Source organism: Meles meles, chromosome 5 (genome assembly GCF_922984935.1).
Source record: "Meles meles chromosome 5, mMelMel3.1 paternal haplotype, whole genome shotgun sequence".
Classification (NCBI taxonomy): Eukaryota; Metazoa; Chordata; class Mammalia; order Carnivora; family Mustelidae; genus Meles; species Meles meles.
The window spans coordinates 122000819-122144348 of record NC_060070.1 but is presented as its reverse complement, the minus strand read 5'-3'; the positions used below and the strand labels follow the sequence as shown (position 1 = coordinate 122144348).

The 143530-nt window shown below is 41.1% G+C and overlaps 6 protein-coding genes and 1 pseudogene across 8 annotated transcripts; 2 read left to right on the top strand and 5 right to left on the bottom strand.

The window, feature by feature from the left end:
• Positions 1-48746: 48746 nt before the first annotated feature.
• LOC123942209 lies at positions 48747-62037 on the top strand. The gene is made up of 4 exons (XM_046006093.1): positions 48747-48796; positions 49752-49999; positions 50103-50371; positions 61966-62037. The coding sequence occupies exons 1-4, from the start codon at positions 48747-48749 to the stop codon at positions 62035-62037; spliced, it is 639 nt and encodes a 212-aa protein (XP_045862049.1).
• Positions 62038-72607: 10570 nt separating this feature from the next.
• Positions 72608-79193, bottom strand: LOC123941657 (HLA class II histocompatibility antigen, DO beta chain). The gene is made up of 6 exons (XM_046005070.1): positions 79031-79193; positions 75800-76069; positions 75067-75348; positions 74484-74594; positions 74204-74235; positions 72608-74031 (listed from the first exon to the last, which is right to left on the bottom strand). Exons 1-6 carry the CDS (start codon positions 79119-79121, stop codon positions 73996-73998), a joined length of 822 nt encoding a protein of 273 aa, XP_045861026.1. The 5' UTR covers positions 79122-79193; the 3' UTR covers positions 72608-73995.
• An 8798-nt stretch (positions 79194-87991) lies between these two features.
• Positions 87992-101516, bottom strand: TAP2 (transporter 2, ATP binding cassette subfamily B member). 3 transcript variants are annotated; one of them, XM_046005064.1, is made up of 12 exons: positions 101255-101516; positions 100301-100801; positions 100096-100210; positions 98511-98641; positions 98022-98227; positions 95106-95303; positions 94864-94992; positions 93544-93732; positions 93197-93370; positions 92838-92997; positions 92395-92520; positions 87992-91829 (listed from the first exon to the last, which is right to left on the bottom strand). In XM_046005064.1, exons 2-12 carry the CDS (start codon positions 100791-100793, stop codon positions 91726-91728), a joined length of 2025 nt encoding a protein of 674 aa, XP_045861020.1. In that variant the 5' UTR covers positions 100794-100801; positions 101255-101516; the 3' UTR covers positions 87992-91725. The 3 variants fall into 3 exon arrangements, with proteins under 3 accessions (XP_045861020.1, XP_045861018.1, XP_045861019.1); XM_046005062.1 differs by having other exon boundaries at positions 92384-92520; positions 101255-101512; XM_046005063.1 differs by lacking the exon at positions 101255-101516 and adding an exon at positions 100911-101207 and having other exon boundaries at positions 92384-92520.
• Positions 101517-103060: 1544 nt separating this feature from the next.
• On the bottom strand, positions 103061-106332 carry PSMB8 (proteasome 20S subunit beta 8). The gene is made up of 6 exons (XM_046005065.1): positions 106149-106332; positions 105265-105412; positions 104970-105081; positions 104389-104518; positions 103866-104070; positions 103061-103382 (listed from the first exon to the last, which is right to left on the bottom strand). The coding sequence occupies exons 1-6, from the start codon at positions 106293-106295 to the stop codon at positions 103294-103296; spliced, it is 831 nt and encodes a 276-aa protein (XP_045861021.1). The 5' UTR covers positions 106296-106332; the 3' UTR covers positions 103061-103293.
• Positions 106333-107488: 1156 nt separating this feature from the next.
• TAP1 (transporter 1, ATP binding cassette subfamily B member) lies at positions 107489-115440 on the bottom strand. Its single transcript, XM_046005061.1, has 11 exons — positions 114695-115440; positions 114108-114222; positions 113836-113966; positions 112845-113050; positions 112214-112411; positions 111023-111151; positions 110679-110867; positions 109908-110081; positions 109505-109667; positions 108869-109005; positions 107489-108111 (listed from the first exon to the last, which is right to left on the bottom strand). The coding sequence occupies exons 1-11, from the start codon at positions 115290-115292 to the stop codon at positions 107899-107901; spliced, it is 2253 nt and encodes a 750-aa protein (XP_045861017.1). The 5' UTR covers positions 115293-115440; the 3' UTR covers positions 107489-107898.
• Positions 115441-115680: 240 nt separating this feature from the next.
• PSMB9 (proteasome 20S subunit beta 9) lies at positions 115681-120686 on the top strand. The gene is made up of 6 exons (XM_046005075.1): positions 115681-115918; positions 117869-117936; positions 118680-118811; positions 119475-119604; positions 119828-119969; positions 120506-120686. Exons 1-6 carry the CDS (start codon positions 115889-115891, stop codon positions 120631-120633), a joined length of 630 nt encoding a protein of 209 aa, XP_045861031.1. The 5' UTR covers positions 115681-115888; the 3' UTR covers positions 120634-120686.
• Positions 120687-138357: 17671 nt separating this feature from the next.
• On the bottom strand, positions 138358-138731 carry LOC123941662 (annotated as a pseudogene).
• Positions 138732-143530: the final 4799 nt, after the last annotated feature.

The window sequence follows — 143530 nt, the reverse complement described above, 5'->3', positions numbered from 1 at the left end:
GGGATTGGAATTTAATGGGGTGCAAAGGGTCAGGAAACCAGTCTTTTGAAAGTCTTTTGAGATAGGCTTGATCATCATGGTTCCTAGAGGAAAGGAGGGCAGCACTGTGGTAATGAAACTGTGGTGAGTGAAAATGTTCTAGTATGAAGTTTTAGGGAAAGGACAAATATTAAAAGAATTTTAAATCATTTTTTCATGGTGTTAGAAATATAATGCAAATTTGATATTTCTTAAGAGACTGTAATAAAGGTTTTAAATAGTTTTTAATTATGTCCTAGGTCATTTATTCTTGCTTATTTTTTTAAAAAAATTGCAATGCTGGACTACTTTAAAAGACAAAGTAAGTTATTCTGCCTTCAGTTTGGATAAATTAAGAATGATGTACAAAATAAAAATAAATCTCTAATACAGTGGATAGGGGAAATTTTACTAAAATTTACATTGGGTCTATTGATTATTACTAGCAAAGTAAAAAGAGCACATACATAAATGCATATATGGTGGTATTGAGACAGTAAAATTTCACACGTGAAATAAGAAGGCATTCAAAATATAGGAAAATTGTTAATATTTATTTTATCAAAAAGTAGTGGGATGATTTTAAAGAGCAAAACAAATTATAGAGAAAAATATTATTAACTATATTTTTAAAACTTTGCATCTAAAATTCATCATAAACACAACCACAAGTTAAAAGAAAAATTAAGAAATATGTGAAATGTATATCAACCATCAAGCATTCCAGTTATATAAAAAAAAACTACTGGAGTTGCAGAATGTAAAATTTAATCAGCAAAAGATATTATATTCGTTTCCTTCCTGTCATAATGCATCAGTACAAACTCAGCAGCTTAAAACAACACCCATTTATTGGAAAGTCACAAGTGAATGCTGGACTCAGTGGGGCTCTCCACTTAAAGTCTCACAAGACAGAAGTCACTAGCTGGGGTTGTAGTTTTCATCTCAGTATTGGGGTCCTCTTCCAAGCTTGCTGGAAGCTGGCAGAATTCATTTCCTTGTGGGAATTCAGTCCTGCTCTCCAGCTGGCTGTCAGCTAGGAGACACTCGCCACTCCTATTGGCCACTCTTAGATCCTTGCCACATGGCTCTCCCCATATCCAAAGTCAGCAACAGGGAATCTCCCTCACATGGAATTTCCCTCATTGGGATGAAGGTAAGTCATTTTCAGGGTTCACCTCTATAATCATACCCACCCAAAATCGTCTCCCTCTTTTTTTTGTTAACATATAATATATTATTTGCTCCAAGGTTACAGATCTGTGAATCATTAGGCTTACACATTTCACACCTCTCACCATAGCACATACCCTCCCCAGTGTCCATCACCCAGCCACCCTATCCCTAGTCCCCACCCCCCAGCAACCCTCAGTTTGTTTCATGAGATTAAGAGTCTCTTACAGTTTGTCTCCCTCCTGATCCCGTCTTGTTTCAATTTTTCCTTCCCTACCTCCCCGCCTGCCTCTCAAATTCCTCATATCAGAGAGGTCATATGATAATTATCTTTCTCTGATTGACTTATTTCACTCAGCATAATACCCTCTAGTTCCATCCATGTCATTGCAAATTGCAAGAGTTTCTTTCTTTTGACAGCTGCATAGTATTCCATTGTGAATATATACCACATCTTCTTTATCCATTCATCTGTTGATGAACATCTAGGTTCTTTCCGTAGTGTGGCTATTGCTGCCATAAACATTTTGGTGCACTTGTCCCTTCAGATCACTATACTTGTATCTTTAGGGTAAATAAAATACCCAGCAGTGTGATTACTGGGTCATAGGGTAGCTCTGTTTTAAACTTTTTGAGGAACCTCCATACTGTTTTCCAGAGTGCCTGTACCAGCTTGCGTTCCCACCAACAGTATGGAAGGGATCCCCCTTTTCCACATCTTCACCAACATCTGTCATTTCCTGACTTGTTAATTTTAGCCATTCTGACTGGTGTGAGGTGGTATCTCACTATGGTTTTGATTTGTATTTCCCTGATGCCAAGTGATGTGGAACACTTTTTCATGTGTCTGTTGGCCATCTGGATGACTTCTTTGCAGAAACGTCTGTTCATGTCCTCTGCCCATTTCTTGATTAGATTATTTGCTCTTTGGGTGTTGAGTTTGATAAGTTCTTTATAGATTTTGGATACTAGCCCTTTATCTGATATGTCATTTGCAAATATCTTCTCCCATTCTGTCAGTTGTCTTTGGCTTTGTTAACTGTTTCCTTTGCTGTGCAAAAGCTTTTGATCTTGACGAAGTACCAATAGTTCATTTTTGCCCTTGCTTCCCTTGTCTTTGGTGATGTTTCTAGGAAGAAGTTGCTGAGGCTGAGGTCAAAGAGGTTGCTGCCTGTGTTCTCCTCAACACAGGATTCCTGTCTCACATTGAGGTCTTTCATCCATTCGGAGTCTATTTTTATGTGTGGTATAAGGAAATGGTCCAGTTTCATTCTTCTGCACGTGGCTGTCCAATTTGCCTAATACCGTTTGTTGAAAAGAAATTCTTCCCCCCACTGGACATTCTTTCCTGCTTTTTTGAAGATTAGTTGACCACAGAGTTGAGGGCTCTCTATTCTGTTCCACTGATCTATGAGTCTGTTTTTGTCCCAGTACCATACTGTCTTGATGATGACAGCTTTGTAATAAAGCTTGAAGTCTGGAATTGTGATGCCACCAACTTTGGCTTTCTTGTTCAACATTCCTCTGGCTATTCTGGGTCTTTTCTGGTTCCATATCAATTTTAGGATTATATGTTCCATTTCTTTGAAAAAAATTGATAGTATTTTGATAGGGATTGCATTAAATGCATTAAGTGTGTAGATTGCTTTAGATAGCATAAACATTTTCACAATATTGTTCCTCCAATCCATGAGCATGGAACTTTTTCCATTTCTGTGTGTCTTCCTCAATTTCTTTCATGAGTGTTCTATAGTTTTCTGAGTACAGATCCTTTGCCTCTTTGGTTAGGTTTATTCCTAGGTATCTTGTGGTTTTAGGTGCAGTTGTGAATGGGATTAACTCCTTAATTTCTCTTTCTTCTGCCTTGCTGTTGGTGTATAGAAATGCAACTGATTTCTGTGCATTGGTTTTATATCCTGACACTTTACTGAATTGCTGTATGAGTTCTAGCAGTTTTGGAGTGGAGTCTTTTGGGTTTTCCACATAAAGTATCATATCATCTATAAAGAGTGAGAGTTTGACTTCTTCTTTGCCTATTTGGATGCCTTTAATTTATTTGTGTTGCCTGATTGTTGAGGCTAGGACTTCTGGTACTATGTTGAATAGCAGTGGTGATAATGGACATCCTTGCCATGTTCCTGACCTTAGGGGAAAAGCTCTCAGTTTCTCCCTATTGAGAATGATATTCACTGTGGGTTTTTCATAGATGGCTTTTCATCTCCCTTTCTTAAGGTCAACTGTGGTCAACACATTACCCAACCAGAGGAGTGGTTTTCCCATCACATTTGTAGATTCCACCCACACTCAAGGGAAGGGGATTTTATAAGGCATGAATACCAGGGGGTAATATTCCTGGGAGCCATTTTAGAATTCAGTTTACCATATTCCACCTTCTGGTCCCCAATAAGTCACATCCCTCCCAAATGGGAAACACATTAGCCCCTCCCAAGAACCCCAATGTCTTACCCATTATAGCCTCTGCTTAATTTGAATATTTCATTTAAGTCTGGTTAGCTTAAAGTCCAAATTCTCATCGCCTTCCTATCAAATTACAGGACCTAGAGGTGTGAGAGTCAGGAACTCATTGAAATGCCCTGTGTGTGATGACTGAAGAAGTCATGAGATGGGTTTATTAACTATTATCCAGGGGGAAAAGTGTGTCCATGTCATCGGATCCCTGAGGATAGAGATAGAGAAGCACACAGATGTGATGATATTTATAGTCATTTAACTAGAAGGACTGGATGCCATTTTTTCAACCCACAACTAACTTCACTAGCAGAACACCAAGAAGGCACATCTAGGGGGATAATTATCCATACCTACAGGAGCCCCTCTTCACCAAATAAAAATGAAGTTACTATTATTGATATCAACTGCACTCTACTTATTTATATTTTATGTATTGACATAGTATGTACCAGAATATTTTATAAAAGTGCTTTCATTTCCAAAGAATTTATATTCTAGACGGTTTTTCTATCCATCTCATTCACTCTCTTGCCCCACCTTCCCCCTTTTTCCTCCATACTCTACTCTTCCTATCTTCAGTTTTTAGCCATTTTCACCCCAGCTCTCTAGGCCCCCAGTTGCAAACCCATTTCTCCAATGGCCACTCAGGTCTATCACATTGTTGTGATATCTGAAATACCTGTAATCTCAGAGAAGTCATGATTGGCTGCTTCACCTCCTAATGGGGAAGCTGTTCTCCATCCTCTCATCTCTCTCTTATCTATAGTACACAAGTGGAAACACATTTCTTAACCTCCCTTAAAATTAGGAGGAGACAAACCTCAGTCCCTAGCCAGCAGCAGAAAGTCCATCTTTGACTTTCCTTTCCACATGGAGCACTTTCAGTTTTCTTCCCCACTTAATAACCAAATATGCTGCCAACAATTCCTGTTTCCAGATATGGAAGTCAAGACTTCAGCCTCACTCTCTACATGCATTTCTGTGTTTTTGAAGTTCTCTTTTGTATTTGAACACAACCATGACTTTGTTTGTTTGTTTTTGCTTTTGTTATTGTTGTTGTTGTTTTGTATATTGCTTTGTATAACCTTTATGGTGGTTGCCCTCGGTGTTGAAATATACACATGTAATTTATCACACTCAATAGGTATTGATATTTTCCCAGCCCAAGTGAAATATAGATTCCTTACTCTTAGTACCATTAGTACTCCTTACATGTTCCACTTTTTTGTTCTTTTTTAAAGATTTTATTTGCTTATTTGACAGCAGAGATCACAAGTAGGCAGAGAGGAAGGCAGAGAGCCAGAAGCAGGCTCCCTGCTGAGCAGAGATCCCGATGCAAGCCTCGATCCCAGGATTCCGGGACCCCAACCCAAGCCGAAGGCAGAGGCTTTAACCCACTGAGCCACCCAGGCGCCCCCATGTTCCACTTTTTAAATATAATTATATTAAGTATTTCTTCTACATATTTTGAGCACCACTTCAAATAACTTTCACTTCAACCATAAGTTAAGGGACTCGTTAAGAGGAGAGCCAAGTATATTCTATTTAGAATGATTTCTACCCATTTTGTTGTTGGTCTCTCCTTTCTGAAATCTCAAGCTTTCTTCTATTACCATTTTCATTCTGTTCATGAAAACTCCCTCAGTCATTCTTACCATTCTACCCATTTTAAGGATAAATTTGCGAGTGACAACATTTTATTCATTTTCCTTTGTCTAAGTATCTTTATTTCCCCTTCATTCCTGAAAGATAGTTTTGCCAGATAGAGAATTCATGAATGACAATTCTTTTCTTTCAGGACTTGAAAAAAATTGGATTACTTCTACCTGGCCTCTTTGGTTTCAGAAGAGAAATCCACTGTCATTCAATTTAATGTTACCCTAAAAACTTAGTATCATTACTCTCTGGCTGACTTCAAGATTTTTTTCTTTGTTTTAGGTTTCAAAAATTCAGCACTCCAGGTGACTTTAGGTTTATCCGACTTGGGTCTAGCTCAACTTCTTGAGTGTATATGATTATGTCTTTATCCAAATTTGGGAAACTTTCAGCCATTATTTCTTTGAATACTTTTTCAGCCCCACACTCTTTTTCCTCTTCTTCTAGGTTTCCAATGATAAAAATGTTCGTTCTTTTGCCATTACTCCATAAATCTCAGTGTGTTTGTCCATATTGTCTGGTCTATTTCCTCTCTGTTATTCAAAGTGAGTAAATTCTGTTGATCTATTCTCAAGTTAGTTGATTCTATCTGTCATCTCCTCTCTACTAATGAGCCTATCTAACAATTATTTTACTTATTTTATCTTTCAGCTCTGTAATTTCCATTTAGTTCTTTTTTATGACTTTATTTTTTTTACTTAGATTTTCTATTATTTTCATTTGTTTTGAGAAAATTCCTAATTGCTTGTCAAAGCATTTGGTGAAAAATGCTTTAAATTTTTCATTTGATACTTCCGACATCAGATTCATCTTGGTGTTGGTATCAGTCAATTGTCTTTTCTCATTCAAGTTGTTCTTTTCCTAATTCTCCACATGACAAGAGCAATATTTTATTGTATCCTGGACACTTTGCTATTATATTAGGAGACTCAGGATCCTATTCAAATCGTTTATTTTAGCAGGCAGTCCCCCTTTTCAAGATTAGCATGCATCCTGGAATCCTCTTTTGGTCTGTGGTTCTAAAGACAATTTTGTTTTCAGAAACCTTGCAGTGGTGTCATCTGATTCATTCACTTTGTACCACTGGGGCCTCCCACTCAATTTCAGTTGGTGTCATCCATGGGGATGGAACCCATAGGCCAACTGGTGTGGCTAGCTGGAGGATAGGGTCAATCAGCCAGGGGAGGGAATGTCCCTTGATCTGATCTCCAAACTCCCCAGTACAGAAAGGCTTCTTACTTGCCCTTTGCTGGTGCCATAGAGGTAGAGAAGCACAAACAGGGACTGCCTTCTACTGCTGGGGGTAGAATGGCAGGAATTGTTGGGCCTAAGTCACTTTCTGCCTCTATGTGATCAATAGACTCTGGCCTGCTAGTGTGGTTAGGTGTGTGTGGGAGATGGGGTGCCACACCTAGTTTTTGTTAACTCTAGCATGGGCCCTCCAGCAGCCCCTCTTTGGTCTTCCTTTTTCATTTGTCAGTCAGTGCTGCAGCTGTGTAGTAGGTGGATTTATCGAATTTCAAAGTCTCAGCTCCACTTTGACCAGAAGTCCCTTCTTTTAACTCCTTGTGATTATTCTGGGTGTTTCATGTTTTGGATCTGTATTTCATATGGTGATCTCATTGTTGTTAGGGAATTTTTTCCTCTTATGACAGTCCTGTATGCTGCTGGTTGTATAAATGCCCCTAGCAAGTGGCTCTATCTCTTCCATTATTTTTCCAGAAATTTCATGATCTTGGACCAGTTTTAGGTCAATGTTTTATTTTGATATTTTTACATAAGTAGGAGGTTAAGTCATTGTAGTTAAATTTTTATCAATAGGACAGATATTTTTATTCGCATTAATGAATAAGGAAAATGAAACCAAAAAGATGTGTCAGAACTTCACTTACTTGTCCATGATGTGAGGAACCCTTGCTCAGTCAGGTAACAGTTTTCAAATATTGGAAGGATATTTTCTCCTGTTTTGTGCTATTCACAATGGATTGGCTACAAACATGATATCCTTCTAAGTTTAATCTGCATCCATCACTTTCTTAAGTCTTAACCAAGGTGTGCAAACTGCAGGCAATGGGCTGCCACCTTTCTTTGTAAGTAAGGCTTTATTGGAACACAAACTTGCTCATTAATTTACATACTGTCAATGGCAGATTTAACACCACAATAGCAAAATTGAGGAACTGTAACAGAAACCTATGGCCTACAAGTCTAAAATATTTTCTACATGGTCTTGGAAAAAAAATTGCCAATCTCTGATCTAAACAATCAACCAAACAGTAAGTGAAGTCCCAATTTATAGCATTTGTTGATTTCCATAATATAAATATCCCACCATAGCTGTTCAAGTTACCAACATGATGTCACTGAAACAAGAATTGGAAAGAGATGCTCAGTAGAACACCCTTGTATAGCATTTGCAACATATAAATAAATACAACAGTTGTAAATAACCTCAAGAACATATACAAGAGTAATATGTAGTAAAATAGCTGGGAAGTGAGGAAGTGAGCTGGGAACAAATACTTTTTGGTATTTGTTTCTTTTGTTTTTAATATTAATTACAAGGTTTTATGACTTAATTTTTAATAATGGCTGCGCTTAACAACTGAGTTACAAAATTCATGAAGTAATTTGCTCTTGCAAGCTTGTATCAGCAGGTTGAGTGCACCCTGCTGATACGCATAAAACAATTCCAGTTTCTTTGATTTGATATCTCCTTTTCCAATACTTGCACAAAATATTAAGTTTCATCTTCCACGCAGCTGCAGCTGGGATTTCCTCTTAGTTTCTGATATCTGTATAATACTTTTCTTGAACTTATAGCTCTTTTTTGTGTATTTTATTATGATAAACTTCCAGTGGTTTCACATCTTTAGTACTTCCCAAGATACCTCATGTTGCAACACTGATAAGTAGCCTGATTTCTTACATCCTTACCACTCATTCCCTACTTTGGCTAGTGTCTTTTCCAGTGTCTGCCCAAGTATTTTCAGCTTCCACTCAGCTGCAGCTAGGATTTCCCACTTAGTTTCTGATATCTGTTGATCACTTTTCTTGATTTTTATCTCCTTTTGCACATTTTTTGTAATAATCTTCCACTACTTTCATATGTGTAGTGTAGGTAGAGGTATTTCCCAAAGACATCATGTTGCAACACTGATAGGTAGCCTGATTTCATACACCCATACCACATATTGCCTACTCAGTAAATTAACATTTTATCCTTTGTCCTAGAGTTTCATTACTGACACTACAGATAGAAATTATGGGTATTTCCTGACCTGTCCCCATAACTGGTGGCAGATATTAAAATATCCTGCACTATCAAGGGACAACTACTCAGGTTTTAAAATAGAACAACAGGAGGGACATTTTGGGAGGAAAGAGGCAGGTGGAAGTTGGATTTAAATGTATATCAGTGAGGTTCCCAGCAGGAATAAGATGGGAAACTCAAATTGGCTAGTTTGAAGAGAGTTTAATAAAGGATCTATTGACAAAGCTATGATCATCAGAGTGTAGCAAACCATAGCAACAGAGAGGTATCCTCGCCTAGGGACAACAGAAGTATTGTTACCCTCCTCAAGCCTGAAGGAATGAAGGAACAAAGTGATAAATGGGTCCTGGAGGCAGAGAGTACTGTGTAGAGAGCCACCAGATATATGTGACCCTTCTAGTTAAGCGAAACTGGCAGCCTCCCGTGACCTGGATACAGTTGCAGTGGCGATTAGTGGGGAGGGGCAGGTCAGCCCACTTTTCCTGTCTTTCTCCACTCCTCTAATTATGCTCTTCATTACTCAAAGGACTCAAGGAGTTGGGAGGTAATTCCATGTGGGTCAGCTGCTGGAAGCTCAGAGTAAGGCAGAAAAGGGGGGAGAATAAATAGGGAGGGCAAACAGAAGAACTATGGCAAGGAAGGAACGGAACCATGGAATCTGGGAGAAAGCCACAGATTGGAGGTGATGTGAACTCTAAATAGATCATTTGAGTGGTTTCTCCTATTTTCAGAAGATCAAAAACAAGGGTGATTTGGGAAGGAAGCTTTTCCTACACTGGCTGGATTTTAGGACTATTTATATTAAAAAGAAATTCATGGCTGTTTATATAAAGTCAAATGTATCCCAATCTCTCCCTCTCTCTCGCTCTCTCTCATTCTCCCCTGCATGCATACACAAGTTGTAAAGATTCTGAATGATCATAATTCTTGGTTTATGACTCACTCTCATTTCTCTATGCTTATTTTTTCATCTGTTTTTTGTTTGTTTTTCAATAATATAATAAGCTGTGGTGACTCCAACACAGCACATGCACTAGAACCTTGACAATAACTTTACAATATATCCAAGTCCATTAGGTCAGACTTACTAATTGTGCTGTCTAAATTATCTATATCCTTTCTCTGTCTTGCTTGACCTAGAGGAATTAAGAGCCATATATCAAATATCCTACTATAATGCTTTGATTTATCATCTTCCACTGGTATATTGTATTTTTATTCTAATCTTTGAGGTTATTGTATTAGATACACATATGCTTAGAGTTGCTGTATGGATCTTGATATTGTGAATGCTTATCATTACATGAGTCCTTTTGTCCTACAGTATTTTTCTTGACAATTTATTTTTTTTGAAATAAGCTCTACACCCTACATGGGACTTGAACTTACTGCTCTGACATCAAGAGTTGCATGTTCTATCAACTGAGCCAGCCAGGTGCCCCTTTCCTTAAAATTTAGTTTTTTGACCTTAATATACACATACCAATTTTGTTTACTTAGTACTTGCATGACAGACCTTTTCCATCTTTTTTGCAATCAATTTCTGGAATGGCCTTTATATTTTTAGTCATATGTCTCCTAAATAATATCACCCAAATTCATATTTTGTGTCAATCTGTCGATCTCTCTCTTTTAATCAAAAGTTTAGTCCATTTGCATTTACTGACATTAATGAGATATCTAGATCTTTTATACCATCTCATGTTTTCACTTTATTCTCTGCATGATTTAAGTGGCTTCTTTCACTCTTCATTCATGTCTGGAATCCATGCTAGCATGTGTAGCAAGCCCCAGGCTGCTGCCTGGCAGGTGACTCTCTTTTGACCTCTGCCCTGAGGTGTGTTTCCAGAAACTGTTTAGGTTGCTCATTTCTAGCATCTTCCTTCATGTAGGAATTATTGTTCCATAACCAGTATTTTGAAGATATTAAGATTCTTTCCTGCTTTCATTATAGCTTGTCTCTGGGCCCCAATTCCTTGTCTTCATGCAGACTGTGTTTCTTTAGACACCAGCAATTAATAGAGATTCCCTCATTGCTTGTATTTTTTTTTCAAGAAAACTACTAAAATTCAATTACCAATGTCCTTGAAACATCAACTTGATGCTTTCTTTTCAACGCAAGTAATCTATTGAAAACTATATAGGTTATCCAACGTACATCCCCCTGATAATCTTAACTTTTTGAGAAAAGTAAACTAGGTTATGAAAGAGCTCTCACAAGAGGAGAAGAACTGTCTGACATTGTAAAAGTTAACAAGACAAGATTTATGGTGAAAACAAAACATGACAATAAATAGCCTTTGCAGAAGCTCATTAATATCATTGAATATCATTGAATTGTTTTTCTCCAACCAGTGAGGAGCATATGGGGAGTCAGTATCACTTGGCTCAGTCAGTCCAAACTACTAATAACCACATATAAAATATACAGTAGCAGCGGGGGAAGCAGAGAGAAGATGGAGTGAATTTTCATTCGAAATAGAAACAGAAATGTAACATTGTAAGACTTTACTTTGAGAAAGAAATATAAATATTAAAATTTTTAATAACAGAAATTTACCATGGAGCATAAAACTATGAGTAATTGAAGAGATATATGATGTTCACAGGTGGAAATATAATTTTGGACTTAATGTATTTTCAAACAGAATCTACATAATAATGAGAATACAAACAATAGATTAGGTAAAAATACTAAATTTAATGAAGTGGATGGGTATACTTTGGTTATATTTAAAAAGTCATCTTCCTAGGAAATATACACTGTAGTATTTAAAGATAAAGGGCCTTAATGTGTGTCATTTCAGAAAAAAATATTATATGTATATTTAGTACATATATACTCATTCTTACAACTTTTCTCTATGTTTTACATCTTTATTACTAAAACAAAAAAATTTACAAGGTTATAAAAATATTACCCCTCTAAAACAAAAATAAAATTATATGAAAAAGGGACAATCAGAGAACTAAAAGATTCTGTAAGTCATTAAAAATAATGAATGCTCAACACTAACCAAGTACAGGGGCTTCTGGGCAACTCAGGCAGTTAAGCATGACTTTTGGTTTCAGCTCAAGTCATGTTCTCAGGGTTCTGGGATTGAGCCCTGCTTTGGGTTCTGTGCTGAGCATGGAGTCTGCTTGAGATTCTCTCTATTTCCCTCTCCCCCTGCCTCACCCTCTTTTCCCTGTCTCAAAAAAAAAAAAAAAAGAAAAGACAAAAAGTACAGCATTTCCTCCTCTTACTACAACTTTACTTTTTAATTATCTCTTCTCTATACACTGTTACATTTTCTAAAGAACAATCTTGTTCTCTGTTTCTTTTTTAATAGCATTTCAAATCTCTCTGAGAATAATAATTTTTTGGTTTTTTAAGTTGTTTTTCTTCCTTGCCTTAGCCCTGAAGTCATTTTTTCCCTTTTTGTTCCCTGAGTCCTTCTTTATCACATTGTTGGATTGCCAAAAAATATCTTCCTTTCATTGGTTATCAGTTCACATTTGAAATGAGGCAGATAAGAGTAGCTTACAGGGGGTGAGGGAGTGAGGGGGAGGGATTTGGGTGTCTCGGTCAGTTAAGCAGCCAGCTCTTGATTTTGGCTCAGGATCTCCAGATCTTGAGATCAAGCCCTGCATCAGGCTCTGTGCTCAGTGGGGAATCTGCTTGAGGATTCCCTCTCTGTCTCCCTCTTCCCCTCCCCATGCTCACACCACTCTCTCTCTAAAATAAATAAATAGCTCTTTTTGTTTTTCTTAAGTGACTTAAGGAATGAGACAAAGATGGAAGTGAACACAGGCACAGACAGGGGACACAGTCCAACTGAAAGCCAAAGATGACAATGAATGTATATGCAACATCAGTCACTTGTGATAACCCAAGTCTACCTGACATGCTGGCCTGGATCAACGAGTCTCTGCAGCTGAATCTGACAAAGATAGAACTGTTGTGCAGGGATTGGCCATTGTCCATTTATGGACATGCTTCTCCCTGACTCCATTGCCTTGAAGAAAGTGAAATTCCAGGCTAGGCTTGAACATGAATACATCCAGAACTTCAACATAATACAAGCAGGTTTTAAGAGAATGGGTGTTGACAAAATAGTTCCTGGGGACAAATTGATAAAAGGAAAGTTTCAGGACAATTTTGAATTTGTCCAGTAGTTTCAAGAAGTTTTTTGATGCAAACTATGATTTAAGTGGGTCACCTAGGGAACTGAAGCTGACCCTGGGGCTCACTGTGTGGATGCTGCTAACACTGATTGCTGAAGAAGGAGTTTTTATGGGATACACTGAGGTGGAGACCTCAGTAGAGAAATGTAAAGACTGATTTGAATTTTAACTAATGTGAAATGTTGGCAGAGAAAGTTTTAATAAGTAAATGCCCTAAGAGTATTTAAAATAGCTTCCATGTTTCAAAATATAAAATGTGACATGACAGGAGATTTTACGTGTTTGACGTGTCTGGAAAGGAAGAAGGACCAGACCTCTGGACCTTTGGAATTTGCCATTCACAGTCCCTACAGGACTGCTTGAATCTCAAAGACCTAGACCTTGGCCCAAAAGGATAGTTTAAAAAGTTGCTCTGTAAAGCCATTTGGTATCCTTGGACAATAGAAGAGGCATTGTCGCGTGGAAATAGAGGGTGTTTTTCAGCCCTGAGATGTTTGAATTGAAGAGCTTGAATTTCATTGAGCATTTCTCTGATAATTTTTCCAGTTATCCCAGAAATTTCTATGTATTGTGTGTTTTGGGAAATGAGGTGTGTCCAGTTTTTAAATCTAATGACTACTTTTGGGGACTTGCCCACATCTTTGGGATTTGAATTGGGGTCTTGTCTCATTTTACTGTCATTTAAGTTTACATTGAACATATTTCTCTTCTCTGCTCCCCTTGCCCACTGAGGACTCTTCTTTGGCTTCTTAAAGTTTGCTGCTTAGAGTGTAAGTTCAGCAGGTAGGTGATCGCACTGCAAATTCTTTCTGGATCTCCAGCAAAGGGAGCAGCCAGTGAAGGCCATCACTACCTTGGGATCTGCAAGACTGCGTCTTCTCAGTACCTGCTGTATTGGAATACTTTGCCAATACACTGATTTCTTTGGAGATAAAATTTGTTAACGTGTTACTAAATGTTAATTTTCTATTGCAGAAGATATGGCACCATGTCTGAACTAATTATTAATATTTAAAATATTTCATTCCTTAACTCTTCTTCATTTGCTTTGCCCCTAGCTTATTCAGTTACTTTGGCAGAATTCTGCAAAATGTGTGTCATGTACTACTGACATGTTCAGCCCCTGATTTGTTCCTGGTGGTAGCTTGTCTTACAATGTGTGTAGAAAGCAGATATTTTATAATAAAATTTTTGTGTCGTGCATGCTCTGTGTGGAATTCAGAGGAAAACCCAGATTAAGTGATTAACAATGCCAAAAAATGCAAGTAACTAGCCATTGTTCAAATAACAGTGGTGCTATTTCTCTGTTGTGGCCTTTTAGATTTTTGTTTCCCTAAAATTCCATTTTATTAGGAATCCATTTTCCGCCTGGTCTTTCTTGATAAGGTTTTTTTCCTACTTTAAATAGTTGCTAAATAAAATTCTGTATTTCAAGATTGTCATGTCTTCTAGAAAAAAACAAAAATGTCTTAAGAGAACTGTAGCAGTAAGAGGCTTATGAAAAGATGGGCTTTGGACTTTCTTGACTGACAATTCACTGGAAATGTCATAATGTGAAGTTTCTCTGTAGGGGACTCATATATCCAAAAACAAACTTTTAGCCTTTTATTTGGTGGGGGCCGGGGTTAGGTAAGGGTATGGTAAATAAGTGGACACTCATGCTCTATTATAAGGGGAGGCCAATCATTCAATAAAGATGCTAAAGATGCTTTCAATTAATTCCCATAAGTGTACAAAATTTTAAAGAACTAAATAAATGAATTATGGCACAATTATATGCATTTCTTCAAAACAATGTTTTAGAAGGACATTTAGTAACAAAACAAAATAATTTATCACATATTAGATTTAAAAGTAGTTACAAATTAACCTATTCACTATGCTCTCAAACCTCTAAACATCTTTCCACTTATATCTATATCCACATTTATATCTTCAAAGCTTGAAAGGGAAAAATGTCACTTAAGGATCTAGAATACCATAAAGGTGATCTTGTTTTCTCCTCTTTATGACTCAAATATAGACTGACAAATCTATTGTGGTTGTCTTTTAAAACACAGCAGTTAAAGGAAATCTGCACGTGGAGCTATCAGTCACAGAACTCTTAAAGTTGAGTAATAATAGAACTCTTGAAGTTTAGTAACCAAATAGTCTGTCCCTTTGTTCATCTCAGCCAGGCTTGTGGTACCACCTACCGTCAAGGCAACACAATTACAGTTTTAAATCTCATTTAAACTGCTAAACCCACTTCTCAATCTTTTTGTTTACTTATATATTCATTCATTCATTTTTATGATTTTATTTTAATTCTCGTATAGTTAACATACAGTGTGATTAGTTTCAAAACTACAATACAGTGACTCAGCAATTCTATACATTATTCAGTGAGAAAAACAGAGATAAACTCTGACACTTTCCACATGATATAAATCTTGAACCCATAAGCTCTGAGGTATTCAGATGTTGAGATGGGAACCCTGACAAGAACAGGGCACTCTCTTCCATGGGAGAAGAGAGTTGTCTGAAGTATTCCCCTCATGCTGGTGCACATACAAGCCATCACCCTCTAAGCTGGAAATGCCCACATTTACTTGTCTTCCTGTGAGGAGATACGTTTACTAGCCACAAAGGATGACAGTGTACATAAGATCAAGATAGTTTCAGAGTTCTAACCCATGCAGATTCTGTAAAATATACATTCACACAGTCAAACCCATGTGTGGATGCTTATTTACAAATTATTAATTTTTATTTACTAGGCATTTACTTAATAGATTTCAGGCATTATAATCAGTACTGAGAACACAGAGATGTCCACCCAGATCTTGCCCATTAGTGATCTCACAGAAAAGAACTAAGTCAGCAACAACAGGGCAAATTTCTATCTCCTGAGAGAGAGCTGGCCCTGGTTAAGGGTGAACTGAAGGAAGATTTAGAGAGACTCACATTCATCTACTTCTTTTGAATAATGGAAGTGGGGGTCATAAAAATTGGCCCAGAGAGGCAGTGTTGCATAACGGCTAAGCTTGCTGCTCTGCAAACACACGGCCTATGTTTGAATTGTGGCTTTCCCGTTGATTGCTGTTGCAACAGCACACAAGGGAACTCCCCTGCACCAGTTTCCTCATCTGTAACTGTGAACGATGACTATCATACCTCCTCGAAAGACTGTTGTAAGGACTCGGTGAGCCAGTATTCATAAAGTATATAGAAAGGTCCTAGGCATATAGTAAGGTGTCAATAATAAAAATAGAATAAGAGAAACAAAAAAATAGAATAATAGCAATCACTTTGTACCAGCGTTCTACCATTCTCTTAGGCTCCGTGAGAAAATAAATTGCCCCCAAAGCACTAGGGAGGCATCTGTGCACACTTCCCCTAACCTCAGTCTTATTTCCTTCTAAACCACTAGTATACCATGAGTCTTTTTTGACCTAGAAACTTCAAGATTCAGCTACTCATCAATGGGTCTGGTCTCTAATCAACTTCATTGATTAGAGCCAGGACCAGGGACATGGCTGGGTTATAAATGATTTTGTTTGACTCTGATATTCATTTCACCTCTTATGCAATAACTATGTCCTGGATTTCCCAACTGGGAAACACATTAAGCTCCTGATATTTATACTCATTTTTTGCAATACTTGCTAGTGCCAGGCCACCACTAGTTTGAGATCAATAACTTGATTTGTGACTTCAAGATCTGAGGTGGTATCTGTCCCCATATCTTACTGCTGATCCTATCATCTCCCTTTGAGATTAGAACAGTCTTGTAGAGGCAAGGGCGGGGAAGATACACATACGCACAAGGGGGCTTCCTACAACTACTTCCTTCCCCAAAACTCTGACACTTAAAGCTAACACTCAACTCTAACTCTTAAGTAAAGACATCGATGACAAAGAGACTTTACAGGAGCTGTTTTCAAGGATAATGGTTTCCTCTTCAGCCAATGAGAGAAGGAGGTGTGAGGGAGCATCAATTGTCTCTAGCAGACTGAATTACTAAGAAGGCCAACAAGATGCATAGAGCTGCCATTTGGGGGAAACGGTGCATAAAATAAACATATCCAAAAATGTGTTATCGTTAGGAATTACAAACATCTGTGAGGTCATATATTAAAAGAGTTACTGAAAACAGGTCCCATATTCTGAGATTTATGGTAAACTTAAATCCATGGAGCTTGAAAGAGTTGACCACATGAATTTAAGGAGCTATCAGCAAGCATAGATGGGCAAAAATAACCACTGTACTCATTTTTTCTGTCACCACACTTATCTTTTCATTTTGTAATGAAATTTCTAATACACTTTACTTTTTTTACTTTGATTATTCTTTTTATCATAGAACATTTTCTTGTTATGTGGAGGCAACTATTAAATAAATATTACTGAATATACAGTTTGGAGACATAACAGAGCTATTTTCTAGCACCAGAATCAGGGCAACAGTGGAATGAGGGTCATTCAAATGCAATGGAATGTACTAGCCCACAGTCTTGATATCTTTGATACACACAGAACCTCAGCAGCCACAACGGTGATGACAGAAAGCTCTTCTGCAGATGGGAGGTGGCATCACATGCCTCTGGAAGAGTCAATCACAAAGAAGGCAGATAAGAAAAATATCTTTGGTGAGCCTGGTGGTGGCTTTTATGGAGGGCACGTATTGCATGGAGCACTGGGTGTGGTGCATAAACAATGAATGCTAGAACACTGAAAATAAATTTTAAAAATAACTAAAATTTTTTTAAAAAAAGAAAAATATATTTGGAGAAACAGGAGAGATGTTGTCTAAGGATTCAAACTTGCAACTAGTAGAGAAATGCATCCTGGAGATCTAATGTATAGTATAGAGAATATTTGCTTATAACCACCAAACATGAAAAAAATCGCAGAAATGTTTCTATTTGTAATAGAAATAACAAGCAAAATATCAAAAATGAAATTAAAGATATGGAGAGAATCATGAAAAAATTAGGAAATTTAATAGAGGTCCATAAAAAATATATAGATAAATGGAACACTATACCCTGTTCCTAGATATGTTTCTAGATTCTCTCTCTCTTTATAGCTGTATTGATATATAATCGACATACAATCAACTGCTCATATTTAAAGTGAATAATTTCAAGGTGTCTGGGTAGCTCAGTTGGTTGAGCATCCCACTCTTGGTTTCAGTTGAGGTCATGATTTCAGGGTCCTGGGATGGTGCTCACACCAGGATCTGTGCTCAGCAGAAAGTCTGAGGATTCTCTCTCTCACTCTCCCATTTCCCCTCCCTCTGCTCTCCCCCTTTCTCAAATAAATAATCTTTAAAAATATAAACTGAATAATATCATGAGTTTTGACATATGCATACACCCTTAAGACTATCATCACAATCAAGATAGTGAACATATCTATCATCCCTAAAACTTCTTTGTGACTCTGTGTAAACAATCTCCACCCTCAGTCCCCAAGCAATCACTAAACTGCTTTATTTCGCTGTACATCAATTTACATTTTCTAAAATTTTAGATAAATGAAATTATACAAGAACTCTTTTCTGTCTTCTTTCATTTAGTATAATAATTTTTGAGATTCAACCATCTTGTTGCATATATCGATTTTTTCCTTTTTACTGTTGAGGAATATTTTAATAGATATATACCATAATTTCTTTACCCATTCATCTGTTGATGGATATTTGGGTTGTTTCCAGTTTGGGGCTATTACAAATAAATATTCTATAAATATTCTATAGAACTATTTGTGTGTATATATATTTTCTCTTCTCTGGAGCAAATAGTTAATAATGGAACGCTTTAAAAAATAGGGTACATTTTGTTTATCTTTTTTAAAAGCTGACAAACTATTTTCCGAAGTGATTTTGGTGCTATCTTACAACCTACCAGCTGTATAAGAGAGTTCTAGCTGTTTCACACCGTTGTAGTCTAACTTAATGACTTCTCTTTTATAATTTGTAGTTTTTGTTAGTTACAAAATTTTTGCCTAACCTGAAGACACTGAGATTTTTCTCCTATGTTTCCTTACTGAATTTTTATACTTTTCACAATTATATTTAGGACGATGATCCATTTTGAGTTCATTTTTGTATGGTACCAAATTTGCATTGTTGTTGCTGATTAAGCACTTTTCCATCAGTTCACTGAGAATAAAATCTAGGTGGACATCTCTGTGTTCTCAGTACTTATAATAATAATTTATTTATATTATATTATAATATATATTTTATGTATAATATATAGTTATTATAATAATTTATTTGTATTATATATATATTATAATGCCTGGTATCTACTAAGCATGAGACAAGGGTCTATGTTCAATTTTGTTCATAGATTATCTAATTGTCCCAGCACCATTTATTACAAAGATTATCATTCTCCCTACTGAATTGCCTAGACAACTTTATAAACATAAAGGACTATTTCTGGAATCTCTATTCTGTTCCATCTGTCTGTATATCGATCTTTGCATTCATACCACACTGTCTTGATGTAGCTATCTAAAAACATCTTAAGGGGTGTCTGGTGGTACAGTCAGTTTAGTGTCTGCCTTCAGCTCAGGTCATGATCTCAGGGTTCTGGGATTGAACCCCATATCTGGTTTCCTACTCAGTGAGGAGTCTTTCTCTGACCTTTCCCCTTTTGTGTGTGCACTTTCTCTCCCTCAAATGAATAAAATCTTTTCTAAAAAATCTTATAATTTTTAAGGTATAAGGTACAAAGGTATAAACGATTCAACTTTATCTGTTTTATTTTTGTTGTTGTTGTTGTTGTTTTTTAGATTTTTATTTATTTATTTGACAGACAGAGATCACAAGTAGGCAGAGAGGCAGGCAGAGAGAGAGGAGGAAGCAGGCTCCCTGCTGAGCAGAGAGCCCGACGCAGAGCTCGATCCCAGGACCCTGAGATCATGACCTGAGCCAAAGGCAGAGGCTTTAACCCACTGAGCCACCCAGGCGCCCCAACTTTATCTGTTTTTAAATTACTTCTACTATTCTATGTCTTTTGCATTTCCATATAAATTTAGGAATAAGTTGGTTAATTTCTTCAATAAAGTCTGTATGGTTCTGAGTTACAATTGTGTTGAAGTTACACATCAATTAGAAAAGAATTTATAAACACCCAAAGAACAAATAATCCAATCAAGAAATGGGCAGAGGACATGAACAGACATTTCCACAAAGAAGACATCCAGATGGCCAACAGACACATGAAAAAGTGCTCCACATCACTCGGCATCAGGGAAATACAAATCAAAACCACAATGAGATACCACCTCACACCAGTCAGAATGGCTAAAATTAACAAGTCAGGAAATGACAGATGCTGGCAAGGATGCGGAGAAAGGGAAACCCTCCTACACTGTTGGTGGGAATGCAAGTTGGTGCAACCACTCTGGAAAACAGCATGGAGACTCCTCAAAAAGTTGAAAATAGAGCTACGTTATGACCCAGCAATCGCACTACTGGGTATTTACCCTAAAGATACAAATGTAGTGATCCAAAGGGGCACGTGCACCCAAATGTTTATAGCAGCAATGTCCACAATAGCCAAACTATGGAAAGAACCTAGATGTCCATCAGCAGATGAATGGATAAAGAAGATATGGTATATATATAATGGGATACTATGCAGCCATCAAAAGAAATGAAATCTTGCCATTTGCGATGACATGTATGGAACTAGAAGGTATTATGCTTAGCAAAATAAGTCAATCAGAGAAAGACAACTATCATATGATCTCCCTGATATGAGAAAGTGGAGATGCAACGTGAGGGGTTTGGGGGGTAGGAAGGGAGGGAGACATACCATAAGAGACTCTTAATCTCACAAAACAAACTGAGGGTTGCTGGGGGAGGAGGGTTGGGAGAGGGTGGTGGGGTTATGGACATTGGGGAGAGTATGTGCTATGGTGAGTGCTGTGAAGTGTGTAAACCTGGCGATTCACAGACCTGTACCCCTGGGGCTAATAATACATTATATGTTTATAAAAAAATAAAAATAATAAAAAAATAAAATTAAAAAAAGGATTTATATATTAGTAATGTCGATTCTTACAGTTCTTGAACATAGTGTATGTCTCCATTTATTTAGGTATTCTTTAATTTCTCTGCAATGGTTTATAGTTTTCGGTATACAAGTTGCACTCATCTTCCGTCAAGTTTATTCCTGAGTGTTTTATATTTTTTATGCTATTTAAATAAAAATTATACATTTCAAATTTTGATTGTTCACTGCAAGTACAAGAAATAAAACTGATCACCTTTATTGAACATGTATCCAGCAACCTTGCCAGACTCAATTTTTCCTTATACTAGATTTCTTTTGTAGAGTCTATAGATATTCTATTACAGGAATTGAAGTTAAATAAGAAGTTGAAAATATAAATAAATAAATAACAAATAAGCAAAAGTTAAGGAAAAACAGAGAGAAACTGACTCTTAAATACAGAGAACAAACTGATGGTTAACAAAGGAGAGTGGGTGGGGGGGGGTGGGTGAAATAGATGATGGGGATTAAAGAATACATTTGTCATGATGAACACGGAGCATTGTAGAGATTTGCTGAACCACTATATTGTACACCTGAAACTAATATTACACTGTATGTTACTAATTAAAGTGTCAATAAAAATGCACAAAAAAGAAAAATAAGATAATAAATAAATAGGTGATGGGGATTGTGGAGTGCACTTATGTGTTCGACACCTGGTGTTGTATGGAAGTGTTGAATTGCTATATTGTACAAATGAAACTAATATTACACTGTATGATAACTGGAATACAAGTAAAACCTTTAAAAAAAGAAATTGACAAAATATGGTCAATAAACAAATGCAGACAATTACTGTTTTTTGTGTGATATATGGGCTACATTGTATAAGCTAAGGATGACTTCTACATTTTTAAATGGTTACATATTGGATGATTGCGTATCATTATCTTTCCTTGATTTTGTCTCTTAGACCATAAACCCTACAATGTTCACCATCTGGCCCTTTACAGAAAAAGTTAGCCAATTATTATTTATAGAGTCAATCATGTTACCTGTAATATACTTTTATTCTGTCCTTTCCAATTGGCATGACCTTTAATCCTTTTCTTGCTTTTTGCACTGGGTAGAAACTTCAATATTATATGGACTACAAGTGGTCAAAGCAGAAATTTTTGCCTTAATCACAATCTTAGGGGGAAAGCATTTATACTTTCACCAGTAAGTTTCATGCTAGAAGTAGGTTTTTCTTAGATGACGTTGGTCAGATTGAGAAAATTTCCTCTTATTCTTAGCTTACTAAAAGTTCCTATCATGAATAGGTATTGGATTTTATCAAATATATTTTTGCATTAATTGAGTGGATTTTTTTTTGTTGTTTGTGTCTAATAATATAGTGAATTACATTGGTTGATTTTTTAATGCAATTAGATTAAATCATTTTCTCGGGTGACCTTTGGTAGTTTGTATTTTTCAAGGAGTTGTCCCATGTCATTTACGTGGTCCAATATTTAAGGATAAAGTTTTTGATATATTCTTTTTGCTATAATTTTAATTTCTGCACAATGTAGAGTGATGGCCCTTTTTTTTTGTAAATTATGTTTTTAAATTATGTTTTCTCTCTTTCCTTCCTGGTCAGTCCCACTAGGGACTAGGTTTACTGACCTTATTTACTGACCTTCCCAAAGAATTTTATTTTTGCACGATTGATTTTCTCTATTATTTTTCTGATTTCCATGCCATTGATTTCTACTCTGGTCTTTATGATTTCCTTTATTCTGCTTAATTTGGGATTCAGTTTCTATCCAATTTTCCAGTTTTTTAAAGTAGAATTTTAGTCTATTGATTTGAGATCTTTCCTCATTTCTAGTATAAGCATTTAACCCTATAATCATCCATAAGATTACAAATGACTCACATGCATTGCATAAATTCTGATATATTGTGGTTTATTTCATTCATCTCAAAGTACTTTCTTAATCTTCAGATTTCTCCTCTGACCCATGGTGTATTCAGAAGAAGTTTGTTTTTTGGTTCATAAATATTTAGTAATACATTTTTGCATTGATTTCTAATTTAATTTCATTTTGGTCAATGAACAAATTTTGTATGGTTTTAATCCTTATGAATTCATTGACCCTTAGATTCTCCCTGCAAAAAAAAAAAGCTTTTGGCATAATTCAGAGTCCACTCATTTCATTTCAAAATCACCCAATAAAATAGGAATGTGTGGATATCATCTTAATTATACATATGTGTGTATATGTTCCCCTGGAGGAAAAAGGAGGCATGAAAGGCTCCTGTTTTATTAAAATACAATGTTATTTTTTAATTTAAAAATGTATTCTTCTGATAATTTTAAATATAAATTTAAAATAAAATACCATTCTTTCTAAAGTATCAGAAGTGAATGCATTAGATAATGCTGAAGGTAATGAAAGCTCAGTGTGAAATAGAATAGCAGCTTGCACTGGAGTGGAAACAATGAAGGTTTCTTTTTTTAAAGCATGCAGTTTTATAGTAGCAACTTCTTACCTGTTAGAACATGTAAAAAAGACTGAGCTCCTCGGTCTTCAGAAAAAAGCAAGCTTTAAGTTTGGCTCCATTTCACGCTTGTTTCTCAAACATCTGAAACCACATCTCAGTGGGGTGCCTGTGTGGCTCAGTGGGTTAAAGCCTCTGCCTTCGGCTCCGGTCATGATCTCAGGGTCTTGGGATCGAGTCCCACATCAGCCTCTCTGCTCAGTGGGGAGACTGCTTCCTCCTCTCTCTCTCTCTCTCTCTGCCTGTCTCTCCATCTACTTGTGATGCCTGTCTCTGTCAAATAAATAAATAAAATCTTTTAAAAAAATTAAAATAAAATAAAACCACATCTCAGATTGCACCATATTTTGGAAACAAGGAAGGAATGATCAGGGAAACAGGAGCTGGCCAGGCAGCCATTCTCTAGGAAGGAATGCTGGCCTTTCTCTGTCCAAATCTGTGCAAGTTGAGAGGAGGAAGGGAAAGCCACAGCTTGCCTTGAATTTCTAAAGTGCAGAGTCTCCACCTGCTGGTTTATGGGACCCAATTAATATGCTTATAGCTATCACTTTTCTAGGACGGTCAAGAGTAATCTTGAACTTCCAGTAGAATCAATGTGTTTACCATAATTTTACATCAGGAGAAAAATAAGATATATACTCCAAAATTTTTAAAATGTAATTTAAGTCTTTTAGGGTGTATCAATGAGAAGTTTTGAATCATACCACAGAGGGCAAGTTTTAAAATAACACTCTTGTTAGCAATCCCTTTCCTTCTATCCACTCCTTGTAGTTTCTGCTCAGATTTTCTTCTCCCCCTCTTGTCTCTCTTCCATCTCCCTATCCCAACCAACTCTTTCACTCTTTCTTGCAACACCTAGCTTCCTACATTCACCTTTCTTCTTCATTGTTTTCTGCCTTCTGATTTCAGATAAGAAATCTGTTCATTGCCTAGTTCCTGTCCTTTTATGTATAAACTATGTGTTAGCTTCTTTCCTTTCTAAAATCTGTGAAATCAATCTTTAATGATCATTGTTTTTCTTTTACTTCTGATCTTGTAATCAAACAATTTCATCACTACATATGTAACTCTTATATATTTTCATTATTCCTGCTTGATGCCTTTAAGATGCTTGAATCTTACCCATCCAAAGACTAAAGTCCTCCTTTAACTCAGGAAATGGTCTTCTATTATTTCTTTAATTATATTCTCTTCTACATCTCTTATGCAGCAATTGGAAGTTGCTGTATAGAACTTCCTCAATAAATTTTCTCAATTTTGTGTGACTCAAGGTAGCTGAGACTCAAGGGTCCAGTTTTGTTCTCTCTCCCCCCATCTATATTTTTATGACTCTAAGACCATTACCTGAGAAGTCTAACTGATTACTGTTTAGTGCTTCTACACCTGCCTGAGCACTGAGTATTATATAAAACTGATTATATAAACTGATTATATAAAACTGATGTATCATTGACTTGTACCCCTGAAACTAATAATACTTTATATGTTAATTAATTGAATTAAAATTTTAAAAATTATCTTAAGAATGCTTTCTCATTACCTCCAAGAATGAAAGCAAAGTTTGGGTTTTTGTGTTCTTTGGGTTTTTTAAAGATTATATTTATTTATTTGACAGATCACAAGTAGGCAGAGAGGCAGGCAGAAGGAGGGGGGGACCAGGTTCCCTGCTGACCCGGGAGCCAGATGTGGGACTTGATTCCAGGACCCTGAGATCATGACCTGAGCCAAAGGCAGAGGCTTAACCCACTGAGTCACCCAGTTGCCTTTTGTGTGTGTGTGTGTGTGTGTGTTTAAGGTTATTTGTCAGAGAAAGAGAAAGCATGAGAACAAGAGGTGGGGGGTAGACGCCACAGGCAGAGTCGGGAGTGGGAGTGGCAGGTAGAGGGAAAAGCATGCTTGCCACTGAGTAAGGAGCCTCATGCAGGGCTCAGGGCTCAATCCCAGGACACCAGGATCATGACCTGACTTGAAGGCAGATGCTTAACCCACTGAGCAACCCAGGCATCCCAAGAATGAAAGCAATTTAAAATGAAACAATTTTTTAAATTTTTTATTTTTTTATTAACATATAATGTATTTTTATCCCCAGGGGTACAGGTCTGTGAATCGCCATGTTTACACACTTCACAGCCCTCACCATAGCACATACCCTCCCCAATGCCCATAACCCCACCACCCTCTCCCAACCCCCTACCCCCGGCAACCCTCAGTTTGTTTTGTGAGATTAAGAGTCTCTTATGGTTTGTCTCCCTCCCATCCCATCTTGTTAAAATGAAACAATTTTAATATTATCTTATTCTTTCCTCTCTCCTTTAAGGAATCCAATATACATATTTCCCCTTCTTTGCCTGTTCTCTGTATCAATTGTTATATCAACTGTGGCAGACACGCTTTGGAAAGATCAAATGATTAGAGAATAAGGTCCCACAAAAGACCCTCTCAATAGCTTCAAGATGTGCCTCACCACTCCACTCCGGTGTTATCTCTCAAACAGCACAGCCAGGGCCAACACAGAGAAGTGTGTGAAAAGATCAGTGGATGTGGCTTGTGTCTAAGGGATGAATGACCATAAAATTCACAGAAGACAAGTTTTGCAAAAGTACTGCTGCATGGAGTAAGGGAAGAAAGTACAAAGTGAAAAGAGGCTCTGAGGCTCCCCTAATGCCATTGGCAGGAAGCAGTCTGATGAAGCTATTCACCAGCAAACAGGTGCCACTTCCATGAAAAAAGGATGACTCAGGACAGAACCAAGATTCCAGAGAGAAAACAAAGAGCTACCAAGGACCTGTCAGGGAAAAAAGAGCTGGTGGACTGCCACTTTCGGGGAAGGAATGCTGGCCCTCCCCAGTCCAACATCTGTGAAAGTGAGAACATGGATTATTCCCAGGCCTTGCAATGTAATCAAGGAAATCTGGCTGGAGTTTTCCCAACTGGAATTCAGAACTGCCATGGATTAGTGACTCCTTTCTACCTTCTGCTTTCCCCCTTTTCGAACAAGAATGCGTTTTGGTTTTGGGTTTGTTTTTTTTTTTTTTTTTTTTTGAGATTTTATTTATTTATTTGACAGAGAGGTAGAGAGAGGGCATAAGTAGGCAGAGCTGCAGCCAAAGGGAGAGGGAAAAGTAGGCTCTCCTCCGAGCAGGGAGCGCAACGTGGAGCCTGATGCCAGGATGCTGGGTTCACGACCTGAGCTGAAGGCAGCCGCTTAACCGGCCAAGCCACCCAGGTGCCTCTCGAGCAAGAATACTTAGAGCAGTTACCCTATGCCTGCCCCCCGATCGTTAAGTTGGGTATATTAGAGATAGATAACTTGTCTCTAGTTTCACATGGCCACAGGTGATGAGGAATTGTACCCCAGGACTGGTACCTAATGGAATAAAACCAGGGGCCTCATTCTCACCTGGACCTGATTTAGATGATGAGATTTGGGGCCTCGAGCTGGTGCTGTAATGGAATGAGATTTGTTATTCTGCATGCGGGATGAATATGGAGCTTCAGTGTCACACTCGAAGGTGACCCTCAGTGAGTCATGCCCTCATATAATCTCTTCCCCAGAAAGTTAAAGGGAATTGTGACTTGCTTCTAACCAGTATAATATGGCGAAGGTGATGGATGTCATATCTTTTTTTTTTTTTTTTTAGGTTTTATTTATTTGTTTGACAGCGAGAGAGACAGACAGAGAGGGAACACAAGCAGGGGAGCAGGAGGCTCAGCAGGAAGCCCGATGTGGGCTTGATCCAAAGACCCTGGGACCATGACCCAAGCCAAAGGCAGATGCTTAACAACTGAGCCACCCAGACACCCCAAATGTCATGTCTTTAACAAGGTCACGTTAAATGGCAAATGTGATAGGATGCCATTCCCTTGATTTGGATGTTATTGGGCAAAGTTGACGGAAGGTCAAGCTGTGACTGTGTTTTGTCATATTAGGCTTTATTTTAGCATGCTGGGGGAAAGGGCTCTTCTTTGCTGGCTTTGAGGTAGACTCCAGGATGTCAGAGGACTGGTAAGACAACATGGTAATGAACAGCCGGTGACCTCCAGGAGTTGAGAGTGGCCCCTAACCAACGCCAGCAGTAGATTAATTCTGCCAACAACCTGAATAAGCGTGAAGTTGATTTTTCCCCAATCAAGCCTCCAGTTAGTAACACAGTCTGTGAGACCCCGAGCAGAGGAACCAGATAAGTTGTGACTGGACTTCTGACCAATATAAACTGTAGGGGAAAAACCTGTGTCATTGTAACCTGCTATTTGTGGTAATCTGTTATGTAGCAGTAGAAAACTAATATCATCATTAATACCCTTTTACTTATGTTCTTTCACTGTCATTCTCCGGACTCTATACCATTTTGCAATGCCCCTTGTTCTGTTTGAATTTGAATATATTAGCCATTTGTAATTGAGTCTTTATTTCCAATATGATTTTGTCTTTTTAAATTACTATTTCTGGGGCGCCTGGGGGGCTCAGTGTTAAAGCCTCTGCCTTAAGCTCAGGGCATGATCCCAGAGTCCTGGGATCAAGCCCTGCTCCCTTGCAGGGAGCCTGCTTCCTCCTCTCTCTCTGCCTGTCTCTCTGCCTACTTGTGATCTCTGCCTGTCAAATGAATAAATAAAATCTTTTTTAAAAAAAATTGCTATTTCCTTTCCTGAGTTCAGTTAACTCTCGTTTCATGACTTCCTGTCTTCCTTCCATTTAATTCCTGTGTCTTATTTTCAAATTTAGTTTCTAGGGTGCCTGGGTGGCTCAGTGGATTAAGCTACTGCCTTCGGCTCAGGTCATGATCTCAGGGTCCTGGGATCAAGTCCTGCATCGGGTTCTCTGCTCAGCAGGGAGCCTGCTTCCCCCCTCTCTCTCTGCCTGCCTCTCTGCCTACTTGTGATCTCTCTCTGTCAAATAAATAAATAAAATCTTTAAAAAAAATTAGTTTCTAAATTTGAATATTTTTCAACTCATGAATGCCTGGTTCAGTCTGGGGCATAGTTCTCTTCTGCTTCACTGGTGGGGATGATGTTCTTGTTCTTGTTTTCATTCTCATTCTTGTTTTGGAGAAAATATGGAGCTTCAGTGGAGCACATCTACAGCTATCTGTTCATTCTGTAATGTTAATTTTCCTGGACCAGTAAAAACAGTTGTGTGTAGGTGGGATAAGAATTTTTATGGCTCTCTAGGTTTCTTTTTTTTTTTTCTTGTCCTTTTAATTTAATTTAAATTTTTTTTGTTTCGGGTTTTTTTTAAAACATCTTAATTTTATTTTTTTTAAGTGTTCCAAGACTCACTATTTATGCATCACACCCAGAGCTCCATGCAATACATGCCGTCCATAAAACCCACTGCCAGGTTCACCTGTCCCTCCACCCCGGTCCCCTCCAAAACCCTCCATTTGTTTCTCAGAGTCTAGGTTTCTTAATTCAAGATCACCCTGTGCTATTAGCACAGTGAAGTACATTTTCACTAATAATGGGAATCTTTGGGGAAGAGAGAGGTTGACAGATCTTCTGATTTTGTGATTCTCTTTTGTTTCTGAAAGTAACAAAATTTCCCCTACCTGCTTCTTTTTTACTTTTACTACCATGATTCTTGGGAGCCTCCAAGATTTAAGGCACCACTTTGTTCCCTATAATAATACCTTCTCAATCCTATTCTCCTTTGACTCTCTCCATATTCAAGTTCCTTTTTGTATCTTCCGCAGTGTATATACCGTATCCATATACATGTCCCAGATTTGTTTCAAAATCTCCCCACTCAGAAAAAAAAAAAAATTATTTGCAAGAATGATTTTCTCTCTGCCCACTCCACTCTTTTTTTTCCCAGTCACACTAACCATTCTGACATAGTCCCTAAATTTGGCTTTGAAAGATTTGGGTATTTATTTCCTGTTTATATATTAAGTCAAAGTTCATAGTATTTTCTGTGTTCTGGTTGCAATGTAACTGTGGGTTACACGAATTTCTTGTCTGCTTTAGAGCATAAATCATGAGTAGAGTTGGATGATTTTTAACAAAATAAACACACTGGTTGGACCAATATTCACATCAAGAAATGAAATGTTTACCTCAAATTCAGAAGTCCCCTCCGACTACCTTCCAGTGACTTCCTTAAGGATAGCATTATCCTAATTTTTAGGAGTATGGATTATTTTTATCTATTTTGAACTTTATATAAATTAAATCAAATCCTGTAAGTCATTCATGTCTGACTTCTTTTACTAAAAAATATGTGAGATTCATTCATGTTGTTAGTTCATTCAGTCTTATAAATAGCTATTGTATTCATATTCCTAAATTTATATATTTTACTCTTCATATTTATTTTGATAGTCCCCAGTTTGTACTTATGACGAGTTCCATAATTATCATTCTTTTATATGTTTTTTATTGAGCCCATAAACACAATTCTTTTAAGTGAGTACCTATTAGTGACTTCACTAGGTTTTTAGAGTATGCATGTGTTCAACTTTAGTAGATTTTGTAAAAAAAAAAAAGAATTTTTTAAGTGTTTATACCAATTTACACTCCCACCAGTAGCATATAACAATTCTAATTGCTTTACATATGTGCCAAAAGTTAATATTATATCTTTTTTTTCCTTACAGCAATTCTGGTAAGCATAGAGAGATGTCGCATTCTGAATTTAAACGTTGCTAACCAAGATTAATGTGGTTGAGTCTCAATTTGTTTATTGGCCATTTGGATATTCTGTTTTATAAAGTAACTGCTAAATTTATTTACCCATTTTCCTGTTATGTTTCTTCCTTTTTGAGATTGATTTATAGAAATTCCTTATGTTTTTTATATTCTAGATATAAACTCTCTTATTGACTATATGCATTGCAAATATCTATGCTCATAAGAGAGATCAGTCTGTAGTTCATCTTCTGGTCGTTTTGGGTTTGATTTGCTATTTTCCTAGTTTCCTAAGGTGGAAGCCTATCTCATTAATGTGAGGTTTGTTCTTTCCTAATAGAGGTGGTCACAGCTATAAATTTCCCCTTAAACAATTGCTTTAGCTGCATCCCATGAGTTTGGTATGTTGTATTTTTTGCTTTCACCAGCTTCAATTTCTCTTGTGATTTTTTTCTTTGACCCACGTGTTATTTTAAACTATGTTGTCTAATTCCCAAATATTAATGAAATTTCTAATTTCTTTCTGTTCTGGATTTTTAATTTAATTCCACATACTTTGCATAATTTCAGCCCTTTTGAAATTATGAAGATTTTTTTATGGCTTAGCATATGATCCATTGTGGAGACTATTCCATGTGCACTTGAGAAAAAGATGTGTTCTGTTATTACTGAGTGGAGCTTTCTATAAATGTTCATTATATCAAGTCAATTGATAGCATTGTTTGATTTGTCTATACCCTTGTTAATTTTCTGACTACTTGTTCTATCAGTTTTGAAAGCAGCATATTGAGATCTTCAACTATCATTATTGAATTGTGTGTTTCTCCCTCCATTTCTGTCAGGTTTTGCTTCATATACAATAATATTGTATTGTATATACATTAATAATAATTATTATATATATTATTATATCATCATATATATACTACTGTATATATGTTAATAATTCTTATATCTCCCTGATTGTATACATGTTAATATTGTATATATTGTTCTTAATACTTGTATTGTATGTATGCTATTGTATATATTGTATATATGTTATTGTATTGTATTGCTATTGTATATATGTTAATAATTCTTGTATCTCCCTGAAAAATTGACCTTTTCTTTTATCATTGTGAAGAGTCCCTCTTCATCTCTTATAATGTTTATAACAAAGTCTATTTTTAACTTATATTAATGTAGTCACTCAATCTTTCATGATTACTGTTCATATGAATATTTTTTCCATTCTTTTACTTTCAAACTATGTGTATCTTTGGATCAAAAGTGTGTCTCTCATAAATACCATATAGTGGGATCATGTTTTTTAATCAGTCTGGCAATATCTGCCTTTTGGTTAGAGTATTTAATTTACTTAGATTTAATGTAACCATTTATGTGGTTGGATTTACAATAGCAATAGCCATATTGCTATTTATTCTTTATATCTCATGTCTTTTTTGTTGTTTTATTTCTCCTTTACAGTCCTTTTTTCTTTTAAACAGATTTTTGTAGTATTCCGTTTTAATTTTTTGTTGCTGTTTTAACTTTTTTAAAGTTATTTTCTTAGTGTTTTCTCCAAGAATTGTAATATGCATCTTAATTTTTTGCAATCAACTTCAGATTAATACTAACTGAGTTTCAGCAAAATACTAAAGCTTTTGTACCAGATAGTTTTATACCCTCTCACTCTTGTATGATTATTGTCATATATATTATTAACATGTTACAAACCCAACAATTAAGTATTATAAGTAATGTTTTATAAATCTTTTTTATATTAAAGAAGTTAAAGGAGTAAAAAAAAAAACGTGTTTACAGTGTCTTTTATATTACCCTACATATTTACTAGCTCTGATATTCATTTCTTCCTGTGCATTCAACTTACCTTCTAGTATTGTTCAATTCCCCCAATATAGTTCTATTCCTACCTCTACTCCTTTGTGCTACTGTTGTCATATGTGTTATTTTATGTGTTACTTTATGTGTTATAAACCCAGCAATAAAATTTTATAACTATTGTTGTTTGTCTTTTAAGTAAATTAAGAAAAGCTACTATTTAACCAAAAGAAACAAAAACACTGATTTGAAAGGATACAAGACACCCCTACCTTTATAGCAGCATTATCAACAATAGCCAGATTATGGAGAGAGCCCAAATGTCCACCGACTGATGAGTGGATAAAGATGTGATATCTGAAGTCTCCAAAGGCCAAAATGTGAAACAAAAGCGAAAATGAACTTTGGGGACTTCATCAAGATCAAAAGCTTCTGCACAGCAAAGGAAACAGTCAACAAAACAAAAAGGCAACCCACGGAATGGGAGAAGATATTTGCAAATGACAGTACAGACAAAAGGTTGATATCCAGGATCTATAAAGAACTTCTCAAACTCAACACACACAAAACAGATAATCATATCAAAAAATGGGCAGAAGATATGAACAGTCACTTCTCCAACGAAGACATACAAATGGCTATCAGACACATGAAAAAATGTTCATCATCACTAGCCATCAGGGAGATTCAAATTAAAACCACATTGAGATACCACCTGACACCAGTTAGAATGGCCAAAATTAGCAAGACAGTAAACAACGTGTGTTGGAGAGGGTGTGGAGAAAGAGGAACCCTCTTACACTGTTGGTGGGAATGCAAGGTGGTGCAGCCACTTTGGAGAACAGTGTGGAGATTCCTCAAGAAATTAAGAATAGAGCTTCCCTATGACCCTGCAATTGCACTGCTGGGTATTTACCCCAAAGACACAGATGTAGTGAAAAGAATGGCCATCTGTACCCCAATGTTTATTGCAGCAATGGCCATGGTTGCCAAACTGTGGAAAGAACCAAGATGCCCTTCAACGGATGAATGGATAAGGAAGATGTGGTCCATATACACAATGGAGGGGGAGGAGTTAAGATGGCGGAGAAGTAGCAGCCTGAGACTACATCAGGTAGCAGGAGATCAGCTCGATAGCTTATCTAAACATTGCAAACACCTACAAATCCAACGGGAGAGCGAAGAGAAGAAGAACAGCAACTCTAGAAACAGAAAATCAACCACTTTCTGAAAGGTAGGACTGGCGGAGAAGTGAATCTAAAACAACGGGAAGATAGACCGCGGGGGGAGGGGCCGGCTCCCGGCAAGCGGCGGAGGAACGGAGCACAAAATCAGGACTTTTAAAAGTCTGTTCCACTGAGGGACATTGCTCCAGAGGCTAAACCAGGGTGAAGCCCACGCCGGGTCAGCGTGGCCCCAGGCCCCGCAGGGTCACAGAAGGATCGGGGGTGTCAGAGTGTCGGAGAGCTCTCAGGTATTAGAACGGAGAAGTCGGCTGCACAGACAGAGCCGAGGTTCGGACTCTCAGCTCGGGCTTACCTTGAACTGGTCGCGGGCTGGGTGAGCTCGGAGCGCGGCTAGAGGCTGGGGATACGGGAGTGATTGGGTGCTGTCCTCTGGGGGCGCACTGAGGAGTGGGGCCCCAGGCTCTCGGCTCCTCCGGGCCGGAGACTAGGAGGCCGCCATTTTCATTCCCGTCCTCCGGAACTCTACGGAAAGCGTTCAGGGAACAGAAGCTCCCAAAAGCGAACCCAAGCCGATTACTTACCGGCGGTGCAATCCCGCCTCGGGCAAAGACACTTGAGAGTCACTACAACAGGCCCCTCCCCCAGAAGATCAACAAAATATCCAGCCAGGACGAAGTTCATCTATCAAGGAGAAAGCAGGTTCATTTCCTAAGACAGCAGAGCAAATCCAGAGGAGGAGAAAGCAAAGCACGGAACTCATGGCTTTCTCCCCATGATTCTTTAGTCTTGCGGCTACTTCAATTTTTTTTTTCTTTTTTCAATTTTTTTTTTCTTTTTTCAATTTTTTTTCTTTTTTCTTTTTTCTTCTTCTGCTAAACTTTTTAAAACTTTTACCCTTTTCTTTTTTAACGTTTTTTGACTAGTTCATCTAAATATATATATTTTTTCTTTCTTTTTTTTATTTTTTTAATTTGTTTTATTTTTTTAATTTTTTTCTTTTCTTTTTTTTTTTTTTCTTTTTTTTCTTTTTTCAAAACCTGTTTTTATCCCATTTCTCCCCCCGACAATTTGGGGTCTCTTCTGATTTGGTTACAGCGCATTTTTCTGGGGTCTTTGCCACCCTTTTAGTAGTTTATTTGCTCCTTCATATCCTCTTATCTGGACAAAATGACAAGGCGGAAAAAATCACCACAAACAAAAGAACAAGAGACAGTACCGAAGGCTAGGGACCTAATCAACACAGACATTGGTAATATGTCAGATCAAGAGTTCAGAATGACGATTCTGAACATTCTAGCCGGGCTCGAAAAAGGCATGGAAGATATTAGAAAAACCCTCTCTGGAGACATATACACAATGGAGTATTATGCCTCCATCAGAAAGGATGAATACCGGGGCGCCTGGGTGGCTCAGTGGGTTAAGCCTCTGCCTTCAGCTCAGGTCATGATCTCAGGGTCTCTGGGATCGAGCCCTGTATCAGGCTCTCTGCTTGGCAGGGAGCCTGCTTCCTCCCCTCTCTGGCTGCTGCTCTGCCTACTTGTAATCTCTCTCTCTCTCTCAATCTGTAAAAAAGAAAAAAAAAAAAAGAAAGGATGAATACCCAACTTTTGTAGCAACATGGACAGGACTGGAAGAGATTACGCTGAGTGAAATAAGTCAAGCAGAGAGAGTCAAGTATCATATGGTCTCACTTATTTGTGGAGCATAACAAAGAACACGGGGGACATGGGGAGATGGAGAGGAGAGGGAGTTGAGGGAAACTGGAAGGGGAGATGAACCATGAGAGACTATGGACTCTGAAAAACAACCAGAGGGTTTTGAAGGGGCGGGGGGGGGGGGGTGGGAGGTTGAGGAACCAGGTGGTGGGTAATAGGGAGGGCACGTACTGCATGGAGCACTGGGTGTGGTGCAAAAACAATGAACACTGTTATGCTGAAAATAAACAAAAATTAAAAAATAAAAAAAAGATGTGGTATCTGTATACAACAGAATATTACTCAGCCATAAAAAAGAATGAAGCCTTGCCATTTTCGATGACATGCGTGAAGATAAAGAGTAGTATGCTAGGCAAAATAAGTCAGCCAGAGAAAGACAAATACCATAAGATTTCACTCATATGTGGAATTTAAGAAAGAAAACAGATGAACATAGGGGGGATGGGGAAAGAGAGGCAAACCTGAAAACAGACTCTAAACTACAGAAAATAAACTGAGATTTACTGAAGGGGATAAGGGGGATGGGTTAAGTAGCTGATAAGTATTAAGGAGGGCACTTATTGTAATGAGTTCTGGGTATTGTATGAGAGTGATGAATCACTAAATTCTACACCTGAAACTAATGTCACGCTATGTTAACTAACTGGAATCTAAAACTTAAAATGAAAAAAAAGGAAACCAACAGGTATATGAAAAGATGCTCAATATCATTAATCACCAGGGAAATGGAAATTAAAACTACAATGAGATATCACCTCACATATGTTAGGGTGACTATTATAAAAAAAAAAAGATAACAAGTGTTGATGAGGATATGGAGAGAAGAAAACACTTGTACACTGTTGGTGGGAATGCAAACTGGTGCAACCATTATCAAAAACGATGAGGAGATTCCTCAAAAAATTAAAAATAGAGCTACCATATGATACAGCATCCTCCTTCTGGAAACATATTCAAAGGAATTGAAATTAAGATCTTGAAGTGTTATCTACACTCTCGTGTTCACTGTAGCATTATTCATAACAGCCAAGACACGGAAGCAACCTAAATGTCCATTGATGGATAAATGGATGAAGGAAATATGGTAAGTACAATGGACACTATTCAGCCTTTAAAATAGAAAGGATATCCTGCAATTGTGACTACATGGATAAACCTGGAAGACATTATGCTAAGTGAAATAAGCCAGACACAGAAGGACAAATACTATGAAACCACTCACTTAAAGAATCTAGAATAGTCAAACACATAAAAGCAGAGTTGATTGGTAATTTCCAAGGGTTGGAAGGAGGAAGAAATGGGGAGGTATTAGTCAAAGGGTACAAAGTGTAAGTTAAGCAAGATGAATAAGTCCTATAGCATATGCCTATTAGTTAATAATACTATATTGTATACTTAAAATGTGTTAACAGGATATTTTTTATGGTAAAAATGTAACAGGATATGTCTATGGTTCTAATCATGATATAATGACAATAATAATAATTATTAACTAAGGAAAAGGGCAGGAGGAAATTTTGGAGGTGTGGATATATTTATGACATAAATTGTGATGATGGTTTCTCAGGTGTTCACTTACCTCCAAACTCATCACCTTGTATATATATATATATATATATATATATATATATATATACACACATACACACATATATACACATATATACATATATATACATATATATATACATATATATGTATATATATATATACATATATATGTGTATATATATATATATATACACACTGTTTTGTATGTCAATCATACCTCATTAAGGGTTTTTTTTAAAGAAATATATGCATATATTTTTATAATTACTTTTACCAGTATTTTTTGTTTCTTCATGTAGATGAAAGTTTCCATCTGCTGCCACTTTCTGTTAATTCGAAGAACTTCCCTTAGTATTTCTTGCAGGGCAGATTTACCAGCAAAAAATTCAGTCCAACTTGAGCTGGGTATATCTTCCTTTCACCTTCATTTCTGAAGGAAAGTTTCACTGGATCCTTTCAGCACTTGAAATACATCAACTCTTACTCTCTACTGGCCACTATTATTACTGATGAAGAGTTAGTTGTTATATTATTAGGATTCCCTTGTACAGGTTGAGTCATTTTATTACATTCAAGATTTTCTCTTCACCTTTGGCTCTCAAAGGTTTGACTATGATGTGCCTAGATGGGGATCCCAGTGTTTCTTTTACCAGGATATGTAGAATAATGTCTTTTATGAAATTCGGCAAGTTTTCAGCCACTATTTATTATTGATATTCTCTATTTTATGAGTAGTTTTCTTGTTCTTTCCTTTAATATTTTAAGTATGATTTCTTTTAGTTATTTGAACATATTTATAACTTATTTGAAGGCTTCTTTGAGCCAGCATCCGGGCTTTCTCAGAGACACCTTCTGTTGACTTTTTTTCTTGTGTGTGGGTAACACTTTCTGTTTTCTTTTGCATTTTTTGTTGTTTTTGTTGTTGTTGAAAATCAACATTTAAGATAATATGCTATATTAATTCTGGATTCTGATTCTCCACCCTCTGGCCGGGAAAGTCCTTACTGTTTGTTTATTTTCTATTTTAGTGACATGCTTGGGCTAATTCTGTAGTCTGTTTCCAAAAAATGTGCAGACTATGGTGTCCCTACTCAGTTTCTTTTACAATTCTTATTTTTATTTTTAAGCTTGCATTTCTAGGGTCACCCATGGGTCATTATAACTTATAACTTAATGCAGCAGCAATTGATCAGAGGTTCTGTTTCAATATCTTGTGCCAGTAAGGCTTCTACAATTTAGTATTGGGTCTAAGTGTGACTTGGGGAATATTCTCAAGGTTCAAGGAGTTTACAAATATGTCCTAGTTTTTATTTTCTACATTCCCAAGGCCTCACATTCAGCCAGGGATGAGTAGATTCCTAAGACCCTATCTGGTCCCTCCTGAGCATGCATAGCCTAGCTTATGTGCACAGACATCTAGACCACCAGGATTTTAAGTAGTATTTTAGCAAGATTCTCTTTGGCTGTCTTATTCCCTGAGTCCCCTGTTAAATTTCTGACTGCTCTGCCATTTTATTGCTTGTTCCAACCAGTACTGTGACTTCAAACTTGTTGAAATGTTCATCTTCCCTGATTATTTGCTCCTAACATCTTTGCTGTTATTTCTATAACATCCTAAGACATTGATTTTTCTACATGCTCTTTCTCAAATAATGTCAGTTCCCTCTCATAAAGCAGAGGAGTTGTCACATTCCATGGCCTGGCTGGTCGCCTGGTAGAAATTTTCATGATCAACTGAAGTTGGGAGGGGGTGTTGTTCAAAGAAGGCTCTAACTAAAATACTCCAGACTTCTACTGTTATTATTAGGGCTTAGTTTAGATTCCTTGTTAAATGTTTCCAATTTTTCTTCCTTTGGTCAATTTTCAGAGTCTGACAACTTTGTCCAGTTTTATCACTGCTTTTTAGTTTATTTAAAGTTATTGAAATGTTTTCAGTGTCAACATATGTGGTATATTTTGGTGTATTTTCCATGTGAAATTGAAAATAATGTATATACAGCAGTTGTTGGCATACATACACTCTAATTTTATGTCTTTTTGATGTATTGGCTCTTTCAATTTGAAGTGTCTCTCTTTATCCTCATATCTTCATAAAGTTTTCTTTGATTAATATTAATGTAAGCATTCCACTTTCTTATTAGTAGATGCACAATATTTTTTCCATTCTTTACTTTAGATCTATGTTATTATATTTACAATCTTTCTTTGAGGGCAACATGTACTTAAATGTTTTTCTTGTGAGAAGCCTTGCTTTTTAATCCAATCTATCAATTTCTGCATTTTAATTAGAGTATTTAATGATATTTGTTTAATGTAATTGTCGATGTGTTTGGATTTAAGTCTACCACTCTGCTGCATGTTTTATTTTTCCCACATCTGCATCCTTTATTCTTCTTTACCTGTCTTTGTTGGTATATTCATTTTATCTCTTTTAATAGGAGTTGAGTAGAGATGTCATGGCTAGAATCTTTAATATTTGTGAAACTTAACTGGAAAATCGCAGAAAAGGAAAATACAACCTTTGAAAGGCATGTAGAATAGGCTTTCCTCTTTGAGTCTTCAGTCTTTTTGAAAGTCTCTCTTCAGTTTCATCCAACTTTTCAGCACCAAACTCTGACCTCTGTCTTCTCATTCTGATAAGACTGTATGTTTTTGTTTAAGCTATATTCTCCCAGCTTCTCCTTAAAACCAACAAACACCCTCAGGGGAAGATCTGAGGAAATGAGCTCACCTAACTTATCTTATGTCCCTTTTCTGAAAAAAAAAATGTTTTCCCATTTATTCTACTTTCAATGATCTCCAGTTCTTTCAAGTAGCTTTTTTTAATTATTCTTTTAGTTAGATTTTATATTTTTTATAAGTAAAAGGGCTAGATGTCAGGTCTGAGACTTTGACATCTCAATAGCAATGAGCACACTTAGCATACAGATATTGCTTTCTAAATACATTCTCTCCAAAAGGAACCAGAGTTCCTTGGAGATATAACTGATTTTAGAGATGAGGAAAGGAAAATGTAAAATGATCATAGAATGTTAGAATGCATTAAAAAATGGTAGGTACATGTCAGATGTCAGAAAGTAAGGATGCGTTCAAAAAATGGTGGAGACATGCTCTTCACACAGATAGGTGAAAAATAACTGAAAAAATAAATGCATACCATAAAAACTCAAATCACAATATAGTATGGCTATATTAATGTCAAAAACATAGACTTCATAAAGTTTTGCAATAAATAATTTAAAATTTTAATGATAATAGGAACAATAAAGAAATAGATAACATTTCTAAATATATGTGCACCTAATACTATACCTTTGAAATAAATAATGCAAAAGTTGAAAAAATAAGAAAAAAATGGCAATCATAGATATTTTTATTTTTTTCAAGTTTTTATTTTAACTCCAGTTAGTTAATGTACAGTATTATATTAGTTTCAAGTGTACAACAAAGTGATTCAACACTTCCATAAAATAACCAGCTCTCATCACAGCAAGTGTACTTCTTAATCCTCATTACCTATTTCACCCATCCTCCCACCCATCTCCCCTCTGGTAACCATCAGTTTGATCTTTGATTCCTATAGTTAATACTCTTTTCCTTGGCTTATCTCTTGTACTTTCTCTCTCTCTTTCTCTCTACCTCCCTTACTCTCTCTCCCCACCCCACTCCCTCTCTGTTTTTTTTCCATTTGTTTGTTTTCTTTCCTAAATTCCACATGAGTGAAATCGCATGGTATTTGTCTTTCTCTGACCGGCTTATTTCACTTAGCATTATACTCTCTAGTTCCATCCATGTTGCTGCAAATAACAAGGTTTCGTGCTTTTTTACAGCTGAATAATATTGCACTGTATATATAAATTCTTTATCCACTCATTAATCGATGGACACTTATACTGCTTCCATATCTTGACTATTGTAAATTGTGCTGCTATAAACATTAGAATGCATGTATCCCTTTAAATTAGTGTTTCTGAATTCTTTGGGTAAATACTTTATTTTTAACTTTTTGAGGAACCTCCATACTATATTCCAGATTGACCTCATGGGTTGGCATTTCCCATCAACAGAGCAAGAGGGCTCCTTTTTCCCCACATCCTCACCAACATACATTGTTTCTTGTGTTATTGATTTTAGCCATTCTGATAGGTATGAGATGATATCTCATTGTGTTCTTTATTTAAATCTCCCTGACGGTAAGTGATGACAGACATCTTTCCATGTGTCTATTGGCCATCTGTATGTCTTCTTTGAGGAAATATATGTTCAGTTTTCTGTCCATTTTTCAATTGGAATATTTGTTTTGGGGGTATTGAGTTTTATAAGTTCTTTATATATTTTGAATACTAACCCTTTATCAAATATGCCATTTGTGAATATCTTCTTCCATTCTATAGATTGCTTTTTAGTTTATTTATTTATTTATTTATTTTGCTATGCAGAAGCTTATTTCGATGTAGTGCCAGTTTTTGCTTTTGCTTTTGTTTTTTGCTTTTGTATCCCTTGCCTCAGGAGACATATCTAGTAAAAAATTGCTACAGCCTATGTCAAAAAAAATTACTGCCTGTATTCTCCTATAGGACTTTTATGGCTTGCTGTCTCACATTTAGGTCCTCAATCCATTTTGAGCTTATTTTTATGTATGATATAAGAAAATGGCCCAGTTTCAATCTTTTGCATTTTGTTGTCCAATTTTCCCAACATCATTTGTTGAAGAGACAGTCTTTTCCCATTGGATATTCTTTCCTATTTTGTTGAAAATTAATTGAGCATATAGTTGTGGGTTTTCTTTAGGATTTCCATTCTGTTCCATTGGTCTATGTCTGGTTTTGTGCCCATGCCATACTGTTTCTATCACTACAGCTTCATAATATAACCTGAAGTCCTCCAGCTTTACTCTTCTTTTCCAAGATTGCTTTGGCTATTTGGGGTCTCTTGTGGTTCCATACAATTTTAGAATAGATTGTGCTAGTTATGTGAAAAATACTAGTGCTATTTTGATAAGGATTTCATTAAATGTATAGATTGCTTTGGATAGTATAGACATTTTAACAGTATTTGTTTTTTCATTCATGAGCATAAAATGTTTTCCCTCTTGTTTGTGTCTTCTTCAATTTCTTTCATCAGTGTTTTATTGTTTTCAGAGTACAGATATTTCCCCTTTTTGCTTCTCAGGAGACCCTCTTGGAGAAGCAAGCAATCTCCTCTGACTTGGGCCCTGGTGAGTTCCCTGCCCTACCTGTCTGTGTCTAGGTCCGTGGTGTGCCCAGATCCACAGATCACCTGTATTTTCTCTCTGTCCAGTGGCTGGGATGCAAAACTCCAAGTTTTAAAGGCCCGGTACTGTGTGCACTCACTCCCATGTCCCAGTGGGGAAGCTCAGGGTGTGCTCAGCACCATCTCCAAAAAGCTGGTGCACAGTGCACACTCAGAGGCTGGAGTTTATTATAACACTCAGCAAAAAGTTGGAGCCAGGCTATCAGCCACCTGCACTTGACTCAGTCTCCTAATCCCTGGTGTCCCAGAAAAGCCATTGCAGAATCCTGAATGTATTGTGTCAGACAGCAAAAAGCAGCAGCCAGGTTATCCATGAGCTGCTCCAGTCTCTGTACTCCTCTCAATCTGTCCGAGAAAAGCAGCTGTTTTTCAGTTGCACTGAGGTTAAAGTCTATTGTGGCTCACAAAGAAATTTAAGAGGTTTTCTGCTCTCTGTGTACTTCTGAGACTCACTGCTATGCTCCACTCAGTGACTGCTTGATAGTTCCTTTTTGTCTGCAGGAGACAAATATGCTCTTCAGGAAGGGGAGCAAGCTTTCCCTGAGCAACCCAGGGATCCTCTTGCCATGGCTTATTGTGCAGTCACAAACCACTGCTATCTTTACAACTTACTCCCTCTTCCTGACTTTGCTCTGCAAACTGTGGTTCCTCCCTTTTTTGGCTATGCATCTTCCCCCTCCCCCAATTCTAGGCTCTGAATTTCTCTTCTGCCAAATCCTCTCACTCCAACTGTACAGATATTTCCTTACTCTTCTGATCCTCTTCCTAGTTGTTCAAAGTAGTTGAAGATTGATCTAGTTGTATTTGAAGGATGAGGCAAGTCCAGAGTCCCTCTACTACTCGGCCATCTTGGAACCCCTCCCTGACTCCACTAATATGGAACTTAAAGTGAGAAACAGGTCAGTGGTCCCTAACCTAGTAACAAGAAATGGATAAACAGGGCTAATTTCTTCTTACCATAGAAGATATACATCCTCCACAGAAGAAGAGTGAGTCATTTACAGGCTGTACTATCACCTAGCTTACTTGATGGGACCTTTCCCAATGAGATCTCAGTGATGTCCTCCCTTAGGAACTTTGCATGGAGCCAGGTTTGACAGTCTGATACTATCTCAGTTAGTGGAAAGGTTTCAACTTCTGAATTTTTTTCTTTTCTTTTCTTTTATTTCTTTCCTTTCCTTTTTATTTATTTTTTTTTTAAGAACCAGAGTGTTTGCCATTGAGTAGTCTCAGAGAGAACAGCTGGAGAAAACAACTTCTCACAGGTCTGTCCTAATGGACAGATGTTAATACATTGTGTGCAGGAAGATTTTTGGTTTTCTTTCTCTTTGATCTAGAAGCAGCTGTCAGGAATTCCACTCTGCAGGAACAAGATGGCAAGGTGATCCCATGTTCTACCTCTTCCACTACCCCTTCCTGCTCCCACCCAACAGCAGAGTCAGACTCTGGTGAGAAACACAGCTCCTCTAGTGGAAACTGGAGTCCTCTAAACTAAGCCCTGTGATTCTGGTCTGATAGGACCAATGTTATAAAGGTAAGTCAGTTTGTCAGTCTGCACAGCAGGCCTCTCCCTCAGAAGATCAACACAAACACCCTACATCTACCAAGTTTATTGATTAAAGAAAGCAGCCAAAACACAATATCAGAGTGCACATCGTATTCACTTCCTGAGGATGTTGGTGGTGTTGTTGATATTATTATTGCTTTTTTTGCTGGGTTTTTTTTTTTCTTTTCTTCTTTCTCTTTAATTCCTCCTTTCTTTCTTTCTTTTCAGGACACATGACTAGAAGGAGAAATTCACAGCAAAAGAAAGAACCAGAGGTAGTACTCTCTGCCATAGATTTAATCAATATGAATATAAGTAAGATGATGAAACTAGAATTCAAAACAACAACTATAAAGATATTAGCTAGGCTTGTAAAAAGCATAAAAGACACCATAGAATTCCTTACTGCAGAAATAAAAGAACTAAAATCTGGTCCAGCTGAAATTAAAACTGCTATTACTGGGTTACAGTCAAAAATGGAGATTCTAACTAACTGGGATAACAGGAAGACAGAGTCAGTTATATAGAAGACAAAATGATGCAAAGTAAGGAAGTAAGAAAAACTGGATCACGAGGGGAGACTTTGAGAAATCAGTAACACCATAAAGCACAATAATATTCAAATAATAGGGATCCCAGATGAGGAAAGAGAGAAGGGGGCAGAAGGTTTATTTGAACAAATTATAGCTGAGAATATCCCTACTCTGGGAAGGGAAACAAACATTCAAGTCCAGAAGGCACAGAGAACACCCCTCAACATCAGTAAAAATAGGTCAACACCCTGACATAAAATGGTGCAGCTTGCAAATTTCAGAAACAAAGAGAAAACTCTGAAAACCACTTGGGACAAGAGGTCCTTAACCTACAAGAGTAGAAACATAAGGCTGGTGGCAGATGTGTCCACAGAGACCTGGCAGGCCAGAAAGGCCTGGCATCATATATGCAATGTGCTAAATGAGGGAAAAAATGCAGCCAAGAATACTTTATTCAGCAAGGCTGTCATTCAGAATGGAAGGAGAGATAAAGAGCCCCCAGGACAAATGGAAACTAAAAGAATTTATGAACACTAAACCAGGCCCGTAAAAAATATGAAAGAGGATCCTGTAAGCAAAGAGAGAGCCCAAAAGTAACAAAGACCAGAAAGGAACAGAGACAACCTACAGAAACAGTGACTTTACAGGCAATGCAATGGCACTAAATTCATATCTTTCAATAATTACTCTGAATGTAAATGATCTAAATGCCCCAACAAAAGGACAGCATATCAGATTGGATAAAAAATAAAATAAAATAAAACAAGACCCATCAATATGCTATCTACAAGAGACACATTTTAGACCAAAAGAGATCTCCAGATGAAAGTGAGAGATTGAAAATAATTTACCATGCTAATGGACATCAAAAGAATGCTGGGTAGCAATCCTTATATCAGACAAATTAGATTTTAAACCAAAGACTGTAATAAGAGATGGAGAGGGACATAATCAAAGACTCTCTCCAATAAGATCTAACAAGTATAAATATTTATGCCCCTAACTTGGGAGCAGCTGATTATGTAAACCCATTTAAAAAATAAAAGAAACTTATTGATAATAATACAATAATAGCAGGAGACTTCAACACCCAACTCACAACAATAGACAGATCATCTAAGCAGAAGATCAACAAGGAAACAGGGCTTTGAATGACACACTGGACCAGACAGACTTCACAGATATATTCAGAGCACTTCATCCAAAAGCAACATAGTACACATTCTTCTCAAGTGCATATGGAACATTCTCCAGAATAGATCACATGCTGGGTCACAAATCAGGTCTCAACTGTGTACCAAAAGACTGAAATTATTCACTGAATATTTTCAGACCACAATGCTTTAAAACTTGAATTCAGTCATGAGAGATACTTTGGAAGGAACACAAATTCATGGAGAAAGTACAAATATAAATACAAGTTGAAGAGAATCCTACTGAAGAATGAATGGGTCAACCAGGAAATTAAAGAAGAATTTTTTAAAATTCATGGAAGCATTAAGAATGAAATACAAGGGGCACCTGGGTGGCTCAGTTGTCAAGCGTTTGCCTTCAGCTCAGGTCATGATCCCAGAGTGCTGGGATCGAGCCCCATATCTGGCTCCCTGCTCAGTGGGAAGCCTGCTTCTCCCTTTCTCTCTGCAGCTCCCCCTGCTTGTGTTCCCTCTCTTGCTTTGTCTCTCTCTGTCAAATAAATAAAAATCTTTAAAAAAAAATGAAATACAACAGTTCAGAACCTTTGGGATGTAGCAAAGGCAGTCCAATGAGGAAAGTATATAGCAATACAGGCCTTTCTCAAGAAACAAGAAAAGTCTCAAATATACAATCTAACCTTCCACCTAAAGGAGCTAAAAAAAGAATAGCAAATAAACCCTAAGCCCAGAAAGAGAAGAGAAATAATAAAGATTAGAGCAGAAATCAATAAAATGGAAACAAAAAGAACAGTAAAACAGATCAATGAAACTCGGAGTTTCTTCTTTAAAAGAATTAATAATATCAATAAACTCTTTGCCAGAGTCATGAAGAAGAAAAGATAAAGGACCCAAATATATAAAATCACAAATGAAAGAAGAGAGATCACAAGCAACACTGAAGAAATACAAACAATTATAAGAATATATAATGAACAACTAAATGCCAACAAATTAGACAATCTGGAAGAAATGGATGCATTTCTAGAGAGGTATAAACAATCAAAACTAAAATAGGAAGAAATAGAAAACCTGAATGGACACATGACCAGCAAGGAAATTGAACCAGTAATCAAAAATCTCCCAACAAACAAAAGTCCAAGACCAGATGTCTTCCCAGGGAAATTCTACCAAACATTCAAAGAAGATCTAATACCTATTCTTCTTGAAGCTATTTCAAAAAAAATAGTAATGGAAGGAAAACTTCCAAACTCATTCTATGAGGCCAGCATCACCTTGATCCCAAAACCAGACAGAGACCCCACCTAAAAGGAGAATTACAGACCAATATCCCTGATGAACATGGATGCAAAAATTCTCACCAAGATACTAGCTGGTAGGATTGAACAGGACATTAAAATAATTATTCACCACAACCAAGTGTGATTTATTTCTGGGCTGCAAACGTTGTTCAATATCCACAAATCAATCAATGTGATAGATCAAATTAACAAAAGAAAGAACAGGAACCATATGATTCTCCTAATAGATGCAGAAAAAGCATTTGACAAAATACAACATCCCTTCTTGATTAAAATTTTCCACAGTACAGGGATAAAGGGAATATACCTCAGTATCATAAAAGCCATATAGGTAAAACCCACAGTGAATATCATTCTCAATGAGGAAAAACTGAGAGCTTTTCACCTAAGGTCAGGAACACAACAGGGATGTCCATTCTCACCACTGTTGTTCAACAAAATATTAGCAGTCATAGCCTCAGCAATCAGATAATAAAAAGAATTAAAAGGCATCCAAATCAACAAAGAACATATCTACAACAATGCAGATAACCTCTGTGGAAAAATGAAAAGACTCCACCCCAAAATTGCTAGATCTCATACTGGAATTCAGCAAAATGACAGGATATAAAATCAATGCCCAGAAATCAGGTGCATTTCTATACACTAACAATGAGACAGAAGAAAGAGAAATTAAGGAATCAATCACATTTATATTTGTACCAAAAACCATAAGATACCTAGGAATATACCTAACCAAACGTGTAAAGGATCTGTACTCTGAAAACTATAGAACACTAATGAAAGAAATGGAAGAGGAAGACACAAAGAAACAGAAAGACATTCCATGCTCATAGATTGGAAGAATAAACATTGTTAGAATGTCTATGCTATCTAGAGCAATCTATGCTTTCAATGCTATCTGTACCAAAATACCACCAACATTTCTCACAGAGCTGGAACAAACAATCCTAAAATTTGTATGGAACCGGAAAAGACCCCAAATAGCCAGAAGAATGTTGAAAAAGAAAACCAAAGCTGGTGGCCTCACAATGCAAGACTTCAGGCACTTTACAAAGCTTTAATCACCAAGATAATATGGTACTGGCACAAAACCAGACACACAGATCAATTGATCAGAATAGAGAAACCAGATATGGAACCTAAACTCTACAGTCATTAATTCCAACAAAATAAAAGACAGTCTCTTCAACAAAAGGTATTGGGAAAATTGGACAGCCACATGTAGAAGAATGAAACTGTACCATTTTCTTATACCATACACAAAAATAAACTCAAAATGGATGAAAGATCTAAATGTGAGACAGAAATCCATCAAAATTCTAGAGAAGAACACAGGCAGCAACCCCTTTGACCTCAGCCACAGCAATTTCTTGCTAGACACATCTCCAAAGGCAAGGAAAACAAAGCAAAAATGAACTAATGGGACTTCATCAGCATAAGCTTCTGCATAGCAAAGGAAATAGTCAACAAAACCAAAAAATAATAGGAGAAGATATTTGCAAATGTCTTATCAGATAAAGGGCTACCATCCAAGATCTATAAAGAACTTGTAAAATCCAACACCCATAGAACAAATAATACAGTCAAGAAATGGGGCAAAAGACATGAATAAACATTTCTCCAAAGAAGACTTACAAATGGCCAACAGACTCAGGAAAAAATAGTCAACATCACTCAGCATCAGGGAAATATAGATCAAAGCCATAGTGAGATACCACCTCACACCAGTCAGAATGGCTAAAATTAATAAGCCAGGAGACAACAAATGTTGGCGAGGATGCAGAGAAAGGGGAACCCTCTTACACTGTTGGTGGAAATGCAATCTGCTGCGGCCACTCTGGAAAACAATATGGAGGTTCCTCAAGAAGGTAAAAATAGAGCTATCCTACAACCCAGCAATTGCACTACTAGGTGTTTGCCCCAAAGGATATATATGTAGTGATCTGAAGGGACACCTGTACCCCAGTGTTTACAGCAGCAATGTCCACAATAAGCCAAACCAGGGAAACAGCCCAGATATCCATCAACAAATAAATGATAAAGAAGTGGTGTATATATACAATGGAATATTGCTCAGAGATCAAAAAAGTAAAATCTTACCATTTGCAATGACGTTGATGGAACTAGAGGGTATTACACTAAGCAAAATAAGTCAATCAGCGATCTCACTCATATGTAAAATTTAAGAAAAAAAAACAGATGAACATAGGGAAAGGGAAGGAAAAATGAAATGAAAACAGAAGACAAGTCATAAGAGACTCTTAAATATAAAAAACAAACTAAAGGTTGCTGGAGGGGAAGAAGGTGAGGGGATGGGGTAATTAGGTGGCATTAAGGAGGGCATGTGATGTAATGGGCCCTGGGCACAATATGCAACTGATGGATGACTGAATTCTACCTCTGAACTAATGATATACTATATGTTAACTAATTGAATTTAATTAAAATAATCTTTTTTATGTTCCATATGAGTGGTAGTAGCTTTCTGAGAATTGTATCTGCCTCACCTTTAACCACAGGGTTATTTTTTAACTCTTTTGGCATTGACAAATGACAAAATTAAGTCAATTTAGTAAAATGTTTGATATCCTTTATCCAAGGGAAAATAATCCATGGATTGGGGAAGTAAAGTGATTCAAAAACTGTGGAGCACTTTTCCCAAGGTATTTGGGCAAGTGTGAGTTTATAGAGCTTTTGAAGAGGGAACATGGAAACCGTGCATGATTGGCTAAAATGTTGGGGTTTTCCTTACAAGGTTACCAGGTCTTATTTTCTGGGGGAAGGTAAGCTAACTGAACTCAAGTTGGAAAATCGTAACTGGTATATGTTAAGTTTCCTTGACAGGTGTTTTCTGTAAGTGAAGACTGTAAGTTTAGATTTGGGGTATGAGTGGAATGCTGGGGTGGCCTCCATTTATGGGTCCTGATAAAGGAATTAGCTTTATTTTCACATTTCAATGACATAAAGACCAAAACACCAAAATATATACATTTATGTCATAGATAACTATGTTTACACATATTAAACTACAGAAGGAAAAGTAAGAGCTCTGAGACACATTTGACTCCTTAATTCATCAGGTCAGATTTACCAAATGAGTTTTGGCACCAAAAACAAACAAGAAAAAAACTGATTTTCTGAGCTATCTGGATTGCAAATTCAGAAAGGGGATTGTGATCCTGTAATAGGATCATGGGTTTTCTCTCTTTAAAACTCTTCATTGTTTTCCATTACATTTAGTATAAAATCAAAATCCTACTATCACCCACGGGCTTTAAGGGCCCAGCCCCAAGTGACTTCTCCAATGTAATCTTTTCCCTTCCTTCCTCTCACTGTCTGTGCTTCAGTGAACTTTTGCTCTGGTTTCCTAAGGAGGTTCACCATCAATTCTTTCAAGGTTTTGTACAATTTATTACCTTTACCTGAAACAGGCCCCCCCTTGCTCCCAAACACACACACACACACACACACACACACACACACACACACACACCCTCCAGCTCGCATCTACTTAATCTTTCATGTCACATCTGGAATGTCACCCTTGAGACCACCTCTCTGGCACTCCAAGGTAACTGAGATCATCCAATATTTCTCTGCTCTAGAACTGCACATGTTTCCTGTGACGTTTCCCACCCGTACAAAGTTTGGCCTGGTTGGGTTTTGTGCGTCAGTTTCCCTCCATTTTCAACTCCGGGAGTGGAGGGGACGCTTCTGTTTCCTTCTCTGGATTCGCAGGAGCAGCAGGGGCCTGAGCCAGCTCTGCCCAAACCGAGTGTTCAGGGGGCGGGGAAGCAGGTGGGACTTGTTTAAGGCGGGGGAAAGGGCTGTGGGCGGCGAGGAGGGAGGCCGTTGTCTGTCAGCCGCAGGCGTCCAGGAGGAGGCCGTGAGGGGCAAATGTCCTCGCTGCTCAGGCTGGGGTGTCTGCCATCGAGCCCGGGACCCAGTGGCCTCCTCCCCCGCCGCCCGCAGAGGGAAGACAAGTGGTGTGTGCTGGTGGTTTGGGGGCGCGGGGGGAGCCAGCGAGGGGCGCCGCCGTCAGTGTCTTCCAGGAGCCCGCGGATGACCGGATCGTCTCTGTCCCCACAGCACATTTTTTGTTACTGGTGAAGCCCGAGTGTCATTATTCCAACGGCACGGAGCGTGTGCGGCTCCTGGATAGGTATTTCTACAACAGCGAGGAGTTCGTGCGCTTCGACAGCGACGTGGGGGAGTACCGGCCGGTGACCGAGCTGGGGCGGCCCATCGCTCAGGGCTGGAACAGCCAGAAGGACATCATGGAGCGGAAGAGGTCCGAGGTGGACACCGTGTGCAGACACAACCACAGGGTGTTTGAGAGCTTCCGGTGCAGCGGCGAGGTGAGCGCGGCAGGGGCGGGGGGCCAGGGAACGAGCGAGAGAGAGAGACAAAGAGACAGAGACAGAAAACTCTGTCCAGGAGGCACACGCAGGATCTTTTTTTTTTTTTTTCCATTTTATTTATTTTTTCAGCGTAACAGTATTCATTCTTTTTGCACAACACCCAGTGCTCCATGCAAAACGTGCCCTCCCCATTACCCACCACCTGTTCCCCCAACCTCCCACCCTTGACCCTTCAAAACCCTCAGGTTGCCCCAACCTCCCATCCCTGACCCTTCAAAACCCTCAGGTTGTTTTTCAGAGTCCATAGTCTCTTATGGTTCGCCTCCCCTCCCCAATGTCCATAGCCCGCTCCCCCTCTCCCAATCCCACCTCCCCCCAGCAACCCCCAGTTTGTTTTGTGAGATTAAGAGTCATTTATGGTTTGTCTCCCTCCCAATCCCATCTTGTTTCATTTATTCTTCTCTTATCCCCCTACCCCCTCATGTTGCTTCTCCATGTCCTCTTATCAGGGAGATCATATGATAGTTGTCCTTCTCCGAATGACTTATTTCACTAAGCATGATACGCTCTAGTTCCATCCACGTCGTCGCAAATGGCAAGATTTCATTTCTTTTGATGGCTGCATAGTATTCCATTGTGTATATATACCACATCTTCTTTATCCATTCATCTGTTGATGGACATCTAGGTTCTTTCCATAGTCTGGCTATTGTAGACATTGCTGTTATAAACATTCGGGTACACGTGCCCCTTCGGATCACTACGTTTGTATCTTTAGGGTAAATACCCAGTAGTGCGATTGCTGGGTCATAGGGTAGTTCTATTTTCAACATTTTGAGGAACCTCCATGCTGTTTTCCAGAGTGGTTGCACCAGCTTGCATTCCCACCAACAGTGGAGGAGGGTTCCCCTTTCTCTGCATCCTCGCCAGCATCTGTCATTTCCTGACTTGTTCATTTTAGCCATTCTGACTGGTGTGAGGTGATATCTCATTGTGGTTTTGATTTGTATTTCCCTGATGCCGAGTGACGTGGAGCACTTTTTCATGTGTCTGTTGGCCATCTGGATGTCTTCTTTGCAGAAATGTCTGTTCATGTCCTCTGCCCATTTCTTGATTGGATTGTTTGTTCTTTGGGTGTTGAGTTTGCTAAGTTCCTTATAGATTTTGGATACTAGCCCTTTATCTGATATGTCGTTTGCAAATATCTTCTCCCATTCTGTCAGTTGTCTTTTGGTTTTGTTAACTGTTTCCTTTGCTGTGCAAAAGCTTTTGATCTTGATGAAATCCCAATAGTTCATTTTTGCCCTTGCTTCCCTTGCCTTTGCTGTTGTTCCTAGGAAGATGTTGCTACGGCTGAGGTCGAAGAGGTTGCTGCCTGCATTCTCCTCAAGGATTTTGATGGATTCCTTTCTCACATTGAGGTCCTTCATCCATTTGGAATCTATTTTCGTGTGTGGTGTAAGGAAGTGGTCCAATTTCATTTTTCTGCCTGTGGCTGTCCAATTTTCCCAGCACCATTTATTGAAGAGGCTGTCTTTTTTCCATTGGACATTCTTTCCTGCTTTGTCGAAGATTAGTTGACCATAGAGTTGAGGGTCGATTTCTGGGCTCTCTATTCTGTTCCACTGATCTATGTGTCTGTTTTTGTGCCAGTACCATGCTGTCTTGATGATGACAGCTTTGTAATAGAGCTTGAAGTCCGGAATTGTGATGCCACCAACTTTGGCTTTGTTCTTCAATATTCCTTTGGCTATTCGAGGTCTTTTCTGGTTCCATATAAATTTTAGGATTATTTGTTCCATTCCTTTGAAAAAGATGGATGGTATTTTGATAGGGATTGCATTAAATGTGTAGATTGCTTTAGGTAACATAGACATTTTCACAATATTTATTCTTCCAATCCAGGAGCATGGAACATTTTTCCATTTTTTTGTGTCTTCCTCAATTTCTTTCATGAGTACTTTATAATTTTCTGTGTATAGATTCTTAGTCTCTTTGCTTAGGTTTATTCCTAGGTATCTTATAGTTTTGGGTACAGTTGTGAATGGGATTGACTCCTTAATTTCTCTTTCTTCAGTCTTGTTGTTGGTGTACAGAAATGCAACTGATTTCTGTGCATTGATTTTATATCCTGACACTTTACTGAATTCCTGTACAAGTTCTAGCAGTTTTGGAGTGGAGTCTTTTGGGTTTTCCACATATAGTATCATATCATCTGCGAAGAGTGATAGTTTGACTTCTTCTTTACCAATTTGGATGCCTTTAATTTCTTTTTGTTGTCTGATTGCTGAGGCTAGGACTTCTAATACTATGTTGAATAGCAGTGGTGATAATGGACATCCCTGCCGTGTTCCTGACCTTAACGGAAAAGCTTTCAGTTTTTCTCCATTGAGAATGATATTTGCGGTGGGTTTTTCATAGATGGCTTTGATAATATTGAGGTATGTGCCCTCTATCCCTACACTTTGAAGAGTTTTGATCAGGATGGGATGCTGTACTTTGTCAAATGCTTTTTCAGCATCTATTGAGAGTATCATATGGTTCTTGTTCTTTCTTTTATTAATGTGTTCTATCACATTGATTGATTTGCGGATGTTGAACCAACCCTGCAGCCCTGGAATAAATCCCACTTGATCGTGGTGAATAATCCTTTTCATGTACTGTTGAATCCTATTGGCTAGTATTTGGGTGAGAATTTTTGCGTCTGTGTTCATCAAGGATATTGGTCTGTAGTTCTCTTTTTTGGTGGGATCCTTGTCTGGTTTTGGGATCAAGGTGATGCTGGCCTCATAAAATGAGTTTGGAAGTTTTCCTTCCATTTCTATTTTTTGGAACAGTTTCAGGAGAATAGGAATGAGTTCTTCTTTAAACGTTTGGTAGAATTCCCCTGGGAAGCCGTCTGGCCCTGGGCTTTTGTTTGTTTGGAGATTTTTGATGACTGTTTCAATCTCCTTACTGGTTATGGGCCTGTTCAGGTTTTCTATTTCTTCCTGGTTCAGTTGTGGTAGTTTATATGTCTCTAGGAATGCATCCATTTCTTCCAGATTGTCAAATTTGTTGGCGTAGAGTTGCTCATAGTATGTTCTTATAATTGTCTGTATTTCTTTGGTGTTAGTTGTGATCTCTCCTCTTTCATTCATGATTTTATTTATTTGGGTCCTTTCTCTTTTCTTTTTGATGAGTCTGGCCAAGGGTTTATCAATCTTATTGATTCTTTCAAAGAACCAGCTCCTAGTTTCATTGATTTTTTCTATTTTTTTTTTTTTTTGGTTTCTATTTCATTGATTTCTGCTCTGATCTTTATGATTTCTCTTCTCCTGCTGGGTTTAGGGTTTCTTTCTTGTTCTTTCTCCAGCTCCTTTACGCGTAGGGTTAGGTTGTGTACTTGAGACCTTTCTTGTTTCTTGAGAAAGGCTTGTACCGCTATATATTTTCCTCTCAGGACTGCCTGTGCTGTGTCCCATAGATTTTGAACTGTTGTGTTTTCATTATCATTTGTTTCCATGAATTTTTTCAGTTCTTCTTTAATTTCCTGGTTAACCCATTCATTCTTTAGAAGGATGCTGTTTAGTCTCCATGTATTTGGGTTCTTTCCAGCTTTCCTCTTGTGATTGAGTTCTAGCTTCAGAGCATTGTGGTCTGAAAATATGCAGAGAATGATCCCAATCTTTTAATACCGGTTGAGACCTGATTTGTGACCCAGGATGTGATCTATTCTGGAGAAGGTTCCATGTGCACTAGAGAAGAATGTGTATTCTGTTGCTTTGGGATGAAATGTTCTGAATATATCTGTGATGTCCGTCTGGTCCAGTGTGTCATTTAAGGCCTTTATTTCCTTGTTGATCTTTCGCTTGGATGATCTGTCCATTTCAGTGAGGGGAGTGTTCAAGTCCCCTACTATTATTGTATTATTATTGATGTGTTTCTTTGATTTTGTTAGTAATTGGTTGATATAGTTGGCTGCTCCCACGTTAGGGGCATAGATATTTAAAATTGTTAGATCTTCTTGTTGGACAGACCCTTTGAGTAGGATATAGTGTCCTTCCTCATCTCTTATTATAGTCTTTGGCTTAAAATCTAATTGATCTGATATAAGGATTGCTACCCCAGCTTTCTTCTGATGCCCCTTAGCATGGTAATTTTTTTTTCCACCCCCTCACTTTAAATCTGGAGGTGTCTTCGCGTCTAAAATGAGTTTCTTGTAGGCAACATACTGATGGGTTTTGTTTTTTTATCCATTCTGATACCCTGTGTCTTTTGATTGGGGCATTTAGCCCATTAACATTCAGGGTAACTATTGAGAGATGTGAATTTAGTGCCATTATTAGTCTGTAAGGTGACTGTTACTGTATATTGTCTCTGTACCTTTCTGATCTACTACTTTTAGGCTCTCTCTTTGCTTAGAGGACCCCTTTCAATATTTCCTGTAGAGCTGGTTTGGTGTTTGCAAATTCTTTCAGTTTTTGTTTGTCCTGGAAGCTTTTGATCTCTCCTTCTAGTTTCAATGATAGCCTAGCTGGATAGAGTATTCTTGGCTGCATGTTTTTCTCGTTTAGTGCTCTGAATATATCATGCCAGCTCTTCCTGGCCTGCCAGGTCTCTGTGGATAAGTCTTCTGCCAATCTAATATTTTTACCATTATATGTTATAGACTTCTTTTCTCAGGCTGCTTTCAGGATTTTCTCTTTGTCACTAAGACTTGTAAATTTTACTATTAGGTGACGGGGTGTGGACCTATTCTTGTTGACTTTGAGGGGGGTTCTCTGCATCTCCTGGATTTTGATGCTTGTTCCCTTTGCCATATTAGGGAAATTCTCTCCAATGATTCTCTCCAATAGACCTGCTCCCTTCTCTGTTTCTTCTTCTTCTGGAATCCCAATTATTCTAATGTTGTTTCGTCTTATGCTGTCACTTATCTCTCGAATTCTCCCCTCATGGTCCAGTAGCTGTTTGTCCCTCTTTTGTTCAGCTTCCTTATTCTCTGTCATTTGGTCTTCTATATCACTAATTCTTTCTTCTGCCTCATTTATCCTAGCAGTGAGAGCCTCCATTTTTGATTGCACCTCATTAATAGCTTTTTTGATTTCAACTTGGTTCAATTTTAGTTCTTTAATTTCTCCAGAAAGGGCTTTAATATCTCCAGAGAGGGTTTCTCTAATATCTTCCATGCCTTTTTCGAGCCCGGCTAGAATGTTCAGAATCATCATTCTGAACTCTTGATCTGACATATTACCAATGTCTGTGTTGATTAGGTCCCTAGCCTTCGGTACTGTCTCTTGTTCTTTTGTTTGTGGTGATTTTTTCCGCCTTGTCATTTTGTCCAGATAAGAGGATATGAAGGAGCAAATAAAATACTAAAAGGGTGGCAAAGACCCCAGAAAAATGCGCTGTAACCAAATGAGAAGAGACCCCAAATTGTGGGGGGGGAGAAAGGGGATAAAAAGAGGTTCAGAAAAAAAAAAAGAAAAAATTTTAAAAATAAAACAAATAAAGAAAAAATATAAAAAAGAAAGAAAAAATATATATATTTAGATAAACTAGTCAAAAAACGTTAAAAAAGAAAAGGGTAAAAGTTTTAAAAAATTTAGCAGAAGAAGAAAAAAGAAAAAAAATTGAAAAAAGAAAAAAGAAAAAAAAATTGAAGTAGCCGCAAGACTAAAGAATCATGGGGAGAAAGCCATGAGTTCCGTGCTTTGCTTTCTCCTCCTCTGGAATTGCGCTGCTTTCTTAGGAGTTGAACCTACTTTCCTTGATAGATGAACTTCGTCCTGGCTGGATATTTTGTTGATCTTCTGGGGGAGGGGCCTGTTGTAGTGACTCTCAAGTGTTTTGCCCGAGGCGGGATTGCACCGCCCTCACCGGCGGCCGGACTAAGTAATCGGCTCGGGTTTGCTTTTGGGAGCTTCTGTTCCCTGAACGCTTTCCGTAGAGTTCCGGAGGACGGGAATGAAAATGGCGGCCTCCCAGTCTCCGGCCCGGAGGAGCCGTGAGCCTGGGGCCCCACTCCTCAGTGCGCCCCCAGAGGACAGCACCCAATCACTCCTGTATCCCCAGCCTCCAGCCGCGCTCCGAGCTCACCCAGCCCGTGACCAGTTCAAGGTAACCCCGAGCTGAGAGTTCAGTCCTCGGCTCTGTCTCTGCAGCCGGCTTCTCCATTCTAATACCTGTGAGCTCTCCGACACTCCGACACCCCTGATCCTTCTGTGACCCTGCGGGACCTGCGGCCACGCTGACCCCGCGTAGGCTTCACCCTGGGTTAGCCTCTGGAGCAATGTCCCTCAGTGGAACAGACTTTTAAAAGTCCTGATTTTGTGCTCCTTTCCTCCGCTGCTTGCCGGGAGCCGGCCCCTCCCCCTGCGGTCTATCTTCCCGTCGTTTTAGATTCACTTCTCCGCCAGTCTTACCTTTCAGAAAGTGGTTGATTTTCTGTTTCTAGAGTTGCTGTTCTTCTTCTCTTCGCTCTCCCGTTGGATTTGTAGGTGTTTGCAATGTTTAGATAAGCTATCGAGCTGATCTCCTGCTACCTGATATAGTTTCAGACTGCTACTTCTCCGCCATCTTGACTCCTCCCTTTTTCAATGTTTTTGAGGGAGGCTTGGATGGCTATGTATTTCCCCCTTAGAACCGCCTTTGCTGTATCCCATAGGTTTTGGACCAAAGTGTCTTCATTCTCATTGGTTTCCATGAATTGTTTAAGTTCATCTTTTTTTTTTTTTAAAGATTTTATTTATTTATTTGACAGACAGAGGGATCACAAGTAGGCAGAGAGGCAGGCAGAGGGAGAGGAGGAAGCAGGCTCCCTGCGGAGCAGAGAGCCCGATGCGGGGCTCGATCCCAGGACCCTGAGATCATGACCCGAGCTGAAGGCAGCGGCTCAATCCACTGAGCCACCCAGGCGCCCCTGGTTGATCCAAAGCATTCTTCAGCAAGGTGGTCTTTAGCTTCCAGGTGTTTGAGTTCCTTCTGAACTTTTCCTTGTGATTGAGTTCCAGTTTCAAAGCATTTTGATCTGAGAATATGCAGGGAATAATGTCAGTCTTTTGGTATCGGTTGAGTCCTGCTTTGTGACCCAGTATGTGGTCTATTTTGGAGAAGGTTCCATGTGCACTTGAGAAGAATGAGTATTCTGTTGTTTTAGGGTGGAATGTTTTGTATATGTCTATGAGGTCCATCTGGTCCAATGTTTCATTCAATGCTCTTATTTCTTTATTAATTTTCTGCTTCTATGATCTGTCTATTTCTGAGAGAGGCGTATTAAGATCTCCTACTATTATTGTATTCGTATCAATATGACTCTTTATCTCGATTAATAGTTTTCTTATGTAATTGAGTGCTCCCATATTGGGGGCATAGATATTCACAATTGTTAGATCGTCTTGGTGGATAGTCCCTTTAAGAATTATGTAGTGTCCTTCTGTATCTCTGACTACAGTTAAAGTACATCTTTTGTCACCAATTTTCTCTTTCAAATCAAAAAGTTAGAGTATAAGGGGTATTCTCTTTTTTGTTTTGGGGAAACTAACAAACAACCTAAATTAGTAGATGCATAATCATAAACACACCAGAGGTCTGTTGTGAACAGCAATTGACAGGTTTTGCAATAGACAGATGTACATGTTGCTTTTTATTAGAATGGATATACCTTCAATTATCAAAATCAGAAATGTGTTTCTTTTTTGTAATCTAGAGTTTATCTCATAATGATCTGTAAGCTTCTGATACCTCTCTTTAAACTCAGGCACATCTAACGGTTTCAGGTCACAACTCTGTGTCTTGCCCAGTCATCCCCATCTGCCTACACAGTGTTTCCCCACAGGGGTGCTGACCTAACAAGCCCATATGCACTTACACACAGTCCTATTCTTGGAGCAGATTTCCCAAAATCAGAGGCCCAGAAAAGAGTGTGTCTGAGAGCTGAGGCCAGAGAGCTTTTTGCTATCTCATACTGAGAACAAACTACATGCTCACAGACCATTTTGGCTTTAGCCCCCATATCATTCTTCTCTAATAATCCCAATCTTACTTAACTAATAAATGTAATATACATTGATATTTCTATATTAAATATATTTACAGCATGCTAAACAATGTGTTGTAGTGTCACAAAATTTTAATTTAATAAATATTTAATGCTATTTAGTGCCAGGTGTTGTTCCATGCACCGAAGAAATAATAATCCTCATAAAAATCATATAGATCAAATACTGTCATTCTCATTTTGTAAATAGAACTATTAAGGTATAGAGGTGTCAAGTAACATATCTATGTTCACCTAATCATTTCATGGCAAGGATGGCATTTAAACTCAAATATTGTGGCTTCCGATCTGTGCTCTAAACCACTATGGTGTGCTACCTTTGATAGAACCATGATGATGGATAGCTGATAGCTGATGGTTGAATGGGTAGAGAGAGTTATGAAGGGAGGGAGGATAGAAGCGAGAGAGGGAGGGAGACGAAAAAAAGTTACATATTTTGACCTCTCTATGTCTCTTTTACCACACCATGCAAAAGTAGTGCTAGAAATTTGTTAGGCATCAACAGCCAGAGCTCACTCGGCAGGCCAGTGTAGGTGTGGTGCTCACAGAGGAGGGCAAAATGAATGTGGAATGTGTGGTGATTACTGCTGCTATACACAGGGTCAGAGACAAATTCTAAAATATCTCACTGCATGAGTTACAGATTCATTGAAAAATGGAAAACTTCAATGGCAAGGATCAACCACATAAGGAAAGGCCATCCTGCCCCTTCCCCCAGAGGCATTTACATTCCAGGGCTGGGACCTCCTTATTGTTCCCCCTTTAATAGGGCAAATGTGAGAAGGTGGCCTTATCAGTGGGGATTTTCAGATTGGTGTCAAGGAGAGAGGATTTGGGCACAGTTATTTATAAGAGTTTTCTGTGTGGGGAATGCCTGGGTGACTCTTGGTTTTGGCTCAAGTCTTGATCCCAGGGTCATGAGATCTAGCCCTGCATCAGGCTCCATGCTGGGTGGGAATCCTGCTTAAGATTCTCTCTCTCTCCAACAGATGAATGGATAAAGAAGATGTGATAAATGTGTGTGTGTGTGTGTGTGTGTGTGTGTGTGTACAATGGAATATTACTCGGGCAACAAAAAGAATAAAATCTTGCCATTTGCAACAATGTAGTTAGAACTAGAGGGTATTATGCTCAGTGAAATAAGTCAGTCAGAGAAAGACAAATATCATATGATTTCACTCATATGTGGAATTTAAGAAACAGCAGACGAACATAGGGAAAGGAAATGAAAAATGAAATAAGATTAAATCAGAGAGGGGACAAACCATAAAAGACCCTTAACTATAGGAAATAAACTGAGGGTTGCTGGAGGGGAGGTGGGTGGGGGATGGGGTAACTGGGTGATGGGCATTAAGGAGGGCACTTGATATAAGAAGCACTGGGTATTATATGCAACTAATGATCACTAAATTCTACCCCTGAAAATAATACACTGTATGTTAATTAACCAATTTTTTTTAAAAAGGAAAATTCTCTTTCTCTCCCTCTCCCTTTGCCACCTCCCCCCACTTGTGCACTCTCTCTCTTAAGAAAAAAAAAATTGTTGTTGTTGTTTTAAAGGGTTGTCTAGGAACACATGCTGCCAGCATCTGGGGCCCTCCATCCCATGGGAAGTTTAATTCTTCTGGCAGGAAATTGAATATTGGCCTCAGTTCAGCCCCAAGAGCTGGCAAAAGAGGCTCCCTGGGCCAGCTAGCTCCCAATCCAGGCAATCCAAGTGAGTATGGTGAGTATGTGGATGGCCTTCAGCCTCTCTTCCCGCTGCATGGTGGTGAGTCAGGGTGGAGACCTGCAAGGCTGCTCCATGCAAAACACCATGGTCAGAAACCAAACAAATGGTGGCCTCAAATATGAGCCCTTAATTTAAGAAAAATACAAGACCTGGATTGCAGAATTGCAGAAATTGAGTATCAGTCAAGTTGTAATTCACATGAATTCATGTAGCATATATCCTAAAGTAGATAAGGGCAGCAATTTTAATTTGTCTCAAGAAATACCATATAGTGATGTGTGTATTAATATGCAGATGTGTATATATACATATTCAGATAAGCTCTAAATGCTAACAAAACTACCTGAGGGAAGATAAAAAAAGGAAAAAACAGAGTCTAATGCATAGTCAAAATAGAAGAAAAATAATTTATATCATTTAGACACTTCTGACAAAAAGAAAATCTTTCTAGATCTCTAGTGACTAAACTAATTTAAAGAGTGGATGAAGCCTTCTGTATAATAATTAGAACTAAAAGACTCAAAATAGAAATATTGTTGGTTTATACAAATTTGTGAAAGGAGCACCAAACTTAAAGGAAAAATAATTTTTTTGCCTTACTACTAATTGACCTTATTTATGACTATAACAGTAGATAAGCTACTTAGATCGGTATTGATGTGGGAAACAGAGGTAGAAGAAAAGTTATTAAATTTCCTTACTACTTAGAGCCCACTGACAAGTCCTTGAAACAGGCAGAGTGACATTCCTCTGCCTTTACCTTAATACTTTGCAAAGGGCAAAAAGCAATCCTAGCCTGACTGGCCCCTACCCCCAACCAGGATCCTATAAGTCTACTTTAACATATAAAAATTCCTTTGGAAACTTCCTTTATCTCTAAACCCTCCAAGATACATACTGGCAATCATCCCCAAGCATAGGGCCCACCGATATACATCTGAAAGGTCTCCTGACTCAGGTTTTACTAGTTGGTAATAAATGACTTTTTCCCAACAATAGCTAGCCCCTCAAGAACCTGGAAACTTTGCTTCCAAAATTCCTTAGAGACTGATGCTATCCCTTGACACTATCCAACTTGCAACTATATAATGGACCACTCCTCACAGTCCCAGGGCAACAACTCTTTCTGCCCACAGGTCCTGTCCCCATGCTCTAATAAACCACCATTTTTTAAAAAGATTTTATTTATTCATTGGACAGAGAGAGAGATCACAAGTAGGCAGAGAGGCAGGCAGAGAGAGAGGAAGAAGCAGGCTCCCTGCTGAACAGATACCCCGATGCAGGGCTGGATTCCAGGACCCCTAAGATTATGACCTGAGCCAAAGGCAGAGGCATAACCCACTGAGCCACCCAGGCGCCCCTAAACCACCATTTTGCACCAAAGATGTCTCAAGATTTCTTCCTTGGTCATGGGCTCCCGACTCCACCCCACCGAACCTCACTTATATTCTGAAAAGGTCATCAGTATGGCCTGTGTTTTTCTACTTCATTCTTCTTTGAACAAATATTTATGGAGCGATACTGTTCTAAGGCACTGGAAATACATGGTGGGGTGGGGGGAAACAGGCAGCATTCCTGCCCTCCTGGAGCTCAGTTCTAGTAGGACTACATTATACTCACCAAAATACATGGATTTCCGACTAGATCATCTCTGTTGTCCCTTCTAGGCCCCAGGACATCTCATGGTGACTGTCCTGAAGTCACTGAATAGTCACTTTCCCAAATGGCCTTGCTTCTTGTTAACTCCTAAGTTTTAATTAGCCAGATTTTGTTTTATAGACCGTTTTACAGAGTTTCACATTCAATTTGTGTTTGACCCAGCTCCCTGTTGCTACAGCCGCAGACTTCCGCAGTAAAGGCTGGGCGACAGCTTGGGGGAAAGAGGACAACTAGCGAAGGGACAAGCAAGAGGGTTTCTGTGACTGGGTGTCCCCATAGCTCAAACCGTTGCAGACCTGATAATAATAGGAGAGAGGAAAGAGACACAAAGGCTACATGGGGAAAGCCCCTTAGAAACTATGGGATTCCCACGGGGATTCCCTCTGTAGAGAAGTTCAAAATTTTAAATGTCGGTCTCGATGGCCATCTGGTGGTCGAAGGGCCACATGACAGTCTTTTGTTGCGTAACAAAACCGGATTCAAGTTTAAGATTGTTAAAAAACAAGATGGGATTGGGAGGGAGACAAACCAGGAGACTCTTAATCTCACAAAACAAACTGAGAGTTGCCAGGAGGAGGGGGTTCGGGAGAGGGGGTGGGGTTATGGACACTGGGGAGGGTATATGCTATGGTGAGCGATTCACAGACCTGTACCCCTGGGGCTAATAATACATTATATGTTTATTAAAAAAATTTTTAAATTTTAAAAAAGAAAACGAGCAAAGGAAAAGAGAGAAGGAGAAATCAAGAAACATACTCTATAGAGAACAAACTAGTGATTCCCAGAGGGGAGGTGGGTCGGGAGATGGGCAAAACAAGCGAAGGGGATTAAGAATACAATTATTGTGATGAGCACTGAGTCATGTTGAATCAATATATTGTACAACTGAAACTAATATAACACACTATGTTAACTATTCTGGAGTTAAAATTTAAAAATAAAATAATAAAAAAGATTGTTAAATTTCTTAACTTTTTTCAACTGGAATTTGATTACTAAATGTCCATACCTTCATTCTACGTTATGTTAATAAAGCTTAAGCCCTTTCTGGGATGGAGATTTCAACATTACGATGAAACAGAGGTAACTCAGAAAAGGGGAGGCTGAAGGGGAGACAAAAGAAGAATGCAAAGTGGCCTCTGGAGGCTGAAAAGGCAGGAAAGATTCTCTTCTGAGCCTCCAGAAGGAATGCAGACCTGCTGATACCTTGATTATTCCCATATGACCTATTTCAGGCTTATAACTTCCAGGATGGCCAGAGAATAAATTTGCATTGTTCTAACTCACTAAATTAGTGGTTACTTGTTACAGCAGAAATAGGAAACTGATAATGAGAAGCAATAGAGCTCAGAGCTCAAGTCCTGAAGTCAAACAGAATTTACTTCTTACCATAGCTACAGTTCTTCCTACCCATATGAACCTCTCTAAGCCTCTTTTTCCTCAACTGTAAAATGGGACTGCCCAAAAAAGTCTGCATGTGGAAAGAGAAAATAGGGAGGCAGTAAGGTCTGCTGTTGTTCATAATAAGCCTGATACAAATGTTTGACATTTTAAAACATGTCTATTTACAATTTTATTTAAAAGGTTAAATTTTATGGGATGCCTGGGTGGCTCGGTCAGTTAAACAACCAACTCTTGATTTCATCTCCAGTCATGATCTCAAGGTCCTAGAATCAAGCCTTGGTTGGGCTTTCAGCCATTCTTGGTGTGAAGCCTGTGCGGGAATTCTCTCTCTTTCTCTTCCTCTGCCTCTCCCCCCTTATACATGTGAGCTCTCTCTATCTGGCTCAAAAAAAAAAAAAAAAAGTTAAATGAGACTAAAATAGTAAAATGCTTAGGGAAATAAAAAGAGGAGAAAAATTTTTCATTTCTGTTTTGTAAGGTGAAAATTCTGATACATTTCATTTTTAATCCCTTCAAAAAAAGTAAATACCAAACTTGCGAGATTCATAGAAAACTGCAAAGAATGAATATTAAATACATCAGAATATATCAGAATTTGTCTAGTACACATTTAATTAACTATATTAGGTTAAAAATATTAACAATATTCTGCTGAATTATCACTGCAACTGTGTAACTTAAGAAAGTTTGGGAGATCGTCAGCAAAGGAAATAGAACCTGCCTTTTCCCTTTCTGCACAACAACAAAGTAGGAGAAATATAACAGATTCTGAGTGTTCATTATACTGTTAACTCAAAACAATTTTAATGCCACTTGATAGAATATGCTAAGAAACTGACAAATGTAAATGACTCTACTGGACAGTAAGCTATGCAAACTAAGAAAATTACAAGTTCTGACAGGGGAAAAAAAAAAAAAAACTTTCCCAAGGATAGAAATAAACTCTAATGAATGATTTGAGATACAGAGCATTTGGTTAATAAATCAAGATTATTTTTATGAATCATTCCTAAAGTAAAACACCATTATGCCTTTTGAGTACTTTATTAATGGAGATTATATCCACTTGAATAACCTTAAATGTGGGCTTGACCCTCATATAACATGGAGGGTTTGTCTTAAAGAAAACACAACACAGCAGAACTCTCCAGGAACAAATGCTGTAACACATGAGGAGAGGTACTCCTGATAAGTACATACACCACACTGTTAGGTCCCCCAGTAACGGGTCCATGATTAAAGGAGTGAGACTGATATAAAGCGAAGGTCAAGCAAAGCTTTATTCCCCGCCAAGCATGAAGAATCAGACCGAATGTTCGGGGCTGTGCCTCTTACAGAGAGGGCGACCTCTCTCTGCTTCACAGACTAGCTTTTAAGAGCAAAGGCCATGTGGTAGGGCCTGGCCACGCACAGGTGGCCAATGAAATTGTAACACACAGAGAAAGCTGCACAGTCATATTAGGTCACACATAAGTGACCAATTGAATTACAATTTACCCTAGTAGATATTTGAACCAGCCTATCACCTTGTTCAGAATTGGCGTCCAAAAGGTGCCCAAAGGGCGGGGCCCATACTCCTTGGTAACTAGGGATACAGTATGTGCCCCCCCACTGATCGGATGTCTCCACCTGGCCTGACCCACCCTTGTATTTGGGCTTTGTTACCTGGAGCTGGTTTCCCGAACTTGTTTTTATGTAAGTCCCCTGGGGGAAGGGGGACAGGGACAGTTTAAGTTTCAAACAACAAAGTTATTGTTTAACCGGATTTAAGCACTCTGACTAAATAGGTCCTTACACACACGTTTAAGGGAAAAAGGCCCTAGGAGTATAAAAGGGAATCAAATGTCAGTGTACTCGCATCACAAAACTAAAGTGTATGAGCCGTAGGCCACAAGAAGTGCTTACTTAGCTGAGATAATATCAATTTGTGTTGAAAACCTGAAAGGGGAGTAAATACATATCAGAGTCCATATTCAAAGCTGTATGTAGGCATTAAATGGAAAGAATATAGCCCACTATATATATAGCCCATGTAGCCATTCAACCAATAAAAAAGACAGCTCTAAGAAAAGTATAATCCAAGTTAATGATGCACATATCTAGAGTAAAGGCTACATAGTTCAACATCCATTTGGGATAAAATGCTTAGAAAAATAAGGATAGAAAGGAACTTCCTCAACTTGATAATTAAACTCTACAAAAAACTTTACAGCTAACATACTTAGTGGTAAAAGACTGAATGCTTTCCCTGCCTAAGACTGGGAACAAGGCAAAGATTTCCCCTGCCCACTCTCATCCAACAGCCCTGGGACTTCTAGCCAGTACAATAGCAAGACAGGGAAATAAAAAGCATGTAGATGGTAAAGGAAGAAAAAGAAATGTCTGTATTTTCAGAAGACATGATAGAAATTCCACTGAATATACATATAAACTACTAGAACTAAAAATTGATTTCAGCAAGTTATATGATATAGGATAAACATATAAAAATCAATCTCCATATACTAATAAAGAACACACAAATACCAAAATTAAAAATATAACATTTTAAATCACTTAAGCCTTTCTGGAGATGCCAGCCTCGCAATAAGAACATGCTTCTTGCAGAAGATCTCCAGAAGAGAAGAGGAAACACAAAAGAAGCACCTGACTCAGAGCCTTAGTTCCTACTTCATGGATGTGAAGTGCTCAGGATGTTGTACAATCACCACAGTCTTTAGCCAAGTGCAAACAGTGGTTTTTGTCTGTCAACTGCTCCACTGTCCTCCGCCAGCCTCCTGGAGAGAAAGTAAGCTTCCAGAAGATGCTCCTTCAGACAGATGCAGCACTAAACCACCCTGAATCAAGGTGAGTGGGAAACCATCCAGAAAAACACATTACGGATTTTGGAACTCACTCAAAAACGAAATGTGCAGGTATACGTCTAACAAAACATGCAAAATTTGTATGCTGAAGACTACATAATACTGATAAATCAAAGAATATCTACATACAGGGAGAGACACACTGCATTTATGGGTTGAAAGACCCACCATACTAAAGATGCCAATTCTTCCAAATTGTTAAACTGCTTCAACTCAATGACTATAAAAAATAAAACAGCAAGAGTTCTTTTAGATATAAACAGATTATTCTAAAATTTATATGCAAAGGCAGAGGACCTAGAGCAGATAAAAACAATTTTGAAAAAAAGAATGATAATGGAAGGAATGTTTCTGCCTGATTTCAAGACTGATTATATAGTTGGAGTAATCAGGACTGTGATATTGGCAGAGGCACAAACACATAGATTGATGGAACAGAATAAGGAACCCAGAAGCAGACCCATGCAGTGTGCTCAACTGATTTTTGAGCAAAGGTGCAAAAGCAATTCAATAAAGGAAACCATTCAACAAACGGTGCTGAAGCAACTAAACAACTACAGGCGAAAGAGAGTATCACACATCATATAAAAATAAACTTGAAATGGATCACAGACTAATATATAAAGTGTAAAACCATAAAACTTTTAGGAAAAAAAGTTTTAGGATCTAGAACTATGTATAGAGTTCTCAGACTGCACACCAGAAACATGATTCATAAAAGGGAAAATAATAAATTGGATTTCATCAAAATTAAAACCTTTTTCTCTGCAAAAGACCCTCTTACTATGAAAAGGCAAGATATAGACTGGGAGAAAATATTTGCAAATCACATAACTGATGAAGCCTAGTACCTAAATAAATATAAATTCTCAAAATTCAGCAATAAAGAGGCACCTGGGTGGCCCAGTCACTTAGGTGTCCAACTCTTGATCTCAGCTCAGGTTTTAATCTCAGGGTCACGAGTTCAAGCCCTGCAATGGGCTCCATACTGGGCATGAAGCCTATTTTTAAAAAATAAATAAATAATAATAATAAAAAACTCAACAGTAAAAAAAAAAACAATCTGATTAGAAAATGGGCAAAAGACATAAAATGACATTTCACCAAAGAGGAGATACAGAAGTCAAATGATGTTATGAAAAGAAGTGCAACATCATTAGCCATCAGAGAAATGCAAGTTAAAACCACAGTGATATATCAGTACACACCTATCAGAATAGCTAAATAAAAAATGAAAATATCATTAGCAAAAACAAGGTTGCAGAAAAACTAGATCATTGATACATCACTGGTGAAACTGTAATGTGGCAAAGCTGCTCTGGAGAGCAGTTTGGCAGTTTCTTTAAAAACTGAACATGCAACCACCGTGCAGCCCAGCAGTTACCCCAGTGCATAAAGATCCGTGTTCACACAAAAACCTGTACATGAATGTTTAGCGGTTTTATTCATAATCGTCAAAAACTGGAAGCAAATTGTGGTATAAACATAGCATGTGATACTAGCTAACAATAAAAATAAACAAAGACACACACAACAACCTGGATGAAACTTCAGAGAATTAGGCTGGGTGGGGAGGGGGGAAGGTCAGTCCCAAAGGATGATATAGTGTATGATTCTATTTATATAACATTGTTGAAATGACAAAATTATCAAAATGAAGATGGATTAACAGGCCCAGGGGTTATGGAAGGAGCAAGAGAAGTGGGTGTGGCTATTAAAGTACAAAATGAGGGACAGCGTGGTGATGGAAATGTTCTGTATCTGGACTAAATCAAGGTCAATATTCAGACTGTGACAGTTTACTATAGTGTACAAGATGTCATCTTTCAGGGAAATCAGATAAAGGACACAAGAGATCTCTGTATTATTTCTTATAAGTACATCTTATAATCTACAATTATATCAAAATGTTTAAAAGCATATTAACATTTTTGACAGAACTAGATGATAAAGTATATCCATGCACCTCAAAAGACAAGTTGGTGGGACACAGTCCACTAATGGTCACAAGATCTCCCTGGAGATCTTGTCTGTGCTAGAGTGTCTGTGCTAGAGAGTGTGGGTGGAAGCAAGCAGGTACTTGACATGTCTGAGAGTAGAATAAATCCCAAACAGTCAATACTCATTGAAAAACACAGAAACCGATACAAGAGCAGCAGATGAAACTAGAAAGGATCTCCCTGATCCAAAAGCCTTAGAACACAAAGAGCAGGGTAAGGTTCGAAGGGGATGGAGCAGTCTCACCCCTAAGAAATCTCTAAACTGACCCTCCAGGAACTTTTCCAACGTAGGGTCCTACACTAACAAAAACAGAGGAGTAGTGGAATCAAAAGTGAGCCAGGCAGAAATAAGGAGATGAAGAAAAAGCAGCTCAAAGTGAAGGATGGAAACACAGTCTGGAACTCTCCCAAGCAAGCTGTCATATTTTCTAGCCTTATGCAAAAATAACAGGAAAGCTCTGGGAAGTGGGCAATTATCCTAAAGTATGCCACCTTCTAAAATCCAAGGAGATCATTTTCATATAAAAAGAGCAACAGAAAAGGACTGAAGCTATATCTTCTACAAAGTTAGTGTAAATATGAAGAGAATATGAAACGGAATAGATCCTTACAAAGCACACAAGAAAAATCACAACACCAAAAAACTATAATCTATTTTGAAACAAGCTAAATGTCATTAAGAAAGTGTTAGAAGTATGAAATAGCAACATAAATCAGAATTAGAAGATCTCAATATGGACAATAATATTGTATTATAACATGTGCTATAATGATGCACTAAATATTACTTCAATGACAATCATACGACCATAGATAAATGTATCAAAATAAACACCATACACTTGAAATTTATAAAATGTGGCATGTCAAATTTATCAAATAAGAAAATAATTTTTTTTAATTTCAGAAATATGGTCAGAGTACTCAGGAGATAATTAGAAATAAAATCCACTTCAGAAATGAAGACTAAACTAAAAAAGAACAGAAGAACAAATAAACACAATGAGGAAGTCCTCAAAAGAAAGAAAGAAAAGTAAAAAAGAAAAAATTTAAAGAAAAAAGAAATGAGAGGTCAAGAGGATTTAAAAGAAAATGACAAATATTAAAGATATGCAAAAAAATCTAATATGTAAATGGTAGGGGTTCCTAAAAAAGGAAAACCAAATCAAATACTAAAAAATAAAATTCAATAAAGCATTCCTAAAATTAAAAAATTTTGAACGGTATACTGAAAGAGAATACGTGACAGGGTTCCTGGGTGGTTCAGCAGGTTAACTCTTGATTCCGACTCTTGATTTCAGCTCAGGTCATGATCCTAGGCTCCTGGCATCAAGCCCTATGGCTTGATGTATGGCTTGAGTCTGGCTCCATACTCAGTGCAGAGTCTGGTTGAGATTCTCTTTCTCCCTCTCCCTTTGCCCCTCCCCCATACTCACACTCTAAATAAATAATAAATAAAATATTTTTTAAAGATTTTTATTTATTTATTTGACAGACAGAGATCACAAGTAGGCAGAGAGGCAGGCAGAGAGAGAGGAGGAAGCAGGGTCCCCGCTTGAGCAGAAAGCCTGATGCGGGGCTCGATCCCAGGACCCTGGGACCATGACCTGAGCCGAAGGCAGAGGCTTTAACCCACTGAGCCACCCAGGCGCCCCAATAAAATATTTTTAAAAAAGAAAGAGAATATGGCTTATTTGAGAACATCAACCCAGATGACCAAAACCAAGATGTATTCTAACAAAATTTCAGAATATTAAAGTCATCTCAGCAAAAACAGTAAATGACTTGATCATTAGATTGTCATAATACGTTTTGATAATAATGTTACATGAAAATGTAGTAACATTTTTAAGGTATTCAAAACCAGAAAATAGGAACCAACTTTTTCATATCCAGCAAAACTGACTTTCGAACTATTGAATATAATGTCGTCCTAGGAAGCAACTAGGGAAAGAGCTTCTTGTAAATCACAACCACACAGGATGCCTGGATGGCTCCATCCTTAAGTGTCTGCCTTCGGCTCAAATCATGATCCCGGAGTCCTGGGATCCAGCCCTGCATCAGGCTCTCTGTTTGGCAGGAAGCCTGCTTCTCCCCCTCCCACTCCCCCTGCTTGTGTTCCCTCTCTTGCTGTCTCTCTCTCTCTCTCTCTGTCAAATAATAAATAAAATCTTTAAAAAAAAAAAAAAATTGCAACCATAGTGATTATATCAGTAGTTCACAGCTTTTGGTGTCAGGATCCCTTTGCATTCTTAAGAATTACTGGGAACTCCAAAGAGCTGTAGTTTATGTGGGTTATGTCAAGCAGTACTTATCTGTTAGAAATTAAAACAAAAACTTTTAATATTGGGTCACCTGGGTGGCTCAGTTGGTGTCTGCCTTCGACCCAGATCATGATCCCAGGATCGAGCCCTGCTCTGTTGAGCAGGGAGCCTACTTTTACCTCTCCCTCTGCCCCCGACTAGTGTTTGCTCTCTCTACTGCTCTCCCTCTCTCAAATAAATAAACAAATTTTTTAAAAAAGAAAGAAAAGAAAAACTTCTATTTATTTGTTTGTTTAAATAATGGTGATAAACCATGACACATTAACATAAATGACATACTAATGAAAAGGATATATATTTTTTAGCACAGAAAAAATCTTTTTTTAAAGATTTATTTATTTTAGAGAAAGAAAAAGCACACATGAGTGAGGGGAGGGGCAAAGGTAGGAGGAGAGGAAGAATCCCAAATAACTCCATGAGGGGCTCCATGTGGGGCTTAGTCTCATGACCCTGAGATTATGACCTGAGCCAAAATCGAGTTGGAGGTTTAATCAACTGAGTCACTCAGGTGCCCCTAAAAAATCTTTTTAATGTATCAGTTAGGATTCACTTGGTCATATATTCTTCTATGTTCAGTCTGTAATAGTATGTTGTTTTGATTAAAACACATAAAGAAAATGTAGACTCTCTCAGATTTATAGCTGGAAAGAGGGGAATAATTTTTTTTAAGATTTTATTTATTTATTTGACAGACAGAGATCACAGGTAGGCAGACAGGCAGCCAGAGAGAGAGAGGAAGGGAAGCAGGCTCCCTGTTGAGCAGAGAGCCTGATGCGGAGCTCGATTCCAGGACCCTAGGATCATGACCTGAGCTGAAGGCAGAGGCTTTAACCCACTGAGCCAAAGAAGGGAATAATTTTAATAGCCTTTCAGTTACTGTATATATTCTTCTTTGATAAGAAACTAAAACTAAACAAATGGTAGATTCTTATAAATTAGTTGTAATGTGGAATCTGAAATCTTATCAATGATCTTTTCATGTTCTGTTATGTTAAAATTCATTGGTCTACCTTGTATTTTGGGTGGACCTCCTAACCATGATAATTTTGCTGTATCATGCATTGATCATTTGGCAAGGGATTCGCAGGACTATGCCAATCTCCAAAATGTTGACATGATTCACTAAACAATATGAAAAGATCATCTTTGGTAATGTCACCATTAATCTCAACCAAGTAATCTTTATTATTGGGAAGCTGCAGCAAACTCAAGTTTCCCAAAATTTTAATTTTCTCTGGAAAATCTGATTTTCACTGTTAGTATCATTTTCTTTGAAGTGACAGGTTTCTTTTGTTTATTTTTGAGAAAATGTCTACCAAACATATCCAAGGCGTAATAACCATAGTGTGTCTGTCAGTCACTCATTCAAGAAAAATGACAGTCCATGAGAAAGAGAAGAGGTGGTTAGTTTTGTACACAACTCAAGCAATTACACAGTGCATTTTCCCAAGATAAATGCTCTTCTGTCACTTTGCAACAGAAATGCTAATTTGTCACACTGCACATTAAGATGCCTGCTTGAGATTCAAGAGTTAGTAAAGCTAATGATTTTTCTTGCTTTATCAAGGCTATCTTTAAGTGAAGCTGGACTTTCTGAGGATTTTTCACTGCAAGTATGTGGCAGCCAAAGATACCATGACTACTTGTACAGTTTGGTGTTACTGCCTGGATTTGCACTAAGGCACCAAAGTTTTACCCACTGTAGATTTTGCATCACCAGTACGAATACAGTGAAAAAAGAAAATAAAACATCATTATTATTATAAAATTTGTTTTGACCTTGCAGATTCCCCAAAAGTGTCTCAAGGACCTCTAGGAGTCCACAGACTTGAGAACACTACACTCGAGGGACACCAACATAAGGAATAGCAGTCAGCATTATATATGGTATTACTCACAGAACTAAGACTGAAAAAGGAGCAAGTATCCTTTGTAATGGTATGGGACCCATTAATATGGATATAGGACAACTATAAAAAGGGAAAATGATGAGGAGAACACAGCAAAAGGAATATTAACTGTTTTCAGTAATCATTTTGGCAGTTGTAGTACGAGTATCATTATCCTCAGACTGCTCTGTGTGTTCATTCGGTAAAAGCAAAGAGTTTGATGGATATTCTAATTGTATGTATCCCTGTGTCTTTGAAAACCAGAATTATTGGTGTGGAAGAAAGGAGACACAAGTGTAATACAAAAGGGATTAATTTTTTATTTACAGATACATAAATGTTATACTTCTATAAATATGAATATTGCACATAAACATTTTTGTTTCCACCAGGAAGACCTGATAAAATGACGAACTCCTAACTCCACATTATGGTCTCAGTGACATTTCCCACTAAAATTAGCCAGGGCTTTCTAAAACAATCGCTGATTGCAGGTCTGGCCAGGAGACATACAGAACATCTTGTTATATAACAGATGACAAAGAAACTATCAAAAGACTTGTGTCACAAGGACATGGGATTCACATGAAGTTTCCATGAACCTAAGGTGATATGAATGAACTTGTGACTAAAAACTGCCATGAGCTAAAATCCATCAAATACGTTCAAATCCTCAAGCTTATAATGATATAAAAAAAGAAAAATAAAAAGTAAAACCTAACTGCTCATCTTTGGATAATAATAGGAACCAAATTCATTAGCTGGAAAACTAATAAAGGGAAAGAGTTAAACACTTTTCCTTTCTTTCCACTGTACCACCTGGCAACCCACCAATAAATGAAGGGAGGTGTCTCTTTACAGAAGCAATGAAGCATTTCAATGAAGAAGGAATGACGAAATGAGGATATCCCCATTCTGCAGCCCCCAGTGAATGAAAGGGCCTAGGCAATGAGCACCACCAGTGACGGCACCATAAAAAAAGACACAACTGGACAGTCTGTGTCTCGTTGTGAGAAAACACACTGCCACCTACAGACTTGAAAAGGAATTAAACCTAAGTCTAGCCAGGCTCTACTTCCAGATGCCAACTTGCAGAAAATGCAGAGAACAGAAGGACAGGCTAAACTGCACCAGGTGCGTGCAGTTGGTAAAATCCAGATTGTGGGAAACTCTGCAGGTCAAATGCCTCAGGCTTTTCAAAATATTAACCATAAGGGAGGGAAAGGCATGCAGAAGAAACCAGTAAAGTATGAGACATACAAGACAACTAAGCTTTGTTGTCATGAATTCAGACTTGAGTGAATAAGGAATAAAAAACCAAAGTGGTTACTCTAACATTCAGAAAAGGATTACTTTTGAGAGGACATAGGGGGTTTCGGTGGGTCTGAGGTACATGGAAAACCATGCATGGCTGGTAAAGTTCTATTTCTTGAGCTGAGTGGTGATTGCCGGGGTTTTGCCTTAAATAATTCACTAAAGTCTACATTTTGTGTGGTTATTGGTATCTCAGTTTTTATTTTACAGTAAAAAGTGTCATTAAAAAACAGTGAAAGAGGAACAGTGCCTCTGCGTGTTTGTCTTCTGGAGACAGTGGAGAGCGCAGTTGGAAAGAGGATGATGTTAGGGTAACTCGCAGGGCTCACTTAGTTCTGGGCTCTAGCTCCTCGATACTACTTCAGGCTCCAGGGCAAGAAGCTTTGGTTGGGACCTCTTAGCATGGTTGTGGTGAAGAAACTGCACTTGAGACCTGCAGGGACAGTGATCAAGGTCTCAGGAGGGACCCCCATCCCACTACAGAGACTTTGCACCCAAGGCCGCCCAGACAGAGCCAGCCTCACAACCTATCCCCAAGACATCTCCATCTGGCCAAAGCATTGGGAGAACAACCCACCACCCAAACACAAGGATAAAGACTTTACCTCATCACCAGACAACCGAGTCTCTGCATATCCTGGAATGAGAGTGAAGAAACAGAATGCCCCTCATTAGGACCAAATGTGATTTTCCTGAAGGGTAGGGGGTGACCTGAAATATCAGAACCCCATCTCTGCTGACCTCCCCTGAAATATTTCTGGCTTCAGAAAGGACTATTCCTGGATACCTTTCCTGGGCAGCTTTCCCTGCCTCACATCTTGGAAGTTAGGGGAAGTGGGAGAAGCCATGCGCGGGTGGGGAGAGACTCCTGAAAAGCTCATTTACCTTTCTGAGCCCTGAGGCAGATGACAGTCCCCACCAGAACGAAGATCAGTCCAAGCAGGAAGGCTGCAATTCCACTTAGCATCTTTCTCCAAGAATATGCCGACTGAGCTCCTATGGGAAACAGGTCTTAAAATTAGTAAAAAGTTCCCAATATTTGGTGCACCTTCCTGGAATCCCAGAGCCTGTACCAGACACCAAATCAAATGCTATTGAAAAAAGAAATACATTTAGAAAAGGTTCTTTGACGCCAAGGTTTGCATCCATGGAATCTGTAACTGATTCCTACAGCCCACAAGAATGCCCGCTAACTTCTTAAGACAAAGTATGAGAGGACACTAGTTCCCACAGTTGGAAATAAGTGATGAAGTGATTAGACCTCCTCATTTCTTGGAAGATACAAGCAGAGATATCTGCCATGTCTACTCCCACCCTAACCCAAGGACCCCAATTTCCATGACTCCCTCAGATCAGGGGAAAGAAGAATGAGTGTTGGGACAAGATGAATGTGGAGGTCACAGAGGCCCTGTGCTGAGGCAACATCACCCCGAGTCGGACCCAGAGAGTATAAGAAGCAGATTCTCACTCCACTCCACTGAAACAGGGCTCAGCAGGCTGACATGATTAACAAGGCAGGTGTAGACATCTCCAAGTGCAGGAGTCATTTCCAGCATCACCATTGTCTGGAAGGTCCAGTCTCCATTCCTGACCAGGCCAGTGGATAGGACACCGACCCTCTGCTCCTGCCCATTCCGGAACCACCTGATCTTGATGTCGCCTGGATAGAAACCGGTCACAGAGCAGAAAAGCAGACTGCGATGCTGCAGGGATGGGGTCCTCTCTGGATGCACGGTCACCTCTGGTTGTACTGGAAGGGGAGAAATGATACATTGTGAAGGAAAACCACCAAGCCAGGACAGGTTCCTCAAGAGACTGTGTCTGCACTTAATCTCCTTCTCACCCCACCCAAGTGGAAACTGGAAATGGGAAGAAATTTTGGCCCCCAAGACTCAGAAACTGGGTATGTCAATGCCCCAAGGAGGAGTTAGACCTTATCAGAGACTCCCACAATTACCCCTTCTACTTGAGAGCCCATTGTGACTTAACGTCTTGAGAACTTTGGAGGTCTGGGACCAAGACCACAGTGACCTGACCTGTGAGGAAATGAGTAGATCACAAATGGGGACAGAAAAGACTCCCCTGCTCATAAGACATTTATCCTGAAGCAGGAAATTGCCTATCATAAGGAAGTAAAGTCCATGGCCAGGTTCACATGTGGGAGATGCCTGAACCCCACCAGACCTCACGTTCCAGCTCACCTTTCCTCCCCACAGTGAAGGGTGCACCCAGCTTGTAGTTGTGCCTGCAGAGGGCATCCACAGAAGCTCTGCTCCTCTCCAGTATATCTGGCCGATGGTTCCACAGCTCAGCGTCAGGCTTCCCCAGCTCTGTCAATGCCACGAACTTTCCCACATGGCTGTCGAAACGTGCATACTCTTCCAAGTTAAAAATGAATCTCACCACAAACTGCACCTTCTCTGTCCCATTGATGAAGTAACAGTCAGCCTTTGCCTGAATCACAAAATCTTCTAGAAAACAATGAGAACAAAAAGACTTTACATCAACCTCTACTTTTAGGAAACCATATCATGGTAAATAATGCCAGACCCCATGGATTTGAGAGGAGGCCTTTTGAACTCAGTAAACAGGTCAAAGTAGCCTCTTTTCCCCTGAACCCCACCCTGGTTCCATTTAGCACCCTGGTTCCCTCCATTGTGAGAAGAAGCCTGAGGCTTCTTTGGTCAGCCAAACAGAAGACATGTAACCCAAAAAAGACAAGCCAAAGAGAGAGTCCCAAGAGACATAAACATTCATGCCACAAATAGTTTTTGACCCTTTGTGTTTTGCTGACACTGTGCTGGTTTTTCCAAGCCAAGTTTTCAGAATCCCAAGGTTTTAACTCCCTTTGTTATCAAGTTGAAAACATCCAACCCCAAATAAAATAATTCAATAGTACTCTTGTCCTTAACAGGTTCATTCTACACATTCTTTCTGGAGTGAAGTGAAGGAGTGATGGGGGTTGGGGCGGGCAACAAAGACAGGCAGACTAGTTAGGCATTTTGAAGTGAAGCTAACTCTCCTTCTACTTTTCAGTCACTATGGGTTTTACCCAAGAATTTTCTTTTGGACCTTTCCCCTTGCACTCTTACTTAGAGACCTCACCCCTCTATTGGCTCAAATAAGGTAATGATTTCATTAACTTTGTTGGTGTGAATTAGAATACTACTAATCGATGGCTCAAAGAATAATATTACTATCAGCATCATTGGCACTATACCTACCATTCCAGTAGCTACAACAACATGGTGATAGGGAATATACAGTTAGTTTAAACCTTCTTTGGGGGTGGGGGGAGTTTACATGAAACAGTGCTATTAAAGGTGGAATAAAAAAAAACTTAATTCTATTGTCTGTTACGATTTTCTACTTTCAGAGCACCTGACTAATGTTGATAGTGATTGGTTTGAGTTATGTATTTTTTTTCATACAAAGTCTACTCCGCTCATGTTCTTCAATGTAATTTGACACTCAAAAATTACGTAATCTGTCCTCATTGGTAGGAAAAACTATAATTCTTACTCACTGAGCACACAGTGTGCTCTGGTCTAAGTGTTTGTGCCCCACCACACCCCCAAATTCATGCGTCGAAATCCTACCCCCAAAGATGATGTTATCAGTAGGAAGTGGTTTTGAGAGGTGTTTGGGTCATGAGGGTGGAGCTCTTGCTCATGAGTGGAATTAGTCCTTATAAAGGAGGCTCCAGAGAGATCCCAAGCCCCTTCCACCACGTGAGGACACGAGGAGAAGGTGCCACCTATGAACCAGGAAGAGAGTCTCCACTGGAACACAGCCATGCTGACACTTTGATCTTGGGCTTCCCAGACTCCAGAACTGTGAGAAATAAATTTTTGTTGTTTATAAGCCACCCAGTCTGTGGTATTTTGTAACAGCAGCCAGAATGGACTAAGACACAATTATATCTGTCATAGACTTGAAGATCTGAAAAATTTTAAGCGACAAATTGGTAAATGGCCCCAGGTTATGTTTCAGTTGATTTGCATACTAGTTCTATACCCAGTGGTTGTACCTAGAACCACTTACCCTCCCTGACCTGTTATTGAAAAACACTGAAGCAGAGCTCAAAAGCATAGTGTTAAGAGACAAAGAAAGCAGAATGTGATTCAGTGCACAATGTATTTTTTAAAATTTTAAAATACACATGAAAAACAACGCTAAATATTCCTAAAGGCCAGCCTCACACACCAGACGCATTAGAACGGATCCGCAAGGAAAGGAGGGTGTGGAAATGCAGACCAGGAAAGAGGAGAGAGTCCTTACACTGGCAAATGATTGCCAAGTGCTATGAACTCACTGGGTAAGATTGACACAATTCTCTGTATGCACTCAAGAACGACAAAAATAAAAGGAAATTCAAATGGGTTGATAAGGCAGGTTGGTCAGAAAAGATCTACCTGCAGAAAGAGCATGAGTTAAGGCTTAAAGGACAATCACTACCAATCCTGAGCTCTAAATTTGCTTTCATCTCAAACTCAGAGGCCTTCTCCAGGAACTACTGAGCTGAGCATTAAGGATGGCAGCTCCTTCCTGGATCAGCTCTTAGGAGCTAAATTCAGCTCTAACCTCCAGGGCTCTTCCTTCTTACAGTTTAAATTAGAAAAAGAAAGTTATTTGGGGGTCAGATTTGTGTCAAATTTAAGATCTGAACTGATTTTTTTTTTTCATTTGTGTTGTTTAATGGACATTATAAGCTCAGAGAGGTTTCTATTCTGGTAGATAACGATCCTCTCCTATCCACCCCACCCTCCCAGGTTTGTTCCTCTTTTGTGTTTAATGAAACTTTGAAGTTCAAACAGGCTCTGTTTTTAGGGCATTATATCCTGTTTTCTGCCAAAAAGTATGTGTTCAGGGTGTAATACTGCCTCATGTTCACACAGCCCATCTCCTTGGCTAGAAAAATAACGGTAATAAATACCCAGGAACCTGAGGACAGGCATAATGCATTCAACTTCTCTTATTTCTCAAAACTGGGGTTAATAAATACCAAGAGAGGAAACCTTTGTTTCCAATTTCTTTTGTCCACATATATCCCAGTTGGATAAATATAAAAACAGTTGCAATCATCAGAACAAACTCTTGTCTGGAAAAAATGACAGCTATTCTCAGGCTGGCCCCAGTTGATACAGTTCTTCAGACTGACATTGGTACAATAAGGACTCTAAGCAAGACAAAATGTTTCCCTTCATCCTAGCACCCTTCTCCTTGAAGCCGTGGCATAGGAAGTCCCTTTTCCCAGCAGTCCATTGTGTATGGTAAAGAGAGGAGGCATATTTTAATTTCAAAGGGAAGAACACTTTGAAGGCAGAAGCCAGAAGCCAGTTCCGGTCTGCAGCCTGGACCTACAGGGGAAAACATCCCTCCCCCATGCCCATTCTTGCATACACACCTGAAGAAAATTGCTCTGTTCTTACCTGGAGAGTCTCTGCCTTGAGTCCTGGAGGAATCCAGTCTAATTACACTCACTAGCAGAACCACCGTCCATGGAACCCACCCAGAACCCATTCTGGAAAGAAACGTAAAAAATTAGCGAAATCATCAACTGCTTCAGAATGGGGCTCACCCCCACAAAACGCAGTCAAAAAATATTTATGAAGAGTATGAATACCTTTCTGGTTTCCTCAGGATTGGAAACTCTTCACACTGATAACCAATCATGATAGAAGAGTTTTGCATCATTAGATGCTGGGTAGACTACTTTCATAAAGTCGTGTATATCACTCAAGAATTGTTTACCTGCAGAATCACTGATGGTGATCTAATGCATGTGGAAAATGGGCTGTGAGTAAAATTGTTTAAAATTAGTGTACATAGTTATGTGGTCCTAGAAGAACTACACATATTGTTTATCATGCATTTCGCTATCTTTTAACCAACAAGTCTCTTCTCCTATGGCTGACATTGCCAACAGCATGTGCGAATAAAGCAGAAAGTAGACAGCGTTCTGAAGAGTTTGCCTTAAGAGGAGTTCATGAAGGGATTATCAGAGAAGAAATAGAAGAGATTGAGAACCACCTGAAGAGTATAAACCAAGAGAGGCCACAAAAAAGAAAATGAAGAGAAGATAAAAGAATAAAATTCTGCAAAAAATGTTCAAGAGAGAGCTCCTGGGCAGCTCAGTCTGTTACGCTTCTGACTTCAGCTCAGGTCATGGTCTCAGGGTTCTGGGATTGAGTCCCATAATGGATTTCCCCCTCAGTGGGATTCTGCTTGCTTTTCTGGCCCTCCCCACATCCCCTCAAATAAATAAGTAAAATCTTTTTAAAAACTGTTCAAGAAGATTAAATATAAGGATTATTGTGTTTTATACTTAGTGGAGTGCCAAAAACTTTCCCTGGGACACAGAGTATTAGAAATGAAGGCAGCAGATATAAATAGTCCTTCAAGAATGTTGGAAATGAAAATAAGGGAAAAGATGGGACTTTAGCAAAAAGCCACACAAAAGATAAGTTACCTTTAAGAAAGACCTTAACGGGGGCGCCTGGGTGGCTCAGTGGGTTAAAGACCCTGCCTTCGGCTCAGGTCATGATCTCAGGGTTCTGGGATCGCACCCCGCATGGGGGGCTCTGCACAGCAGGGAGGCTGCTTCCTTCCCTCTCTCTGCCTACTTGTGATCTCTGTCTGTTATATAAATAAATAAAAATCTTTAAAAAAAATTTTTTTTTAAAAAGACCGTAACGATTAAATAGATGATGGGTATTTATGGAGAGCACTTGTTGTGATGAGCACTGGATGTTATATGTACGTGACAAATCACCAAATTCTACTCCTGAAACCAATATTATACTATATGTTAACTAACCAGAATTTAAAAGCTTGAAATGGAAAAAAAAAAAAAAAGGAAAGACCATAACAAGTTTCTCAGTCAAGTGGAAGGCATCTGTATGCGGGAGAAGTTGAACTAAAAAGGAGAAGAAAAGTGAAATTACCCCCCAAAATTCTTAGTGGAATCCAAAGAAAGAGATTGTCAGACTTGGTTATAAAAAGGAACACTTGTTCAGAGACTAAGATGAAGACAGGGGGATTTGAGGTGAGAAAGAGGGGAATGAGGAAGTTCTAGTCATATGGTTCAGTGGACTCCATTTAAGACAAGGCAAAAATCTGCTAGAAAAGTGTTGGAAGAAAATCTGATTGACAACTACAGAGAGAAGGCTGCTTTTTAACCAAAATAGTCAATAAGTACAATTATTATTTATTTACCACAAAGCCATCCATGCCCAATATTATGGACCATGCAGGGATGACACAGATATGTTCCTTGTTCTCAAGAAATATATAACCTAAGCAGAGTGACAAGGAAACAATCCACTCTAATGTCAGGAAGAATGAGATTAATTTGCTAATGTCTGGGTACACGAGAAGAGTAAATTTCAACTTAATCTAGAAAGAGTTCATGATAAAGTTGATACTTGATACAAGTGACATAACAAGCAGAGATTCTTAGAATTTGGAGCACCCAGTACATGCAGACAACAGAAGGGAGATAAACAGTGAAATAAAATGTTTATCTGGAACTCCTTTCAAATCCCTTATTATCTGCAATAAATACATGCCTACTACTTTACTGCATGGGAAAAGATACAATATAATTTTTTTTTTAATTCTTCACTTCCCAGAGAGAACACACATGCTTTGGTGCATATGTAAGGTAGGATTATGATGTAGTTGACCAGAACATCCAGAAATACTTGACTTAATACTTTGTCAAATACGCTTGGGAGGCCCGCAGGAAATCTCTACCCATAAGTAGTAATGCCAAATTGTAAATCAAAGACTGACTCCATTATTTGCTGGTCAAATCTCTGATACCCCAGGAGAAGGTTTAAAGACACTTTTCTGTGAAGCATGAGACCCAAGCAAGGTCTCACGTTCCCTCTTAAATCACACTGATACCACTTGCCAGCTATAAAGGATTAAGAACTCACAAACGTAAGAGTAATAGCGTGGGTCACAAAGGGATTCTGTTCAAAACGGCAAAAACAGGATTCAGTAAAGAGCTGAAATGCAACTATATAACCTTTAATTAACATGGCCCTTGAACTCTTAGTAAACACACCCTGCCCTGGAATCTGACCAATCAAAATAATAATTCTTTCTCCTGGGAGATCACAACAGATAGAGAAAAAGATAGGGAGGTATGGAAGACATCACTAGTGTTCACCAACGTCCTCTACTTCCTGGGCACATGGAAAATTGTACTTCCTGGTTTCCCCATACTATGTGAACAAAAAGGTTCTTGGTCAAAGAATTTAACTACCGTTGCATGACTCTTCTCTTCTTCCCTTATCAAGACAACCAAGACAGCCTTGTGTTGAAGTGGTGGAATCAAAATATAAAAACAGTCTAATCAGCAGAGTCATCATGAGGAGAAGCCCTAGAGAGTCCCCCAAACCCACAACAGGTGCTGTATGAATGAGAGGGAAGTTTTGCTTGATTAAGGCTCTGAGGGTTGTTACCAGAGCCCGCCCTAACTTAACCTAACTAATACAGGACAAGAACAAGAATGCTGACATGCCCCCTGCACATCCCTTAAGTAGATTTGAATATTCATGAATTAGAAGCCTAAGCACAGGCCAAAACTGGTAGACTCTGTCCACAGAGCATCTGACCCATGACTGTGGTACTTCTTCTAGAGGCCTATGGTTGTGTTGCTCCCACTTGGGAGGGCACGCGTGGAGCTGAGTGAAAACGTGGTAATCAGAAGGAGCTCATGCCACCGAGTTTTAACTTCCTCCCTTCTTCCTACCCACACCTACCTTAGCCTTTCCCATGTATTTTATCTCATTTAGAAGTGGAGAAAAGCATTCTGCTTGATGCTAAGTGAATGGGAACCTGACATGGAGATTATCAGAAGAAGCAAAAGCAGGAGAGGGCAATAGAGGCTTAAGCCCAAGTCTGGTTAGCTCCTCTGCAGGCAATACTGTAGCTGGGCTTCAGCCCCTTCTCTCAAGGATGAGAGAGAGAGATCTTGAGGAGAGAAGAAAGAGTGAGGCCGATACAGATAAAAGGCATGATTGTTTTGAAGTTAGAGGAAGAGAGTTGATAGATAGCAAGAGGTGTTGAGGGGAGACTGGAGGATGTGGATTCTGAACCAGGAAGTTAGGAGGACCACTCTTCCCTAATTCTGGTGTGAATGTGTTTAAGGCTCATAAACGCTAAAATCTGGCTTGCCTATATCATCATCATCATAGCTAATATTTGATGATTATACTTTATGAGTCAGTTTTTAAACACTGTGAATGTCTGTGTCTGTGCACGGTGGTGGGGGATGAGGGGAGAGAGAAAGAGAGAAAAAGAAGGGGTGCCTGGGTGGCTAAGTGGGTTAAAGCCTCTGCCTTTGGCGCAGGTCATGATCCCAGGGTCCTGGGATCGAGCCCCACATCGGGCTCTCTGCTCCGCAGGGAGCCCGCTCCCTCCTCTCTCTGCCTGCCTCTCTGCCTAGTTGTGATTTCTCTCTGTCAAATAAATAAAATATTTTTTTAGAGAGAGAGAGAATAGAGAGAGAATCATACTAATAACACTGGCAGAGGTATTATTATGACCTCCCTCTTATAGCTGAAGTAGGGAAAGGATGAAGCAAGGGTCCCGTAACTAGTAAGTCCATCAGCAGTGCTTTCTCCATTGCGTGGTGTTTCTTACTTGGAGGCCCAAGAAAGCTTTATTTCTACTGCTTCAGTATCCTTGCGATGATAAGACGCACAAAGGGGCAAAATAACTGAAGGACTTTATTAAAACTACTTGGAGCCAGAATAGACCCCCAACATATCCTACCTCACATAAGGAAATCAGTGGTCTCATATATCGCAAGCAGGGAGTGGCATAGAATCTATTTATGGGCACTAAGAGGAGAAAGCAGTACCAACCCGTGAATCTCCCTTGTATCAATGGCCTCTGATACAAGCATCAGTTCATCCAGTTAGAAACTTTGTTGAATCAGATCAGGGGAGAGGCTAATAAAGGGAGAGGTGGTGGCCTGGCTCCTTTCTCCCATGTTTTTGTTTTTGTGTTCTACTTCTATGAGCTCGAAAAACAAAGTGGGGCATTCTGAAATCTCTCTTCCTGTCTGATTTCAGCCAAGAGCCTTACCTAATATAGATACAGGCTCTTCTGTGACTTACCGCTCAAATCTGTATCTTGCATCCTTCTTCCTCATTCCTTCCTTCCTTCTATTCTCTAGGGAGTGAGAGAAGGTAGGTATGATAGATGTGACCATTTCCTTTATTTTATTTTATTTTTTTTAAAGATTTTATTTATTTATTTGACCGACAGAGATCACAACTAGGCAGAGAGGCAGGCAGAGAGAGAGGAGGAAGCAGGCTCCCTGCGGAGCAGACAGCCCAATGCGGAGCTCAATCCCAGGACCCTGGGATCATGACCGGAGCCAAAGGCAGAGGCTTAACCCACTGGAGCCAACCAGGCGCCCCTGCATTAGTATTAATAAGTAAATTCATCTAAAGTTTTTATTTTCATGCGTTGTCATAGTTTAACGTTGATACTATACTCACTTCACTAAAAGAGCACATTTGCTGCTGCTGAACCACTTAATTAGGATTAGAATTCTCTTTTTTTCTTTTTCTTTAAAGACTTTATTACACCCCCCTGAATATCTCAACCTGGAACTTTTATTGAGGTAACTGTTTTACAGTTTTTCCTGTTTCTTCATTGGAAATTATTCTAAACAAATATTCTACCTCTAAAGGCATTGCTTTGGGTATATTTTTTTTTTAAAGATTTTATTTATTAATTTTGACAGAGAGAGATCACAAGTAGGCAGAGAGGCAGGCAGAGAGAGTGAGAGGGAAGCAGGCTCCCTTCAGTGCAGAGAGCCCGACGCGGGACTCGATCCCAGGACCCTGAGATCATGACCTGAGCCGAAGGCAGCGGCTTAAACCACTGAGCCACCCAGGCGCCCCTGGGTATATTTTTCAAGAGAATTATTCATTCAATCCAAATTTTCAAGTTTATTTTTATAAAATTGAACAAACCAATTTCTTACGATTTTCCTGTTCCTGTATTAATTTTGTCTTTTCATTTCTTATTTTCTCTACTTTTTTCTTGATTCAGTTTGTCAGTGGCTTATTTATCTTATTGAAAATTTTTTTATTTTGAATTTATTCTATTTTTCTATCTTCTAACTCTTCAGTTTCTGCATTTATTTTTATTTATTTTTTGCATTTATTTTTATTATCTGCTCCTGTTTTCTCGTGACTGGTTGTGTTGTTCTTTTCACTTCATTAGCTTGGTTTTGTTCTTTCCTTTAATTGATTCAAGCAGTGAGGGCCATGAATTCTCTGCTGAGCACTGCCTGAGCTATATCCTAAGACTTTTTTTTTTAATATTTTATTTATTTGACAGAGAGAAATCACAAGTAGGCAGAGAGGCAGGCAGAGAGAGAGGAGGAAGCAGGCTTCCTGCAGAGCAGAGAGCCCGATGTGGGGCTCGATCCCAGGACCCTGAGATCACGACCTGAGCGGAAGATAGAGGCTTTAACCCACTGAGCCACCCAGGCGCCCCCTATCCTAAGACTTTTGATATGTGACTTTTAATTATCATTTTTCTAGAAATTGTTTGCGTTTGTTTTTCTCTCTGATAAAGAAAGAGACAGTTTCTTTAAGTTTCTATGTGGAGAAGTATTTATCTTTTCTGATTTTTGTATTATGATCCAGCTTGTTCCATTATGGTCAGAGAATAGTATCCATATCATATCTAATTTTAGGAACTTATTGAGGCTTTTTGTACCATAATATGTAGCCCATTTTCATTAATGTTTTGCTGAAATGTGAAAAGATGTGTTCCCTAATTTTAACGAAGAAAATTTAATATAGATACATCAGATCTAATTTTATACTGTTGGACTATCTTCTGTGATCATACTTATTTTTGTCCACTGAGAAAAGTAAATTAAAGTCACCTAACCTAACCTAAATTTCTGAATATTTTCCTTGTGTAGCCCTTAATTTCAGCTTTATGAGAGTTGTTTATGTGATATCTAGAACTTAACTGCACATCTTATATATCCATTATGAATTTAACACCTTACATTATAAAGTGCCTTCTTGCCTCACTCAATTTTTTTTCCCATTTTATTTATTTTTTCAGCGTAACAGTATTCATTCTTTTTGCACAACACCCAGTGCTCCATGCAAAACGTGCCCTCCCCATTACCCACCACCTGTTCCCCCAACCTCCCACCCCTGACCCTTCAAAACCCTCAGGTTGCCCCAACCTCCCACCCCTGACCCTTCAAAACCCTCAGGTTGTTTTTCAGAGTCCATAGTCTCTTATGGTTCGCCTCCCCTCCCCAATGTCCATAGCCCGCTCCCCCTCTCCCAATCCCACCTCCCCCCAGCAACCCCCAGTTTCTTTTGTGAGATTAAGAGTCATTTATGGTTTGTCTCCCTCCCAATCCCATCTTGTTTCATTTATTCTTCTCCTATCCCCCTACCCCCCCATGTTGCTTCTCCATGTCCTCATATCAGGGAGATCATATGATAGTTGTCTTTCTCCGATTGACTTATTTCACTAAGCATGATACGCTCTAGTTCCATCCACGTCATCGCAAATGGCAAGATTTCATTTCTTTTGATGGCTGCATAGTATTCCATTCTGTATATATACCACATCTTCTTTATCCATTCATCTGTTGATGGACATCTAGGTTCTTTCCATAGTCTGGCTATTGTAGACATTGCTGCTATAAGCATTCGGGTACACGTGCCCCTTCGGATCACTATGTTTGTATCTTTAGGGTAAATACCCAGTAGTGCAATTGCTGGGTCATAGGGTAGTTCTATTTTCAACATTTTGAGGAACCTCCATGCTGTTTTCCAGAGTGGTTGCACCAGCTTGCATTCCCACCAACAGTGGAGGAGGGTTCCCCTTTCTCCACATCCTCTCCAGCATCTGTCATTTCCTGACTTGTTAATTTTAGCCATTCTGACTGGTGCCTCACTCAATTTTTTTCCATTTTAATTTCACCTTTTTAATAATAGTGACGTGACTTCTGCTTCCTTTTTGTTTGCTGTGCCTTTGCCATCATTTTATTTTTTGCATAAATGAATGGACCTATTTGAGTCACTCTTTTAGGTGTGTTTTTTGCGTATTACAAACAGCAGTTTTTCTTTCAATCTAATCTAAAACTATTTATTTTATATATCAGTTAAGCTCACTTAAATTTTTTTTTAAATATTTTATTTATTTGACAGAGAGAACTCACAACTAGGCAGAGAGGCAGGCAGAGAGAGAGGAGGAAGCAGGCTCCCTGCGGAGCAGAGAGCCCAATGCGGGGCTCGATCCCAGGACTCTGGGATCATGACCTGAGCGGAAGGCAGAGGCTTTAACCCACTGAGTCACCCAGGCGCCCCCACTTAAAATTTATATAGCAAATAGATTCAGTGTAATTTGTAATTTGTAGGTAAAATTATTTTCTGTTAAATATGCTGCTTATATGAGTAATTCTTTTAGAAAATATTTGTGCCTCGTGTTTTCTAAATTGCAGTTTTTCAGATATTTTAAAAGGTGTATATTTGGTGATTGTCTTGATAATTTTATTCTTACATAATACAATTAGTTCCCTCTTTCTTTAGACAGTTTCTACTAGTTATGAACATCATAAAAGTGCTAACCTACATCCTCTCCTCTCCTCTTCCATTTTCTTATTTTTCCTTCCCTTCCCCTGTGGTCATCTGTTTTGTTTCTTAAATTTCACATGAGTAAAATCTTATGGTATTTTTCTTTCTCTTATTGACTAATTTCGCTCAGTGTAATACCCTCTAGTTCCAACCACGTCACTGCAAATGGCAAGAATTCATTCTTTTTGATGGCTGAAGAATATTCCATTGTCTATATATACCACATCTTCTTTATCCATTCATCTGTCAATGGACATCTGGCCTTTTTCCATAGGTTGGCTACTGTGGACATTGCTGCTATAAACACTGGGGTGCAGGTGCCCCTTCGGATCACTGTAGTTCTATCTTCTGGGGTAAATATCTAGTAATGCGATTGCTGGATCATAGGGTAACTCTATTTTTACCCCTACATTTTTAACATAGTTTCAAACTGGCAACATCCAAAGTTAACTCTACCCCCCTTCCAAATAAAACAAAGGCTTTAGAATGTTTTATCTGACTCATTCTCATGTTGTGATTGTTCTACCATGTTCTTAAGTTTCATAGTCATATCTGTTCGTGAATTTTACAGTTATTCTTCATTCCTCATTCTGATTTACCAATATTATAGACAGATATTTTGTTGTTATTGTTTTTGTGTGTGTTTGTGTGTTTCTCATTTTTGTTTCCTGTGTCCCAATTTTTCTTGCTCAATTTAATATGCTTATGTGAGTGGTATAAAAGAAAAACAAATGACAACTACCATATGATGTCACTTTTTATTCATAAGATTGACAAAACCTAAAAAGCTAATTTAACAGCACTCCATGTTGATGAGAATGTGGGGAAACAGATAAATTTATATATTGCTGATGGAACTGTGCATGAACACAACCTTTATGAGGGCAATTCTGCAACATATATCAATATCAGTAATATATATACATACACTTGGACTCAGCAACTCCCCGTTTAGAATTTTACCCTATGGGTATTCTTGCACATGTGCATTATAACGTCTACACAAGGCATTGCTTATACTAGCTAGAGACTTCAAGTAACCTAGCTACCCATCACTAGGAGAAGACAAGCTAAATGAAATCGAGTACTTCCATAAAATAGAATGCTATATAGTCATATATTTCTAAGTATAAAAAAAAGTTCAAAACAGTGAATCTAAGGACTATTTGTAAAAACAGGGAACAAGAACATATTCACAAATTTGCTTAAATATACATGAAATTTCCCTTCATGTATATTTCCCTTAAATATACATGAAGGATAAACATAAAGCTTGGAACATGGACTGTGTGTGCAACGGGTCTTGGTAAACCATGGGAAGGACGGGAGTGAGGATTTCCTCTACATACCTAGTTAGGGCTCTTCAATTTTAAACCCCATTAATATATTTCCTATTCACATAAATATATTTTTAAAAAAGAGACTAACAGGAGGGTAAGCAGAATGAAGGAGTATAAGCAACTCTTTTGAGGAGTTTTGTAGTAAAGCTAGGCAGAGTCCACCTTTTCCAAGCTTTGCGAGCCAGGCAACGTGCCTAAACCTCCATTTTCTCATTCTTAGAACTGATATAGTAATATCTGAACATAGGATTATCTTGAGGAAAAAGTACAAAGTTATACATGAGGCACTTAGCATAGCACTTGAATGATTATTGTTATTGTAATGGCAATTACATGAATTGTAATAATTCATAAGTCCATAAAACTCTAGGTTCAAAACCCAGTATTTCCTACAATCACTAAATGGGCATCAGACTCAATCAGATGGGTGCTTTTTTTGGCTCACTCGGCACCAAAAACCAGGAAGATCTTTGTTTTCCTTACTTCCTACTCCTTTCTCCAAAATTCTGACAACTGCACTCAGTCCCCTCCTGAATCACAACTGCCATGAGAATGGCAAAGGGGCTACCCTACGTGGCTGGGGAATAAAGGACTTGAAATTCAATGCCATTTCCACACTGGGCAAAGCAGATGGGTTGTCTGCGAGCTCCAGAGGAATCTATGAGAGTTTCCTAAGGTTTCCCCTCTCCATTAATACCATCCTTTGGAAAGAGTAAAATATGACCAAATGGGAAAGATGCCAAAGGTAAGTGACAAGAAGGGGAGGTTAAGGGACAGCAAATCAAATGGTGCTGGGGGGGAGGCGGGTGAATGAAAAGAACTAGAACTCGGGAACAGACTAGAATTACTCCTATCTGTGGTTACCAAACAAACCACACTTGTAGGCTTTTGCCAAAGTTCCACACTTTGACCCTCCCGGGAACATTTCCAGAAAGTGTCCCTGACATAAGGTCTACTTGGGAGTTTCCCTCAGATAACCAACTTTCCAGACACCCTAGGATCCTGAGGTCTGCTGCATCTTTCTGATGCCTGTCTGAATGCCTGAGTTTTCTTCCCAGCTCAATCACTGAGTAGCCCTGCAGTTTCAGGCCAGTTTCCCTTTCTATAAAGTAAGATTTGACTGCTTTATTATTTTTAAGATAGCTTGCAGGCTTAAACTATTAGGTGTCATTATATTGAGCCTATCGTCATTACACTGAGGCTATTAACAGATCATCTTCCTGCTTATGGCAACAATTTCCCTAAGGTTGGGACATACAGGAATGATTATTCCCGTTTTATAAATAGAGGAAGGACGTTTGGTTAAGAGGGAAAGGAATTGGGCCAGACTTGTCTCTCTCCACGTGGGTATTTAAGTTCAGTGGTATTTGAGACACAAACACCAGAATGAAGCAAAGGTTTATCTGCATAAGAAAGCTTCCTTCTCTCACTTGGCCCACTCCCAACAGTTACCAGGATGAAAAAAAGAAACCAAAACTGCAAAAGTTCCGGGTAGTTCATTGCTAGAGCTGGAAAGCACCTGGTGTTTCTGGGAACGTGAAAGTTTCTCTTTCCTAGAATAGGAACCTTCAAAGGTAAGTCCCTCCCAAAAGGCAGTAATGCACACAGCTCTGAATTTTCAGTGGTTGGCATGTGGAGGGAGGACCGAGAAGATTTACTCATTTGTGCAACAGACATTTGCTTATTGTCTGCTATGAATCGAGCCCTGTGCCAGGTAGTCGATATAAAACTTAGTAAAATATATAGCTTCCCCCCAGGAACTCATGGTCTAGTGGGAGAACAGAGGGGTGGGGGGATGAGGAGTTTACTACAGGCTGTGAAAGAGGTAAGCCCTGGGGCAACGGAAGCACATGCAAAGGACACTTTCTCCAGACTGAGCTCAGAATGGAAGACCTGACCCAAGTTAAGCCTTGAAGGACTGGGGTAAATCATAAAGGGTGGTTCAGGAAGCAGCAAGAACACACCATATGCAAAGGCGCACAGGCATGAGGAGGGCAGGAAGTTTGCGGTGGGAGCTTAATGCAACAGGGAAGGGTGCTGCAAATGAGCTGCACAACCTCGCATGCTGTGAGGAAGAACTGAGCAAAAAGGAAGGAAGAGCTTGAAGGACTTTACGGAAGTGACGTCATCTTATGTGTCTGCAAAAGAAAAATGACTTCATGAAGAATGGCTGGAAGAGCTGAGCCAATGACGGGGAAACCTCTTTGGTGATGAGATCATCTAAGACTAAATGAAAGTTATAATAACCATGGGACTAGAGAGAAGGCAGCGAATTCAGAGCTCTTTACTGGATCTGAGTATGAATTCAAGATTATGAACACGTGACATCATATAATTTACTGGTTGAGGTTGTGGACTCAGGGGTCAGGCTTGGATTCAGCTCCAACTCCACCCCTGTATAACTTTGGAAAAGTTATTTAACCTCTTTGAGACTCAGTTTCTTCACCTGTAAGATGGGGATAATAATAACCAACCACATAGGCTTAAGGAAAAGGACTAAATATATGATAATGCCTGAAAAACATTTAGCATAGTTCCTATCATATTAAATCTCTATAAATGGTAGATATTACCAGTGTTTTATTAACACTGTTAATTAGGAAACAGTACTCTACCCCTCCATATCCTAGCTTCCCCTAAAATATCAGATATCAGTGTGAAAGGGGAAAGACACAGAAAGGCAACCTCATGAATATTTACATCATACTGGCTAATATTTATCTCGAAGAACAGATTAAGACACAGGTAGCTAACAAAACAGTAGCTATGGTCACCTCTGGGAGGTGAAACAAGGGTTAGTTTTACTTTTCTTTATGTATATGTGCTATTTACATAATAAGGAAAACGTACTTTAAATAGATGTATTATGCCACAATACTCAGCACCAGGGAAATGAGGATCTTAGAAACAGACAGCACCCCTAGTCGGCACACATCCAAACTTCCACCATGTCAATAGCTCTAGGAAAAACTAGCCAGCAGCACAAGCCCAGGGAAACTCCCAGCACGAGCTACTCTGGATCATGGAGATGACCACAGGAAGGGCCCCATGTCGCCGGGCTCTCAGTCCTCCAGGAGCTGCTGCACCAGGCGGGAATAGAGGTCCTGGCCCTCCATGAGCTCTGAGTGCTCCCGCAGTTCACCCTGCCTGAGCACCAGGACCTGGTCCGCACTCTGCACCGTCTGCAGCCTGTGAGCAATCACCAGCACTGTTCGGTCCCTGTGGGATTTCCAGTCCTGCAGCTGAAGAGGGAGGATCATAATGCCTCAGAAGGGTAAGAAGAGGGGCACCTGGGTGCCTCAGTGGGTTAAGGGTCTGTCTTAGGCTCAGGTTATAATCCCGGGTCCTGGGACCAAGCCCTGTATCAGGGGGGCCTGCTTCTCCCTCTCTCTCTGCTGCCCACCCTGCTTGAACTCTTTCACTTGCTCTCGCTCTCTCTCTCTCTAATAAATAAAACCTCTTTAAAAAATAATAAAGAAAAATAAGAGCAGGATGGGCACATGTCACAACTGAGCAATATCTCTTGTGGCACAGGGTAAGGAAGGCGTGAACGATGAGAAAGACGACAGAGTCTGCACTGCCCTTCTCTCTCAGTTGTCCCGTTGTAAAGGGAACTGGGGGAAAGGAGGGGCTGTTCCCACACCCCACACTCTCCATTCCACTCCCCACCCCCTGCAAAAGCACAGATAGTCTTTCTTCCACTAGTGGGCCATTCGTCTTCCTCTGCCCAATTCTGCATACACTGGTCCTTCAACCATGAGCCTTGGGTCCCAATGCCTGCCCCCTCAGGACTCACAGCCTGCTCACACTGGACATCCAGAGCACTGGTGGCTTCATCCAGGATGAGGACTCGTGGGTCCCGCACAAGGGCCCGGGCAATGGCCACACACTGCTTCTGTCCCGCAGCCAGCTGGTTCCCTTTCTCCCCTACATCTGAGGAATCCGAGAAATACCTTTTCTCAGACACAAGTGGCCATGACAGCGTCCTCCCCATGAGCAGGGACAAGCGCACAACTGGTCTTTCCACCAGCACCCATGAGGAGGCATGAGAGCCTACGTCAGGAGGGCAGGGGTGGACAAGAGGGCTCCCAAGAGAGGGAGCATACTACCCCGGGGGCTGTCTCCCAGTCGGGACCGCAACCAGAGAACTCCCGGTGCCGGGGAAGGCCGGAAAGTGGGAGCCAATCACGGGGCAAGGAAACAGCAGACAATCCGCATCCCCAGGAACCTCCTCTTCTGAAGGAGGGTACCTGTATCCAGTCCGTGCTCCAACTCCTGTATGAAGCCGTGGGCATTGGCGGCCTGGGCAGCTGCCATCACCTCCTCATCACTGCAGCTCTTCAGCCCGTAAGCAATGTTGTCCCTCACAGAACCGGAGAAGAGCACAGGCTCCTGCCCCACCGAAGTCACCTGCGCAGAGGGGATGGGAGCAGGGGACGGTGTGTTAAGCCCCCGTGGCAAGGATCCTCTTTTCCTCCTGGTCTAGCTCCCTTAGAATGGACTCCTTGGGTTTCTTCCCACGGATCTCCCGTGCTCTCTGCACATGCTTCTTCCCTCCTATGTCCTGTCCCTCTTCCTCACCGCACCCGCTCTGCCCACCACCACCCACCTGTCGGTGCAGGTAGCAGTGTTCGTACTCGGAGATGGGCTTCCCATCCAGCAGCAGCCGTCCCCCGGTGGGCTGGTACAGATTCTGCAGCAAGGCAGCCACTGTGCTCTTCCCGGACCCATTGGGCCCCACCAGAGCCGTCATCTCACCAGGGCGGAGAGTGAACGTCAGCCCCTAGAAAAGCCGAGAAACAGTCAGAGGCTTGCCCCGAGGCCCTTGCCTTCTGGTTCTGTCGGGGGTGGGGGGGGGGGGTGAAGATCAACCTCTCAGCGACAAAGGATCTACTACAGGCCGTGCCGCCTGGGAGCCGAGGTCCGGGTTCCCTCCCTGCTGCCCCTCTCAGGCACCTTGAGCACAGGCTGGTCCGGGCGGTTGGGATAAGCGAAAGAGACATCTTGGAATTCCACCAGCCCCCGCAGAGTGGGAGGGGCCAGCGTCCCAGGCGGAGGCAGCTTTGGCTTCCGATCCAGGTACTCAAACACCTTCTCCGCAGCCCCGACGTTGCTGAGCATATCGCCGCACATGTAAACCAGGGTCTGGAAAACAGGAACGGAGGGGTCAGCTCCCCAAATGCAGAAACCAGCTCCCCAGCTCCTCACACGCTCCCTGCCACACTCTGTCCAGGTCAGGCTTCTCCTCCCCTCATCCGAAAAGGATTCCCTCCCCCTAAATGCGATTCAGTTGGAATTTAAAGGCAACCCAAGGCCCCAGCGAGCCAATCTGCAACGTAAAGGATAGAGAGGTCCTTACAGCGCTAATTCTCTCCCCAGACCCTCCAGTTCCCGCTCCGCATTACTTGTGCACTCTCCCCTCCTGTTTTGCCTAACTGGACAGGGAGCTCCTTAAAAGCAGGCACTGTGCCCACCTCATCTCTGCCACTCTAGCCACCAGAGTGCCTAGCACAGCTCTCCATACATGAAAGATGCTTCACAAATATGTAGGAAAATTATAAAATAACCACCAAGGTGAAGTAGCTATTTTTGAAAACTGGTAAAGCTAGGGAAAGACCCAAATGCTATTCTGCCTTTCCTACTCAAACTGTACCACTGGGTTACCAAAGAGTGGACCAGGGTAAGTCTCCCTGGATAGATGTATTCCAGCTAATAAGTGGAGGAATGGTAGTGTCACCGTCTTGCAAGCCCTAATGATTTGAATGGATCTAGGCATTGAGCATTAATGGCTGATGCTACCACAGACATACATGAGAGAGATAAATGTACTATAGACACATACGTTACATGTATGAGACAAGTGGAAATATAATCCCTGTATTTGATAAATTTTAGGAACTACTGTTACACTTTTGTGGTGTAATAGGTGTTTCCTGGTTATATTTTTTAAATATTTATGTTTTAGAGATATGCCCTGAGGCATTTACAGATAAAACTATATCTTGAATTTGCTTCAAAATAATATGGGTGAAGGTACAGTTGAAACAGAATGGCCATGAGTTGATCATTTTAAAGCAGGTGATGCGTACATGCAGGTTCATTATAGTTCACCTTTTTTGTTGTTGGCATAAATTTGAAGTTCTCCATAATACAGTGAGTTGGGGGTTAGTTTGGTTTGTATTTTTAAGGGGCTCAAAAAAAGGCCAAGGGCCAGAGGTCAGAGAGAAAACTGGGGGGGTGGGGGTTGGTGAGAGTATGTCCAGGTTCCTGACTCACATGCACATAATGGCCCATGTCCTCCTCATACAGCAGGAAGGAGAGCAGCCCGCCTTGCGTGAGGTCCCCAGCCAGGATCTGCTGCACCCCACAGTTCAGCATCAGTACTTGCATTCCCAAGTGCACCATCTGCTGGGCGAGAAGAAAGCCCTGAAAAAGAGTCCACCACACAGAGCAGCGGGGACCCCACTGCCTTCCCTGTCCCTTTCTGGCTCCTACCCCCAGCCACACAGCCTCCTCACCCTCCGAAAGAGTACGTAGAGGGCACGTTCCAGGTCTCGTCGCCACCACAGCTGCCTGCACCGTTCCAGGGCCTCCTTATAGAGACAGATCTCCTGCGCCTCGGCTCCAAAACTGCGCACCGTCTGCAGCCCTCCAACGGCCTCCCGCACCACCTGTCCTGCTTTAGCCAGAGCATTTTGGATGTCCAGAAGCAGGGCCTGCAAAAGTGGGCGGGGGGTGTGGGATATAAGGGGCTGATGGAGCAGAGGACAGGAGACCTCCACCCCATTGTCCCATCCCCATCCTGGGGATGCTCCCCCAAGCTACCTAAAAATATCTAACTGTCCTTTTCCCCTCTTCCTTACATTTCTTTCCAGAAGAACTGAGAGTAGAGAGGGAGGGAACAAAATGTTACTGAGCTCTTACTGCCAGGTAGTGTAGGGAATACAGGCTCCTTCCTTTGCTCCTTCATTTAGGGGAATTCATACCATTCACAGTGTCTGAATGAAACCAGAAGGGATCATTTTCCTAAAGGGCCACAGCTAGTTAACAAAAGGTGGGGATGTAACTGAACGTGAGTGCTGTGAAGTGTGTAAACCTGGTGATTCACAGACCTGTACCCCTGGGGAGAAAAATACATGATATGTTTATAAAAAAAAAAAAAATTGGAAGGGGAGGCAAACCATAAGAGACTATGGACTCTGAAAAACAACCTGAGGGTTTTGAAGGGTTGGGGGTGGGAGGTTGGGGGAACAGGTGGTGGGTAATAGGGAGGGCACGTATTGCATGGAGCACTGGGTGTTGTGCAAAAACAATGAATACTGTTACACTGAAAAAATAAAAAAAAAAAAAAAATAAAACGGATAAAAACCTAAACCAGAGCTAAAACCATAAAACTCTTAGAAGAAAACTTCAGGGCAAAGCTTCATGACACTAGATTTGGTGATGATTTCTTGGAATAACACAAAGCACAGCCAACAAAGAAAAACTGGTCTTCATCAAAATTAAAAACTTTTGTGGGAGAAAACATTTCCAAACCATGTATCTGATAAGGGGCTAATATCCAGAATAGTGAAAGAAGTCCTACAACTCAACAAGTAAAACACAAACCAATTTTAAAAATGAGCAAAGAACTTAAACAGACGTTTCTCCAAAAAAGATATCGATAGATATGGCCAACAAGTCCATGAACAGATGTTCAACACCACTAGTCGCTAGGGAAAGGCAAATCAAAACCACAGTGAGCTATCACCTCATAAAAATTAGGATGGCTGCTATTTTTTAAAAAGCGCTGCATATTCGTATACAGCAGAATTTTACTCGGCCATAAAAGAGAAGGAAATCCTGCCATTTGCAACAACTGAACCTGCCCAGGATGGAACTTGAGGGCATTATGCTAAGTGAAATCAGCCAGAGAGAAAGAGGAATACTGTGTGATCTCATTTATATGTGTCATCTAAACAAACAAACAAAATTTCATAGGAAAAGAGATCAGGGCACCTGGGTGGCTCAGTGGGTTAAGCCTCTGCCTTCAGCTCAGGTCATGATCTCGGGGTCCTGGGATCGAGTCCTGCATCGGGCTCTCTTCTCCGCAGGGAGCCTGCCTCATGCTCTCTCTCTGCCTGTCTCTCTGCCTATTTGCAATCTCTCTCTGTCAAATAAATTCTTTAAAAAAAGAGAGAGAGAGAGAGAGATCAGATTTGTAGTTATAAGAGACCAGAGTAAGGGGTGGGGAATGGACTGGAGGAAAGTGGTCAAAAGGTACAAACTTCAAGCTGTAAGCTAAATAAGTACGGGGGGATGTAATAAAGAAGAAACAAACAAGAAACAAACAGAAGATAAGTGCTGGAGAAGAAGGTGGAGAAACCGAAACCCTTGTGTATTGCCAAGGGGAATGTCAAAAGGTGCAGGCGCCGTGAAAACCATTATGGCGGTGATCTTCCAAATATTAAAAACAGAATTACCATAACATCCAGCAATTCTGCATCTGGGTATATCCCCAAAAGAACTGAAAGCAGAGACTTGAACAAATATTTGTACACCCATGTTTACAGTAGCATTATTCACAATAGCCAAAAGGTGGAAGCAACCCAAGCATCCGGAAAGAGACGAATGGATTAACAAAACACGCATCAATGGCATATTAGCCTTAAATAGGAAGAGAATTCTGATATGTGCTACAACAGGGATGAACCTGGAGGACAGTACACTAAGTGAAATAAGCCAATCACAAAAAGACAAATACTGCATGATCCCACTTACATGAGATACCTAGAGTAATCAGATTCATGGAGACAGGAAATAGACCCGTCACTGCCAAGGGCTGGGAGGAGGGGAAATGGGGATTTATTATTTAATAGGTACCAAGTTTCATCGTGGGAAGATGGAGACAGTTTCTGGAGATGGATGGTGGTGATCCTTGCACAACAATGTGAGTGTACTTAATGCCACTGAATGGCAAAATAAAAAATAGTAAAAATGGTCAATTTTATGTTATGTAAACTTTACTACCACTTTTCTAAAAGAAAAAGAGAGAAAGCAGAACTGATACTGCACTTTTCTACTTTCTCTACACTCCACCCAAATTGATTTCCCCTGATTAGAAAGGGGAAAACTCTAACTAAAGTCCTCCAAGACAGCATTTTTAATCTTTTTGTGGGGAAGGTAGGCCCAGACTCCTTTGAGAATCTAGTAGGAAGTTATCCTGTTTCCAGAAAAATGCTCCCTCTTCTTCTCCCACTCTCCTTTCCCTCTCACAAACACACACACACACACACACACACACACACACACACACACACACACACACACTTACATAAAATCCCAGGGGACGGGACCCTTCTCAAGCCTGTCAGAGCTACTGCTCTGGAGGCTGGAAGAGAAGACCTCTAGGATAGCTTCTTCTGCCCTGGGGATTCCCTAACATCCCCACATACCTGATGGCGGACATCGTACACTTTTTGAGCTGTTATTGCCAGAGGCACCTTGAGCAGAGAGAGGAGGGCCAGCCGGGGGGACAGTCTGAGCATGAAGCCATACAGTCCCACCACTTTGACCAGGCTTCGCAAGAGCACGTTGGCGTTCAGAGCAAGCCAGCAGCTCATCAGTTTGGTATCTGAGCTCAGTCTCGAATGCAGCTCCCCTGGGAAGGACAGAGCCAGTGAGGAAACCATGTGTAAAGCAGAACACCCAGAGACTGCCCCCACCGACCGTCTCCACTGACACAGCCCCCTCTTCTAAACACACCCCCTCACTTGCAGAGACCAGTGGAGACGACCTCACTACCCCATCCCAAAAGAGAGCTCAGCAGCTCCTCACCCTGGCACCATGGGTGTAGGTGGGAAGAGAGACTGTTTACAGGCTGGAGGGTAACTGAGAGGCAAGAAATGTCCAGGGGAATCCCAGACCTGGACTCCAGGCCCCACCTGTCTTAGTATCCTGGAAGAAACTGAGGTCCTGCCGCAGAAGGGAGGAGAAAAGCAGCTGCCGGACCCGCACGTTGACCCTGGACATGGTGAAGATGAAGCAGCTCCCTCGGCAGCCGGCACACAGTGAGCTATGGATGAGGGAAGGAACAGGGAACGGGGATGAAGAGGACACAGGTGCCCAGAGGGAGGGGACGAGTAAGAGAAGCAGAGGAGAAAGCACAGAATGAAAAGAAATACAACGTTGGAGAAAGTGCACCATGAGAGGCAGAAGAGAAGCAGAGAGAGAGAGGGAGACAAGGAGAGGGACAGGAACAAACAGAGGCAGGAAAAACAGGACAGGGAGAGCTAGATGTGGGAAGAAAATCATAACATATACAAATTCACGAGTATCTATGGAGCTCACTCCATGCTAGATGTAGGGAAGACCATAATAGAAACTAAGAGATTTGGGCACCTGGGGGGCTCAGTGGGTTAAAGTCTCTGCCTTCAGCTCAGGTCATGATCTCAGGGTCCTGGGATGGAGCCCTGGCATTGGGTTCTCTGCTCAGCAGGGAGCCTGCCTCCCTCTCTCTCTGCCTGCCTCTCTACCTACTTGTGATCTCTCTCTCTCTCTCTCTCTCTGTTAAATAAATAAATATTTTTAAAAAAAGAAGAAAATGAAGAAATATCAAGAGAAATAGCTTATGGTCCTGCCTGACCCAGAGCCCACCTTCTTCGTTACTGTTCCTCTACCCTCCCCCTCCGTCTCAGTCTCTTGCCTCCCCACCCCAAAGTCCTCCTTTCTACTTTACTCTGGGAACTGCAGCAATGAATTCCCTTGCCCACCTCTTCTCTGGAGCCCCAGAGACATGCTGTTCCCTCACCTCTATTGTCCTGGAGTTGAGAATTCCTCTTAGGCCAACCATTTATACAATAAAATTTGAAGGAAAAATGGGAAAGATAGAAGCAAGTATTTCACAAAATATGGTTTCCATGTTTAGAAGGCTGTTGGGATAGTCAGACATAAAATGAGGAGGGTTTGAACTCTAGCAATTACCATGAGAATGGCCAGAAAAGAGCCATAGGAGGAACACTTTGAAAGCAGAAAACGGTGGGGCTAGTGTCTGAACATCAGAAAGGCATCAACGGTACTGACGGAGCCTAGGACCTGGTTGTTTCGTACGTGGGAATAAAAGAGGGAGCCACTTTCAAGAAGACCAGGAGGGAGTATGATACATTTGAAGGTCTGGGTATATGGAGTGTGAGATGACAGCGGGTTGTCCAATGGCCGTGTCAAGAAGACAGGTGAACTACAAGACTAGAGCTGGGCGTAGAAATATGGGTCTGGGAGTCACTTCCGAGGAGCTGGCTTCAGCAAACAGTAGCAAGTATGGATTGGAAGCATAATGTTGGGTAAATAGGGTGAATGAAAGAATGAGTGGCTGAGAGTGTGAAACAGAACGGTGAATAAACACTTTCACACATATTCTGGTTTAAGTACTTTATGCTTCATGTACTAAAGGCTCTGAAAACAGAGTCAGGAGATGGAGGGTCCCCGTCAAGATGCGAGGCTAGCAAATGAACCCAATTAAGCATCACCTACCTGCCGACCGAGAAGAGACACATGAAAAAGATGGCGCTGGCAAAGGCATCAGGGTCAAAATCACCTCTCAGGATGTCAATGACATGACCCGAATAGTAAGGGATGAATGTCTCACCTGAAAGTGGCATGGAGGAGAACAGATGAACATGCTGGCACCAAGGACCTTCGCCCACCTCCGATTCCCAGCGCCCCCTTCCGGACTCACCCAACACGGCAACAATAAGGAAGCAGAAGGCTGCAATGAGATAGGGCACGTCTGGCCAGGAGAGCTTCAGCAGCCTCCACATCAAGTCTGTGTTGTTCTCCTGGCCCTGCTTCCTCTCCTCGGCTCCTGGGGAGCTCAGCAGAGCCCACATGGCCCAGCTTAGCCACGCAGCCCCATACCCCACCAGCAGCCAGCTCCAGGGGGCTGAAGCCACTCTGACTGGGGGAGCACTCAAGGCCCCTGGGACCAGGGCCCTCAGGGAAAGAAACAGCGGGGTCCCCAGGCAAAGCGGGGGCAGCAGTGTTCCCACCAATCCCAGGAGTCCTCCCACCTTTAGCAGCCACCAGAGCCCTCCAAGTCGCAGGGTCCCCTCCAGCCAAAGGCCTGGAAGCCCCGGGGGAAGGAGAGCCCCCAGTGTCCCCTGAAGCAGCCAGAGGAGAGCCAAGTCCGCCAGCAGCAGGAAGGCGCAGGGTCTCAGGTCAGAGAACCGCATGGTGTTATCTAGGGGGAGAAGAGGAATTACGGAGGTGGGGTCCCAATCCTTGCCCTATGCTCACCACCCCGACTCCGCTCAACCCGTCCGTCAGCTTCTCAATTTACCCACCCCTACCCTGAATGATCCCCTGGGTCCCCGGTGCCCATCACTACGGCCGGCTTATGACAGAAGGCATTCTGCCCGTCGTAGGGAGCCTCAGCCTTTAAAAAAAGAAGAAGACAAAAAAAAAAAAAATCCCGTGATTTCCCCCCCCCCCCGCCCCGCCCTACGCCCAGCCCGCAGCCACCTCCACTGAGTTCCGAAGAGCCGCCCCGCGGTCCCCGCCTGGCTCCCTCGCACTCTCCGGGAGGCCAGAGGGCCGGGGGCGGGGGGGCGGCAGCGGGGTGCGGGGGGTGCGAATGGGTGGCGGGTTGGGATGCTTCGGCTAGCGCTCCCGGCTCCGGGCCGCGCGAACTCACCCGCGGCGGCTTCGGGACTGCAGCTCCGGGGGGCTTTCGTCTCCGTGCTGAGCACCGAGCTCTGAAATCGGCTCGCCCTGGCTCTCCTTCGTTTTCCCCTTCTGTCTGCCGGCGACACTCTGCAAGCGGGGGCGTCCCGGCGCCCGCCGCTTTCGCTTTCGCTTCCCTAGACCGAGCCCCGGTTTCGGGCAGGGCGGCCACCAGCAGGGGACGCGCGACACCTGCCGCCCGCGGAAGCCCAGTGCCAACCCCGGCGCACACGCGACGCGCCCCGCCCCTCAGGGAGCTTCTTGCACTTAGCAACGATGCCTCTGGAGCAGAAAACTCCTGCAAAGTGTTTTAAGTTCATTAATTAAAACAAAGCTCTTTGAAGGAATGAGATGTTTTATATTTGGAGAACCAATGGATTTTCTTGCCTTGAGCTCTGATCCTATTTTGAGAAAGAACTGCCTCTTCCTCTATCCTCAGCTCAAGTTTTAAAGTCTGGGATCAAACCCGAGCCAGATTCTGAGCTAGAGACACTCAGGACTTCTCCTAAATAGAAGGTCCCAGACACTTTGACCGGAGCCTCAGTATGTTTCCACTTACACAAATTTTGAGCGGAAATGTCCTGATTCTTTACCTTCACCCGCCCTCCTCAACAAAGCCCCCTGGGCAGAGCACAAGTTCACGTCCCTCTAGGTGTGTGTTTCATATTATGTCTTGGGGCACCTCGGGCGTATGAGGAGGATGCACTTTGTTTCCTGGTTTGTTTTAACACTGATTAAGGGGTAAACAGGATTCTATAGGTCCTGCCTGACCCAGAGCCCACCTATGGAACATGCTGGTTTGTTTATTCCAGAAGTAACTCTTCAGGTTGAAACTACCTCCCAACTCAATATACCCCCAAAGGAAGGATCACTTGGATTCCAAACCACCTGTTTGAAATGTTACTGGTATGTTTACCAATGAGGCACTTCTAGTTTAAAGGGGGGAGATGTATTAAAATTATTATTATTATTATATGGGGCCTTATTATATTATATAATATAAATATATATTATATATTATATTATTATAAATTATTATTATTATTAAAATTTCTCCAAGCTTGCCATTCTGAGATTTGGAGATAAGGAGACTCTGTCCTTAATGGAAACAAAAGCTCCCTGTTCAGCTGCTAATTGCTTTCAAGTTTTTTCTTTAACTAACTTTCCCTAAGAGGGGACATTGTCTATGCTCCTTGCATGATTCAGAAAAACTCATTATGCCTTTCTCATTTTCCTAACTTTTTCCTCATATTTCCCTTTCCAAGGAGGGAGTCCTCTTTAGTCATGGTCCTGTCATCTTGCAATTAATTGAGCGTGACATATCATGAAATTGAACCCCTAATGTCCATCTCTGCATTCAATATCCAGTGTCCCCAAAATGTTATTTGAGTAAATGTACCACATTTCCAATCACCATAAACACGTGAGGTGGCAGCTTTTTCATCTGATTCTACAACGTCAAAAACAAGTCGTTCTAGTAACCCGCTCCCAGACACACAAACCATTAACAGCGAACCATACGGGAGTCTTCAGTTTGCGTTCCTATAAAAAGGACCCTAACCTAAATTAAATGGCAAATATGTGTCTACAGACCTTGACCGGCCTTCCTGAGCGCACGGAGGGACAAGTGTGGAAGGAAAACCCAACAGAAATATTTGGTGAGGCCCCATTTCTTAGGTTGGGGCTCAGGTCTGTTCTCAGGGAAAGCCTCTCTATTTCCTGCCCCCACCCCACAACGGCCCCAGCCCCAAGTCCACTCAGCAGCAACACAGAGGCATTTATAACCATTTTCTTTTATTGCGCTTAGTGGGGCACCCAAAATGTGGGGTAGGGGGAATGCTTCTTGAAACAGAGAACACACAAAAGGATAAACTCCACCCTATTCACACTGCCCACTGGTTCTCTCCCTTGGGGCTCAGGTTAAGGCTCCCCTCTCCTCGGGAGTGTAAACTAGCCCAGATTCCTGAGTTGGCCAGACTGTGCCAGAAAAGGCGTGCTCAGTCACGGCTGTTACTGACTGGTCTCCCGATACTGGTGCAGCAGGTCACTGACATCTCTACTTTCCACTTTCACCCAACCATCCTCCTTCATGTGGTACACTGTGGGCAGATGAGAAAGAACAGGGAGTCACCATTCACTCCAGCAAGTTCCTGTTCATGCGTTCTGTGGAAGGTGACAATAACATACTCCCAAACACACGCTCAACAAATACTTCATCACTGAACTTCAATGCCCCTCTTTGGATGCTGAAAACCTCCTTCCCACACCTGGGCAGCTCAGTAGGTTAAACGTCTGACTCTTAGTTTGGTCTCAGGTCAAGATCTCAGGATCAAGAGATGGAGCCTGCATCAGGCTCCGCGCTCAGCAGGGAGTTTGCTTGAAGTTTCTCTCCTTCTGCCCCCTCCTCCCACCCCCATGCATGCTTGCTCTCTCTTTCTCAAATAAATAAATAAATCTGAAAGAAAGAGAGAAAGACAGACAGACAGAAAGAAAGATTCTTCCCTACCATTTTATCTCATCTAACTCTCCCAATCTCAAATCCCCTTTCCCCATCTAGGGATGTGGCAGCACGGGTCTCTTACTGTTGACAACACCTCCGGAATAGCTGTCTCGGTGGGTGGCGTAAACAATAGCCTTGCGGCCCAGCTCATAGGCTTCTTCAGGACTAAGATCAGGTCGATAGCCGCTATCCATGACCCCATAGGCATAGCAGTTCCCACTGCCAGTGGAGAACATACTTCCTGAGAGCCGAGTCCCATCTTCGCTTACATAGTAGAGTCCAGGACCCTACAGGAAGCAAGAAGTTCCCCATTAGAGTTGGAGAGGGGGTTTTTAATAACATACAGGTTCAAATGTGAGCCATAGAAAGTGGATAAAAGAATAAGCATTACCCAGGAACATTTGAACCAGCATTTTAGTAACAATCATAGAACTTCAGGGGGAAAAAGTTGGAGTCAGCTATTTTATCCAAAAGAACAAGCTTACGGAAAAATGGTCCACCTCTGGACCCAGAAATAGTCCATGGGTATGCTGGAACAGTCCTATAACCTGGGGAATCAGTCTCTCACCTGTCATGGGAAAATAGGAAGACTGGAGAGCACCCACCTTCTTATCCCAGCCACAGATCATACTGCCCATGGAGAGGTTCATGCCCCGGTACTGGAACACCATGTTGGAGAGCAGTTTGGAGGCTGCTGACACTGAGATACGCTCCCCATTCCTCAGATAGTACAGCCTGGGTACAACAGGGTGGTGGGGGCAGTGGACTCAGAGGGGACAGGAGAAGTCTAGCTCTCGGAGAGCAGCCTGCTTGATGTGCAGGAAATAATTAAAGAGATAAGCATTTGAGAAGAATGGTTTGGTAGGATCTAAGGATCAGGGAGAGATTCGGAATTTAAAGTATCTAAACCACACAAAGAAATCCTAGTAAATGACACCATCCCACCAGGGTTTATGACATCAGTGCTAAATAAGTGACAACTTATCTATCTGGCTTATTGGCAAGAGCACAGGCTGAGATTTGGGAGAAGGTTTTCGAATCAACAGAAGGCTGTTTTGTGAAATGCTACATTAACACCAACATGCTACGTTAGCCCCGGGGGAAAGGATGAGGAACAGTGATCTGGGGGTTCCAGGATCCACCATTGACCCCTGGGCTTAGGAGGGGGATAGGAGGCCTGGCCTACCTGCACTCCTTGGCCAGCAGTCGCTCCCAGTACAGACAGTCCGCTGCACAACCAGACATGGTCCCAAGCAGGTAAGGGTTAATCTCAATCACCTTGTTAACCCTTGTGCTGGCTGGAAGGAGATGGAGCTTTGAGAGAGTTGGATGGACCCCACAGCTCTCACTGTGTATCCAAAATTAGTATCTGCTTCTGCTTTGATGCAGATGTGGGCCTCCTGCTGAGAGAGGGGCCCAGCTCCCCAGATTCCGCCTGCTGGCACACACACATACACACTCACACACACACACACACTCACCTATGTAACTCCCAGCCGTAGCCCGAGAATCCACTGCCACAATCACTCCTTGCTGGAACTTGAAGGCCAGAGTGGTAGTGCCATGGTTCATCTCAATCTGAACATTCCTTTCACCATTCCCACCAAGGGACTGGAAGAATTCAGTGGGCTAATTAGAGAGAAGAGGTAGACAAAGGGGCACTGAAAACTTCTGAAACACAAGGCTCCAGAAAAAGTTTCACGAGAGTCTGGGAGTGAGGAGATGGGCAGAAACTCTCCAACCATGAATAACCGAAAGAGTTAATAACCAATCTCTACCAGGATCTGACTTGGGAGAAGGAAAAGAACAAGCACATGACACCAATCTCTTCCATCTTCCAGCACAATAGATATGAAAGGAAATAAATATTCACCATAAGTAAACATTTTAAGGGCGACTTTAATGCGCTTTTTCTTTCCATTCATAGGTCATTTAACACTCACAACACGTTTTGTTAATAATATCCTCATTTTACAGAAGCGATACCCCAAACCTAGACAAGTGATTGAGCCAGGACGCACAACAGTGAGTGGCTAGAGGAGGCTAGCAAAGTTCCCAAGGCCCATGAGAGCCCCGGGAGAAAGGTTTTGTGATTCATGATCCATGTGTGAGGCAGAACTGGCTGGAAAGCTCTCTTGTCTCCCTCCACCACACCTCTAACTTTGCCCTAATCTGTACTTTCTAATCCTCAGGCAGGCGATCAGTCCCTGAGTCCCACGTGTCCTCCTCCCTGGCACGGGGCCCTGGACGGGGTTCTCCTTCATTAAAGGATGGCCCCCTCTGGGTAGTCTCAAGGGGGACTCTCCCTTCCTCTGTGCCCTCCTCCCCGTCTCCCCCTCGCCGGGGATTCTCTTTACAACCTGACCTGCATTCCCCGCGGGAAGGCGAACTCCGGAGACCGCAGAGAGAAGCTGTAGTGTCCAGGGTCCGAGCGAAACTGGCTTCCCAGCGTCGGGACAGCGCAATCCTTCCACTGCCCTCGGGGGGCTCCGCACACCTCCAGCAACGCCATTGTCGCCTGGACCCAGAAACCGTCGGAGGAGGAAGCGAAAGCGAAAGCCCTCAGCCTTAAGTGGAGGGAACCAGAATTTTTTTTCCACATCCCCCTGCCCTTTCCAAGAAGAGGCCAGTGGGCGGCTGGAGACCAGAAACATCATATTGGGCTTCTTTGCTCAGCCGTTATGTTAGTTGGGGAAACAATGGGTGATGACAGACCGTCGGAAGAAAAGGAAAAAGAGAGGGAGCGCTTCGAAAGCCCCCTCGGTACTGAGATTCCAGTGAGAGACACCAACACGCCGCCGGGCATCCTCTCAAACAGTTACGAAGTGGGTATGGGGTTGCATCTTCTAAAGGCTAAACCTTAACCAGAAAGCTGCAAATCCGCAAGAAGCTGGGAGTTGTTTCACCTCCGGGGCTTGGAGGTGTTCATAGGAGCATCATTTTATAAAATTGGGTGAAAGGGGGAGTATGCGGGGGCAGTGAGGCTTGAGGACAGGTTGTGGGGCAACCGGCAACAGAATATACCCGCGGCGGGGAGGGGTGGGGCACCAAGGAGAGGGTGCAGTCTCTGAATCTTTCCACTTAGTCCCTCAGGACCTTTCCTGGTTCAACGGTCTCCCTAACCTAGAGCCACCCACAATGACCGCCCTTTCTGCCAGCACCTCCTCGCTCGACTGAGCACTGCGGAGGAACTCCTCCAAACCCCGCCTCCCCTTGCAACCTGTGTTGGCCTAAACTGCTCGGCAACTGTTAACGTCACACACCGAGGCCCTTCCAGAATGGAAGAGATTTACTAGACAACCCCGCCCACTACGCTGAAATTACCCGGGCAGGTGTCTCTTCTGAGCCGGGTGAGCTCTTCGGCAATGGACCAGGGGCGGGTTAGGTTGGTAAAGGCGGTTTATCGGTAGGGCGCTTGCACTTCCTCTTCCTCTAGCTACGCTTGAACTCCATTTTCCCCTTCAGAAAGGCCAGAGCTCCGAACTGCAGCTGCTAGTGCTTGGAGGGTGCTGTATCCCACTCTGGCTCGTCCTCGGTGGTGGACACGGGGGCATGGGAAAGTAGAGGGGGAAACTTAAGGGAGAATATGGCCCACTTGGGACTGTGAAGCATTGAGGCTCCTGAAGGAGGGAGAGACCAAACCCAGGAAAAATTCACTGCAAGCGTTGGTGAGCCATTTGGTGCCTGAAAACACAAGAAACCACAGTACAAAACCCCGATTTTATTATAAATATCAAGAATCCAGAGTGTGTTTATGGGCCAGCATATGACTTTAGTCCTAGTGGAAAGTAGCTGCTCTCCCCTCTCTGTATATTCTGAAGTTCTTCTCATTTCCAGGGTTCCACACCAAAACCCTGGCTCTGAACCCAGTTACACTAAGGAGTTATAAGCCCTGTTTTCTTCCAAGAAATCTGCATCATCAAGAGGAGTTTGGAGAGGGCACAACACTCGTGGCAGAATTTCAGGCATCGGCTAGTGAGTTATTTTCTAGGAAGTCGCTCCTTCTAGAAGCAGCTGCCTACTGTGCAGCTCTGGTGAGCCCCTTGTTCCCAAATTCTCCACTAGAAAGGAGAAAAGAAGGGAGAGAGAGGGCACGTGCAGGTCAGAGGAGTCTTTCATTCTGGAGCTCCTGACCCACCAGGAGCCTGCATCATGGTCCAGAAGCGTCCCCTCCTCTCCATGAGCTGCTGGTAGGTTCCTGCTTCAGAGATGGTGCCTCCATCCAGAAGGAGGATTTGGTCAGCCTGCTCCACCAAGCTGAGACAATGGGTGATGAGAAGCACAGACCGAGAGCGCCGCTCGGGGCTTCTGTACAGGAGCTGCTCCACCTGAGAAAAGTGCCCAGGGAGACATCTGTGTTTCCAGAGCCCGGAAAGATTTCACCAGGATCACTGCCACCTCTGCCAACGACCCCAAGGAGTCTAAGATTCTCATTCTAAGTGCTTCTTTGTCCAACCTTTGATTTGTTGAGGACTATTTACATGAGCTGGCAACAGTGGGATAAAAGTAAGAGTCCTGAGGTGAAACCCGTAAGAAAAGAGTAAAGGGTGATCAAACAGTCTCTCCTCTTTACCTATAAACTGGGAATTTTATATTCTGTTTTGAAGAAATACAGCTTAGTGGTAAAAAGCATGAGCACTCAAGTCAGGCAGGCTTGACTCTGGGTCTGTGCTCTGCTACTCCACAGCTCAGTGACGTTGAGTGGTCGTTTAACCTCTCTTCACCCCCTTTTTATCATGGGTAGAATGAGGGTAACAATGCCCAGCTCAGAGGCCTTCAAGATGAACGAACAAGTCAGATTATACATGCAGGGGCCCTAATCGCAGGTCCAGCACATAGTAAAAGAGTAAAAGCTCAACTGATAATAATACTTTTAGGATGATCTTCTTATGTTTGGCATCAGAGATTCAGGGCCTATAGACAGTGTCTTTGAATTGGTTCTAAGCATCTTGGGGACAGCTACTGGGAACTGAGAATCGCAGGGACTGATCTGGATAACTATGTTAGTATAAATAACATAGGATGAGTGAAGGAAAGAAGACTGGGGGAGGGGGAATACAGTCACTAACAAAATGTCCCTCTCACCCGTAACTGGCTGTCTGCGTCAAGGGCACTGGTAGCATCATCCAGGATGAGTACACGTGGTTTCCGGATCAATGCTCGAGCCAAGGCCACTGCCTGTCGCTGACCCCCTGATAGCTGGCTCCCAGCCTCACCAATCTCTGCAGAGACAAGAGTCAGGGTGAGGGCTGGATAACCACACGTGCCTCCACGTGCTTGCCTGTGTGTGCACATGGGCGCAGACATGCACGTACACACACCGAGGACTGACGGATGATGTAGCTGGATGGGCAAAGTTCTGGAAAGGCGACTGAGTTCTGAGGACATGAGGATGAAGAAGCCAGAGGAACAAGATCCTACAACTTCAAACTGATGTCAGCGGGTTGGAAGGGACTATAGAATAAAGGATTCAGTAAAGATGTCTGGGTGAGGGGCGCCTGGGTGGCTCAGTGGGTTAAAGCCTCTGCTTTCGGCTCGGGCCATGATTCCAGGGTCCTGGGATCATGCCCCAAATCAGGCTCTCTGCTCTCTGCTCAGCCCTCTCTCTCTCTGCCTGCCTCTCTGCCTACTTGTGATCTCTGTCTGTCAAATAAATAAGTAAATAAATCTCAAAACAAACAAAAAAAAGATATCTGGGTGAGAATATGGGCTGAAAGGCACCTGTGTTATAGCCCTCAGGGAGTTCAGAGATGAAACTGTGGGCTCCAGACACCATTGCAGCAGCTATGATTTCCTCCATAGTTGGCTTCTGGACCAGGCCATAGGCAATATTTTCTTGAAAACTCCTCCCAAATAGCTGTGGCTCTTGCCCCACTGCAGCCACCTAAGACAACATATGATGAAGAGTCAAAGAACAAGGAACACAGGAGTATAGTTATCTAGAGACTGATGACTCAAAATCTTTGTTGAACGTATATCACAAAATCGTACACCCTCTCTCCTGACTACACCCCATCTCCACCCAAGATCTGTCATTCCCTGGTCCTCCTTTCAGAACGCTCAGTTAGGGTGTTCACTGATGTCCCCTCCCCACCCCCGCCACCGCCGCCATCTTCTTGCTCACCTGCGTGTGCAGGTAGCGGTGTTCATATTGGGGAAGGGGCTTCCCATCCAGCAGCAGCCGTCCCCCGGTGGGCTGGTACAGATTCTGCAGCAAGGCAGCCACTGTGCTCTTCCCGGACCCATTGGGCCCCACCAGAGCCGTCACCTCACCCGGCCGTAGGGTGAATGTCAGCCCCTGGAGGTCAGAGAATCCAAAAAAATGAGAGACAGACTAAGGCCTCTTACCTTGAGACTGCCATTGTCTTATTACATAGCATGACGTCTTAGCCCAGAGAAGAAAGGGGGCTGGGGGGAATGGGGAAATACAGCAACTCCTATCCTCCCACAGGCATAAATTTCTGTTCCTCAGGGATGATAGCTCCCCAACGAATAGAGACGGAAAATTAGGCAAAAATCAGAGCAGAGACCAAACACCACTATGTCACACACTTGATATGAAATGTTGCGAGAAAGCAGGGAAAAAAAATCACATTCTAAGTGACAAATGGAAAGAAGAGGAAAAGATAGAAGACTGGAGACACATTTTGCTTCAGCAGTTCCTTAGGATGTGAGACCCTCCTCCCGGAGAGCCTCTTCGCCCATCCTTCTTACAAGTCCAAACCAGTTCTTGAGTTCGGGGCAGCTGTATGGAGGAGACAGGGCTCATCTTTGCCTTTGAGGGGCTAGGAAGGATCTATCTGTACCTCATGCTAAGCGGGCCGAAGACAGGAAGAGAGTTTAGGATGGTAGAGATGAGTGAGGCCGGTGACATACAAGGATAGGTAGGCTATACCTGCAGCACTGGGACATCTGGACGGTTCGGGTAGGCGAAGGAGACATCCTGAAACTGGACAAGACCCTCCAAGTTTAAGGACGTCAACACACCACTGGGAGGACAGCGAGGAATCCGGTCCAGGTATTCAAATATTTTCTCTGAGGAGCCCACAGCCTTCTGTACACTCGGGTAGGTGGAGAGCAGTGCCTGCAGGGGAGGTATGAGTATTGAGAAGGGGAGAACACATTGGCTTGCCAGGGCCATGTGATAGGAGAACGGTAAAGAACAGAAGGAAGGTGCCAAAGATGGTGATGGGACCTAAGAAGGAAAAGCACTAGGGAGTGAAAACGGAAGGCTCTCACCTCAACAGCGGTGGTGAACTGGATCTGGTAGAGAATAAACGTGACAAGGTTCCCGCTGCTTATAGCCCCACTTGTCACCAGATGCCCACCGATGTATAAGATTCCCACCTTCAGCAGCATCCCTGAGATCTGTGGAGAGACCACGGAGAAGAGGGATTGTGGTTGAAAAATCTCGGTGGGGGGGGGTGCAAAGTATGAGACGCATTAGCAGTTTGGAGATATGAAGTCCCTTTCCCCCCGAGAACAGCAGGAGGCTCCACAGCCGGACAGGGAGCATGCACCATGGGGGCTCCACAGCCGGAAAGGGAGCATGCACTATGGGGGCTCCACGGAGTCTTGCTTGGCTACACCACGGAAGTCATCACTGTTCTCCCCATCACCACTATCACCTTGTGTGCAGAACACTTGTTTGCAGAGCACTCTTCACAAAAGGCTTTAAATGAAATGTCATCTAATATTCATAGCAATAACCTTATAAACAAGGTTATACTATTCCCCCTTTTCTAAATGAGAAAACGGGGGAGTCTAGGTGGCTCAGTCAGTTGAACATCTTGGTTTCGGCTCAGGTCATGATCTCAGAGTCCCAAGTCATTGTCAGGCTCTCTGCTCAGCAGGGAGTCTGCTTCCTGTCTATCTCTCTCCCCTGCCCATACTCTCTCCCTCTCCAATAAATAAATCTTTTTTAGAAAATAAAAAATAAAAATGAAATGGGCAAACAGTCTCAAGAGAAAGTAAGTTACTAGCCCACGATCACAGAGCTAGTAAACGGCAGCATCGAGGCAGGAACTCCTGAATGCTGCTCCAGTTCTCTTTCAAGACAGAGCAGATGCCCCTCATCCTTGGCTTCTGCTATTGCCATGGCTCTCACAGTCCCAACATGACACAGGCCAGCTGCAGAACTTTATGCCTGAGTGCTGCCTGAGAGGCAAAGGAAGGCCCCGGGGCTGGAAGACATGGCCCCTCCCTAAAAAGGGGGCTGGAAGGATTCCGTGTACCATCGTGACAGGATGCCATCTGGCAGGTCTAAAGAGAGGGAGGCAGTTAGGAACACCGAGCAGGGTAACTGAGTCCCAGGTTGCCAGGATGAGAACACCAAGCCAACCACTGCCCTGTGGTGGCAATGTGCAGAGCAGGGTCACGGGAAAGGGAATGGAGTCGAGGCATCTCAGGCACTCATATACAGGTGCTCACACTGCTGGTCCAGAGGTTGACTGCATAGGACACAGCCTCCTTCTGATGGAGGGTATTCATATCCTGCAGCTTCTGGCTGTACTTCTGGGCCTCAGCCTCCTCGTTGGCAAAACTCCGGACTGTGGGCATGGCTGACAGCACCTCAATGGCCACCTGGCTGGACTCTGCCAGAGATTTCTGCACCTGGGCTGCCAGCGCCTGTGGAGACACGGACAAGAGATGTCGCACAGGGTTGGCAAACCATCAGGGACACTAGTACCTGAGTTACCCAGTTGGAGATTAAAGGTGAGAAGAGGCAAATGAATGAAGGAAAGACAAAGGGGCACGGTTATGCTTCCTGGATACCAAAGGGGTACAGAGCAGAGGAAATTATTTAGAAGGGTCACAGGGAATCGAAATCTCGAGACTGGTGATCGATCATGTTTGCAAAGACAGATCGTGGGCAGAAATTAGAAGAGAAGACACAGACAGTATGGAGCTCAGCACTGAGCCATCTGGGAGCATGGGTTACAGGGACAGGGGGTCCCATGAACATCAGCAAGGTTGCCAGGAAAGAAATCTAAGAGGGATTAATTCCACCCAGTCCAGGAAATGAAGATCTGTGTAGGGTGAGGCAGCTCCCTGGACATACCTGGTGCCATTTTCCCAGCTTCTTAGGCAGAAGGAAAAGCAGAGGCAGGGTGACCAGGGTGACCATGGTGAGGGATAGTGATCCCCAGAGCATGAGCCCCAAGAGACACAGCCCCCGCACCAGGTACCACAACAGCAGGCTCAGCTTCTCACTCAGAGACTCACTTAGCGTGGAGGTGTCCTCTGTCACCCGAGAAGTGATGGCTCCTGCCAGGCATTAGAGAGAAGAGAGTGGATGAATGAGAGGCTCAGAGTGGTGGAAGGGACTAGCAAGGAGCCAGGGGGAGGAGCCAGGGGAAAGGGGGCAGGGGGCGGCAACAGGGTGTTCTGAGGAGGCTAAGGAAGAGGAAGTAAGGGGGATAGGGGAGTTTAGGGATCTCAGTGCTGGAAGAATGAGTATTAGGAAAAACCTGGCCAAAGATTTTCATTGTAACTATAAGGAAATTGACACCCATGTGAATTTCCATTTCTCTGACAGTTTCTATCCCTTAAAGATCATGTATAATCCTGCTTCACACAGAGCACAGAGAAGAGCTTAAGCTGGTCACCTAACATGGCTGGAGAAAAAGAGTGCTGCTAGAAAGCAGTCCAGAAAACTCTACCGAGCACTGGGCTGGGAACCAAGAGATGCGTTCTATCCCCAAGCTCACCCCTATCCATATGTGACCATGCCAGTTTCAGCATTTTGGGTCCGGGCCTCAGCTTCCTTCTCTGCAAAATAGGGAGTTGGACTCCGTGATCTCAAAATTTCCAGGTTTGAAATTCTATAGTTTTTATCTGAGTATACACATAAGGATAAATTTATGGAAATTTAGACGCAAAAGCTAGGTTTTTCTGAAGGTAAAGAATATAATACTCAAAGTATATCAAGAATAAGAAATGACAATGCCTACGTGAGAGAGAGAAAGAGAGAATGATCAAGGTTATAAGTAAAAGAGGGTATATGGGGAAAATAAAGAGTATACAGATGTATAATGAGTTTCATGACACACCCGTTTGGTTCTGTTGGAAAAACTCTGTTTCCTGACGCAGGACAGCCTGAAATACCTCTCCTTGCAAGCGGCTGTGCACACGGCCCATGGTGCTGTTATAGACCCCGTCAGCCCCGAACTCCAGCACTGCACTGGAGAGAGAGAAGGATCAGGCCCTGTTCCAGGGACAGAGAGAAGTCCCAAAGAAGGGCTCTTTGGACAGCAGCCCCAGCTTCCAGATCCCTCTTTTTCAGGGCCCCCCATTCTCAGGCTTCCATCTTCAGCCCCCAGACCTGGCTATGGTGAGAATGGACATGAGCGTTATGTTCCGTGTGAAAACAGAGGCTGTCCCATCTTGTAGAATCCAGTCCGCAAGGTGACCGGTGAAGAACGGAATGGCCATTTCCCCTGGAGAGGAAGAGGAAGGAGGGGTCGGTCACAGATATCAAGTCTAAGCAGATCAGTTCCAAGCAGACAGTCCCGTCCCCCATCCCACTCCTCTGAACCCGTCACCGGTATCCTGGAGGGCCCGGGCAGAAAGAGGACACTGAGAACCCTGCCCTGCACCCGCACCGTGGAACTCACAAGCCTGAGCCCCACCGGACCTTCAGAGGTTCGTAGGGAGACCAGAGGTCATAGGGTGTGCTGCCCAGAAGAAAGGACTTGCCCAGGGTGGCTAGTGAAGCAACGCCTGAAGCAGCATCGGAGTCCAGGGCTCTTTTCTTGACACATGAGAGTCTTCTCACCACCAGAGCTCAGTCGCCTTCCCCTGATCCACATTTCCCAGAACCCACACTAACCGATCTCACTGACCATTATTACTATGATTCCTGCCCAGGCCCCTAGTGTCCGTCCCTCTGTGCCCCTGCGTCCCTCTTACCGAGACTGGAGAGAACGCACAGGACCAACAGGAACGGGAGGCGTCGTATCTCTGAACCCAGGCAGCCTAGAAGCCGGCGCACCGCGTCTCCTGAACCCCCGTGACTTTTCGGCCTCCAAAGTCCGCCGAGCTTATGCCACAAGGCGGCTGCGGGTACTGCTGCCAAGTAAGTGAGGGCGAAAGCATCCAGGCGATTTCCCCAGTGCAGGAGCCGGGAGCCGTCAGAAGTCCTGGGAACGCTCCACGAGCTCAGCTTTCGGAACAAGGCAAGTCCGGGGAGGGCCAAGCCCAGCGCCGCCGCCAGTGGCTGCAGAGCGGCCAGCCATCCCCAGACTCCTGCGCTTTTCCTGCCGGTGCCGACCGTTGCCCCGACAACAGCACGGGCCCCCAGCCAGAGCACAGCCCAGCGGCTCAGGCCCACCACCCAGACCCGGAGCAGGGGCAGCGCGGCGGGGACCAGCGCGGAGCCTATTCTGGGGAGCGCCGCCCGGAGCAGCACCCAGTCGGCGAGAAGCAGCAGCGTTACCCCCAGCCACGCCAGGGAAGCTCGGGACGAGCAGAGGCAGCCGCAGGGGCTGCGGGACCCCGAGCTGGCCATGGGCGCGTGGGTGCTGCCGGAGGTCGCACCCCCGGCCTGGGACTCCCCGCTGTCCGCGCGCGGCCGCAGACTCCAAGGGCTGTACCCGAGAGGGCGCTGAGACCCAGGGCGGGGAGAGGAGGGCAGGGCGGCCGGAGGCGGGGATCCCGGAAAGTCCCAGGATCGGCTGGTTCTGGCCGCGCTCCTAGAAGCGGGCGGTTTCGCGGAAAGGGAAAACGAAAGCGTCCGCAGCTCCGTAGATCCGCCCCGCCCGGAAGGTGGCCCGCCCAGACTATTTTGGGAGAAGGCGTGGAAATCAGGTACCAGGTTTTAGGGCGCGGACTTGCGGCTCCACCTTCTCCATCAGGCACACTTGTACTTCCTTGCTATCTTTGCTTCATTTTGCGAATTCTACTTGCCGGGACGTTTTTACCCAGCCTCTTTCGTCACCTGTCTCCGGGCAGATCTGTGCCGAGTAGGTTAGCGCCGGGCGCGAGGCTTCACAGAGCGGACCCGGGCGCCCCCTAGCGGACGTGGGGAAGGCGCGGGGCTGGAGGCGTGCGCTGCCTGCAGTCCCACGTCCCAGACCAGTGCCCCAGGCTGCCAGCGGCGCCGAGATGTTGCGCGGCGGCGACGTCCGCACTGGGGTAAGGAGTCTGTGCCGGAGGTTTAGGAGAGAGGTGGAGGCGGTGGAGCGACAGGGGGGACGCTGGAAACTCCGAGGAGTGTATGCGGTGACTAAAAGAGTGAGGAGGTAGTTTGTAGCAGCCAGTGTTTGTAGAGATGCCCTGAGATGAAGACGGGGCACCTCTATTCCGAAGGGGGTCTTATAGGAGTCCACCAACGGACTGGGCCCGCGAGGCGAGTGGAGAAGGGGGTGCATTGGCTCTTAGCTGGAAACGTCAAGGGGTAGCTGCTCTAAAGCGCTTTCGCTTTCAACTCCGGACTGGAGAGAGGGGCCGCTTAAATCAGGGGAGGGGGCTGGAGAAGGTGCAGACTGATGAAGAAATGGTGCCCTGGGTGAAGTAGGACAGCAGTGGGGCGAAGGGAATATGGGCACTGATTGAGAAGGGACAGCTCATCACACAGACCTTTGATAAATTGGCCGCTGGGTAACTCATAGCCGCAGCTCTGATAATGAGGGTTCCTTGTGAGACGGTGGTGTCCTTCCCCAGCCTGATCCAAGAAGGCTCCCATTTGGCTCATGTCCTTCCTGCTCACTCCCGCCTGCCTGCCCAGGCTGGGCAACTGAGGCTGCCCACAGCCCATGGCCGGCTGGCTTCTGTTCCTAAACTGTGCCACCACTCTTGGCTTGGGGGCAGCTTTGTTTTGGAGGAATCGCCTCTAGAATGGGGCTGCCCTTTATCAATGGCTCTCAGTTCATGGTAAATCAGTATGTCAGACAACACGCTCTGGGCAATGGCCCTGGGGTCGGACTTACAGAGTGATGAGAATGCACTAAAACCATTTGTAAGGTAGAAAATCTGATGAGCAGTGAGAAATGGGAAGCAGAAGTCACAACAACAGGGGAGTTAGACCCGGGTTTTAGTCCCAGTCTGTTATTAATTCTGGATAACCTTGACAAGTCAATCGCCTCCTCCATGATTCAGTTTCCGCATTTGAACCAAGGACCTTTAAGGCTCTTTCCAACTCAACAGGAGTAGAAAACATGTAGCTTTATCCCTTTCACCTTCTTTAATTCTTTTCCTTGATTTCCTTTCTTGACCTGAAAAAGTGAGCTCAAACTCCCCAGGCAAATCCTCTCCTAGTACAGATCTCTTTCTCTGGCTGCTGAGGTACCTATTGACCTTTTGATCAGAACTCCTTAAATGAGGGCTTCCTGGGTGGCTCATTTGGTTAAGGATCCACTCTTGATCTCAGCTCAGGTCTTGATCTCAGGGTCCTGATCTCAAGGCCTCTTGATCCCGCTGGGCTCCATGCTGGGTGTGGAGCCTACTTTTAAAAAAGAAAAAATAAATAAATCCTTAAATGAAACTTATTTTAAACCATCTCATGTGTTCCTGGCTGCTTCCCTCCTCAATGCATGGCCCTGCGAACCACCGCGCCCCTTGATATTTCTGCTGTTTAATAAACTGGCTAAAGGGTGTGGGGTGGAGAATTAGGGGCCAAAGAAAGACTTGAGGTTGTTTCCCAAGGTCACAGTAACCTGCTCTGTGTTGGGTCTGTACACATCCGCACGCACTAGGAGCACATGTGGCAGAGGCCATTCACTTGTAGGGCTGCCTCTTCTGCCAGTGCTTGGAAGCACTCCCATGAGCCCAATGTCTGCCTCGTGAACCTCATCCCCACCTCTCTCTTTAGAGTGGGAAGGATTCAACTTAGGAAGGCTGCAGCCCAGGGATAGGATTCTTTCTCTGTTGTGCCAGGAGCAGGTTGTGACATTCTCCTGCAGCTGGGAGAGGAGACAGGGAAGGTGGAGGGATAGAGGGGATATCCTGTACTGGGAGTCGGCTCTGGCCTAAATTGCTGTATGATCTTGAGCTAGTCACCTCACCTCTCTGGGGATGTTTCCTCATCTGTAGCATGAGGGAATCAAGTCTCCTCCTGCTCTGACACTCCATCCTCTTTGTCTGCAGACAACCATCATGGCAGTGGAGTTTGATGGAGGTGTTGTGGTGGGTTCTGATTCCCGAGTGTCTGCAGGGTAAGTACCAATCAAGGTGAATGCTTCTGGAAGGAAGCCAATGGCCCTAAATACAGATTTTTCTTGCCCATTCATGAAGAGACTGGTAAAGTGGAGCTTTGCAGAAATGGAGTTAACCTTCAGAAATGCCCCTCTAATGAGATACTGGGCAAGTGCTTGGGTCCCTGAATTCATGGAAGAGAATCTGGGGCCTGAATGCTTGTGGCCTGTCCCTGCAGAAATGGTATAAAAGAATAGGGTATGAGAAAGAGGTAAGACACAAAGATTTCAGGGGCCCTCCTTCCATCTATATTTAGAGATAGAAAAGGTGGTTCTGCCAAGCAGATATTCTGGTTTCTCATCCAGCACATGTTGAACTAATTTTGTCTCCTCCATCCTGGCCAGTCTCCCCATATGCAAAATGAGTATTTGGGATTAGGTCAATATTACTTACTTTATGTCCCATAGAACACATAACTTCCTCAAGATGGGTACAACACAGAAAAATTGCTTAAAAACATGATTCTTAATTTACTGTTTTTTGTTTTACTATAAAATCTAAGCCTGGAAATAAGTCTAATTTTGATAACTTGTGGTGTTTCATTTATTCGAGATGATTTTTTTCTTCCTGTTTTAATCCAAGTATTAAATTTCATGGACTCCAGGGCTGTTCTCTTGTCAGATAAATTGGAGAAACACTGGATGATTAACCTCCAAAATTCTGGCATTGCTAATGTTGGTGACTGTTGACCCATTCCCCACAGAGAAGCGGTGGTAAACCGAGTGTTTGACAAGCTGTCCCCACTGCACCAACACATCTTCTGTGCGCTCTCTGGTTCAGCTGCTGATGCCCAAGCCATGGTTGACATGGCCGCCTACCAACTGGAACTCCACGGGTATGAAGCTCTGGGGTCCTCAGTCCACATTCACCAGAGTTCTCCCCACCCGCGAAGCCCGAGACAGTGTCCCATTCCAGGAGCGCTGCAATGAAAAATGAAAAATGAAAGATTCTTGTTTGTGCTCCTGTTTTTATTAGCTTTGAACTGGAGCTTGACGCTCCAATGTGGTTTCTACCTCTGTAAATTGGAGATAATTAACAGCACCTACCCTACCTCACCTGACATTTATTTTGAGAATCAAATGATATATGTGAAAATGGCTTGAACACTGTAAATCTCTGTCCCACTATGAATAACGAGAAAGAAAATGATGATGTGACCCACCATATATCAGGAAGTTACCCAGTGGGAAACCAAGGTCATTGGTGCAGAGGTAAATCTTATCTGCTTTTACCCACGTGGGCACCGCCCTTGCAGCAAAGTGTTATATAATTGGGGGATGGGTAAGGAAAGGATGGAGATGGAGGAAAGGAGGGGAATGTTGAATCTTCTTACCAGTGGGTGCTGTGAGACTAGTCCCCCCTGGAGTTTGAACTATTGCAACCCAGGTTTCAGGTTTCACATGTCACTCGGCAGGGATGATGGCAATGGCACAGGAGGGTGGCCCTTCAGGAAATTATATTGTCCCCTATTACTAACACTTACTAACACTCCCTTTAGGTTGGAACTGGAAGAACCTCCTCTTGTTCTCTCTGCTGCCAACGTGGTGAGGAATATCAGTTATAAGTATCGGGAGGACCTGTCTGCACATCTCATAGTAGCCGGCTGGGACCGACGGGATGGGGGCCAGGTGCATGTCTTCCAATGTACCCCCTCTACCCTATGGGGGGAGACAGAGTTTACATCCTTCTGGCAGTGGGTTCCCAGGACACCGCCTCTAAAAACAGAGTATAATCTCGCCAATGGGAGTAGGAGGTGGGGGGCTTCACTACAGAACACGGAGACACCCTGCCTGTCTCAGTGGCAAGGAGAGGATTGGTGCTTCCATAGTCTGACCTGAGGATGCCCCCCAGGTGTATGGAACCCTGGGAGGAATGCTGACTCGGCAGCCCTTCACCATCGGCGGCTCTGGGAGCACCTATATCTATGGTTATGTGGATGCAGCTTATAAACCAGGCATGTCCGCTGAGGAGTGCAGGAGCTTCACCACAAATGGTAACTGACTGTGTGGAAGGGTACATGGGAGGGTTTTTAAACCTGGGAGGGAAGGAGAGGGTGAGGAACACGATGAGGAATACATGGGCAACCATTTAACTTAATGTCTAAACTGGAACTCCTTTGAGAAGGAAAGGGAGCAGGACAGTGCTAGACGAGATGGGACTCCAGAACCCAGGGCAGACATCAGGAGTGTTCGGAGTACCCCAAATCAAAGTATACAGTTACTGTAAGAATCAGGGGCGTGCTGGAGCTGGCTGTTACACATGCAAGAACTCATGAGCTGCTTATTTAACTATTTGCAACTTGAAATCCATCCTGGTGGGAGTTTTGAGACCATGGATAATGGGAGATGTTACATCTAAAGGCTTTTTTTTTTTTCTAAGTTGATTTACCAGCACACCGCTTGGTATGTGTCCCTAGGAGATGGGTTTTGAGGTCTGAGAGTGGTAGTAAGCACATGAGCAGGAGAGGAATGTAAAGAATCCTGAAGCTAAGTCATTCTCTCTCCCCCTCTCCACCCTGAAATTCTGCAGCTATCGCTCTGGCCATGAACCGGGATGGCTCTAGTGGGGGCGTCATCTACCTGGTCACTATTACAGCTGCTGGTGTGGACCATCAAATAATCTTGGGTGATGAGCTGCCAAAATTCTATGACGAGTGAATCTTCCTCAGACCTCCCTTCATCATTTTGTAATAAACTCTTTCAGACCAGAACCCGGTATGGTCAATGGAAAAATGGGTGCTCAGGGAGATAAAGCTTAGGTGACTGGGGTGAGGTGAGGGGAGGGGGCTCCTTCCCTCCCAGATATCAGATACCTTTTCCATAATGTGTTCATTCACATTAGAGGTCAATACATGATGAGTGCGTAAAATTTCAGGATTTGTGAGTTTCAAAGAATAATAACAACAACGAAAACATTGGGCAAGGCATTAGTTACATGCTTATAAGCTTTCTCTCTTATGACCCAAACAAAAAGCCTTTATACATTAGACTATTTACGGACAGATGAAGGCTTAGAAAAAGTAAGTTCCTTAACCAAAATCATAGCAAATTCAAAAACTGAAAAATGGGATTTAGCTTTTTTTTTTTTCACCATATGCCCTTCCTCTCCCGCATAACACATAAAACTTTCCATTCCTTCAATCTTCGTATATCATGTCCTCCTTGAAATCTGCGATAATTAGCCCAACACAGCAGATGACACTTAGGAAGTTAATAGCAGATACCTGAGTAACTATTTAGCTAAACAGGCTAACTTCTGGTCCAAGCTTTGCCATGTACTTCCCAAGTGACCAGACAAATTATTCCCCTTTTGCGAGCCCTCATTTCCTCTTCTGTCAAATGAAGGCGTTGATTTCTAAGGTGGTTTACAGCTTGAATATCCGATGTCATTTTGCTCATAAGTAAGCAGCTAAGAGGTATATTTAAACAGAAATCATAATGGGCTCCCCGGGAAGCTTTTGTCTGCTTTTCTTTCTGGATCTCAGGCTTAACATAAAAATTCAAAGTACCCTAAAACAATCCTATGCCCTTGGGAGCCTGTGGCTTTTTTTTAGGGGGGGGGTCTAAAATTATAGAGACTTGAGTTCTTTCTAGTCATGATATTTAATTTATTCTGAAGTTTAAAATAATAGTTTAAGGGGCTCCCATGTGGCTTGGTGACTTCCACTCAGGTCATGATCTCAGGGTCCTAGGATGGAGCCCCACATTGGGCTGCCTGCTCAGCGGGGAATCTGTTTCTCTGTCTCCCTCTGTCTACCACTCTGCCTACTTGTGCTCTCTCTGTCTCTGTCAAATAAATAAATAAAATCTTTTTTTAAATAAAATAATAGTTTAAGAGCCAATCTCCCCACCGATCACAACTAGAAAAACTCTTCTGGAAAGCAGACAAAAAGCAAGTGCTGAAGGACTCTGGAAAATAGACAAAATCATGTGGGCAATGAGGAGAGTCAGAGCTTGGAGAGGCAATGCTCCCCATGGGTGATTTTTCCATTTTTCCCCCTCTTTCATCTCCCAGCTTTGCCCTGAGAAGTCAGGCTTCAGGTTCAAAGCTGTAGTGTCCTAAATTGCCAAGAGAAAGACTGTAGTTGGTTCTGGCCAGAGGAATGGAGAAACTAGGGAAAGGGGGCCCCTGGGGACAGGAAAGTGGAAGGGGTTTCCCACATGAGGGAACTGGAAAAGGGGATTCCTTAATTCTAGGTTGGAACTCTCACGAGTACCCCGTGACCCCTGAGCTACACATACATGCGGCACACCCCAAACGGCCCAGCACAGACTTTGAGAGCCGAACTAAGATTTAAGCCTTTAAAATTAGAACTCTGTCTTTTTCCTTATTGACTGAAGAATCGTGTCCTTGTGTCCCTCATCCCAAAAAGCGCTTGTAGCAGCTCACAGAGGCAGACACGATTTAATGAGAAGAAGAAGAAACTGGGGCAAAGAGAAAATAAAGCTAAGAAATAAGTAAAGCCAAGAGATCAAACTAAAATACAAAATGAATCTTTTAAAAAAAAATGGAGTATGGGAGCTGTCTTACACTGGCCAACAAGAGTAGACTATAAAATATTCAGGAATTTTGAAAAGCAGTTGTTGACCGTGGGTAGCTTCACATCAGCCTGGATAGAAGCATTTATTCTACAGAAACCAGGAACGTTACAGGTCAGAATTTTTTGGGTTTTTTTCCTCTGAGAGTCAGTTTAACAGGACATGTATTTATCACCCAGCTACGGATGGGTATAAAACGACTGGCTCTGAGCTACAGGGGAGTGAAAGCAAAGAAGAAAAGGAAATTAGGTATGAAGTTCAAAAGATTAATTTAGGGACGCCTGGGTGGCTCAGTCGGTTAAGCGTCTGCCTTGGGCTCAGGTCATGATCCCAGGGTCCTGGGATCCAGCCCTGTGTTGGGCTCCTTGCTAATCAAGAAGCCTGCTTCTCCTCTCTCTCCTTGTGCGCGCTCTCAATCTCTCTCTCCGGAAAATAAATAAATAAAATCTTTTTAAAAATAAATCAAATCATTTTAAAATTTTTTTTATTTTTTAAAAATAAATCAAAATCATTTAAAAAGCTACAGCATAGAGAATATAGTCAATGGCATTGTAATACTGTTGTATGGTGACTATGCTTGTAGTGAGCATAGCGTAACATTTAAACTTGTGGGATCATTATGTTGTACACCTGCAACTAGTGTAACATTGTGTGTCAACTACTTCAATTAAAAAAAAAAGATTCACTGAAATGAAAACAAGCCAGAGGTGGCTCAGTCAGTTAAGTATCTGACTCTTGATTTTGGCTCAGATCAGGATCTCAGGGCTGCATACTGAGCCCTGCATGGGGCTCCGTACTCAGCGGACAGTCGGCTAAGGATTTTCTCTGTCCCTCTGCCTCTGCCTCTTCCAACCAAGTAAATAAATAAATCTTAAAAAAAAAAAAAAGGCATCCAATAAAAGCAACTCCTTTTATACATGTATATATTTTCAAGTCACACAGAGGGTTTGCTAAAACAGAATATGCATTATGCCACAAAGAAAACTACAATAGATTTCAAAGTATCAGTATCTTTGGAAAAAGCTACATTTTGTAGCCATATTATAATAAAATTAGAACTTTATATCAAAAGGATACCTAAAATTCAGATAGTTTGCAAACTAAGAAAATATTGATAAATAACCTGGATTTACAAGGCAGCCATAAAGGAAATTAACACATTTAGAACTACATGGTAAAAATGTTGCATATCAAATTTTATGAGATACAGTTAAAGTAGTACTCAGAATTTTATAGCTTCGAATACATATATTAGAACAAGAAAAGTTAAACATAAACCATGACCTAAAAATTCTCCAAAATTTTGAGAAAGAGCAATTGAGCAAGCTTAAAGAAATAAGAAGGAAGGAAATAACAAAGACAGAACAGAAAGCAATTAATAGAGAACAAAAACTGTGTAGTAAAAACTCATAAAACCAAAACCTAGCTGCTTCTTAAAAAAATATTTGCAAATTATTCAGATTTTGGAACAAGACTGGTCATGAATAAAGGGGAGAAAGAAATGAAGAAACAAAATGTGGGAATAGCTACAGATAGATACAAAACATAAAAAAGGGTATAATGAACAGGTATATGCTAATAAATTGGAAAACTTTCAATGAGATAGATAAACTCCTAGAAAAACTTTATCTAATGCAATTTGCACAAGAAATAAAAATTCGTGTATATCAACAAACATTGAAAAAATGAAGAAAGTTGCTAATGGCATCTGATAAAAATAATTTTTTTAAAGGCCCACATGGTTTCATAGATGAGTTACACCAAATATTCGAGAAACATACAACTCCTATCCTTTTTTTCCCCAGAAAATAGAAAAAAAAAAAACACTAAAGCTGTTCAGCTAATTTTATCAAGCTAGCATGATCTTGATTTCAAATTGAGGTATGGAAAATTCAAGGAAAGAAGACAATAGACACATCTCACTTTGAACATAGATGGAAAAAATAAATAATTATCTATGAACTGAATTCAACAGTATTAAGAATAATAATACACACTATAGAGAACAAACTGATGGTTACCAGAGGGGAGGTGGGTGGAGGGATGGGTGAAATAGGTGATGGGGATTAAGGAGCGCACTTGTGATGAGCACAAAGTGTTGTATGGAAGCGTTGAATCACTATATTGTACACCTGAAACTAATATTACACTGTATGTTAACTAACTGGAATTTAAATAAAAACTAGAAAAAAAATAATAATACATGGAGATCAAATGAAAGATCCTTGGAATTCAAGGAAGCTTCCAATATAATAAAATGTATTACTGTAATTCACCATAATCACAGACTAAAGAGGAAAAATCATCTGCTTTTTTCAATCGATATCCATTTGCAATTTTTGAAAAACCAGTTTAGGAACCCAGAATCATATAAAACTTTCTTATCTTGGTAAAGGTCATATTCCAAAAAATCTATAACAAGCAGCATACATAATAGAAAAAATTTAGGTGTCAAAGACCAATGACTATGATTACTAGTAAAACATAGCACTAGAGTTCAGACTGGTGCATAAAGAAAGAAAGAGCTGTGAGCAAAGCGGATAAATTTGCAGATGATATGATCATCTGCTCAGAAATTTAAAAAAAACAATAGAGGCAGCAAACTATTAAGATAACAAAAGAATGTACCAAGGCTTTTAGCCTTTACAAAAATTACTAACACTTCCCTACACTGGAATAACCAATAAGAGATACAATAAAGGGGCACGCCGGTGGTTCAGTGGGCTAAGCATCTGCCTTTGTCTCAGGTCATGATCCTGGAATCCTGGGATGGAACCCCACATCAGGGTCCCTGCTCAGCAAGGAGGCTGCTTCTCCCTCTGCTCCTCCCCGCTGCTCATGTTCTCTCTCTCTCTCTCAAATAATTAAATTAATCAATCAATCAATCTTAAAAAACAAAAAGAATATGAGTTGAAGATTAGACTCTTAAAAAAAAAGAGATACAATAAAAGTTAGAAATCACTTTACATTAGCCAAAAGACATAAAGTATCTACTGACAAACTTAATTAAGAATTCATAGAGAGCCAGGGCGCCTGGATGGCTCAGTCAGTTAAGCACCCCACTCTTGATTTTGGCTCCGGTCACAGTCTTAGGGTCATTAGATCAAGCCCTATGTAGAGCTCCACCCTGGGCATGGAACAAGCTTGAGATTCTCTCTTCCTTTCTCCGCTGCCCCTTGCCCCAGTAAGTAACACTCTGTAAAAAACAAAACAAAACAAAAACAAACAAACAAAAAACCTCTAAAAAAGTCATTGAATATGATTTGAAATAATGGAGAGTCATTTTGCATTCTTGGGTGGAATCAAAACCTTACAAAGATATCAATTGCTCCCTAACCTTATCTTTAAATTGAGTGTAATCTCAATCAAAACTCTACTTAACCCTTTTGAGGAAATTTTTGAGTTCACTCTAAAATATGTATGATGTAATAATGGTCTTCAAATAGCTAAGCAAACCTTTAAGTAAACATACTTGTCTCAAACATAATGTCCTAAATATTAAGACATACAACAGAACTATAATTATAAAAAGTCTAATTTTTAAAATATATATATATAAATTGGGGTGCCTGGGTGGCTCAGATGGCTAAGCCTCTGCCTTCAGCTCAGGTCATGATCTCCAGGACCCGGGATTGAGCCCCATGTTGGGCATCTGCTTCGCCCTCTTCCTCTCCCTCTGCCTCTCTCCCTGTTTGTGCTCTCTCTGTCTCTCTCTCTCCCTCACAAATAAATAAATAAAAACCTTTTAAAAACCCAAATATTTAAAATAAATTAATTAAATAAATAAAAATATATTAATTGACAAGGGAACAAAATTCCAAAATGAGATACAGAGAGAGAGAGATGAGAGACAAACATATTTATGCAGCAATCTAATATACAATAAATTTGGCACCATAAATTAATGGGGGAAATTGTGGCTTATTTAATAGGTGCTATTAGAAAGAAAAAAAACAGCTCACTATACAAAGAAAAATAAAGCCAGATCCCATTTAATGTCACATACAATAGCAGGTGAGTTGAAGCCACAGAAGAGAAATGTGTAACTTTAAACATAATGGAATAAAATATAAAAATTATCTTTGGGACTAGATAGGGAAGGATTTCTTTATATAAAACCTGTGAAACCATAGAGGCAAATATTTTATTAATTCCTTACATTAAAATTGAAGATTTTTTTTAACAGACACCATAAACAACTCTTATTAACAAATCGCAGGATAGGAGAGGATATTTGCATTGTCTGAAACCACTCAAGGATAATATCTAGAATATACAGTGAACTGCAAACAGAAACGAAAAGGCATCAACCCTAGAGAAAAATGCACAAAAGTCATAAACATGGACCTTACAGAAAAGGAAACAAAGAAGCTGATGAGCATTTGAAGAGATAACCAAACTCAACAAAAATCACAATAAAACAAATTTATACATTACTTTTATACCTATTAGACTGGAAAACATGGGAGCTTGATTGTGTCAAATGTTGGTGAGGAAATAGGTATGAGAGAAGCCTCCTGCCCTGCCAGTGGAAATGTACACTGGTGTAGCCATTCTGGAGAAAATTCTGCACTAAATCACGTGACAAACATTCTAGGATCCAACAATTCTGCTCCTAGATATACACGCCTTTGCAACTCCCTGCCTGAAGAGACCTATGGGAGGAGGTTCTTTATAACTTACATGCGGTGGCAATGATATAGAGGCAATCTTCATGTCTACCAGAGAGACAGTGGGAAAAATGGTGTGAGTGCACAAAGTACCATGCATGGGTCTTTAAAATGGAGGGCTGAGGGGAAAGAAAGAAAACAAAAACAAAAACAGAATGTTCTATAAGCACAAAGCAACTCATTTTGAATAAAAAATGAATACAAAACACACATTTTTCAAGAATATATATGGGGCGCCTGGGGGGCTCAGTGGGTTAAAGCCTCTGCCTTCAGCTCAGGTCATGATCCCAGAGTCCTGGGATCAAGCCCCTGGGATCAAGCCCCGCATCAGGCTCTCAGCTCCCCCCCCCTCCCCGCTCTCTCTCTGTCTGCCTCTCTGCCTACTTGTGATCTCTGTCTGTCAAATAAATAAATAAAATCTTTAAAAAAAAAAAGAACCTAGTAGATTAAAAAAAAGAATATATATAACAAAAAGGTATATACAAAATACATGAGAAGGGTTGCCTTCCATGAAAGGAAGGAAACTGGAATGTGCATAAAAAGGAATAAATGATAACAAACAGGGAGAAGATTTGGTATGGACTAGTGATGACCATGTGCTGTCAACTGAGGAATATAATTCTACCATTTGCATGTGAGATTTTTTTAAAGGTAATGACTCAAAGAAAATCATAGCTCTGAGAGCAATTTGTTCTGTATTTCCATGACAGATATTAGATGATTCCCTGTATTTTCCATCCGACTAAATAAATACAGTTCAAGTGTTCAGTTGACGATCACGATTTAGAAAGGGGGGTAGAAATTAGAGAACCTTAGATTCCTCGCATTTACAGCATCTCTCTCCAATAATAAGTATTATTTGTTTTGTCCCAAATGTTTTAGAATCTAATAAACATGTTCTTTTTTATAGAATGAGCCAGAATGGATGAATTATCTTTGGTCCTCATTACCAAATTCTTAACTCTGCTGGTTACGGGCATACATCGTAAGAAGATACGTGTCTTAGTTCCACCGAGCTTATTCAAAAGCGCTGGATGTGGGAAATTGGTTCAACAATGCTTCTGACAGAGTTGTATGTGTGTGGTACAGACTATGTGCTCTAAAAACTCAGAGATGAAGGATAGATGTTCGATATTCATCTAAACTCTGTTCGCACGGAGGAGAGTGGATTTTTCTGGGAAGTGCCTTCCCTGGGAACCGTAATAGTCAGGGTTCTCCAGGGAGATAGAACCAATAGGATGTATATATAAAGAGAGACTTATTTTAAGGAATTGGATCATGGGGACTGGTAAGTTCAAAATCTGCAGGGCAGGTTGGGGACAGGGCTGATGCTGCAGCCCAAGCCCAAGGGCAGTCTGAAGACACAATTCCCTCTTCTTCAGTGAACCTCAGTCTTTTCCTCTGAAGTCCTCCAACAGACTGGAAGACCCACCCACATTATGGAGGGTAATCAGCTTTACTCAAAATCTACTGATTTAAATGTTAAATCTCATCTTCAAAAATGCCTTCTCACTCAAGGAATCTAACTTGATATGGTACAAAATTGAGAATGTTTATAAGAATATAATTTATCTTCTCCTTTACAATATACAGTTGTGTATGAATAATAAATAAATAAATAAATAAATAAATAAATAAATATGCCTTCGCAGCAATATCTACACTGTGATCCAAATATCTGGGTACCTTAGCCTAACCCAGGTGACACACAATCAGCCATCACATGGCTCAAGTTCAAACTTCAAGCTAAACGTGGTGGGCGTGCTGAGGAAGGAAATGGACTCAGTGCTAACCCATTGGGGCCACTGAAACATCACTGAACTGTCGCACTGACCTCACACACCACGTAACACACAACCGGGTGTTAGATTAGGGTAGGTACCAGACAAATGCTGAGTGATTTCCCCGAGGTTTTTTGGTTCCCACCTTTATAGGCTGACTGCCTCAGACTGCGCTAGAGAGCATACAGAGAATAAAGAATAAATTAAAAGCCTTTCATCCGAAGGCAAGATGAATGAGAAATTAAAAAAACAATGTAGCAGTTTGAAAGGACATCTTTTCTTCAAAAACCTATAGATAAGACTCATAGAGCTGTTAATTGCATAACCCCACAGGGTCTCTTTGTTAAGATAAGGCCACTGGTTGGGATGGATTTGGACCGTGAGATATGAAATGGGGACATATGAACAGACACAGGGAACTGTGGATCACCAAATCCCCAGAACATCTGTGCTGTTGTACCCACTGTATTGGTTACTATTGTTGTATAACATCTGATGCCAAAATTTAACAGCTTAAAATAAGAAACATTTACTATGGGACATTACTGGGACAAGCAGAGAAATTTTAATATGGACTGTGCATATTTGATAACATTGTATCCGTTTTAAGTGTCTTGGAGGTGATGTTGGTATTATGGTCTGCAGGAGAAATGTCCTTGTTCTTCAAGCACACGTACCACACTCTGTAGGGTAGGCCCTCATAATGTCCACAGGTTATTCTCAATTAGCTTAACAAAATAGTTCTCAACAACAAATGCATAGACAAGCTGTTGTCTATCCATACGATGGAATACTGTATAAGTGATGATTATGAATAAACTGGTAATTCAATAACGGATAAATCTAATAGAAACAATATTGAGTGAAGAAGGCAGGCACACATAAAAAATACAATGTGTATGCTTCTGTTATCTTTTGCTGTGTAAAAGCCACCCCTGAATTTTGTGGCTTAAAACAAAAACAACCATTGTATTACCTCTTGGGAGTCTGTAGGTTAACCAGGCTTTAGGAACTACCGATGGAGCCTATGAACCAAAACCCTTGTTCACAGCAGACCCTCCACACAGCACCTCTCATTCCATGTATGGACCCTGCTTATGGTTTCTGGCTGGCTATGGGATTTGGAAATCTGTAGAATACCCCAAAATATTTGGTCCCTACTTTATAAATCCTGCCTCCCGTAGTAGAAATCAGAAAAGTCAATCCCCTAGACTTCTTTGAAGCCACCAATCAAGTTCATCCACCCGAGACTTCAATTTTAAACTGGACGACAGGAGAAAATGGAGACCCACTCTGCAATCATTTCACTGACAAAGGTGACAGAAGCAGCAACTGGCTTTTGGGGAAGCAGTGATAAGAAAAGGAGAAGTTCTGGAACAGAAGTGGCTGAGGAGGTGTCTTCAACACCAGGTTGTGGTAAAGTCCCGTTCCTAACAACAGACCAAACAGTAACATGTAGAAGCAGTGGAACAGTCGCAGTGATGTGGTTTATCAGACATATTGTGTGTGTGGCAGTGGGGAGCGGGGTGGTCTTGTTCCGTTTCTAATGAGGCTCCTCCAGTTCTCTGTATTTCCACTCTAAAAGCCCAACTCTAAGAGAAATGCATTTTTTCACACTTTTTGAAGTCTTATCAAACTCATTAATGAAGGAACCGGGAAGAATAAGAGAGAGATGATTCAAAGACCAAAAAAAAAAAAAAAAAAAAAAAAATTGCAAAGCTGAGAGTATGTAGTCAGGGAAAGCTGTTAAAGATTAAAAATGGTTAATGTATAACAGGGCAATAAAATCATAACCTTGACATTATCTTCTTTACCAGAGAAAAAGCAAAGCCATCATACCTTACCAGTTTTCTCCAGATTAATCTTTAATAGTACAGGGCTGGCTGGGTTCTTTTTATACAAGTTGCAATCCCTAAGATACCCAGATTTTGATCAGGCAGGATTGTGAGAAACTATTCAAGTATGATATTAAATAACGAAGCAAGCAAAATTTTGCCTTATTTCTAATTTTTAGAACAGTTTTTCTTACACAATTCCTTCCCCTAAGGTACAGAATCAACCAAATAAGATTTTTCAGAAATGTTTTAATTCAGTATCATTAATTGGATGGTCTCTTTTATTTAGCCTGTTTAGGATTAAGACATGAAGAACTCCTTGTTGCGTGTTTGACAAAGCAAAGGTCTTACTATTTATTTTTATTGAAGTATAGTTGGGATACAATATTATCTTAGTTCCATATGTACATCATAGAAACTTGACACTTATTTACATTACATCACAATAAGCCCTACTTACCATCTGAAACCATACATAGTTACTAAATATCATTGCCCACATTCCATGTTACACTTTACATCCCTGTGATTTATTTATTTTATAACTGGAAATTTGTACTTTTTATATTATTTTGGCTTCTTTTAACGTTTTTTATTGTGGGCTCATTTTTAGGCCCCACACTTGTTATTTCTTGCTTTTTTTTTTTGTACTAACCACTCTGACAGACATGAAGTCATATTTCTTTTTTTTTTAAGATTTTATTTTATTTTTTGACAGACAGAAATCACAAGTAGGCAGAGAGGCAGATAGAGAGAGAGGGGGGAAGCAAGCTCCCTGCTGAGCAGAGAGCCCGATGCGGGCCTCGATTCCAGGACCCTGAGATCATGACCTGAGCCGAAGGCAGAGGCTTTAACCCACTGAGCCACCCAGGTGCCCATGAAGTCATATTTCATCGTGAGTTTTGATTTGTATTTCCTTGGTAAGTAGTGATGTTGGGCATAGTTTCACATGTCTATTGGTCATTCATATATATTCTTTTTTTTTTAATTTTTATTTTAAGATTTTTATTATTTATTTGATGGAGAGAGACAGAGAAAGCACAGAAGCAGGGGGAGCTGCAGGCAGAGGGAGAGGGAGAAGTAGGCACCCCACTGAGCAGGGAGCCCAATGCAGGGCTCTATCCCAGGACTCCAGGATCATGACCTGAGCCAAAGGCAGACACTTAACCAACAGAGCCACCCAGGCGCCCCAGTCATTTGTATATATTCTTTGGAAGAATGTCTATTTGGGTCTTCTGCCCATATTTTAATTGGATCATTTGCTTTTTGCGTGTTGACTTGTATTAATTCTTAATAAATTTTTGATATTAACCCCTTACCAAAATATTAATTGTAAATTTCCTCTCCTATTCAGTAGACTGCCTTTTCATTTTGTTGATGGTTTTCTTTGCTGTGCAAAAGCTTTTTAGTTTGGGGAAGCCTGGGTGGCTCAGTAGGTTACCCTTCTGACTCTTGATTTCAGTTTAGGTCATGATCTCGGTGTCAAGAGATTGAGCCCCAAGTCAGGCTCCCTGCTCAACACAGAGTCTGCTTGTCCCTTTCCCTCTGCTCCTCCCCCCACTCGCTCTTACTTTCTTTCTAAAATAATCCGTGAAATCTTCAAAAAAAAAACATTTCTTAGTTTGCTGGAATCCCAACCACACAACCACAGAAAATATAGTTCATTTTTGCTTTTGTTGCTCTTGCCTGAGGAGACAGATCCAAAAATATATGTAAATTGTGAAGACTAATGTCCAAGAGTTAACTGCCCATGTTTTGGGGGGATTTTTATGGTTTTAGGTCTCATATTTAGGTCTTTAATACATTTTGAGTTTATTTTTGTATGTGATGTAAGGAAGTGGTTCAGTTTCCTTCTTTTGCACATAGCCATCCAGTTTTCTCAACACCATTTATGGTTGTTTTGTTTTGTTTTTTAATTTAAATTTGTTAGTTAACATACAGTGTAGTATTAATTTTGGTAGTAGAATTTAGTGATTCATCACTTACATAAGACACAGAATGCTCATCCCGACAAGCGCCCTCCTTAATGCCTGTCACCCAGTTACCCCTTCCCCCCACTCACCTCCCGTCCAGCAACCCTCAGTTTGTTCTCTATATTTGAGTCTCTTTTTTTTCTTTTTAATTTATTTATTTGACAGAGAGAGAGATCACAAGTAGGCAGAGAGGCAGGCAGGGTGGGGAGGAAGCAGGCTTGCTGCTGAGCAGAGAGCCCAATGTGGGGTTCGATCCCAGGACCCTGGAATCATGACCTGAGCTGAAGGCAGAGGCTTAACCCACTGAGCCACCCAGGTGCCCCAGGAGTCTCTTATGATTTGCCTTGCTCTCTGTTTTTATCTTTTTTTATTTTCCTTTCCTTCCCTCATGTTCCTCTGTTTTGTTTCATAAACCCCACATATGAGTGAAATCATATAATATTTGTCTTTCTCTGACTTATTTTGCTCAGCATAATACCCTGTAATTCCAGCCATTGTTGCAAATGGCAAGATTTCATTCTTTTTGATCACCAAGTAATATTCCATTCCAACATCATTTGCTAAATAAACTGTCGTTTCCTCATTGTATATTCTCCCTTCCTTTGTCATAGACTAATTGATCATATAAGCATGTGTTCAGTTCTGGGCTCTTTTTTCTGCTCCACTCATCTATAAGCATCTGCTTTTGTACCAGTACCATACAGCTTTGATTATTACAGCTTTGTAGTTTGAAATCAGGGATTGTGAGACATCCTGCTTTGTTCTTCTTTCTTAAATTTCTTTGGCTTTGGGGAGTCTTTTGTAGTTTCATACAAATTGTAGGATTATTTGTCCTAGTTCTGTGAAAATTGCCATTGGTATTTTGGTAGAGATTGCATTGAATCTGTGTATCACTTTGGGTAGTACAGACACTTTAACAATATTACTTCTTCCAGTCCATAAGTACAGTTTACCTTTCTATTTATTTGTATTGTCTTTAATTTCTTTCATCAGTGTCTTATAATTTTCAAGGTACAGGTCTTTTACCTTCTTGGTTAACATTATACTTCTGTATTGTATTCTTTTGGATGCAATTGTAAAGGGGATTATTTTCTTAATTTCTTTCTGATGGTTTATTATTATTGCTATTATTATTATTATTATTTAGAAATACAACCAATTCCTGTATATTAATTTTCTATCCTGCAACTTCACATAATTCATTTATTCTTCTAAAATTTTCTGGTGGAGGGGCACCTGGGTGGCTCAGTTGGTTGAGTTTCCAACTCTTGATTTCCACTCAGGTCATGATCTCAGCTTTCTGAGATCGAGCTCTGTTTGGGCTTTGCACAGTCAGTGCAGTCTGCCTGAGATCCTCTCTCTCCGTCTCTCTCTGCCCCTCCTCCTGCTCGCTCTCCAAATTAATTAATTGATGACTGATTGATTGAGTGGTTTAAAAAAATCTTTATAAAATATGTTAATTTTTTTTTTTTTTTACTTGAACAGAATTAATCAAGGAAGGCTGAACTCCTGCTCTTTATTTGTCAGCTTTCTCCACATCATGGGTTTGATAGACAGGGTAACTTTTAATAATGTAGAATTAATTTAAAATATATAGAGTATGCCCAATTACTTCTGTTTAGTAATTACTAATTACTTCTAATTACTTCTTCCTGTTTTATAAGGTAAAAGATTAAGCGTTTGGTGCCACCGAGTGGTCAAAGTGGTAATGATTTTTTTCTTTTTCTTTTTCTTTTTTTTTTTAGATTTAAAGATATCGACAGTTTTAATTTCTGAATCCAGGATCTGGGTTTCAGAAAGGCAATGAAAACAAAAAATTTCTGGCAGAAACTGATTACTTGATTAAGTTCACAGGTACCTGAGAGTGAGCAGTTGTTTTAGATTTTGCTATCCTAATAACCAGAGTGACAATAAAACATTTAAAAATAAATATAAAGATGGTAGCATGAAAATATAAGTTTTAGGTCTCTCAGAAGCAAAGGGATTTTACTTATTTCAAAAATAACTTGAGAAAATGACAGCACAAAACACTCAAAGTTATCAGGATACTGAGAGTATTCTAAAATAAATCTCTGCTAGCTAGCTAGTAGGAAAAAAGAAATTTTTTCTACAACTTTTTAAAAGTATAATGAACGTTCCAAGACCAAGTTTGAATCACAAGTTTTCTCCTTTTTTAGTTGTTAATTTTAATACATCATTATGTATGTGTTTTAATCACACAGAAATACATATATAATTGGATGACAATATTATGTAACTTCAGCTTTTAGATGTAACTAACTTTATTAACACAATACACCAATATGTATGTCACATTGAATTTACCACCTTAATCTGAGTTGTGCAAAACAAATACAGATAAGAATATATATACAAAAGCTGCTTGATGATCCAGTAATCTTTTTATTTGCCTCTATGAATTATTTCTCTTTTTTCAGGTTTTATTTAAATTAAAGTTAGTTAACATATAGTGTATTATTAGTTTCAGAGATAGAATTTAGTAATTCATCAGTTGCATATGACACCCAGTACTCATTCCATCACGTGCTCTCCTTAATACCCATCCCCCAGTTACCCCATCCCCCCACCCACCTGCCCTGCAGCAACCGTCAGTTTGTTTCTTCCAGAGTTAAGAATCTCATGGTTTGCCTCCCCCCCCTTTTTTTTTTTTAATTATACTTATTTGTCAGAAAGAATGAGAGCACAAGCAGGGGAACAGCAGAGGGAGAGAGAGAATCAGGCTTCCAGCTGAGCAAGGAGCCTGATGCGGGGCTCAATCCCAGAACCCTGGGATCACGACCTGAGCCAAAAGCAAACTGAGCCACCCAGGCGCTCCTTGCCTCCCTCTTCTTTTTTTTTTTTTTTTTTTTTTAATTTCTTTTCAGCGTAACAGTATTCATTGTTTTTGCACCACACCTAGTGCTCCATGCAACACATGCCCTAATACCCACCACCTGGTTCCCTCAACCTCCCACCCCTCCCCCCTTCAAGACCCTCAGGTTGTTCTTCAGAGTCCATAGTCTCTCATGGTTCACCTCGCCTTCCAATTTCCCTCAACTCCGTTCTCCTCTCCATCTCCCCTTGTCCTCCATGTTTTTTGTTATGCTCCACAAATGAGTGAAACCATAAGATAATTGACTCTCTCTGCTTGACTTATTTCACTCAGCATAATCTCTTCCAGTCCCGTCCATGTTGCTACAAAAGTTGGGTATTCATCTTTTCTGATGGAGGTATAATACTCCATAGTGTATATGGACCACATCTTCCTTATCCATTCGTCCGTTGAAGGGCATCTTGGTTCTTTCCACAGTTTGGAGACTGTGGCCATTGCTGCTATAAACATTGGGGTACAGATGGCTCTTCTTTTCACTCCATCTGTGTCTTTGGGGTAAATACCCAGCAGTGCAATTGCAGGGTCATAGGGAAGCTCTATTCTTAATTTCTTCAGGAATCTCCACACTGTTCTCCAAAGTGGCTGCACCAACTTGCATTCCCACCAACAGTGTAAGAGGGTTCCCCTTTCTCCACATCCTCTCCAACACATGTTGTTTCCTATCTTGTTAATTTTGGCCATTCTAACCAGTGTGAGGTGGTATCTCAGTGTGGTTTTAATTTGAATCTCCCTGATGGCTAGTGATGATGAACATTTTTTCATGTGTCTGATAGCCATTTGTATGTCTTCATTGGAGAAGTGTCTGTTCATATCTTCTGCCCATTTTTTGATATGATTATCTGTTTTGTGTGTGTTGAGTTTGAGGAGTTCTTTGTAGATCCTGGATATCAACCTTTTGTCTGTATTGTCATTTGCAAATATCTTCTCCCATTCCGTGGGTTGCCCTTTTGTTTTGTTGACTGTTTCCTTTGCTGTACAGAAGCTTTTGATATTGATGAAGTACCAAAAGTTCATTTTCGCTTTTGTTTCCTTTGCCTTTGGAGACATATCTTGAAAGAAGTTGCTGTGGCTGATATCGAAGAGGTTACTGCCTATGTTCTTCTCTAGGATTCTGATGGATTCCTGTCTCACGTTGAGGTCTTTTATCCATTTCGAGTTTATCTTTGTGTATGGTGTAAGAGAATGGTCGAGTTTCATTCTTCTGCATATAGCTGTCAAGTTTTCCCAGCACCATTTATTGAAGAGACTGTCTTTTTTCCACTGTATATTTTTTCCTGTTTTTTCAAAGATTATTTGGCCATAGAGTTGAGGGTCCATATCTGTTGCCTCCCTCTTCTATGAATTATTTCTTTTCAGAATATTGCCGGTAATCAAAAGTCACTTATTCAATAACTCAAATTAATCCAAAGTCATAAAATCATTTAAGTTGAGACTATAGAGCAACATAATCACTTCTGATCTTTACAAATCTTTCAAAGAAACAAAATATTTAAACTTTACAAAGTAAGTAAAATAACTAAGTCAAATGATTTGCAGCATTGTCTAAAGTTCACAAAAACCAATCATTTTATTTATTTATTTATTTATTTATTTATTTATTAGAACCAATCATTTTTAAAAATGGAAGCATGTCTTGTGATAATGTAGTTAGATTAGCTGCATATGTTTACATTTACGTTTGCTTCCCAGAAAGGGAGACAACAAATGAGTCGAAGAACAAGGAACAAATCTCTTTTTTCCCCAAAACCAATTTACAGTGATAAAAATCCTATGAATAGCTGGGAAAAGTAGGAAGTACAAAGGGGTAGGAGGACTGACTACAAAAGGGCCAGAGGGAACTTGGGGGACAACCAAAATACTCTGTGTACTGGTTGGGGTAGCAGTTATATGGTACATACATTTGCCAGAACTCATGACACTGAATACTTCAAATGTTTCCATTTGTCTTATGATGTAAATTACACCTCAATAAATTTGATTAAAAACCCTAAAATGAGATCAAAAGTTCCCATTGTGATGTTTGTGAGCCTTAACAACAGAGAAACAAAGAGGTCATTATGTCAAGCATAGTGCAAACATACCTTTTCCCTTTTCAATTTCAAATTTAGTTTGGTTAAACTAAAGAACAAAACAAAACAATTCACCCATTTCTACCAGGTCCTACCCCCACAAATTATTTTTGTAGGTCAGGTAGTTTATACTTTGCTTCCAACGAAATAGAAGGAGGACCTAACCAAGTTGTAAGTTGTTAAATTATTTAAAATAATTTGTGATGATACTTCACTATGTGATTTAGAAAATAAAATTCTGCAGAAATTCAAGCAGTTAAGCAAAACTGCTACAACAAAATTCCATCCATTACCACCTACTTATCTATGTGCACAAAGTTTCCAAGCTTAAAAGGAAAATTCAAAATAAAACTAAGGCAACATTTTTGTCCCGTTCTAGAAATAAGTATTATTTATCCACAGATACATTAAATTAATTGGGGAAAGAGCCATCTATCTCCTAAAGAGATTCATTGTCAAGATAATTTTACTTTTTTATGGCTGATAATTACTTATAAAAATGTCTAATAAATTTATATGCTTTTGATCTATTATATACTATACCAGATTGCAAACAGTCAAACAAAAGAAACATTTTTTTTTTCCATTAAGGGCATTTTATTTGCATGTATGTATTACATCCCTAGAAAAAGAATCCCAGGATTCTCCCTCCTGTGTGCTTTCGTCTTGCTTCTTCACGGTCCACGATACCAGCTGAGGTTGTCAGGACAATGTAGGATGGCAGCAGGTTATTCTGCCATTTTTCTAGATCTTTCAGTTGTACATTAAATCTGAGGCTGATTACTCCACACTTGTTTAACTGCCCGTGATGTTCACAACAATTTTCCTAGCTCTGTGATCATCAATGATTTCAAATTCGCCACCGTAACCATGCTTTCTCATCACAGTGAGAAACCGGTTGATGACTTTGGAACATGGTTTAATAAAAACCTGGTTTTTGCCTCTCTTTTCAGCGGTGTTCTGGAAGGCATCTGCCAGGACATTCACGTGTGCCATTATGACAGCACAGAAGGATGAGGGAAAGAGCACAGAAGAAACATTTTAACTCAGAAATTTATGGCAGTAGAAATTCATTTTGATAGATTTGATAGATTGTTGGGGTTTTTTTTAAGATTTTATTTCTAAGCGATCTCTACACCCAACGGGGGGCTCAAACTTACAACCCTGAGATCAAGAGTCACATGTTCTACTGACTGAACCAGCCATGCATCCCTACAGATTTTGGTTTTGCAGAGAAGTAAAACATGGTGACCAACCAAAATATTTTGCGTGTTTAAATTTAGGGTAAAAGTTAGGCAAGCTGGGAATAAAATTGGAGAAAAGAAAAACAAAATAAAAGTATCTGAATGTTTATATTTAGGAAACAGTTGCCGGGTATAGAATCTTGGATACTTTTTTTTAAGATTTTATTTATTTATTTGACAAAGAGAGATCACAAGTAGGCAGAGAGGCAGGCAGAGAGAGAGAGAGAGAGAGAGGAGGAAGCAGGCTCCCTGCTAAGCAGAGAACCCAACATGGGCCTCGATCCCAGGACTGGGGGGTCATGACCTGAGCGGAAGGCAGAGTTGGATACATTTTAAATGATGTAAGAGTTTTATTTTCTAAATGCCAATATTGACCATAAACTTACATATATTTAAACAATGAGAATTTCCTTGTCAACTTCAAAACATATGGGGAGAAGAATTCCACTTCTAAGAGATAGAGTAGATGTACTTTTTCCTGTTCCTCCTGCTAAATACAATTAGACCATGGACATTATTATAAAACAAGTATAAGAAGACCCCAAAAGGTGGAGAGAAAGCAGGCCAGCTCGCTACTGGACCCAAGGAATCACACGATGATGAGGTCTCTGAGATTCCTTCTTACCTTAAGTATCTCGGACTTAAAAAGCCAGCAACCCAGAAACATGGGAAAAGACAGCTAACAGGAATGGCCGGGGTGGGGGAAAGAGGTGGGAGCAGCCTAGCAAGGCAGAAAATTTTAGACAGTTGCTCTACTCCAGCCAAACACCACTAAACACCAGCAAAGGCCAGCTGAGAAGCTCAAACTTCCAACCCTCCAACATAACACAAACACACCAGGGTGATGTCAGTGAAAGTGACTAGGGAACCTGAATGTTCATCCCTTCCTGGCGGAAATGGGTGCCCAACCCCCAACTCCCATAGTGTTAATGGACATAGTCTTCTATCCCCCATCAATAATGAATCACTTCTTCCCAGCCCCAGGGGTGGGAAGAAGTTGTCACACAGTGCCTAGTGCAGAGTCGGGATTCTATCCAGAGGGTAGGACCTAATCTAATATGACTGGAGTCCTTTAATAAGGAGAAGAGTTTAGAACACAGCCATACACAGAGGGAAGGCCATGTGAAGACACAGAAGATGGCCATCTCCAAGCCAAGGCAAGAGGCTTCAGAGGGGACCAACCCCACTGACACTTTGAACACTTCCAGCTTTCACAGCTGTGAGAAAATAAACTTCTGTTGTGTAAGCCTCCCAGTCTGTGGGGCTTTGTTATGGCGGCTGGAGCAAATTAGGTCTCATATTTGGCCCTAGGTCTACTCCTTATTAAGGAAGGAATTTCTAAGGTTGGACTTTAACATTTAATGATTGTTGGGCACAACTGAAGAAAATGAAAATAGGAAATCCTTTGATTCTGATGGCAGAGAATATGGAAGTTCGAGGCCACAGGACACTCTGAGGGTTTTACAACTAGAAACAAAACAGGGATTGCCTGATTTTACCACTGCCTGCCCAAATTTCTTAGGCCTTACCCCTGCACTGCACACTGGCTGGACTCCTATTTGTAGCATTTCCATCTCTTTCCTGAAGGTTTTCTCCAAAGCTATGGAGGTCACTGACCCCACTCACAGTGAACTAGAAGGGAAAGGAAGCAATTTTCAACCAATGACTGATGGAAGTTAGATCCCTTGTCCTCAGCAGGGATGACTCTGAGGCATGAGGTCCACATCATTTCCCAGAGTTCCCTACGGTACTCAGCTCCAGTCATTCACCGCTTGCTGGCTGCCCTCCCTTCCCTGTCTAGCTTCTCCCCAGTCTGCTACTGAAGTTTCCCGCATCTGCCTTCACTCATGTCCTTGTCTCAGGAACTGCTTCTGGTAGAAACCAAAGTAAGGGACAATCCTCTCAGGTTCCCTCCCTCTTCAGGAGCTTTGTACTATAGCTCAATAAACATTGCTTTGCTGCCCACCAAAAAGAAAGGTGGGGGTGGGGAGGGGATGGGCGCCTGGGGGCCCAGTCCGTTAAGCATCTGCCTTAGGCTCAGATCATGATCTCAGGGTTCTGGGATCGAGTCCCGAATTGGGCTCCCTGCTCAGTGGGGAGCCTGCTTCTCCTTCTCCTTCAGCCTCTCCCCCCTGCTCATGGTCTCTCTCTCATACACACACACATAAATAAATAAAATATTAAAAAGAAAGAAAGAAACTGGGGGAGGGAGAGAGCGAGGAAAGGAAGGGAAGGAAGGAAGGAAGGAAGGGAGGGAGGGGAGGGTGGGTGGGGGAGAAACCGAAGTAAGGCACTTGGCTGACTTCTTACTGGCTTCACAGAAGTACAAGTCAACTTCTTTCTGCCCATCTCTCAAGAGTAATTAGGGTGATTCTTGATCATGGTGCCTGGGCATTCGGCACCCTGCCTCTCAAAAACTCCTTATTCCTTTCCTTGCCAGGATTTTTCCTTCTCCAGCACAGATGACAGCCCAGTCTATTGAATATTAAGCAAAGACAGTTTAGAAACTGTTGGGAATATCTTTATTCTGTTCAAATTTGTAATAAGAGAGACAATACACCCCCTCGGGGCCCATCCTTTTATGCAGAGTATCTGAATGTGGGGGAGCATTGATCATCTCTGACACAGTTTTTTTTTTAAAGATTTTATTTATTTGACAGAGAGAGAGAGAGAGGTCACAAGTAAACAGAGAGGCAGGCAGAGAAAGAGGAGGAAGCAGGCTCCCTGCTGAGCAAAGAGCCTGATGCATGGCTCGATTCCAGGACCATGAGAGGACCCTGAGCCACCCAGGCACCCCGACAGAGTTTTAAAGGATTATAGGGCACAAGACCCCCACACTGGCACCCTCATCCCAGCCCACAGATTCTGTATCAGCTCCAAAGCAGGGAAACTGGCTCTGACTTCATCAAGAGTCCTTCGCAAATCTGTAGCTTATGGCATAAGCACCAGCTCAGGCATTTACTAATCAAGGCCTTTCTTTCCTCTTGCCTCTACCACAGTGTTTAAAAGCAAATTTTAAATGCAAGAGCTGCATCTTTTGATCATCACTGTTCTGCTGTGGTCACCCAAGGCATGAAGGGGAAATGTCTTAATCTGCCTCGAAAGTAGAAAGACAAAACAATCCTCAGTTGACATCCTAGAATTTTTCCTGCCATATACCTGCCTTATACCATTCTATATTGTTTGAACATTGTATAACAAAAATGAGTTCAGGTATTTACTGTGTAATTTTTTAAACGTTAAGAAATAGGACTTTAATTTCTACACAGCAAAGGAAACAGCCAACAAAACAAAGAGGCAGCCCACGGAATGGGAGAAGATATTTGCAAATGACACAACAGATAAAGTCTATAAAGAACTTCTCAGGGCTCCTGGGTGGCTCAGTGGGTTAAGCCTCTGCCTTCAGCTCAGGTCATGATCTCAGGGTCCTGGGATGGAGCCCCGCATCGGACTCTCTGCTCAGCAGGGAGCCTGTTTCCCCTCTCTCTGCCTGCCTCTGTGCCTACTTGTGATCTGTGTAAGATAAAATATTTTAAAATTTAAATAAGTAAGATAAAATATTTTAAAAATAAGAAAACTGAATTATCTTTAAAAAATAAGAACTTCTCGGGTGCCTGGATGGCTCAGTGGGTTAAAGCCTCTGCCTTCGGGTCAGGTCATGATCCCAGGGTCCTGGGATCGAGCCCCACATCAGGCTCTCTGCTCGGCGGGGAGCCTGCTTCCTTCTCTCTCTCTGCCTGCCTCTCTGCCTACTTGTGATCTCTCTCTGTCAAATAAATAAATAATATCTTTAATTAAAAAAAAACAAGAACTTCTCAAACTCAACATCCAATAAACAAATAATCAAGTCGAAAATGGGCAGAAGACATGAACAAACACTTCTCCAAAGAAGACATACAAATGGCTAACAGACACATGAAAAAATGTTCATTATCATTAGTCACCAGGGAAGTTCAAATCAAAACCACATTGAGATACCACCTTACACGAGTTAGAATAGCAAGAACTGACAAAGCAGGAAACAAATGTCGGAGAAGATGTGGAGAAAAGGGAACCCTCTTACACTTTTCATGGGAATGCAAGTTGGTGCAGCCACTTTGGAAAACAGTGTGGAGGTTTATCAAAAAGTTAAAAATAGAGCTACCCTCTGACCCAGCAATTGCCCTATTGGGTATTTATCCCAAATATACAGACATAGTGAAAAGGAGGGCCATATGCACCCCAACGTTTATCACAGCAATGTCCACAATAACCAAACTGTGGAAAGAGCTGAGATGCCCTTCAACAGACAAATGGGTAAAGAAGATGTGGTCCATATACACAATAGGGTATTACTCAGCCATCAGAAAGGATGAATACCCAGCTTTTGTATCAACATGGATGGAACTGGAAGAGATTATGCTGAGTGAAATTTGTCAAGCAGAGAGTGTCAATTATCATATGATTTCACTTACTTGTGCAACATAAGGAATAACATGGAGAACATTAGGAGAAGGATGGGGAAAATGAAGAGGGGTAAATCAGAGAGGGAGAAGAACCATGAGAGACTAT

Excerpts from the sequence above, each read along its gene's own strand:
- PSMB8 (XM_046005065.1), bottom strand. The coding sequence starts at position 106,295 with ATGGCGTTGCTGGAGGTGTGCGGAGCCCCCCGAGGGCAGTGGAAGGAT. Across the intron at positions 104,519-104,969 it reads CTGCTGGCCAAGGAGTGCAG|GCTGTACTATCTGAGGAATG; the intron begins GTAGGCCAGGCC and ends TGTTGTACCCAG. Across the intron at positions 103,383-103,865 it reads TTCCGGAGGTGTTGTCAACA|TGTACCACATGAAGGAGGAT; the intron begins GTAAGAGACCCG and ends ATCTGCCCACAG.
- LOC123942209 (XM_046006093.1), top strand. The coding sequence starts at position 48,747 with ATGTTGGGGTTTTCCTTACAAGGTTACCAGGTCTTATTTTCTGGGGGA. Across the intron at positions 48,797-49,751 it reads GTCTTATTTTCTGGGGGAAG|GAGCAGCAGGGGCCTGAGCC; the intron begins GTAAGCTAACTG and ends CTGGATTCGCAG. Across the intron at positions 50,000-50,102 it reads CCGCAGAGGGAAGACAAGTG|CACATTTTTTGTTACTGGTG; the intron begins GTGTGTGCTGGT and ends CTGTCCCCACAG.
- TAP1 (XM_046005061.1), bottom strand. The coding sequence starts at position 115,292 with ATGGCCAGCTCGGGGTCCCGCAGCCCCTGCGGCTGCCTCTGCTCGTCC. Across the intron at positions 110,082-110,678 it reads CAGATGTCCCAGTGCTGCAG|GGGCTGACATTCACCCTACG; the intron begins GTATAGCCTACC and ends TCTGACCTCCAG. Across the intron at positions 108,112-108,868 it reads ACGCAGACAGCCAGTTACGG|GTGGAGCAGCTCCTGTACAG; the intron begins GTGAGAGGGACA and ends CACTTTTCTCAG.
- LOC123941657 (XM_046005070.1), bottom strand. The coding sequence starts at position 79,121 with ATGGGTTCTGGGTGGGTTCCATGGACGGTGGTTCTGCTAGTGAGTGTA. Across the intron at positions 74,595-75,066 it reads CCCTGTTTCAGTGGAGTGGA|GAGCTCAGTCGGCATATTCT; the intron begins GTGAGAATCTGC and ends TGTTTCCCATAG. Across the intron at positions 74,236-74,483 it reads CTGCCTCAGGGCTCAGAAAG|GATATGCAGAGACTCGGTTG; the intron begins GTAAATGAGCTT and ends CTCTCATTCCAG.
- PSMB9 (XM_046005075.1), top strand. The coding sequence starts at position 115,889 with ATGTTGCGCGGCGGCGACGTCCGCACTGGG. Across the intron at positions 118,812-119,474 it reads TACCAACTGGAACTCCACGG|GTTGGAACTGGAAGAACCTC; the intron begins GTATGAAGCTCT and ends CACTCCCTTTAG. Across the intron at positions 119,605-119,827 it reads ACCGACGGGATGGGGGCCAG|GTGTATGGAACCCTGGGAGG; the intron begins GTGCATGTCTTC and ends GATGCCCCCCAG.
- TAP2 (XM_046005062.1), bottom strand. The coding sequence starts at position 100,793 with ATGCGGTTCTCTGACCTGAGACCCTGCGCCTTCCTGCTGCTGGCGGAC. Across the intron at positions 95,304-98,021 it reads TGTACGATGTCCGCCATCAG|GCCCTGCTTCTGGACATCCA; the intron begins GTATGTGGGGAT and ends CCACTTTTGCAG. Across the intron at positions 92,998-93,196 it reads ACTGCTACCTGCACCGACAG|GTGACTTCGGTGGGGCAGGA; the intron begins GTGGGTGGTGGT and ends CCCTCTGCGCAG.